The sequence below is a fragment of the Suncus etruscus genome, chromosome 8, assembly GCF_024139225.1.
Source record: "Suncus etruscus isolate mSunEtr1 chromosome 8, mSunEtr1.pri.cur, whole genome shotgun sequence".
Taxonomy (NCBI): Eukaryota; Metazoa; Chordata; class Mammalia; order Eulipotyphla; family Soricidae; genus Suncus; species Suncus etruscus.
Genome location: NC_064855.1, coordinates 404,438 through 517,611, shown reverse-complemented (window position 1 = coordinate 517,611; position 113,174 = coordinate 404,438). Strand labels below are relative to the sequence as shown.

Below are 113,174 nucleotides of genomic sequence, written 5' to 3'. Positions count from 1 at the left end.
AGCCCTGAGTATGTGATGTTAAGATAGTTCTGAAAATACAGAACTTAGAGGGAAAGAATAACATTTCTATGGCACCATTGGGAGTGATCCCTGAGTGCTGAGTGAGGAACAAGCTTGAGCACCCCGGATATGAACCCAAAACAAATACAAATAGTACAAATTCTTAAATAGGGTTTTGAGGGTCACATTTCCTTTTGAGTGTCTTTCCTCACATTCTCATTTCTCTTATTTTGGGCCACACCTGGTGGTGCTCAGGGCTTCCTTCTGGCTCTGCACTCTGGGATCACTGTCAGAAGACTAAGGCGACCTAGATGTGATGCTGGGGAACAAACCTGGATTAGCCGCATACAAACCAAATGCCAAACTTGCTGTTAGTGCTCTAGCCCCTCAGTTACATTTTCTAACATCTTCAAAGAATCATTTTTATCTTGAGACAAACATTTTTCTCCACTAAAATATTTTAATTTTATTTTAAATACATGTTTTGCAATTATTATAACTTTAGTTTCAAAGACTCTTTTAACTTTAAAAGCCTTAATTTCCTACTTTCAAAAGTAGAAGTGGTCCAGAAAGATGGCTGAAGGACTGAGCACATGCTTTGAATGTAGGAAGCCTGTGTTTAATTCTGGCACCACAGGACCCCCCAAGGACACTGGAAGTAACAAGCCCCAAATAGCACCTGAGTACCACCAGGTGTGGCCTAACTCCTACCCCCAATGGTAAATGCTCATAAAAACATTAGTGACTTAGGTAAGATTTACAAAGAGATTTTTATCATTTTTCTTTTCTTACAAGTATTACTTTCTATGTGACATAGGTACATCTTTATCTAGAGACCTAAATTCAGATTCAAAAGTAAGCCCAATTGGTGCATTCTCTTTTTAGCAAAATTATGTCCTTATTTAGTAAATCTACACGATAAAACTTTATCACAATAAAGTCGGATACTGCTGCTGACATGATTTAATTCCTGGCCAACACACAGGATAGACAAAGTTATGACTCTAATAGAGAAATATTATAGACATGTATGTTCATGCAGTAATCTTGTATACTACAAATATTCATGTTAACACTATCCTAACCATGTTACTTCTAATAAAATAAAAAGGGGCAATTATATTTCAAGTCCTGAGGCTTTTTAATTGGTTTTTATTTACAAAAATTATCCTTGGAACTAAAGATTTTGCCTACAGAACTGAGCATACATAGTGATGTGTGGCTAGGAGGGGTCCTTGGGTCACGGTAGAAAGAAGCAGGCTCTGGTGATGGGTGTGTTGCTCAAATGAAATATGCACGATAAGCATGATTAGCAGTAACTCTTGGTACCTCAATCAAAAAATGGCTAAGGATTTCACCTTCAGGAATTTCTGAGAAGATTCTGTGTCAGTTTTAATAATGAATGTCATTTGGCGACAAAAGAAACCATGAGTTGGGAGAACTCAAATATATAGATGAACATAAACTGAGATGTTTCCCATAAGTCGGTAGTCCTATTTTCTCTCCTATCTACTTAAAAAGTGGTGGAGTATTTCCAGGTCTGTTTAATGAGGCAGGAAGTTTTCCAGCTAACAGATTTCTAGGTTCCTTGTATCACTAACTCATCTTGTTGTGTCTTTGACTTCTGAGCAAGCTCGCCCTCATTCATTAGATTCAAAGTTTCTTTTGAATGTGAATTTTCGGCTAGAAAATCAGGACTGTAGGAAAGAATGCAGGGACACTTCCACGGGAAAGTTTTCCTACATTCTAAATCATGTTCCCATGATTATTCCCCTACATGTATTCGCTGAGGTACAACGATGTATGCCTGACAGGAGAGAGATCTTCCACATTATAACACGGATAGGATTTCTCTCCTGCATGAGTTCTCTGATGCACCTTAAGATACGCCTTACAGGAGAATGTTTTTCTACAGTCTTTACACTCATAAGGTTTCTCTCCTGTGTGAAATCTCTGGTGGACAACGAGTTGGGACTTCCTTGAGAAAGTTTTCCTACATTCTGTACAATCGTAAGGTTTCTCTCCTGTGTGGGTTCTGTAATGTGAAATAAGGTATGACTTCCGGGAGAAAGTTTTCCCACACTCTTTACATTCATAGGGTTTCTCTCCTGTGTGAATCCTTTGATGCAAAGTGAGATCTGACTTCCGGTAGAAAGTCTTCCTACATTCCTTACATTCATAGGGTTTCTCTCCTGTGTGAGCTCTGTGATGCAGAATAAGTCCTTTCCGCCAGGAGAAAGCTTTCCTACACACTTTACACTCATAGGGCTTCTCTCCTGTGTGGATTCTCTGGTGCACAGTGAGATATGCCTTACAGGTGAACGTTTTCCTACACTCTTTACATTCAAAGGGTTTCTCTCCTGTGTGGATTCTCTGGTGTACAGCAAGGTAGGACTTCAAGAAGAATGTTTTCCTACATTCTTTACATTCAAAGCGTTTCTCTCCTGTGTGACTTCGCAGATGAACATTGAGAGATGAATTTGAAGAGAAAGTTTTCCTACATTGCTTACATTCGTAGGGTTTCTCTCCTGTGTGAGATCGGTAATGTAAAATGAGTCCTTTCCTCCAGGAGAAAGTTTTCCCACAATCTTTACACTCATAGGGTTTCTCTCCTGTGTGAATTCTTTGATGGACAGTGAGGTCCGACTTCCGGTAGAAAGTTTTCCCACACTCTTTACACTCATAGGGTTTCTCGCCTGTGTGAATTCTCTGGTGTTGAAGGAGTCCTCGTCTCTGGGATAAAGTTTTGCCACATTCTGAACATATGTATTTAATTTTCTCCCTCATGTGTGTTCCCTGGCGCCTGTCAACAGTTAAAAATTCACTGGTTTTCTGACACTGATGAGGTTCTACACCTGTGTGCATTTCTGCATAATCAGTCACAGTAGATATGCTATAGAAAGGACTGTGATCCTCAAGTTTCTGTGTAGGAGGCATCTCACTGGGGTCAACAGTTAGAAACATATTTGTAAGTACATTATAGTCTTCAGGCATCATAACAGAATAATTGCCATTATTTACCATTGGGTTGGGAACATGGACTGAACTCAAATTAAAAGTATTTTGTAAGTCTATCCTCTCCTTTGTTACTGTTTTCCTCTTGTTGATGACATCTTGCCAAAAATGCCTTTCTTGAATTTTCTGGTTGCTCTCAACCAAGTTGTCCAGAGGCAGAATATCTACAATGAGACAGAAATATTCACATTACAAGTCAAATCTAGTATGTCTTCTGTATTTGGGTGACAGACAGAAAATGTTTTTTTTCAATCCTAGAAGCTCAAAGTAACTTTAAAAAAGAAGTGTCTTAATAAAAGAAAATGATGGGGCTGGAGAGATAGCATGGAGTAAGGCATTTGCCTTGCATGCAGAAGGACAGTGGTTCGAATCCCGGCATCCCATATGGTCCCCTGAGCCTGCCTGGAGCAATTTCTAAGCATAGAGCCAGGAAAGTAATACATGTAGAAATAGCCTGTCAAATTAAGTTGCTTTTCTTTTTCTTCTTGCATGTTTCTTTTTCATTCCTGAAAAGATATTGTTAATGTCATCTCTTTAGATTCTAACAGAGAACTTTTGTTTTGGTTTGTTTGTTTGTTTTTTTGGGTTACACCTGGCAGCACTCAGGGGTTACTCCTGGCTCTATGCTCAGAAATTGCTCCTGGCAGGCACAGAGGACCATATGGGATGCTGGAATTCGAACCAAATGCCTTACCTCCATGCTATCTCTCCAGCCCCTAGCAGAGAACTTTTAACTTTTTATTTGATTCCCTGTGCTTGTTCTACAGTTTATCTGATAACAACTAAGGACATCTTATTCTAATCCTTTTTGTGAACATCTAATGTATGGAAATGGCAGCATGATACATTTAACTCACAATATATCATATTTCTCTGCAGATATCTGTGAATACTAAGAATACATTCTTTTTTTTTCTTTTTACTTTTTTAATTTCATTCCCCATTTTTGTTTGTTTGTTTGGTTTTTGGTTTTTGGGTCACACCCAGCAGCGCTCAGGGGTTACTCCTGGCTCTAGGCTCAGAAATCGCCCTTGGTAGGCAACAGGGGACCATATGGGATGTCGGGATTCGAACCACCATCCTTCTGCATGAAAGGCAAACGCCTTACCTCCATGCTATCTCTCTGGCCCCCCATTCCCCATTTTTATTGCTTGTTGTTTTGCCCAGTACACTGCCTTAAAACAAAGAAATCTTGAATCAACGCTTTAACGGCTGACATTCTTAACAGCAGGGTACATACTTAGGGCTTGAATGACACTAAAAACACTAGCTGGCGCAAAACAGTAGACATTGGATTGGCAATGTTATGTTACTGTCTAAAAACACCTCAACCAGGGTCCCAACAAAAATAAGAATACATTCTTTTTGTTTTGTTTTGGGTCACACCTGGCAGTGGGTCAGGGGTTAACTCCTGGCTCTAAGCTCAGAAATTGGCCCTGGCAGGCTCGAGGGACCATATGGGATGCCAGGATTCGAACAAATGACCTTCTACATGAAAGGCAAATGCCTTACCTCCATGCTATCTCTCCTACCCAAGAATACATTTTTAGTAGGAACAATTTCCTGGGTTCTGTGTGTTTAACATTTCTTCTTTTGGGGCCACACCTGAAGGTGCACAGGGTTTACTCCTGGCTCTAAATTCATGGGGCACTCCTGGCATGCATCAGCAGACTATATAAGGTGTCTGGGACAGAATCTAGGTCAACCATGTGCAAGGCAAGCATTTTTCCCACTGTGTTATCTCTCTGCCTCCTGTCTATTCACATTTTCTAAGGCTGTGTTTTTATTAAGCCAAATCTGAGTCTCCTTTATTGTGTTTAAGCAACACTGGGCCACTTTCCTTTGATGTTCCTTTCAGAACCACTCTATTTACCTAAAATAATACCATCTGTTTTTTCTTTCTCTCCTGCTAAAAACTATTTTTTAATTTTGTGACTCTGATTTCATTATTGAATGTGTATATTTGATTCATTCTTCTCTCTCAACAATGTAAAGGATACCACTTCTACTACTACTGAAACAAAAAACACATGATTGAAAAAACTCCCCATTAGAGTGTTACATAGTAGAGCCATAACAATAGTTACAGAAGGGAGGGTATTTGCCTTGCATGTAGTCAACTGAGGTTCTTACCAGCATCCCATCTGGTCCCCTGAGCCTGCTTGGAGTAATTTCTGAGTGTAGACCACGAGTAACTCCCGAGAACCACTGATGTGGCCCAATAAATACATACAATTATACATGTGGGGGGCTGGGGAGATAGGACACTGGTAGTGGAACTAGTGCAGAAACACTGAATGCCCAATGCAATTGTACAGTGTTTAAATAAAGTTAGAGGAAAAATAAAGAATAAAGTGGGGCCTGGAGCGATAGATAGTACAGCAGGTAAGGTGCTTGTCTTGTACACTGTTGACCAAGTTTGATCCTCAGCAACCGTATGGTCTCCCAGGCCTGCCAGGAGTGATTTCTGAGTGTAGAGTCAGGAGTAAGTCCTGGGCAGAGCCAGTTGTAGCCCCCCAAACAAAACAAAAACCAAATAAGAATAAAACAAAAAATACAATGTTACATGAATAATGAATGAGCCAATATTTAAAAATTAACTAGAAAAACTTTTCTAGGGGTGGGGAAAAAAAAGAAAACCTTTTCTATCGTTGAGGCACCATATGAGATGCTGGGGATTAAACATTAAACCTCGGTTAACCATATCCTAGCCGTTGTATTATCTTTGTAGCCCTGAAATAAAAAAAATTAAGCTATGCTACATAAACTTAAAAAAAAACAAATAAACACTAAGAAGAAAAATGGCAACGAACAGTGAATCCAGAAACAACTAGTAAGGCAACAGAGTTTCAAGGACTTTTGGTTAAGGATTGCATTTTTATAAAACATGTCCATTAAGAAAGTTAGGAGTCACAAAAACACGATACAACAATGCCTTTTGCACTCCTATTCATCGTAGCATGATTTACAATAGCCAGAATCTGGAAGCAACCCAAGTGCCCAGCAACAGATGCGTGGCTAATGAAATGCTGTACATCTACACAATGGAATACTATGCAGCTGTCAGAAAAAATGATGCCGTAAGATTTGCTTACACATAGATGAACATGGAGATTATTACACTGAGTGAAATGAGCCAGAAGGAGAAGGATAAGCAGAATAATCTCACTCATCTGTGGACTATAGGGAAATAAAAGACAGCATGGAGATGATACCCAGAGACAATCCATGGTAGGAAGCTTGCCACAAAGAGCAGAGAGTGTAGTTAGAGTAGAGAAGGGTCTACTGTGAAAGGAATATGCATAGCACCCCTTCATTAACAGTAGTGCAAACCAGTGTCAAAAAAGAAAAGAGAGAGAGAGATGAAGGAGAGAGGGAGGGAGAGAGAGTGAAGTAAATGCCTGTCCCAGAGGCAGGGGGGAAGGTGGGCGGGAGGGAAAAGGGCATCAGGGAAGGTGAGAGGAAACAGTTGACATTGGTGGCAGGTGAAATTTGCACCAGTGAGGTGGTTGTACATTATATGACTGTTACTTGATCATGAACAACTTTTTCTATAGAAAAAAAAACCCTGATGTAAGAAAAACCTTGAAACCATGGTGTTTAAATTAAAAAAGTTAGGAGTTAGTGAGGTAGTACAGTGGGCAGGATGCCTTCCTTGCAGGAGGCTGACCGGGGTTTGATCCCTGGCATACCATATGTTCCCCTGAGCACCTCCAGCAATGGTCCTGACACAGAGCCAGGAGTAAGTACAGAAGGAAGCCAGAAGAGTTGCTGAGTGTTGGCCCTCCTCCCTCCAAAAACATGAAAGATTTACAGCAAGAGCAAGAAGGCTGAATAACTCATGAGACTCTTACCCACAGAGTCATGGCTCTAAGATTTGAGCCTTAGGATAAAGTTGATGACCAAATGTTGAGGACAATAAACTTGCTGCCTCCCCCCCTCTTCCCAGCCTCCCTGCCAGTTTTTACTGACTGACCTGAGCGGGTGTGTCTTGAAGGTTCTGTTGTCCACGGTTCTGCTCGTTGCTCCAACTTGACTATCACTTCCGGTTTGGTGACTAAATGTCCTATGGATGAAAAAAATTCATGCTGGTGTCTGAGCGACAGTAGAGCTAGGAGGGCGTGTGTCTAGCACGCAGCCTACTTGCATCAATCCCCAGCATCTCGTTTGGTCTCTGAGCACTGGCAGGAGTAATTCATTCCAGAGTGCAAAACCAGGAGCAACCCATGAGCTTTGCTGCTTGTGGCCCCAAAACAAAACAAACAGGGGCAGGAGAAACTATCTCTCAGCATTCCCATATGGTCCCCCTGAGCATTGTCAGGAGTAATTCCTGAGTGCAGAGCTAGGAGTAACCCCTGAGCACCGCAGAGAAAACAAACAAAAAATTCATGTTGACATTCTGCCAAACTGCCAGAGTTTGCATTCTTTGAAGAATGGCAGAAGCACAACTGGGAAGAGCTGGACAATGAAAGGTCCATTGAAATCTTGGATGATGTGTTGAATGCTTTTTTGTCCAACATTCTTACATCTGAGGTAACACTTCATTATTGACCAGTGTATGTGAATAAGAAAATTTGTAGTAGGTGGTAACTGGGGATCTTCACTCACCCAGTGACCTCCAGGTGACTGTAAGGGTTTCCAGCATCACATCCCTGTAGAGGCCCCTCTGCTCTTCATCCAGAAGCTGCCACTCTGCCCAGGTAAAGGCCACAGCCACATCCTCAAATGCCACCATCCCCTGCAAGGACACATTCTTCTTCAATAAAAGGCATCAGCCCGGGGCTGGAGCGATAGGACAGCAGGGAGGGCACTTGCCTTGCATACAGCTGACCCAGGTTTGGTCCCCACGCACTGCCAGGTGTGGCCCCAAAATCAAGAACAAAAAGAGGCATCAGCTTGGATCAAGAAATAGGAACATCTTGGGGATAGAAGTGGTGGAGGCACAGCAGTAGGGCATTTGCCTTGCATGTGACTGACCTAGGATGAACCGCGGTTTTGATTCCCCGGTGTAACCATATGGTCTCCCAAGCCAGGAGTGATTTCTAAGTGCATAGCCAGGAGTAACCCCTGAGTGGTCACCGGTGTGGCCCAAAATCCCCCCCCACACCCCAAGTAAATAGACATCTGGAAGTTTCGTACTGGTGCATTTTTATCTTATGGGAAGTACTATAGTGGTATACTAGAATAGAAACAGTCTACTAAGGGTTGGAGCGATAGTACAAAGGTTAAGGCACTTGTCTTTGCATGCTAACAATGTTGGTTCAATGTACAACACCTGGCAAAAGTTTGCATAAGCACTTCTGGGAGAGATCACTGAGCACTGAGTTAGGAGTAAGCCCTAAGCACTGCCTGGTGTGGTTTAAAACACAAAACAAATAGTTGCTTTGACTAAATGGTGAATACAATTCAGCAGAATAGAAGTGCTTAAAATATGGTTTGGAGAAATTCATATAAACATTTACCTGAGTTAAAATACCTTTGTTTTAGGGCCAGAGATAAAATACAGCTTGTTTTGTATGCGGTGAACCTGAGTTTACAAACAAAACAAGACAAAAAGGAGACTAAACCCAGTGCCAACAGTACATGATTCCCATGTTCTTTCTTGTTTTGGGGCCACATCCAGTTATTCTCAGGGCTTTCCCCTGGCTCTGCTCTCAGGAATCACTCCTGGTAGGGTTTGGTGGACCATATGGGATGTCGAGCATCAAACCTGCAAACCTGAGTTAGCCATGTGCAAGATAAACTCCTTCACCACTGTATTATCTCTCTGGTCCCAGTGTCATGTTCTATGATAAAAGGTAGGTAGCATACACATCCTTTTTTTTTTTTTTTGGCTTTTAGATCACACCTGGCAGCGCTCAGGGATTTCTCCTGGCTCTATGCTCAGAAATCGCTCCTGGCAGGCTCAGGGGACTATATGGGATGCTGGGATTCAAACCACCTTCCTTCTGCATGCAAGGCAAATGCCTTACCTCCATGCTATCTCTCCAGCCCCAGCATACACATTCAAAGCACTCTACACTTTTGTTGTGAGTGTATGTGTGTGTGTGTCTGTTTGTTGTGTATACATATATATAAAATCTAATGCCCGCAAATAACCTCCCCCCATCCCTTCTTTGGCTTATCTGGTGGGTCATATGGGGCTACTCCAGGATTTCTGCTCAAGAGTGAGCTGGGCCACACCTGTCTTTTTTTTTTTTTTTTTTTGGTCACACCCGGCTGTGCTCAGGGGTTACTCCTGGCTCCATGCTCAGAAATTGCTCCTGGCAGGCACGGGGGACCATATGGGACGCTGGGATTCGAACCGATGACCTCTTGCATGAAAGGCAAACGCCTTACCTCCATGCTATCTCTCCAGTCCCTTACTGCTGTCTTTGCACTCAGGAATCACTTCGTGGGTTTGGGGATCATATGGGATGCAGAAGATCAAACTATGTCAATAGCAAGATGGTTTGATCATCTAAAACTTGTAGGAATGAATTCTAAGATGTGGAAAAATATCTCCCACAAGAAAAACTAGAACAAAACAAGATGCAGGGTCACATTCAGAGGTGCCCGGGGGTTACTAGCTCTGGCTCTGCACTCAGGAATTACTCCAGGTGAGACTTGGGGACCATATGGGATTGAGAATTGAACCTGGGTCCGCTGCATGCAAGGCAAGTGCTCACCCCACTGAGACTCCAGATCAGGAGAGCAATTTTCTTTTCTTTGGTCACACCCGGCAGCGCTCAGGGTTACTCCTGGCTCTGCGCTCAGAAGTCGCTCCTGGCAGGCATGGGGGACCATATGGGATGCCAGGATTCAAACCACCATTTGTCCTGGGTTGTCCATGTGCAAGGCTAACGTCCTATCACTGTGCTATCTCTCAGCCCAAGAAGGAAGTTTTCAAATGCAAATAGAGGAATAAGAGGAGTTTGAGGGGCACATATGCCAGTGCTCAGGGCTGACTCTTTCTTCTGCACTCGGATTATTCTTGGAGGGCTCAGAGGATCCTATGTGATGCTGGGGATTGAACCTTGGTTGGCCATGTGCTGACCCCAGTTCAATCCCACCACTGCATATGGTCCTTTGAGTGCCATCAGCAGTAAGGCCTGAGCACAGTTGGGAATGTACCCATACTTTCCAAAAAAGACCATAGACCAATGACATTACACCTGTTGACTCTAAGATCGTATCACCTGTTGGGAATCTCCATGTCATCTCTTCATTGTTCACACGTTTCCATGAAGTAGAAATTCCTGTATGTTTGTGGCCATTTACCCACCCTCGTATTATGCATAAAGTCAAATGTAAAATAAATGAGAAACACCCACCAGAGATGTGTTCATGGTTTTTGCTCTTAGAAGCCCAAAAGACACGGAAGTGGAGCTGGGTGAGAAGAGAGGGTCAGGTCAGGAAGAGCATTCTCCCTGAAGGCCTCAGAGTCGCATGTCCAAGGCTCCTCAGAGTCGCATGTCCAAGGCTTTCTCTCTCCAAATTACCTGGAACAGTTGAAAGAGACTTTCGTGAGGTGATGGCATTTTCAAACTTGAAAAGCAGGAAAGACACAAAGGACCCAGGTCTTCACGTGCAATTTGTACTTCTATTCATGAAAAGCTACCTGAACCACTGATTGAGCAGATCACAGCATTAATAAATGGTTGGGGGTGGGGGATCAGAGCAATAGCACAGCAGTAGGACATTTGCCAACGAACCCCAGTTTGATTCCCGCATCCCATATGGTCCCCAGAGACTGCCAGGAGCGATTTCTGAGTAGAGCCAAGAGTAATCCCTGAACATCATCAGGTGTGACCCAATCCCTCACAAAAATGATTCTAGAAGCCCTAGATCAGGGTAGATCCTTTGCCTTGCAGGCAGCTGACCTGCATTCAATTCCTGCATCACACAGAGCCAACCAGGAGAGATTCCTGAGACCAGCACCAGGAGTAACCCCTGAACTCAACCAGATGTGGCAAAAAAAAAAAAAAAAGAATGAAAGTACAATGAGTAGGGTCCTTGCCTTGCATGCTGCTAATCCAAGTTTGATTCCCAGCATCCTTAGGGTTCCCCAAGCACCTCCAGGAGTAACCCCTGGCACATAGGAGTAACCCCTGAGCACCACTGGGTGTGACACTTCCCAAAACAATTAGTTCTAGGGATCACAAGCAATGGAGAGTGGTTGTGTACAGGGGACTCTGGGGACAGGATACTCTTGGCAAAAGCAACAGGGTGGGCTTGGTGATTTGAAAATTGGACCAGCCTTGCTTGGGGACCTTTGTAGATACAAGTGACAGTTGCATACAGTGCATATAGGATGAAGGCAGTTTGGAGGACATACAAAGTAAGCACTCCATCTGCTGTGCAGTTATTCTGGCCCCAGCTGTCCTTTTGAGGATCCTGGAGGAAACCCCAATGAGCACCACTGGGTGTGGCCCAAAAGCCATAGAAAAAATAAAAACAAAAACAACTTACTCTATTTTAACCATTTCTGTGGGAGATTTAGAATTCCTGCCAAATACAATGACTAGAACATCATAGGCGGAAGGAGAATGTTTCAAGGACGGAACTTTAACTGAGGCCATTTGAACTGAGACACTATCTGAAACATAGAAATGTGTCTTGGATCTTGTACTAGCACTTTTTTTTTTTTGGGGGGGAGGGCTTCTTGGCAACACCTGACAATGCTAAGGGGTTTACTCCTGATTCTGCACTCAGGAATTATCCTGGCGGTGTGTGGGGGACCACATGGAGTGTTGGGAATTGAACCAAGGTCAGCAGTGTGCAAAGCAGGTACCTAACCTGCTGTGTGCTCTCTAGCTCCTGGATTGGCATTTTACTTAATTTTATTTCCACTTGGAGACACTGGTCAGGGGAAGCTTCATGGAGGTGTCTAAATTTCCTATTTCATGGCTAACTCTCTAGCAGAAATTTCCCAGGAAGCAGTCAAAACACATGCCCATCGTTAAGTGCTGCAAACTCACGATTCTTAGAAAACAAGAAAAAGAACTAGGTATGTGTAGGGCCAGATGGCTGCACTGTTCTCAAAAATGGTGTCAATGGGTTGGAGATCCAACCTGGGTTCTATCCCCAGCACCCCATATGGTCCCCCAAGCAGCCAGGAGTAATTCAAAGTGCTGCAGGGTGTGGCCCAACCCCCCACCCAAAGGTGTCAAGAACAATTGCAGAAAGGGCTAGAGTAGTTGTCCAGGGGTTAAAGCATTCACCTGGCTCATACTGGTAAGAGCTAACAATGCCTGGTATTCAAATCATGTAATTAATTATTTAAATCCTGAATTCAGTTCCGTAACCCCCATCCTTTTCATGAAATAAAAGTATCCTAAGAGTGTAAGAGCAAAAGTACAATGTGGGTCACTTGCCTTGCATGCATGTAGCTGACCTGGGTTCAATCCCCAGCACCCCATATGACCCCCCCAGGCTGCCGGGAGTGACCTCTGAGTGCAAAGCCAGGAATAAGTCCTGAACACCGCTGGGTGTGGCCCCCAAACAAAAACCAAACCCTGAAATAATTTTGGAAACTACCAGAAAGGACATTCAAGTGAGAGAGTGAGAGAGACTATCAGCTTTCAATATATGTCAAAATTAGGAACTAGCTTTTAGATTAGCTTGTGAAGAGGTGCCATACACTGCAGTGTGTGTGTGTGTGTGTGTGTGTGTGTGTGTGTGTGTGTTTCTGGGGGTAGTGGTGGTGACCACTTATATAGAGCTCAGGGGGGCAAACCTGAGTAGCCTCCAGAATTCTTTAAGTCAGGCAGTGGCTGGGATAAAAGTCGGGGCTGTCTGTAGCTGGTGTGTCCTGTCACCTGAGCTCTCCACCAGCTCCATCATGGGCAGGATTAGCGAGGGGAGATTGGGAAGCATGACAAAGACTATGGGGAAAAGTGTGTGCTGCCTTCCTTCCATCATTCCTTCTTCCTTCCTCTGTCCCTCTTTCCTTCCGACATTCCCTCCTTCCTCTTTCCTTCTTTTCTTTGGTTACTCCTGACTTTGCACTTAGAAATCGCCCCTGGCAGACTGGGGGACCAAATGGGATGCCGGGATTAGAACCACTGTCCCTCCTGGATCAGCTTCGTACAAGGCAAACACCCTACTATTGTGCTATCTCGCTGGCCCCTCCTCTTTCCTTCCATCATTTCTACCTCCCTCTTTTCTTTCGTTCTATCTCTCCTTCCTTTTGTCATTTCTACTTTCTTCCTTCTGTTTTTCCTTCCTCCCAGCATTTCTTCCTCTTTCCTTTTGTCCCTCCTTCATTTTCTCCTTCCTTCTATTATTCCCTCCCTCCTTCGTTCCTTCCTTCCTTTTCTCTTTTCCCTTTCTCTATTCCGCTCTCCCTCCCTTCACATCTCCTTCCCTTCCTTTCTTCCCCCCTTCCCTCCCATCCTTTAATCCTTCCTCCTGTAAAACAGAAAAGAAACAATCATACTTTGAGAAAAACACACAGGTTTACTAGGTCATTCCTCAACCCCTTCCTGACCCCATTAGATAAGGAGCATCTGACCGACTTTCGCCTCCCCTCCCAGGTCAGCTTAGGTCTCCCACTGGGAGCAAGTCTCAATTTCAACTAACACCAACTCTCTGACAACTTCCAGAGGAGGTGATATCACTCCAGTCACCTTTATTATTTACCTCAAACAGAAACTTCAATGCTTTTCCTTTTTTTTAGGGGTGCTCAGGAACCATATTGGCAGTCTTCAGTGGGTGATGGGATGCTGAGGATTAAACTTGGATTAGCTGCATGCAAGACCATCCCAATGCTCTTTGTACTATCATTTGGGCCTCAGAAACTGCAGTAACTTCATGGTGATGCCAAGCTAAGCTCTCTCCTGTCTGTGATCTGTCTGAGCTCTACATCTGCTCAGAGACAGTGGTAACAAGGTGGCAACAAGGTGGCCTAGCAAGTAGGATTCCTACTCAGAGGGTGTCTCCCCTTTAGTCTTCATAAAAAGACATCAAAGATGGGCTGAAGCAATAGAACAGTGGGAAGGGCATTTGCCTCGCATGCAAATGACCCAGGTTTGATCCCTGACATCCCACCTAGTTCCACATCCCACCGGCAGTGATCTCTGAACATAGAGTTGGGAGTAAGAACTGACACAGCCAGATGTGTCCCCAACCCCCACTTCTCCCAAAAGAAAACAGCGTTGTCATTCAGATCCTCAATATCTCTTTTAGAACTTTTTATTTATTTTGGTGTCATACTCAGTAGTGCCCAGGGGTTACTCTTGGCTCAGCACTCAGGAATCACTCCTGGCGGTTCTCAGGGATGACGGACAGAAATTGAATTCGGGTTGGCTGCATACAAGGCAAACTATCACTCCGGCCCTTCCTCTTAGAACTTTTTTTTTTTAAATGTTGAGGGTTTTTTAAAAGTAGAATTTATTTATTTATTTATTTGGGTTTTTTTTTTGGGGGGGTTACACATGGCAGTGCTCAGGAGTTACTCTTGGCTCTGTGCTCAGAAATCGATCCTGGCAGGCTCTGGGGATCATATGGGATGCCAGGGATTGAATTGGGATCTGTTCCGGGTCGTCTGCATGCAAGGCAAATGCCCTACCGCTGTGCTATGGCTCCAGCCCCCTTAACAGCCTTCAGATCAATTCTCTAAAAGCCAATCAGAGTGCTGTACAGGCTGCAGGACACTACAAAGTCCTGACACTTCACCGGCTGAAGAAAAGCAGAAAAGCAAAACTCCAGAAAAGCATCCGCACACAGGAAGAAATGTTCACAGACACTTCTCAAGGGGCCCCTGGGCATTTCCATGTCACATCTGTGCTCATTTTACATAGTTTCCCCCATTGTGCTTCTTGGCAGAGAGCTCTCTCCCACCTCTCAGAGTGTCTCTCTGTCAGCCCCCCTTTGCCCAGCTGCCCTTTGGGGCTGCCCCTCCCAAGCTCCTGGAAGCACACTCCTGCATCTTAAAACACACCTTGGTGCTGGACGGGTAGTATGGTGGGAGGGCGTTTGCCTTGAATGTGGCCGACACAGACTTGATGCCCAGAGTCTGCAATGAGTGTAGAGCTAGGGAGTAAAGTCCTAGCACCGCTGAGTGTGAAACCCAAACCAAACCAAACCAAACACAAAAAAGAGCCTCTCTAGTACTACCTTAAATAAACAAACAGAAACAAGCCCCAACAATGGTTCTCAAGAGACCACTATGAACCCCGATATGCCGTAAGGTCCTCCAAGGAATGACAGGGGTGGTCCCTGAGCTGAGTCAGGAGTGCAGCCCTGAGCACAGCTCACTGTGGGACAATTTGTTTTTGTTTTTTTTGTTTGTTTGTTTTTGGGTCACACCCAGCAGCACTCAGGGATTATTCCTGGCTTTAGGCTCAGAAATCGCTCCTGGCAGGCTCGGGGGACATATGGGATGCCGGGATTCGAACCACCTTCCTTCTGCATGCAAGACAAACGTCCGACTTCCATGCTATCTCTCCAGGCCCCATATATTTTTTAAAATAATAACTAAAGAAATTAACAAAGCCCCCTCTCCCTATGCGGGCTGACACCGGTACGCTGGGAAAATGCCCTAAGCTTCTCCTGTGGACTCTTAGCACCAAAGCTATTCCATAAAACTGTGGCGCCTCACATTCTGCCTGGGTTATTTTTTTCCCCTTCCTTTCTTTCAAACAAAAATGTTTTGGCTACACCCAGCGATGCTGAGGGTTTACTCCTGGCTCTGTGTGCAGGGTTCACTCTTGGCAGTGCTGGGGAACATATGGTGTGCTGGGGCTGGAACCCGACTTGGTTGCAAGACAAGTCCCTGAACCCCTGGACTGTCTGTCCAGCTCCACTTTGCAGTTTCCTCCCCACCTCACCCGGGGCTCCGGAGCTTTGACTCTTTCCCTCTCCCACTGCACTCAGGCCCCTCACGCCGCGTTCTGTTCCTTTCCCGGGTGAGGCCCACTTGCCCAGTCTGTCCTTCACTCCCACCAGGGACTCAAGCCCCTGCCCCTTTCTGTTACTTTTTTGGGGATGGCCACAGCTGGCAGTGCTCAGGGGGACCATATGGGAGGCCGGGGATTGGCTGGTGCCAGGCCAGCAGCGCTTTACCGGCGTACTATAGCCCCAGCACTTCCCATCTGCTCCTTCAGTCCCCAAATCCCTGGATTAGCGGAGTCCTAAAACGTAGCCCGGCGCCTCTGAGCGACGAGAACACGGGGCCTTGGATGCTGGCTTACATGCAGCAGACCCGGGTTCCATTCCGACATCCCATTCGGCCCTGGAGCCTGGCCAGATGTGATTCCTGGCAGCAGAGTCAGGAGTGAGCCCCGGGCATCGTTGGGGGTGCCGGCCAAGAAAAGCAAAGCAGGGTCCGGAGAGAGAGCAAGGAGGTAGGGCAACCGTTTGCCTTGCATGCAGAAGGATAGTGGTTCGAATCCGGGCATCCCGTACGGTTCCCCTTGAGCCTACCGGCAGCGACTTGTGAGCATAGAAGAGCCAGGAGGAACCCCGGAGCTCTGCCGGGGTGACCCCAAAACCCAAAAACAGGGGCCGGAGAGACAGCATGCAGGTAGGGTGTTTGCCTTACATGCGGAAGGGCAGTGGTTCGAATCCCTGCGTCCCATAGGGACCCCGCTGAGCCTGCCTGCCAGAGCGACTTCTGAGTGTCGAGGCAGGAGGAAGCCCTGAGCTCTGCCGGGGGACCCCGAAACCAAGCCAACAGAAAAAGACGCCAAGCCAAGCCAGAGCGAAGGCCCGGACGGGCTGCAGGGGCACGGCGGCGTCGCCGGGCCAGAGCAGGAGAGCCGCGGCTGTCGGCAGGCGACAGCCGGGTCTGGGCCGCCCCGCTGGGGAGTCGTCGGGGCCCCGAGGAACAAAAGGCAGGAGAGGGGAGGGGAGGGTGGGAAGGGTGGGAAGGGCAGGCAGGGCAGGCAGGGCAGGGCACGGCGACGCGGGCGCCACGTGTGCAAAGTCCTCTCCCCGCCGGCCCGCGGACACTCGGCCGGGGACCGGCCGGCCGATGCCGAGACCGCTCGGACCCGGCCCGTCCCCCTCCGGAGCGACGCGACGCGACGCGACGCGACGCGATGCCCGGCGGCCCGGCCCGGCCTGCCACTTGCGGGCGCCGAGCGGGTCGCGCGGGGCCCAGAGCGCCCCGGCCCCGCACCCGCCTTTGTCCCGCGCCCGGGGCCCGCGCCCACCTCGCGCTCCTTCCTCCCGCCGCGCCGGCGCCTCGCGGGGAGCTGGGCCAGGCCGCGCGGGCCAGGCCGAGGGAGGGGACGCGGCGGAAGGCGCCGCTGGGGGGACTCGGGGTTCCGCACCTGCGCACCAGCGCCCGCGGGGAGACTACGATTCCAGGCGGCCCCCGCGCCGAAGGGCGGGTCCGGGGCGGGATTCCGCGGAGCGCGTTGGCGCTCTCCCCCTCGGATGTTCGGTTCTGTTCGGTTCTGTTCGGTTCTGTTCTGTTCTATTCTATTCTATTCTATTCTATTCTATTCTATTCTATTCTATTCTATTCTATTCTATTCTATTCTATTCTAGTCTATTCTATTCTATTCTATTCTTTTTCTTTCTTTTGTTTTTCTTCTCTGTCTCTTCTGCTTTTTCTTTTCTTTCTTTTTCTTTCTTTCTTTCTTTCTTTCTTTCTTTCTTTCTTTCTTTCTTTCTTTCTTTCTTTCTTTCTTTCTTTCTTTCTTTCTTTCTTTCTTTCTTTCTCTTTCTTTCTTTCTTTTTCTTTCTTCTTTCTTTCTTTCTTTCTTTCTTTCTTTCTTTCTTTCTTTCTTTCTTTCTTTCTCTTTCTCTCTTTTCTCTCTTTCTCTCTCTCTTTCTCTCTTTCTCTCTTTCTCTTTCTCTCTCTCTTCTCTCTTTCTTTCTTTCTTTCTTTCTTTCTTTCTTTCTTTCTTTCTTTCTTTTTTCTTTCTTTCTTTCTTCTTTCTTCTTTCTTCTTTCTTTCTTCCTTTCTTCTTCCTTCCTTCCTCCATCCTCTTTTCCTCCCTTCCTCCCTTCCTTCCTTCCTTCTTTCTTTCTTTCTTTTTATTTCTCTTTCTTTCCTTCCTTCCTTCCTTCCTTCTTTCTTTTTTTCTTTCTTTCTTTCTTCCTTTCTTTTTCTTTCTTTCTTTTTTCTTTCTTTCTTTCTTTCTTTCTTTCTTTTCTTTCTTTCTTTCTTTCTTTCTTTCTTTCTTTCTCTTTCTTTCTGCTTTCTGTTTCTTTCTTTTTCTTTCTTTCTTCTTCCTTCCTTTCTTCCTTCCTTTCTTCACTCTCTCCAGTCTCTCATAAAAGGATGCTTAGTTTCTCTCAATTACACCTACCTCTCAGAAAATTCTCAGACAGCAATCTCTCTCCTTCTCTCTCTCACTCTCTTTCCCTCTTCCTCTCTCTTTCTTTCTCAGAAAATTTCAAGACAGCAATCTCTCTTCTCTCTACACGCCCCCATCTCTCTCTCTCAGTCTCACGAATTTCACAACTCTGACTTGAGATTCTGACTCCTTGTGAAATTTTCATTTGACCAGCTGGAAATGGAAGGGAGTGAATGAGGGCATGCAAATGTGGGAGAGGAAGTTTATATATCAGCTGCAATGTTTTATCTTGGGGTGATGAAACTGGGGTGCTGGGACCCACAACTGCTTCTGCCAATGCGTCTTGAAACAGGGCACAATGTTCTCCTGGGATTAAACTCCTTAAAAACCATTGTGTGCCACAAATTAGCTTTTGGGGGTCCAGTTGCATTACAGAATTTTTTTGAGTTCTCTCAAGGAGAATGGATGCACAGGCGACGAAATATGGAATGAGGCCACACAACGTATGTGAAGAAACAGCCATCTCAGTTTAATGTCCAGACTAGGGGTTGTTATGGAGTATAATGCCAGTCACAGGTATGAAAAAGAATGCTTACATTTTGATTCTTTGCAAAGTACAACATATCTATTGTTAACAGAAACTCATCAGTGTACACTATTTGATCTTCAAAACAATTCACATGGCTGTAGGTGGTTTGCAGACCTTTGAAAAGATACATACGGTTAAGAGCCCAGAGGATAAAAAAGAAGGTAAGTTTTAACATCTCAAAGTACTTCCTCTCTGACCAGGCTCTAGGTGTCATACTGATGTAAATTAAGAGATTAACAAGAAATCAGGTTTTTTTTTCTTTATCAAAATTCCTTTTCCTGAGGGAACAGTTTTTGATCTAAGGGCTTATAAAATAACTAACTTCCTAAGATCTGGATTTTGGAAAGGGCAATAAGAAAGATAAACTTGGGCCCGGAGAGATAGCACAGTGGCGTTTGCCTTGCAAGCAGCCGATCCAGGACCAAAGGTGGTTGGTTCGAATCCCAGTGTCCCATATGGTCCCCCGTGGTCCCCGTGCCTGCCAGGAGCTATTTCTGAGCAGACAGCCAGGAGTAACCCCTGAGCAACGCCAGGTGTGCCCCCCCCCCAAAAAAAGAAAGATAAACTTATCTGAAAGGGATGCAGAATCTATACCTGATAAAGTTCAATAGCCCAATGCTATTCTGTTTTTGTTTTTTTTTTATTGGTTTTTGGGCCACACCCGGTGACGCTCAGGGGTTACTCCTGGCTATGCACTCAGAAGTCACTCCTGGCTTGGGGGACCATATGGGACACCGGGGGATCGAACAGCAGTCCATCCAAGGCTAGTGCAGGCAAGGCAGGCACCTTACCTCTAGCGCCACTGCCCAACCCCCCAATGCTATTCTGGCCAAACCTTTTTGGAGTATAAATTAGTTAGCAAGTTCTAAAAGTGTCTAGAGGAAGTCCCCAAAGCAAAGCAATCCCTTCTGTTACAAACTGTTATGACATATCAAAGACAAAGAGGAAACAAATTGTTTTTGGTGCTGAATTTTCTAGGTAAAGAGAACTTAGATCAAGGCTATATTTGCCTGTAAAAAATGATTACTCTAGGAAGTAAAAGGTTTTACTACATACACCCATCATAAGGGAGAAAGGCCAGTTAGATGTGAAGGAAGCATAATGTCAGTACCATAACACGAATCTCAAAAATAGTTCTAAAGGAATAACCAGTGATCCACATAAGGGAGAAGCATCCCAGTGGGCCTTCTAGTGAAATATTCCCTGGGAGTATTCAAAATAGTCATCTGCACTAAGAATATGACATCCCGGGACTGGAGAGATAGCATGGAGGTAAGGCATTCACCTTTCATGCAGAAGGTCATTGGTTCGAATCTGGGCATCCCATATGGTCCCCCGTGCCTGCCAGGAACGATTTCTGAGCATGGAGCCAGGAGTAACCCCTGAGCACACAACCGACCCAGTTTCAATCTCCAGCATCCCATGTGGTCCCCTGAGCTCACTAAGAGTGTTCCTGAGAGCAGAACTAGGAGTAGAGCATCACCAGCTGTAGCCCCAACCCAGTGATAAATAAAATGTGCTTGTTTGGGTCAGAGAGCTAGCATCAGGTAGCGTGCTTGCTTTGTACTTGGCCAACCCAGGTTTGATCAGTGGCACCATGTAATGTTCTCCAAACTCCATCAGGAGTGATCCCAGAGCTGGGATCCAGGAGTAAGCCCTGAACACTATTTTTTGATGTGACCAAAAAGTAAAAACCAAGGAACGACTAAACAGCAGGGGCCACAGAGGTGGTCAACAAACTGAATTAAAACTTTAAACTCTTGAGGTCTGGTTTGACATTGTGTGCACTGCATGTTCTCCTGAACACTACTGAGCATAGCACCCAGTACTGACATGCGTGCATCCTCTGAACATCAGTCAATGTGGCCCCCAAACCAAAACCAAACTTTGAAAGGTCCCTTTAATGGATAATGAATTAGTTGCAGAGGCTATTTTTGTGAAACATCAACCATAAATTCTAATTCTTTTCTTTTTCTTTGTTTTGGGTTTTGGGCCATATCCAGTGGCACTTAGAGGTTACTTCTGGCTCAGCGCTGAGAAATCACTCCCAGCAGGGTTGGGGGACCACATGGGATGCTGAGGATCAAACCCAGGTCAGTCACTTGCAAGGTAAATGCCCTACTCACTGAGCTATAACTCTCACCCAATAAGTTATAACTTTTTTTGTTTTTATTTTTGGCCACACCCGGTGATGCTCAGGGGTTATTCCTGGCTATGCGCTCAGAAATCGCTCCTGGCTTGGGGGACCTTATGGGACACTGGGGAACCTGTCCGAGGCTAGTATGGGCAAGGCAGACTCCTTACCGCTTGCGCCAATGCTCCGGCCCCAAGTTCTAATTTTCAATTTCTCTTAGAAACAGACATTCTAGAAGTCAGCGAATCACACTTGGATAATGAAGATGCTATACATGGAAAGTCAACTTCTGTGATGTTCTGGGCCAATGATGCCTAGGGGGTCAATCCTGTAGTTACTCTGGAATTACTCCTGGCAGTGCTTGGGAGACCATATGAGATGCCGGGAATTAAACCTGATTTATTGTGTGCAAGGCAAGCAGCCTACCAGCTGTGTTATCACTACAGCCCCAGTATTTTGTCTTTGGGCCACACTCAGCTGTGTTCAGGACTCATTCCTGGCTCTACACACAGGGATCACTCCTCAGTGCTCAGAGGTGAACCTGATAGGGTGACAGAGATTGAACACATGCAAAGCCAACACCCTTCCACTGTCCTATTGATTTGGCCCTCCATGGTGGTTTTGTGATTTGCTTGTTAGTTTTAGGCCGGAATTACTCTCCATTCTGTGCTTGAGAAGTTGCGCCAAGTAGTGCTCAGTGGTACCTTGAGTCCAATCCAGTTCTCCCACATGATCTCAGTCTGGTCACCTCTTGCTTCTTCTATGGAACTGTGTTGAAGAGGACTAGATTCAGAGCTGAAGGCTGAAGTGACAAGTCCAACATTAAGTTGTCTTTGTTTAGCTTTGGAACCACACCTAGCAGTGCTTAGGGACTATTCCTGGTTCTGCTATCAAGAACCACTCCTGGAAGGCACGGGGACAATATAGTATGTGGGGATCGAACTCTGGTTAGCTGCATGCAAGGCAAACGCCTATTGCTCTGGCCCAAGGTGTTTTTTTGTTTATTTTATCAATTATTATTTTCATTAATTTTTTTATTAATTATTTTTTCATTAATGTCAACTTTCCTCCACCAGTCTCTGTCCTCCCTCTCCAGGACATTTTGCACCTTACAATTCTGGAAGCAAGAAATCTAAGAGCCTGCTGTCAGCCAGGCTGATTCGTTGTGAAGATCTCAGAACATCTTCCTGTGCCACTTTCTTGGCCTCTGGTACTGGCTGGTCAACTCTGACTTGTGGGTATTGAGTGAGACCATGTAGCCTGGGGCACATCTAAGAATTGTAGTCATTTCCTACAAAAAGCGAAAGGGGCTGGAGGGATGGTGCAGTGGGTAGGGCACTTGCCTCACAGCTTTCTGAAATTCAATCTCCGGCATCCCATGGGGTTCCATGTGTGAGTCAGGAGAAATTTTCCAGCTGAGAGATTTTTAGTTTTCTTAGATGACTAGCAAGTTCTGTTTTGTCTTGGACTCAGGTATATCACAAGAAACTTGCTCATCAGTTACATCAAATCAGGCGAGTCTCTGCAACAGACACTCCAGGTTTCCACTTTCTCCCGATTATTCTTTAACTCCTTTTGAGTGTTTTTCAGATCAAAATGTCCATTTTTTTTTTTAATGTGAGGGCTCATAATTCTCTGCCACAAAGATAACGGGCGAACTTGTTAGAGTGCAGCCTAAATCAGAGTTGAAAACAGAAGAAGAACCCCGGACTGGACCCCCAAGGACACGAGCTCAGAAATAATTTCATTAGGATCCAGAGAGGACAAATGGAAAACCAGCTTTGACACAGATACTGCAGAGAAGGTGCAGGGCTGCGCTCAGTCCGCCAGAGGGCGCTCCAACCACCCTGCACCATATCTTTGTCTACTTCCGTACTAAAATTCTGAAAACACATCCTTGGTCCATCAAACTCAAAGCTTTCATTCCTCCCAAGAAATTCAAATTCAAGTGACAAATAGGAAAGTCAAGAGTGTGGCTTTGCGGTAAAGTACTGTATTCGCATGTGGTTGGGATGCAATTGCTGGCAATGAATGCTATCAGGCACCACCCCTGAGCACTAAGCTGGTAGTAACCTTTAAACATCACTGGATGCAGCCAAACAACAAAACAAAAATAGGCCACAAATTTAATATTAAAAAAATTAAAAATCCCCTTTACGTTCTTTTTTCTTTTAAGGCCACCCTGGTGCTCAGGGGTTACTCCTGGCTCTGTACTCATGGGGGGGGGGGTGTCTCAATGAACGATAGGGGTGATAGAGATTGAACTCGGGCCGGCCATGAGCAAAACAAACATCCTATATGCTGTACTATCAGTCTGGCCCTTAGGCCTATTATAATGTAGTAAGTGATTTCAATGTTTCATTTACATAAGCTAAAATCATATAACAGGGGGCTGGAGAGATAGCATGGATGTAAGGCATTTGTCTTGCATGCAGAAGGACAGTGGTTGGAATTCCGGCATCCCATATGGTCCCTGTGCCTGCCAGGAGTGATTTCTGAGTGTAGAGCCAGGAGTAGAACCTGAGTGCTGCCGGGTGTGATCCAAAAACCAAAAAAAAAAAAAAATCATATAACAATTAATTTATCATCCATGACTTATTTTATTTTTTATATTTTTTTAAATGTAGTTAATAGCAAACTTACAGGAACAATACAGAAGACAGACAACATTAAAAACATACTTGCATGGAGGAAAACAGGTAAATATAGTGAATGAATAGAATCTACGTTTGATAAAAATGCTACATATGCAATTTAGTTGCCATCAACAATAAATTTACTTGTCTTGGGCCAGAGAAATAGTACAATGGGTAAGGTGCTTGCCTTTTATATGTGGCTGACCTGGGTTCGATCTCTGGCATCCCACGTGATTTCCTGAATCCACCAGGAGTGATTCCTGAATGAAAAACCGAAACAATCCCTGCGGAATGCTGGATGTGGTCCCCAAACAAAAAAACAAAAATTTACTTGTCTTGGGGCTGGAGTGATAGCGGCAGCAGGTAAGGTGCTTGCCTTACCTGTGGTCGACCCGTGTTCCATCTACAGTATCCCACACAGAATCCTGATTATCTCCAAGGAGTGACCCCTGAGTGCAGGGCCAGGAGTCAGTCCTAAGCAAGCTGAGGCAGCTTATCTGGGGCAACAATCTAACAACAAAAAAGAAATTTACCTGTTTTTTAAAATTCCAAATAGTTTTGTCCAGAAAACAATTTTTACAATTTGTTTTTGGTCTATACCCCTGTGCTCAGATGTTACTCTTAGTGGAGTTTAAAAGACCATATGGGATGCCAGGGATTAAACACAAGTTAGCAACAGGCAAGGCAAGAGTCCTACCCATTGTACAAGCACTCTTGTCCTGCCCAGAAAAATTTAACAGGTTTCTTTATAATTATTATAGAGCTGAGATACTAAAACTTGTTCACTGAAACATTTTGACTTCTACTAATAAATACTTTATGTCCTCTCATATATATGTTAAACTCTCACACAAATGAATGGAAAAAGTGAACACAACTGATTTCTGTTCCCTATTTTTTCTTTTTTTGTTCTCTATTTTTCACATGTAATCATATAATTAGTATCTTTGACCACTTGGGGATAAAAAACCTAATGTTAGGAACTATCAATACCAGGAAGAGGAAAACTTTTGTTTGTTTTGTTTTTGGGTCACACCTCAGGCTCTACTCCTGGCTCCATGCTCAGAAATCACTCCTGGCAGGCTCGGTGGACCATATGGGAATGCCAGGATTTGAACCAATGACCTTCTGCATGAAAGGCAAACGCCTTACCTCCATGCTATCTCTCCAGCCCTGGAAAACATTTTTTTAGAATGAAATGTTTCCCATCAGTGCATTCTTTATAGGCTGACTAACTCCTGGCTCTGTGCTCAGGAACTACTTCTGTTGGGCTTAGGAGACTATATGGGGTGTTGGGGGTCAAACCTAGATCAGCTGCATAATACTGCTTCAGATTCTTAGTGGATTCCCCTTCCTTCCTTCCTTCCTTCCTTCCTTCCTTCCTTCCTTCCTTCCTTCCTTCCTTCCTTCCTTCCTTCCTTCCTTCCTTCCTTCCTTCCTTCCTTCCTTCCTTCCTTCCTTCCTTCCTTCCACACCAGCAGTGCTCAGGGTTTACTCCTGGCTCTGCACTCAGAAATCACTCTTGGCAGGCTTGGGGGACCATATGGGATGCTGGGATTCGAATCATCGTCTGTCCTGGATCAGCTGGCTACGTGCAAGGCAAACACTCTGCTGCTGTGCTCTCTCCAGCCCTTTAGTGGATTTTTTTTTCTTTAGGGGATTCTTAAGCAAGTTCTCAAGGTTGTGGTGTACTAGCTGAATATTGTTTTGTGTAATTGTTACACATTTGGCATGGACAGCACAATTTGGTATCTTCAAAAAGGCCAACTGGGGAAAGGAAAGGTAGTACAGCTGGGAGGATATTTGCTTTGCATGTGGCCAACTAGGTTTGATCCCAGGCATCTCATATGCCCCCCCCCCACCAGGAATAATTCCTGAGTGCAAAGTCTGGAGTAAGTCCTGAACATTGCCATGCATGTCACTCCCCCATAAAACATTTTAATTAATGCTTGACAATTGTCAAAAGAAAAGAATGACTACTGTGGTATTCTTAGAAAGGGGGTGTGTGAATTCTTTCTGTGTGAACTACAACAGCCCAGCACCATCCCGATGCCCTTCAACAGAAAGGGCCCAGCTCCTTGACCTAATGTTATCCAATGAAACTGTTTTAGATCTATAAATCCTGGGCCACATGGCCATGTGACACCTCAATATTTTATAGCAGTGTCAGCCCAGTAGTATCACAGGAAATTTGATGGAAAATTGCGTAGTAGTCTACCAAGCTCAGTGAGCCTAAACAGTAACAAGCCTCAACTTGCACCAACCACAGCTCAGCAAATCCTTGGACTCTGACTAGTAACATGGAGAGACATACCATTTCAAATTGACCCTTGTGAATCTAAGTTTTGATCACTCCATTTACTTTTGTGTTTTAACAAACAGTATGAAGTCAATTTGCGCTTACGTGAAAGAAGGATTTGGTTGTGGGTGGAGGATTGGGAGCACTGGTGGTGGAATTGGTGTTAGAACATGGAATACCTGAAATGACTGTATTATGAACAACTTGGTAGATCAGTTATAATACAAACTAGAAGAAAAGAGAAACAAGACAATTGTAACATATGAATGAACTAAAATTTACTATTATGTGTAAAAGAGAAAGCTGTAAGGAACATCCAATTAATAATGGTAATGGACATCTTTTACTCATGACACAGGCCCAAGTGATCTTGAAATTCAGACTTGATAAGAGACCAGGCAGCCCCCCAAAATGCTTTCTGTCCCTCACGAAGATGTGCTGAACGGCCTCTCTCTGGTCATGGTACATGTGAGAAGCAGGGCCATCATGGCGCTCCAAAGAAAGCGCCAGAGAGTACAGGTGTGACTGAAAGAACGGGCTCAGTAGCAACACAGATCAGATCAGTCACCACATGGAATGGCTTGACTGATGTTTATTTTTTTTAACTCAGGTAAAACAGCAATATGGAGAATATAGAGGAACAATTTGTTTTTCCCAACAATCTCAACAGTATTAAGAAAATCTTCATTCTATGGCTTCAAAGATACATCTGGGTATCACCTGTACTGACCAGGACCATAAAGCATAAAAAACCAAGGAAGAATTCCTTCTGCTGTTTTATGGGCACACATGGAAGTAACAGTCCCTTGATGTATTCATGTTTTCCTTTGTTGAAAACTAAGTTATGGGGGCCCAAAGCGATTAGCACAGCGGTAGGCTATTTGCCCTGCAGTCTGTCAACCTGGAATGGACCCAGGTTCGATTCCCTGACATCCCATATTGTCCCCGGAGCCATGTGAGGAACAATTTCTAGAGATGCAGCGCAGAGACGTAACCCCTGAGCACTGCCAGTTGGTGACCCCAAAACAAATACAAAAACAAACAAAAAACTCAAGTTATGAAGGCATAATAGAGGAAGGGAAGACTGAAAGAATGCAGCAGAATCTGCATGTGCAAAGTGAAAAACAAGTTTTATTGAAAGCAAGTCATTCTTTGCATCCGGTGCTATTTCCCTTATAACTTTATAGCTGTTACATCCTACGGGGTTTGACTTCAGGGAAACATTGTTTATACATTCATATGGTTCATCCTTCTGTGTGAATTCTACTGGTGTATTAAGGAGGTTTGACTTCCTAGAAAAGTTTTCCTACAATATCTACATTCGTTAGGGTTTCTACTCCTGTGTGAGTTCTGTTATTGTGAAATGAGGTGTGTGACTTCCTGGAGAAAGTTTTGCTGCAGTCTTTTACAATCAAAGGGTTTCTCCCCTGTGTGAGTTCTTTGATGTAAGGTGAGGTCTGACTTGCGATAAAAGGTTTTCCTACATTCTTTACACTCATAGGGCTTCTCTCCTGTGTGACCTCTCTGATGTAATGTGAGATCTGACTTCCGGTAGAAAGTTTTCCTACATTCTGTACACTCATAAGGTTTCTCACCTGTCAGTGAGCTCTTGATGTAAAACGAGGCTTTCCTCCAGGAGAAAGTTTCTTACAAATTTTACACTCATAGGGCTTCTCTCCGGTGTGAAACTCTCTGATGGACAGTGAGGTGAGCCTTACAGGTGAAAGTTTTCCCACATTCTTTACACTCATAGGGTTTCTCTCCTGTGTGAATTCTCTGGTGAATGACGAGGTAGGACTTCAAGAAGAATGATTTCCTACATTCTTTACATTCAAAGCGTTTCTCTCCTGTGTGACTTTTTAGATGGACATTGAGGGCTGAGTTTGAAGAGAAAGTTTTCCCACACTGTTTGCATTCATAGGGCCTCTCTCCTGTGTGAGTTCTATAATGTAAAGTGAGTCCTTTCCTCCAGGAGAAAGTCTTCCCACACTCTTTACACTCATAGGGTTTCTCTCCTGTGTGAATTCTCTGATGGACGGTGAGGTCTGACTTCCGACTGAAGGATTTCCCACACTCTTTGCACTCATAGGGCTTCTCGCCTGTGTGGATTCTCTGGTGTTGAATGAGTCCTCGTCTCTGGGATAAGGTTTTCCCACATTCTGAACATATGTATCTAATTTTCTCTCTCATATGTTTTCTCCGATATCTATTTATGGTTGGGCACTGACTAGATATTTTACCTTCATGAGGTTCTCCATCTGTCTGCATTTCTGCACATTCAGGGAAAGTAAAAATATTACTGTAGACAGTTGTATGAACCTCATGATTCTGTACAGGATACAACTCATCAGGGTCAATGTTGAGAAACGTGTTCTCACAGACATCCTCCTCCTTCTTGATGATGGCAGAACTGTTCCCGATATTGGTCATGACTTTTGAAACATAGCTTGAGCTCAGATTTAAAGGATTTTCTAAGTCCATTAGAGCCTTTCTTGCTGCTTCCCTCTCAGTGGCTGCATCATGCCTGAAATGTCTATCCTGATTCTTCTGGTCATTTTCAATCAAAACATCTACATGCAGAAAATCTAGAAATAGAAATAATTATAAGACGTATTAATGCATTCTTGTGGATTAACAGTATAAGTATAAAGAAGTTTCTTCGATCCTAGAAAAAAACAAAACTACATTTTCCTCAGGGCAGAAAGATAGCACACAGCGGTAGGGCATTTGCCTTGCATGTGGCCGACCCAGGATGGACTCGGCGGGTTCAATCCCGGCATCCCATATCGCCCCTGAGCTTGCCAAAAGTGATTTCTGAGTGCAGAGCCAGGAGTAACCCTTGAGCACCACCGAGTGTGGCCCAAAACCAAAAACATAAAAACAAAACATTGGGGGCTGGAGAGATAGCATAGCGGTAAGGCATTTGCCTTACATGCAGAAGGACGGTGGTTCAAATCCCAGCATCCCATATGGTCCCCCGAGCCTAACAGGAGCGATTTCTGAGCATGGAGCCAGGAGTAACCCCTGAGCACTGCCCGGTGTGACCGAAAAACCAAAAAAAAAAAGAAAACAAAACAAAACAAAAAAAAATTGTCCTTCAAACAATGTAACTGTTAGTTTAGTTTTAGTTTTAGTTTGGGCCATACCCAACTGTGCTCAAGACTTAGTCCTAGCTCTATGCTCAGGGATTATTGCTGACAGGGGGACCCTAGAGTGTTGGGGATTAAACCTGGGCTGGTTATCTGCAAAGCCAGTGCCCTAACCCTATGCTATCCCTCTAGTCCAATCAACTGATTTTTCCCCTTTATTTTTGGGCTATATCCAGCATTGCTCAGGGCTTACTCCTGGCTCTATACTCAGGGATCACTCCTGGTGGGGCTTGGAAAACATACGAGATACTGGGGATTGAAACCAGGTTGGCTGCATGCAATGCAAGCACCCTACCCCTGTACTATCACTCCAGCCCCTATATATTTTATTTTTGTGGGGGGACTTTTTGGGTCACAACTAGCTATGCTTATGGGATCATAAGTGGTGGTAGGATTGAATACAAGTCAGCTGTGTGCAAGGCAAGTATCCTTCCTGTTGTGTATGTAAATATTTTAGGGGATTAGTATGTTGCTGACCCTAACCTGATTGTGGTAGGATTGAATACAAGTCAGCTGTGTGCAAGGCAAGTATCCTTCCTGTTGTGTATGTAAATATTTTAGGGGATTAGTATGTTGCTGACCCTAACCTGATTGGTGATTGTGCCCTACCCTAGAGTGTGACCTGGCATTCTGTCCCCACTCTAGGGTAGTACCTGACTCTGCTTCCACCATTGGTTGGTATCTGATCCCACCATTGGGTGGTACATGAGTCTGGGGGATAAAAACAAGGGTCTGTGGAAGGCTCGAGGCTTTTTTGCTGGAACTGAGGCTGAGTCTTTGGACTTCAGTCTTGTCCACCGAATAAAGCTAATATTTCCACAAGCCTAACCGTCGGCTAGACAGGGTGGCAGACGTGTGCTCCGAGCTGGAAGAGAAAGGCCTCATCCTCCATCCCTCCATCAGTCAACCTCTTCAGGGGCTGACTTGCAACACCTTCCTACTATCATTCTGGTGTTTTCCAGGTATATATATATAATTTTTTCCAGGTATATTTTGACTAAAAATTTTAAGTCCATAAAAAATATATTTAATAAAATAAATTTTAAGTCCAAACATTAGCCACCTTCAACTTTAACAATCAATATAATCTTCCACACACACTTCTCTGTTGGTGCTCCTGAGAACATGTCAATTTATTTATCTATAATGATACCTGCCATTTTTCTATCTTTTGTTTGTTTGTTTTTGGTTTTTGGGTCACACCCAGCAGTGCTCAGGGGTTACTCCTGGCTCTACGCTCAGAAATTGCTCCTGGCAGGCTCGGAGGACCATATGGGATGCCAGGATTCAAAAAACTGTCCTCCTTTTGCATGCAAGGCAAACGCCCCACCTCCATGCTATCTCTCTGGCCCCTTTTCTCTCTATCTTCGTGAAACTTTGCAGTGGCTGCTGTTGTTGTTTTATATCATCTAGCATGTTGTTTCATTTTATTTATTTCTCTACACAATATTTGCTGTAGAAACAGGTATTTGTTTTTATTCCTGTTGAACCCAAAGCCACTTGACTGAATAGCCATAGAGAGAGAGAGAGAGAGAGAGAGAGAGAGAGAGAGAGAGAGAGAGAGAGTGTGTGTGTGTGTGTGTGTGTGTAGTAGATAGGGTGCTTGCCTTTTATGCAGTTAACAGATGCATTCCCCTGCACCCTGGGTACGCCACTCCCAATCCCTGCTAAGAGGGATCCCTGAACACAGAACCAGAAATCAGTCCAGACTGCTGAGAGGTGTGGACCCCTCCCTAAAAGAGGTTACATAAATTTATAAAAATATAACTAAATCCTGAAAGAAAATATTTTAGGTGAATGAAGAACACTCTAGCAACTGTGAGCTTAGTGAGACAATGAAAATTTGCAGGACAGTTGGGTAGGCAATGCATTTTGAGGCTATCCAACAACCATTACGGAAGTCTGAGATTTATAACTCAGAGCCCTAACTGATTTTTGTGTTTTCTGTTTTTTTGTGTGGGGTCCACTTCTGGCAATGCTCAAGGGCCACTCCTGACTCTGTGTTCAGAAATTACTCCTGGTGGTCCTTGGGATACCAAGGATCGACCTGGGTCAGCCACAACCTAAACATCTTCAATATAAACAAGCTCTCAACCTACTACACTATTGTTCTGTCAGAACCCAAGTTGAGACTGAACAATGCATGAGGCTTGTACTTGCAGAGTCACTGCTGTAGGGGACAAGATGGTAACAATCTGCTCAGTACAACAGACTTCAGCTTCCTCACCCTCTGTTCCCAGTAATAACTCACCTAAGAGATTTTGTTTTATGGGTTCAATGGTCCATGGCTCCACCCTTTGTTCCAACTTGACAATCACTTCCGGTTTGTTGATGGGTTGTCCTATGGATGAAAAATTCACACAAGCGTTTTGCCAAAGTGCCGAAGATTCAGTGCTTATTTGTTTTTTGGGAGATACACCTGGTGATGCTCAGGTTCTGCACTCAGAAATTGTTCCTTTTCTTTGGGGGGATTGGGTCACATCCAACAGCACTCGGTTACTCCTGGCAGACTTGTGGATCCTATGGGATACTGGGGATCGAACCCAGGTTGAGTGGCTAATGGTCACAGTGTTCTCTTTCCCAAACCTTACATTAATAGCATTTCATATGGTAAGCCGTTTTATATTAAATGAAGAAAAATTGAGTGAGGTGGTAACTGGGGACATTCACTCACCCAAGGACTCCAGATGACTGTAGGTTTCCAGCATCACGTCCCTGTACAGGCTCCTCTGCTCATCATCCAGGTGCTGCCACTCTGCCCAGCTGAAGTTCACAACCACGTCCTCAAACACCACCATCCCCTGTATGACATTTCTCTTAAAGGCACCAGTGTGGGTCAAAGGAATGGGAATTCTGGAAATGCCTTGGTATGGTGTATTTTATCTTGTATAGGACACACTAAATTTAGATTTTTATATCAGGGAACAAAGATAAGCCACAAAAGAAATATTCTACCTCTATAAAATCCATTCATTTCAAAAAGGAATACTACACTTTCCCTTATAAAATTATAATTATTTCCATGAATAGAAGGGGCAGAAAATTCTGCTGCACAAGGTGATAATATTCTGATCTCATGATATAAGTATTAAGTAGGAGCAATAGCACAGAGGTAAGTTATTTTGCCTTGCATGCAGCCAACACAGGATGGGCCCCGGTTCAAATCCTGATGTCCCTTATGGTCCCCTGAGCCTTCCAGGAACAATTTCTGGGCGCAAAGCCAGGAGTAACTTCTGATTACCACCAGATGTGACCCAAAAAACTATATATATTATAAGCATATACCTGAAAGATTGGAAGAAAGTCCTATGTTTAAAACAAGGTGTATACATAGTGACTGGAGTGATAAAGGAGAAACAGGGGCTACAGAGATAGTACAGCAGGTAAGGTGCTTGCCTTGGATGCAGCCAACCTGGGTTTGTTCCCTGGCACCACATATGGTCCCCTGAACACTGCCAGGAGTGAGCTCTGAGTATTACTAGGTGTGACCCAAAATACATTTATAAAAAAGGGAAGGAAGGAAGGAAAGAAGGAAAGAAGGAAAGAAGGAAAGAAGGAAGAAAATAATTCAGGAGCAGGTAGTAAAAGTATAGGGGGTAGGCCACTTGCCTTGCACATATGTGGCAAACACAGATTGAATCTCTGGTACCCTATATAATACCTGGAGCTTGCCAGAAATGATCCCTAAATGCTGAGTCAGGAGTAAGCCCAGAGCACTGTAGAGTATGGCCTAAAAACTAAATAAACAAACAAATCCAAGACCCAAAATTCCTAGTCACACACCAGAAATATGTTCATGGTCTTTGCTCTTTGAAGCACAGGGGACATGGAAGTGGAGCTGGGAGAGAAAGGAAAAATCAGAAAGGAAGGGGCATGGCTCCCTCTTGGGCCTCAGAGTTTCAGATCTAGGTTTCCCTACAATTTAAGTAGAAAAATTGAAAGAGAAACTTATGTGGGACAATGAAATTTTTTTCTTTAAAATATATATTTTTTTCCATGGAAAGCAACAAGACTTAAAATACATCTATGGCTTAATAGTACTAATGTTAAAGCATTAATGTCAATTTTTTTTTTTTTTTTTTGGTTTTTGGGTCACACCCAGCAGCGCTCAGGGGTTACTCCTGGCTCTATGCTCAGAAATTGCTCCTGGCAGGCTCAAGGGACCATATGAGATGTCAGGATTTGAACCACTGAACTGCATGAAAGGCAAACGCCTTGCCTCCATGCTATCTCTCCAACCCCAATGTCAATGCTTTAACAGGGTTTCAAACTTGTTTCCAATGCCACACATTTACTTAAGTCCACTTTTCTCCATCAATAACTCAGTGTCCCATCCACAATCGATTTTGTATCTTGAAAAGACAGGACTTGAAGAACCCAAAATATGTTATTTGGCAAAATTCACAGACAATTAACATGTAAAGAAACAAACATGACCCTACTGGTTGAGGAGGGAACAGATAACTCTACAAACTGATGATAAGGGCCAAACTTTGGTTTTCAAGGGACTCTGGAGACAATCTGGTCAAAGTTCATGTCACAATGGACAGTCTGATACTGAGCGACCTGTGTGGAAATACTGCTCTGAGCAGTGCCAACTCAACGTACCATTCATTCTTTGCAAGAGGCCCTCGAATATGGAACATTTTCCTAGGTCTTTGCCTTCTCCTCTAGTCCCATTCAGGTCTCTTACTGGAAGTGTCCAAACCTCCCAACACCATCAAGTTCCTAACAAATTCTAGAGGAGGTGGAATCATTCAAACCTTATTAACCTTGGTCAGAGTTCTCAGTAATTTCTTGGTCATGTCTGTGACCTTCTGTCTGTGCTCTGCACCGCTGTAACACAGAGTGTGGGTTGCAGGATGGTCTAGGTGGCCACTCCTAAACTATCTATTCTTCAGGCTTAATAAAAGCTTACGTGTTCCAGAAAAAAAGTGAAAGCACAGCGGGCAGGGGACTTGTCTGGCATGCGGGTCACCCAGGTTCTATCTGCATCCCATATGATCCCCAGAGCACCACCAGGAGTAATACCTGTGACACTGATGGCTGTCCTCTCCAAACAAAACAAAGCTGATGTGTTCCAAGGAAAACAAAAACTCTCACTGAGATTCGATCAATTCAATCTAGAACTCAAGATACCTAAACCAGTTTTTGAATAAAATTCTCATAGAGGAGACAGTGAGATAGTACAGGGGTTAAGGAGTTGACGTACATCCCGCCAAACTGTGAACTTCAAGCATCATGTATGGTCCCCAAGTACCAGCAGAGGTTGCTCCTGAACACAAAGCCAGGAAGAGAGCTACTGAGTGCTGCCAGATAAGGCCCAACCCTCATATTCACCCCCAAATAAAATTAGTTTTATTTTTTGGCCACACTCAGAGATGCTCAGAGGTATTGGTTTATCCAGGTACAAGGCAAATCTCCTAACTGCTGACCTATCACTCTGATCCGTGTTTTAATTTTCTTTTTCTTTTGGTTTTTGGGCCACATCTGGAGTTGCTCAATGACTGCTTATAGCTCTACACTCAGGAGTCACTCCTGGCAGTGCTCAGGAGAACCATTCAGTGGTCCAGATGGAGCAGTGGTACTGTCACATTAGCAAACAACCTTTCGGGTCCAGTTTCCTCCTCATGCCAGAAGCAAAGCTACTTTCAGCTCTGAAGCTGGCAGGGAGATCCGGGAAGGCAATGAGTTTAGGGACATGATAAAACCATAAGATGGTAAGCAATCCCAGCCCAGAAGCAGGAAGGCTGCACCCCCTTTGCTGAAGCAGGAGCCTGGTAGAGACAGGGATGTTACTGGTGCCAGCCCAAGAAGGCTGGACCCCCCACCCCCAGGGGAGGAGAAACCTCAGCAGATAGAAAAGGCCAGGGCAAGAACAGGACCGCTGCATGTTCCCTTTACAACACGTTAGCAACAGACAAGCACAGAAAGCCGTAAGTGGGGCACTGCAAGTAGGACGCCTTGCACGTGGCAGACCCAGCCAGGTTCCATCCCCAGCACCCCATATGGCCCCCCCGCACCACCAGGAGTGATGCCTGAGCAGTCAGGAGTAGTTCCTCAGTATGGCCGAGTGTGATTCCAAAGACAAAACAGTAATACATCAAGAAGTTTTGGGGTGCTGCTAGGGGAACCCCTATAGAACACTGACTTTGCAAAAGCAGGGGGCTCACTCCGCCCCAGAAGTCCACATTCCCTCTTGGAAGTATCCCTCTTTCTATTTTATTTCCTAAATAAAACCACAGATTGCTTGTTCGCCAGGGCATCACAGTAATCCTGGGGCATCCAGGCAGAGGCAGGGCTGAGCGTCCTTTTCCTGTAAAACGCCTCCCCAACCTAGTGCACGAGCCCCTCGAAAACGGGGCCGCGGTTGTGAGAGCGCCAAGCCAGGGCCATGTGCAGCCTGTGTGCAAGGTCCCGGCTGGCTCCGACCTGCCCTACTTAGAGCCTTTCCTGGGGCACCAGGCGGAGCTGGAGCAGAAGGGGGGAGGCGCTCTCCAGGCTCCCCACTTCTTGGCTCCCTCCCCTACTGCGCCCCTCAACCTCAGCCTCACACCCGCACCCAGGACCTCTCGCCCACCTTTCTCCGTCCTCAGATCCTGCCTGTGTCCGGGCTCCCACGAACTCCCACAGCCTCGCGGGGAACTTCACCCAACAGTTGCAAAGACTCAGGAGCAAGAATTGGCAGCGGAAGAGCGACGCGAGCGCTTCCGACCCTGCGCACCAGCACCCTGGGCACCCCCTGCCAGAGGAACCTTCAAATGCAGCCCGACACTCGCATACTACATTTCCCGCGCCACCCCGCGCCCTTTGCCACTCGGTGTCTTCCAGGATTTGTGGGTGGGGAGCGGAAAACTACATTTCCCATAATCCTCCGCGCATTAGCGGCTTCAAGAGGGTTGGATGATCGGACTACATTTCCCACAAGCCTCTGCGCCCCCACCGTGCCTTTCTGGAGGGATTGTTGGTTGGACTGCATTTCCCACAAGCCTCCGCGCCCTTTAAGCGTCTTCAAGGGGTCGGATCGTAGGACTATATCTCCCACAAGCCTCTGCGCCTTATCGCCTCTGTCTTTCAGGGGATTTGCCGATCGGTCGGCCTGCCTTCCCCGCAACGCCCCTTGTCTGTTTGCCGAACTACATTTCCCACAAGGCTCTGCGTCCTTTGTCAACATCTGCAGGAGGCTTTGTTCTGTTTCTTCGTCGGCCTTCCTCCAGGATTCTGGACCTTTGTGAATGTCTTTTATGTACCAGCTGAGAAGGAATGTGCTTGAATTGAAAAAGAAAAACCGAACAGTTAATATGGGCGTTAAAGTTCATAATAGTTGTAAAGTTTTACACTGAATAATGGTAGGGGCTACAGGATCCTTGTCTGGTTTTTGTTTTGTTTTTGGCCACACCCAGCGGTGCTCAGGGCTTACTCCTGATTTTTGTCTGAGCTCCGAGACCCTGTGGGTTTTGGGGGATCGAATCTAGGTCTGACGCATACAAAAAGTAAGTGCCCGCCCGACCTGTTTATGCCAGTTGCATAAAAGTTAGAAATGGTGAAGTACCATCATTGGATTAAAGCAGTTAACGTAGTAAAGGCTATTAAATTGTAGGCTCAGATGGTATAGCAGGACCTGGAGATATGCCTTTGTTAGGGTGCACCTAGATAAAGCTAGAACGGCCAGTTGTATGGGTGGGGAATAATCCACAAGGAATTATTATCTAGGGAGTTTGGAGCAGAGTCATTAAAGAAGGTTCACCTCCTCTTCCCGTCCCGGCTCCGCCCTAGATAAAAGTATATTTAAAAATAAATGTACGGGGCAATCCCACTGTCATCTGGTGGTGGGTGTGGTATTAGAACATTGTGAATGAAACTATCCCTAACAGTATTGTAACTCATGGCTCGATAAAAATTAGAAAAAATAGGGCCTGGAGAGATAGCACAGCGGCGTTTGCCTTGCAAGCAGCCGATCCAGGACCAAAGGTGGTTGGTTCGAATCCCGGTGTCCCATAGGGTCCCCCGTGCCTTCCAGGAGCTATTTCTGAGCAGACTGCCAGGAGTAGCCCCTGAGCAACGCCGGGCGTGGCCCAAACCCCCCCCCCAAATTAGAAAAAATAAAATACAGACACCGAGAAAACCTGCACTAATATCTGGAATAACTAGTAGTAATTATCAATTGAATTTGTTTGCTTAGAACTGTAAGAAATTACTTTAAAATCGGAAAAGAACTAAAATCATAATTTTTGTTTGTTTGGAGACCACACCTGGTGCTGCTCAAAGATTTACTCCTGGTTCTGTAAACCGGGATTAATTCTGGTGGTGCTTGGGGGAAATACATAGTATGCCAGGGATCACACCCAAGCCAGCCATTTGCAAGGCAAGTGCCCTACCTGCTGTATTATTTCTCCAGCCTCCAGCCACAGGAGCTCTTCTAATAAAAAAAATCCTATCTGCCTTCTAAAATCTTTCCCCCTATATTATTCTTAGGTTAGGTCCAACAAATCCAGTCCCAGAACTAACACAACTGTCCATCTTAGGTTTGAATTATCACTTAAAAACTACTTTACACTGCTTAGACACAATGAAACATTTCTTTTTTTGGACCACATCCATCATTGTTCAAGGGTCACTCCTGGCTGCACTCAGGAATAATTTCTGGTGGTGCTGGCGGGGACCATCTGGGAGGCTGTGTAAATGCCTTCCCTGCTGTGACTCCCTACCCACTCTACTACTGCTCTGACCCCAGAAGCACTTTACATTTACTCCCCCCCCCTTATAAAATAAATTGACTTGCGAGATCACTCCATGCACTATATTTTTAGCCCCAGGTAGACGGGTCTGAAGAAGCAGGGTAGCAGAGAAGGATTAATAAACCAAGCCAGTTAGGAGTCAGTGACTTCTCACTCATGGTGCCTCTGAGCATGCCAAGCCCAAACTGGCTTTCTTTATTAAACCAACACCCATTCACCAGGAGGGGGAAGGTTGAGTCATCCAGATAGGCTTTTTACATATTAAAGGATGGGTTTAAGGGAAAGAGAAAGATGGAGTGATCACCTTTGTTTTGGGTTAATAACTGGGTGTCATCTTACAATTCCACCCTGTTTAAAACAAAACAAAAACATTGAGAAAAGCTACAAAAGCTCTACTTTTCTCCACCAGAGGTGGGAACCCCAGACCAGAACTTACAAAAGTGTTTATTTTGCACAGGCACAGTAAAAGTTGGTTGTAAAAGCCTCAAAGGTCAGGTTATGAATACATTCTCAAAACAATCAACTTTTTCCGTTTCTTTGTCTTATCTATATCACCATTTTTTCATAGACTTCTTTGAACATAAACATTAGAACCTTTCTGTAAATATACTACATTCGAAAAAAAAATTTTTTTTTTGGTTTTTGGGTCACAGATGGTGGCAGTCAAGGGTTACTCCTGGCTCAGAAATTACCCCTGGCAGGCTCAGGGGACCATATGGAATGCTGGGATTTGAACCACCATCTGTCCTGGGTTGTCTGCGTGCAAGGCAAATGCCCTACTGCTGTGCTATCTCTCCAGCCCTATTTGCAAATTCTTTTTTTTAAATAATTATCTTTATTTAAACACCGTGATTACAAACTCGAAAATTCTTAAATATTGTTACACTAAGCACTATAATACAACTCTAGAACATCCAGTTTCTTTTCAATAAGCTTCCCTAAACAAAATCACAAGAACATCTCTGTAAATATATGTAGTCTGAAAAATAAGTTGCTAAACATTGTTTTTTATTTTTGTTATTGGGTCACACCTGGTGGCATCTGGCTCTGCACTCAGAAGTTGCTCCTGGCAGGCACAGGGGACCATATAGGATGTCGGGATTTGAACCATCATTCGTCCTGGATCGGCTGCATGCAAGGCAAATGCCCTACTGCTGTGTTATCTCTCCGCCCCCCTAAACATTCTTATAATAATCTATAGTATCCAAGTTGCTTTTCCATTGACTTCTGTGGGCAAAGACATTAGAACATTTTTGCAGACATAATTTGAGAATTATGTTTCAATTATTATACATAATATACACAATTAAGCAGTACAGCAATTGGGAAACATTCCCAATTGGAAAGCTGAGGACCATTGAAAATATACCAACATTATGCATTTACCTGGAAATGTGCAAACTAATATTAAAACACTAAAGTTGGATATAAAATTTTCTGTCTGCAGTGGGGCACAGTAGCTATTAAAATTAAAAAGAAAAGTAGAATACACAGTTTAGCCAGCAACATAGTGGCTGATGCAAATAGGATCGAGAGATTAACCCTAGAAGAAAGTTGCAGGTTTGGAAAGCAGCTTCTCAGTTGGGCTTCAGGCTCTGGATGGATCCTCTATCTTCCCCTTATGTAGCAGGCTGCTAAGATTTTTTGGGATGGAAAGGCCTTTGGTTTCTGGGTGGGGAACCCACTCATCTCCCTGCTGTTGGCCCCACTTCAATTGGGCTTTCCTTTGACTTCTGCCCCATCAGTGACCTTGCTAAGCTGCTCCAGGTTGGGGGGCTAAGGTCCTTGCAAAAAGCACCTTTAGTAGAAGGCAGTGAGCCCTGACCTCTGGGATGCTGCTCATAGTCTTCAGCTCACTCCCCTTCCCTGCCTGCTTCTGTCCCTCCTGAGGGGGCCTCTGCCATGTTCAGAACAGGGGCCATGTACACTGATGCTGCAATGAAAGGCACTGTACACTGAGTCCAGTTCAAGGAGGACTTGAGAGTGATTATCCACCAGAGGGTCAAATAACTCACTATCACTGAGGTCGTCTCAGGTCTCTGGGTTTCTGTTCAAGCACCAGTTGTAAAATAAATACACTCGTGAGATCACTCCATGCACTGTATTACTACCCCAGGCGAATGGGTATGAAGAAATAGAGTACTGGTAAAGGATTAATAAACCACACCAGCCAGAAGAGAGAGTCATAATCCGTGATTTCTCTGAGCATGCCAACCCAAAACTGTCTCTTTATTACAGATTCACTAGGCAGGGGAAGTTTGAGTCATCCAGGTGGGCTTTTACAGATCAAAGGAGAGATTTAAGAGAAAGGGAGGGGCCAGAGAGATAGCATGGAGGTAAGGCATTTGCTTTGTATGCAGAAGGACGGTGGTTCAAATCCTGGTATCCCATATGGTCCCTCCGAGCATGCCAGGAGCAATTTCTGAGCATAGAGCCAGGAGTAACCCCTAAGTGCTACCAGGTGTGACCCAAAAACAAAACAAAAATAAATAAAGATGGGGCCGGGCGGTGGCGCTAAAGGTAAGGTGCCTGCCTTGCCTGCGCTAGCCTTGGACGGACCGCGGTTCGATCCCCCGGTGTCCCATATGGTCCCCCAAGCCAGGAGCAACTTCTGAGCACATAGCCAGGAGTAACCCCTGAGCGTTACTGGGTGTGGCCCAAAAACCAAAAAAAAATAAAAAAAAAATAAATAAAATAAATAAATAAAGAGAAAGGGAAAAATGGGGGGAACACCTTTGTTTTGGAACAAAACCAAACCAAAAGGGGCTGGAGTGACAGCTCAGTGGGTTGGGCATTTGCCTTGCACGTGGCCAATTCAGATTCAATCCCCAGCACCTAATATGTCCCCCTGAGCCTGCTAGGAGCAGCTGAGCTCAGTAGCAGTATCTCTGAGTACAGAGCTAGGAGTAACCCCTGAGCACTACTGAATGTGGCCCAAAAACCAAAACCAAAAACATTTATCCCAAATCTCTTTGATATATAAATACTGTTCTAAAGCATTATCTAGATGGGGGTTGGAGTAGTGCAGAACTAGGAGTAACCCCTGAGCATCACCAGATGTGGCCCAAAACAAATCAGCCAGAAATTAACCTCGCAGAAATGCCATTACTAAGTATGTTTCCATCCAGACCTTAGTCTAGTGGCCAGGGTTTTCCAAATGTTATGCCTATTTTCCATTCTTTTTCTTCCTAGGATCAGCTAGACAATAGGTGAAGGGTCCTAAAACAGGAGTCTAAACATGCCCTGAGGCTTGAGATAAAGCAGTGAGGGTAGGGCAGTTGCCCTGTAAAGGGTTAACATGGGTTAGATCCCTGGCAGTAGATAAGGTCCCAGGAGTGATCCCTTAGCACAAAGCTAGAGGTTAGCCCTGATATAACCAAGCAGCCTCCACATCAATAAATAGGTCCCTAGGCAGGTCTCTATCTGCATGAGTCATTCTGCCTGAGTCACAGGAGAGTTAGATTTAAGGCGGTGGATATTGCTCATCTCTGAAATAACGGCAGGAAGATTCTAAGCAGGTTCCATCCCTGAGGTCTGAGTGCTTCCTCAGACCCCAAACCAGTGAGCAGCTTGTGGGAGAGACACAAGCGCCAGCTCAGGGTGTGTCCTGTTGCCCAGGGCAGGTTCCTCTCCTTTGGCAATGGCGAGAACTGCATTTTTGTTTTTATTTATTTATTTATTTATTTATTGCATTTTGTTTTTGGGTGAAACCTGGCAGGGTTGCTCCTGGCTCTATGCTCAGAAATCGCTTCTGGCAGGCTCGGGGGACCATATGGGATGCCGGGATTCAAACCATCGACCTTTTGCATGAAAGGCAAACGCCTTACTTCCATGCTATCTCTCCGGTCCCGCACAAGGCATCTTGAACACCCCGGTTTTTCCTTGACAGCTGCTGCGAGAAGTTTCATTTCAGTTGACCCCATCCCACAGTTGGCGCTCCCCTGCAAACGCCCCGGGATCTTCCCGAGACCCGCAAAGTTGACAGTTTCCCAAGAGCCACAATTCTGTCCCAGACCTTGGTCTCAAAGGTGAGAAAGGAGCAATAACTACCTGGCCAAGGTGGAATAGAGAACCTCTTTAGGTCTCGCATCAACAGTCCCCACCAGTGCAGGTGGGAATGCAAGATGCTCATCTTAGCTACACAACTGGGCCCTCCGTGAAGGGGCAATCTCTGGGGAGCAGCCCAGCGTTCCTGACACCCGTAAACCCAGCCAGGCCTCCGCCTAGCCTGACTTCTTGGGCGGGGAGATTTCTTTCGCTTCACTTTCCAATGATCAACTCTTCCATGGCTCCTCTGCCTCAGAGGCTCTTTCTGACTCAACCTATCCATTCTTGAGAAGGAAGCATTCGGGATGCTCTTGGGACCCCTCGCCTCGCCTCGCCTCGCCTCGCCTCGCCCCTCCAGCCGCACTCGGACTCGGGACGCGCCAAACTGAACTGTGCTCCCCGCACAAGGAAACAGGGAGTCAACCGGCCGCCACGTAGACTCTTCCCCGGGCCAGAGTTGACCTTTGACCCCGGAGTAATGTGGGGAGGGCGCCCCTGGGCCTCAAACGACCTGCGCAGGCGCAGAGCAGAAACCCAAAGGGAGGGCAGGCACCTACGCAAGCGCAGAGCGAAGGGGGTGGGGTCGGAGGAGAAAGTGCCTGCGTGCGCACTCACAGCTCGGCCGGGAGCCTTGGGCAGACTCAGAGCCGAGCGAGCTCCCTCGCTCTGGCGCCCTCTAGCGGCCGTACCGAAGGGTACGTTCTTAAGGTGGTGTTTTGGGGATGAACTCGAGTCGTTTTCCCGTAGACCCCGGGGAACAGAGGGCGGAAAAGCGAACAGTAGAGATGCAGGGAAGGTGCCTCTGTTCGCAAACGGTCGCATAGGCCGGAGGAAGGCTGGGAGGAGAGAAAAAACACAGCTGGAGTTTTTGGCTGTTGGGCTGGTTCGGCTGCGACCTTGCTGGACGACCTTAAGTCAAGGAGTCGGTGTCCAGGCGACGACGTCGCTACGCAGAAGGCGTAGAAATTGCGGAAATCGCCGACGTCGCCCGCGTAGAGAACGTTGGGCTCCCCTCCCCCCACCTTTGTGCTCCCCGCTTTTCTGGTTCGATTGTGATTCTTTATGGCGTCACTTGGGGAGATGTTGACTTAGTCTTAAGGGGAGAATTGAGAGGTGCCTCGCATCCAACTCTCTTTGCTCGCTTACTGAGTGCTTAGGGGTTTCTCCTGGCTCTGCTCACTTCTGGAAGGGCTCAGGGCCCCTAGGCAGTGCCCACGACCAAACCCAGTTCTGCAGGTCTCACTAAGGCAAGCTCTCTTGCTGCTAATCTGGAGGGCCTCAATCTTGGATTTATCAGTGTGAAAAATTACTCATTTTTAAAATTACCAATCAAAAACATTATTTTAAAAGTGTGGTAATAATATTCAGAGACAATAGAGGTGAGGTCTTGGAGGACCTTGCCACCAAGTGGTGGTAATGCAGTGAAGTGTAGACAAAGGTCCATTCTGAGAATGACAGTTGGGACTGACCACTCTGGACAGGAACTGGTGCTGAAAGAGGATGAAGAGATGTGCATGGTGCCCCTTCATTAGTGCAAACAACAAAGAGAGTGGGGCCGGAGAGATAGCATGGAGGTAAGGCGTTTGCCTTTCAAGCAGAAGGTCGGTGGTTTGAATCCCGGCATCCTATATGGTCCCCGGAGCCTGTCGGGGCGATTACTGAGCATAGAGCCAGGAGGAACCCCTGAGGGCTACCGGATGTGACCCAAAAACCAAAATACGAAGAGTGAAGTAAAATGCTTGCCCTGCTTCAGAGGTGAGGAGAGGGTAGTGGGTGGGAGGGAAACTGGCGACACTGGAGGTGGGAAATGTGCATTGGTGAAAGGTGGTGAACGATTTTGTAACTACGTGCTTAAAGTAGTTATGTATTTTAAAAAACTTGGTATTTTGTTTGTTTTGAGGTCACAACTCCCAGCAGGCCTCTGAGATATGTGGTGTCTGGGATCAAACCATGTAGGCTGTGAGCACTGTAAGTACCCTCACCAGTGTACTATTTCTCCAGCCTATTATTCTGGCTTGGGTCTGAGAGATGGTTCAAAGAATTGAAAGTGAAGGCACAGAAGGCCGGATTCTATCCCTGGCACCAAGGCGTCTCTCTCCCTGCTGGCTCCTGTGGTAGCTGCCAAGCTCTAAGTGTTGCATGTTTCTCTTCTTTGGCTGCTGATTCAATGACGCTCCATCTGTGAATGCATATATGCCCAGATTCCATCTTTTATTAGAACAGCATTCATTTAGGACACAGAACCCTTCAAGGATAACATGACCTCAAGTGCAGGAGCAAGGCTATTAAAAAAAAAGTGAGAATAAATGACTTCAAGAATATCTAGAGAATAGGGTATATAAATCAGAATGGTTTTCAAATTAGTTTTACTGTAAGATCCCTAAGACACCTCTCTCTCTTCTCTCTTCCCTTTCTTCTCTCTCTCTCTCTCTCTCTCTCTCTCTCTCTCTCTCTCTCTCTCTCTCTCTCTCTCTCTCTCTCAGGAAGGTACTTGCCTTGTTGCACATGATTGACCTGGGCTCACCGAATCCATCATATGTGACCCCTGAACACAGATCCAGGAGTAAGCCCTAAACATTATCCAGTGTAGAAAAAAAAAAAAAAAAAACAAAGAAATTAAACTGCTATGAGAATGTGACATTCTCAGTTTAGTACTGAATAATTACTTATCCAATTTCTTAGGTGCTCTTTCTGAAAGTCAGTATTTCACTGAATGTTTCTAGAAGAGAGGTATGGCTTGTTTCGGGGTTACACCTGGTAGTGCTAGGGTTTACTCTTGTCTCTGCACTCAGGATTCACTCCTGGCAGCCTCGAGGGAACCAACTAGGATGCCTAGATGGAACCTGGGTCAGTACATATAACTCAAGCAAGTACAAAGCAAATACTCGCTCTACTATCTCTCCACCAGTTAGGAATATTTAAATAATTTTCAGGGCCCGTGGGTGAGTGGGGAGCTTGCCTTGCACGTGGGAGACCCAGGTTTCATTCCTGGCATCCCACACGACCCCTACCCCAGCCTGTGCTACCTGAATACAGAACCAGGAGAAAGCTGTGAGCACAGCTGGGTGAGGCAAAAAATAATAAATTTCTAAATTTAGTTTTGGGGTCAGACATGTGCTTTTCTCAAATACTGAGCTAGGTTGATCCCCACACTGCATCCCCTGTGAGCCTCCAAGAGTGATTCCTGAGAGCAGAGCCAAGAGTAAGCATAAGCAAGTGTGGACCCAAAACCAAATAACAATTTTTAAAAAGTACAGATTTTCATTTGCTTAATTTGCGACACTGGGGATTAAATTTCACCATAGAGATCTCTCTGATCTGTAGGGATTCTGGTGACTGAATCCAGGTCGGCTGCAATGCAATGCAAGGCAAGTGCCCTACCTGTTCTAGTCCCTACACTTTTTAACTTAAGGAGTCTAAGCCTGCTGCATACAAAGAACATGCTGAATCCACAGGCACACCATTGGGCTCCACAATTTTATTTTATTTTATTTTATTTGGGGGGGCACACTTGGTGGTGTTCAAGGCTTACTTAGGGCTCTGTGCTCAGGGATCACTCCTGGTACTGATTGGGTTCATATGGGGTGCTGGGGATCAAATCTGGGTTGGCAGTATGGCAGGAAAGTGCCTTATCTATCTACTAGCTCTCTAGCCTTATAATTTAAAATTCTAACCATGGTAGCATCTTCCTTTGAAATGGAATTTACTCACTTGGAGTAGTTAAATGAAAAATATTGCACTGTATCTATATTTTCCTAAGCAAAATGAATACACAGAGAAACACAGTATATTATAATACTGTAATGGCAGTTAAACAACTTCTAATACAATATAAAGATAAAAGAAAACGTATAAAGACCACAGCCACAAAAACCTTTGTATGGATCTGCAATATAAGGTAAATTCTAAGGTCAAAAACTTTTATTTTGTGAGATGGAATAACTATGTACAGTTTATGAATGCTATTGAAGTTATTTTGCTTCAAGATGAAATACTCTTTAAAATATGATAGCTTCAAATATATAATAGAGAGGAATAAAATGATAGAGCTGGTACAAAAAGCAGAAAGTTATCAGCCCTCAAAAAGAAACTTAATAAAAACTGCACATACATACATGTATATATGTAAAAGAAATCATAAAATGCAGTAACACTTAAATGAAACGATCAGAACAAATATCCTAGAAAAAACTAGAGGGGAAAAGCTGTTTGAATGGGGCTATTTTTTCAAATATAGAATATAAATACAGAAGCAGGAAGTTTTATATAGCAAAGAGAGGCAGAAATGTTCAGAAGAATTCTAGATTAAAGTGAAAAGAGTTTTAGTGAAAACATGCTCAGTTTCTGCAACCTCGTTTTAAACCCCTATGTGAGTTGTCTTTTGAGATTTAACTTCTGGCTAAAGTGTTTCCTTTATTTGGGGGAGGTAAGGGGATCTGGGCCACATCCGGCAGTTCTCAGGGGTGATTCAGGCTCTGAGCTCAGGAATCACATCTGATGTGTTTAGGGGACCATATAGGATGCTGAGGATTGAATCCAGGTCAGCTGCATGCAAAGCGAGTGCCCTCCCCACCATACTATCTCTGGCCCTGGGCAAAAAGTGTTTCTTACATTCATAGGGTTTCTCTCCTGTGTGATTTGTCTGATGTGCAATGGTGGAAGACTTGTGTCAGAAGTGTTTCAACATGCTTCAGATTCAAACGGTTTTCTCTACTTTGTGACTCCTCCGATGTACAGTCAGGTAGGAATTACAGGAGAAAGTTCTCTGACATTCTGTACATTCATAGGGCCTCTCTCCTGTGTGAATTCTCTGGTGGACAATGAGGTCTGACTTCCAGGAGAAAGCCTTCCCACATTCCTGACACTGATAAGGTTTATCTCCTATGTGTATTCTCTGGTGTATATTGAGATATGCCTTGCAGGAGAACATTTTCCTGCAGACTTTACACTCATAGGGCTTCTCTCCTGTGTGGATGCGCTGGTGTACAATGTAGTTCGACTTCCCTGTGAATGTTTTCCTACACTCCTTACACTCAAAGGGCTTCTCTCCCGTGTGAGTTCTGTTGTGTGCGATGAGAGATGATTTGCGGGAGAAAGTCTTGCTACACTCTTTGCATTCGTAGGGCTTCTCCCCTGTGTGAATTCGCTGATGCACAGTGAGGTCAGACTTCCGGTAGAAAGCTTTCCTACATTCTGTGCATTCATAGGGCTTCTCGCCTGTGTGAGCTCGGTGGTGCAGAATGAGTCCTTTCTTCCAGGAGAAAGCTTTCCTACAGACTTTACACTCATAGGGCTTCTCTCCTGTGTGGATTCTCTGGTGCACAGTGAGATAAGCTTTACAGGTGAAAGTTTTCCTACACTCGGTACACTCGAATGGCTTCTCGCCTGTGTGAATTCTCCGATGCACACTGAGATAGGACTTGGAGAAGAAGGTTTTCCCACACTCATTGCACTCATAACGTTTATCACTTGTGTGGAATCTCTGATGAACAGAGAGAGCAGAATTGGAAGAGAAGGTTTTCTCACATACTTTACAATGGTAGGGCCTCTCGCCTGTGTGAGCTCTGAGGTGCAAAATGAGCCCTTTCTTCCAGGAGAAAGTCTTACTGCACTCTTTGCACTCATAGGGCTTCTCGCCTGTGTGGATTCTCTGGTGCACAGTGAGGTCCGACTTCCGGTAGAAAGTCTTACTACACTCTTTGCACTCATAGGGCTTCTCGCCTGTGTGGATTCTCTGGTGTTGAAGGAGGCCTCGTCTCTGGGATAAGGTTTTGCCACATTCTGAACATATGTATTTAATTTTCTCCCTCATGTGTGTTCGTGGATGTCTGTTGAGAGCTGACAACTGACTGCTCTTCTGACACTCGTGAGTTCCTACACCTGTGTGTATCTCTGAATATTCCGGGAGAGTAAAAATATTATTGTAGATAGTTGTGTGAACCTCATGATTCTGTACAGGATACAGCTCATCAGGGTCAATGGTGAGAAACATGTTCTCACAGACATTATACGCCTCAGGTATGAGGACAGGGCAGTTTCCGTTATTCAGCATGGGTTTGGGAACATAAACTGAGCTAAAATCAAAAGCATTTCCGAAGCCCATTCTATCCTCTATTGCTGTTTTCCGTTCGGTAAAGAGACTGGGCCAAAAAAGCCTACTGTGATTTTCCTGGCGGTGCTCGAACATATCATCGATATGCTGAAACTCTAAAACGAGACACAAAAATAAAACAATATTGTAAGATGTATTAAAGCATTCTCACGAGCTTACAGTGTAAGTATAAAGAACGTTCAATCCTGGAAGATGTGAAGCACATCAAGAGGTACTCAGTACTTATGTCCAGCAGGACTTGGTGACCATATTTAAAAAAAGCTAGAGATTGAACCCGGGTAGGTCACCTACAATGCAAATACCTTAACCGCTGTACTACTGCTTCAGTCCTGTTTATTTATTTTTGCTTGTTGGTTTTTGGACCAAATCAGTGGTGCTCAGGGATTACTTTGGCTCTGCACTCAGGAATGACTCCTGGCAGTGCTCAGGAGGCCACCTGCAATGCTGAGGAGTGAGTCCAGGCTGGCCTTGTGCAAGGCAAGTAAATGATCACTCTGGCCCATTTATTCATTTTTAAAATATGATTCTTGGCACTTATAATGAATGCAAGTGATGGCTACCTACAATTCACATAAGTAGAACTAATTAGGGGACAGGAACCTTGCATCTGTGTTTGTTTACTTTCTATTTCTTCTAGGGCATGAGAGGTAACCCAGGGTTTAGTCAAAAGCAGATAGCCTCTTTTTCTTTCTTTTTTTTTTTTTTTTTTTGGTTTTTGGGCCACACCCGGTAACACTCAGGGGTTACTCCTGGCTATGCGCTCAGAAGTCGCTCCTGGCTTGGGGGACCATATGGGACGCCGGGGGATCGAACCGCGGTCCGTCTCCTAGGCTAGCGCAGGTAAGGCAGGCACCTTACCTTCAGCGCCACCGCCCGGCCCCAGATAGCCTCTTTTTCATGTTGGGCAAAGTCAACTTTCTACAAATTCCTAATTTAATACTGGATTATTGCCTTCTTAGAACAGGTAATTCATCATTTTGTATTGTTCTTCCACTTCTTCAATATAAAGCTGTGCTGTGTGCTTTAAAACAGCCTTCTCCTATGGGGCCAGAGTGGGTAGGGTGTTTACCTTGCACGCCTCCGACCAGGGTTTGATCCCTGGAATCCCATATGGTCCCCTGAGCCTGCCAGGAGTAATTTCTGAGTGCAGAGCCAGGAGTAAGCCCTGAGCACAGCTGGGTATGGCCCCTCCCCCCAAATGAAAAAAGCCTCTCCCATTTCCTTCTGAGACTAACATTCCACATCTTGGCACAAGAACAGCAACTCGATAACTCACTTTTTCTAAAGACTTTTCTCTTGAAGTTAAGAGTTTTACTTGTAGCCTCTTTGTAGTGAAATGAAGGCCAATGTTGTGTGTTATTACTTAATGACTTGCTCAACAGAAAATAATAATCAAATTCAAATTATAGTGACAACCAGATTCTTCTCAATGAGAAACCCTTTGTTCTATGGTTTAGGGACTCACAATATCATATTCCCAGCAGATGTGCAGACAATACACTTCACAAGGAACAAGATATTGGGGGATTCTTTGTGTAGTCATCACTTCCCTTCTTTTTTGTAGTCACAATTAAATTGATTAATTGATTTTCATTTTGGGGTCACACCTGGTGATATTCAGAGGTTACTTCTGACTCTGTACTCAAGGATCACTCCTTGCCATCTCTAGGAACCATACGGGGTGCTGAGGATTGAACTTGGGTAGTTTCCATGCACAGCAAGCATCCTACCTGCTGGACTATCTTTCCAGGTCTGTATTCAATTTCTGATGCTGTGTTTTACAATACCAGCCCAGCAACCTCTTTTTTTTTCATATTAACCTTAGCACTCCAGGGGCCTGAGCAATAGCACAGCGGTAGGGTGTTTGCCTTGCACGATGCTGATATGGGATGGACTGGGTTAGATCCCGGCATCCCATATGGTTCCCTGTGCCTGCCAGGAGAGAGTTCTGAGCTCAGAGCCAGGAGTAACCCCTGAGCACCAAAAAATCCAAACCAAACCAAACCAAACCAAAACAAAAAACAACACCCCCCCCCAAAAAAAAACACCTTCTCACTCCAGGTCATGATCTCTATCAACATGGAATTTACTGTACATGAAATTTTGTACATTCCAAGCGGCTGCCAATGCTCCATTCCATGTGTATTTGTACCAAGAATTCTATGTTTAAACATTGACAGTCATCTTCAAATTAAACTATCAATTAATTTCCTGGGAGTCCTTTTCTGAGCATTTTTTTCCAGTTTTTTGGTTTTTGGGTCATACCCGTCTGTGCTCAGGAATTACTCCTGGCTCTCTGCTCAGAAATCACTCCTGGCAGGCATGGGGGACCATAAGGGATGCTGGGATTTGAACTGCCATCCTTTTGCATGCAAAGCAAACGCCTTACCTCCAAGCTATCTATCCGGCCCCCATTTTATCTGATGGTGCTTCTGAGAATTTTCTGTTTACATAAAATCATATCTTCTAATTTTCTTTCTATCCTTTGAAAACTAAAAATTTCAAGATATTCCTTTCTTTTTTCAATTTCTCTCACTATAGAATATCAACTGCTAAAAGGGTTACTTGTTTTTATTCCTACTGAGCCCAGAGACATTTTATCAAAACATCTCCATTCACATGGTACATGATTAGGGTGGAAAGGAAGTATAGCAAGTAGATACTTTTTTTGCACTCCTGATCTGGGTTTGACCCCTCAGCATCCCAGATGGTCCCGTAAACCTAGCTAAAAGCCCTAAGCACTGCTTGGTATGGCTCTAAACCAAAATCACGTTACATTAACTTACAAAGTGTATGAATAAACCTTGAAAGAAAATATTCCCTGAGAACTAAGGACACTATCATAAATGAGCTTAGAGTTAATAAGGCAATAGCAGTATGCAGGACAGACAGTTGGTTCAGTATTGCATTTTGAGAATATCTAGCCATTAAGAAAGTCTAATATTTATAACTCAAGGCCAAAATTGAGGCTGAACAGTGCATGAGACTTGTGCTACTTGTAGGCTCGTGGCTATTGAGGAATGAGATGGTTACAAGTACAACAGACTTCTGCCGCCCTTTTCCCTCCCGAGTTTGCAGTGACTTACCTGAGAAATGCTGTTTTGGGGCCTCGACCACCCATGGCTCTGCCTTTTGCTCCAACTTGATGATCATTTCTGGTTTGGGGAGTGAATGTCCTGCAGATGCAAAATTCATGTAGGCATTTTACCAAAGTTCCCAATGTTTACAGAACGACAAGAATGACAACTGCACAGATGGGCCATGAAAGGCCAGCCTAAATGTCTGATTAGTGGCAAACACTCACATTCTTGTCCAAAATTTGACAGCTTCATAGCACTTATTGTTATGTAGTTGTCTCTGAACTGATGAAGAGAAAGAAATCCAACAAGTAAGAGTGGGGATCTTCACTTACCCAGTGACTCCAGGTGACTGTAGGTTTCCAGCATCACATCTCTGTAGAGGCTCCTCTGCTCTTCATCCAGGAGCTGCCACTCTTCCCAGGTAAAGTTCAAAGCCACGTCCTCAAACATCACCATCCCCTGTAATGAACGGAACATTCCTCTGTCCAGTTAGAGGCAGTAGCTGGAGTCCAAGGAGTCTGGAAGTTTCCTTTTAAGGGAGGTTTTATCATGGGGAGGATACTCTCAATTTATATTTTTTGTTGTGGAACAATGATAGTCACAATATAAATATTCTACCTCTGGGGACAGGAGTGATAGCACAGCAGGTAGATGTTTGCCTTGCATGCCACCAGCCTGGGTTGGATCCCAGTCATCCCATATGGTCCCCTGAGCATCACCCTAAGAGCACAGCCAGGATTAAGTCCTGAGCATGGCTGGGTATGACCCCCCCAAACAAAACAAAACAAGAAATGCCGTTCTTCTGCATCAGAGAGTATAGTGGATAGGGCACTTGCCTTGCCTGTAGTCAATCTGGGTTCAAGCCCCCAAATCCCATTCGGTCCCCTAAACCTGCCAGGAGAGATCCCTTAGTACAGAGACAGGAGTAATCCCAGCCAAGATATTTTAGTTGTTATTTTGTTTTTGAGGTCACATCTAGTGGTTCTCAGGGTTTACCCTTGGTTCTGCACTTAGGAATTTTCTCCTGGCAGGGCTCAGCAGACTATTTGAGGTGCCTAGGATTGAACCCGAATTAGCTACATGCAAGGCAATGCCCCTTATTTTGTGCTGGCCTCTGAATCACAGATTTTTGTTTGTTTGGGGAGGACACACACCTGGCAAGCCGCAAGGGACCATACTGGGGATCCAATTCAGGTCGGTCACATGCAAGGCAAGCATCCTTCCTGTTGTGCTATCACTCTGGCCCCCAGAAGTAAAATGGCTGCCAAGTTAAAGGAAATGGGAGACAGCTTACTCTCCTGGTAAGTGTTCCAGGTCTGTGATGAGAGGTGAAAAAGGCACACATGTCCATAAAGCTGAGGGTCAACTTAGTTTTTCAATTTAATTTTGGCTTTTTATTTTTTTTGGCCACATCCAGTAGAGCTCAGGGATCATTCCTTGGCTGTCGGGGATTGAACCTTAAGCATCTGATGAAAGCATCTTACCCACTGTACCAGGGGCTTCAAACTCGCGGCCCTCCGTACAACATTTTGTGGCCCTGCCGTAGAGGAATCTTTTTTTGTTTTGTTTTAGTTGTTTGGGTCACACCCCTCAGTGTTCAAGACTTACTACTGACTTTGCACTCAAGGATCACTCCGACTTTGCCTCCTGCGGCCCCCAGGTCAATTGAGTTTGAGACCCCTGCACTATACTCTCTCACTAACCTGGTCATGCCCTTTTTTGCGAGTAGACACATGTATACACACATACATATATAGTTTAATGTCAGTAATAAGATATCTTATGACAGCACTAGGCTATTTTAATTTTATTTTTTGTTCTTTTGGGCCACAGGGTTTACACCTGGCTCTGTGCTCAGGGTTCATTTATGGCAGTGCCTGAGGCTCCATATGGGGTGCAAATCTGAATTGGCTGCATGCAAGTCATGTGCCTTACCCACTGTACTATTTCTTGGGTCACTTTTATTATTTTTATTATTATTATTCTGCCTCCCAACAATCCTCCATCAAACCAGTGCACACATTCACAGATATGCCTTTTGGCTGTGCCTGCCAGCTCAGCGGTCAGTTCTGGTCATCCAGAGGTGCTGAGGTCACCAGGTCTACCCCTGGTGTGGCCAGGAAGACACCTGGCAGTTCTCAGGTACTGAATTAAGATAAGGATCCAATATGATGTGATGTACATACACAGCGATTGGCTCTAGGCTTAGAGCTGCCTCCCTGGCCTCTGGTCTATAATAACATGACACAACTGCACACAGGTCTCTCTTAGAGTAACCATCTCAAACATTGGCATTGGAGGCCTGAGCGAGAGTTCAGCAGGGAGGCCGCTTCTCTTGCACATAGCACTCAGCCTCCATATGGTCCCCCAGCTCACCAGGAATGATTCCCGAATACAGAGCCAGGAGTAAGCCCTGGCTCAAGCCTAATCAGGAAAAAAGGAAAAGGAGAATTTGGCATTACTTTCCCTGAGAGGACAGCAGGGAGACTTTATCATTAGGTTCTGTCTGCTTGACTAGCTGATTAGATGTTGGCACAGTAAATTGAAATTGGGAAAATGGAAAAAGAATCTGGATGCAAGAAATAGCTTAGAATTTATTTGTCTACACACACACACACACACACACACACACACACACACACGTATTTGGAAATAGGGCTTTGAGGATGTTATTGCATTCCATTTTTACTTTTTTGGGGACCATCCTAGGTAGTATTTAGAGACAATTCTTGGGCTTGTGGTCTTGGCAATTCACTTGGCAGTGATTCAGGGACCAGACAATACATGGCTATATGCCCAGGCCTCTTGCATGCAAAACATGTGCTCTGGCTCTTCTATCTAGCTCCATCCCAAAGACATAATTTTAAATAATATAAGAGTGGTCCTTACCTAACTACAAATAATTATATAAAAGAAAGAAAAGGGCAGAAGGGATAGTATAGCAGGGAGGGCACTTGCTTTTCATGAGGCATGGCCTGGATTCAATCACCAGCAATCCCATCTGTTCCCCTAGCCCTGCCAGGAGTGATCCCTGAGCACAAAGCTAGGAGTAAGTGCTCGCTTCGGCAGCACATATACTAAAATTGGAACGATACAGAGAAGATTAGCATGGCCCCTGCGCAAGGATGACACACAAATTCGTGAAGCGTTCCATATTTAAAGAAAAAAAAAAAAAAGCTAGGAGTAAGCCCTGAACACAGCCAGGCATGACCCAGAAACAAAAGGAAGAAGAGAGCTATGTGAAAATTGGTCAACAGAATGGGGCTTATCATCATGTCAGGGAACAGACTAAGGGTGTGGGCTGAGATGAGGTTGGGGACACGGAGGCAATGGTGGAGGGAAGCCAAAACTGGCATAAAACAGTGTGTGCATGAAACCCTGTCAGTAATGGAACTATAAGTCATGTCTAAAATTAAAAGCAAAATGTCGAGATAGAAATTGTAAGCAAAAAAAAAAAAAAAAAAGAAGTTGTAAGCATCTTTAGTGGTCACAATGCTATGAGACTAGAAATCAACAAAAATAAAAGGGAATAATCGTTGTAACATCTGAATAGTGGGATCAGAGAAGAAATTAAGGAAATAACCAATAACAAAGATTTTCGCTGATCTGTATAAGTTATAGCAGAAGCAGACAAATTAGAAAGAATGCCAAACTCATTCCTAAATTTGGCAAAATTATGAAAGTCAACAGGGCAAAATGGAAATGGGGAGAGATTTTTCTGGGGCTGAAATGGCAAAAGAATTTAGCTGGTAGGTGGGGTGCTCATAAATTGGTATAAGGTATATGACTAAAATTCTATAGCATTGTTAACCAATGATCAGAGAAGCTACATCTCAAAAAAGTCAAACTCAGGGTTTGGAAACATAGTACAGCAGAATGTGCCCTGGCCTTGCACACAGCTGACCCAGATTCGATCATCAGAATCTCATAAAGCTCCCCTAAGCATCACCAGGAGTGGCTCCAATACAAAAACAACCAAAACATTCCAAGGATAATAAACATACTGTTATTTATTAATTATTTTTGTTTGTTTCAGGACTTAAGAGACAAATAGTTTTTTAGTTTTTGAGTCTTACCTGGCAGCACTCAGGGGTTACACCTAGCTTTGTCCTCAGAAATTGCTCCTGGCTGGCTTGGGGGACCATATGGGATACCGGGAGTTTGCGATACAAGGCAAACACCCTACTGCTGTGCTATCTCTCCGGCCCTGAGACTAATTGGTCTATTATGAAATTTGTTAGGACTAATTATTGTTTATTATGAAATCTGACCTTTAGCCTTCAGACGAACTCAGATAAGTGAACCTGGACAAGAATAATAAAAAAGAAAGAAGGAAAGAAAGCTGAATTTGGGGGGAGAGAGAGAGGGAGAGAGAGAGGGGGAGAGAGAGAGGGGGAGAGAGAGAGAAAGAGAGGAGAGAGAGAGAGAAGAAAAAGAAAGAGAGAAAGAAAGAAGAAAGAAAGAGAAAGAGAAAGAGAGAAAGAAAGAAAAAGAGAGAAAGAAAGAAAGAGAGAGAAACAAAGAGTGAAACAAAGAAAGAGAGAGAAGCAAGCTGCAGTTGGATATTAAAAAAAAAACCAGAAAAGTGGGGTGGGTGATAGCAAGCAGGTAGGTCATTTGTTTTGCACGTGGCCAACCTGGAAACAATCCCAGCATACCATATGGTCTCCAGATCCTGCCAGAAGTGATTTCTGAGTGCAAATCTAGGAATAACCCCAGAGTACTACTGGGTGTGGCTCCAAAACAAACAAACAACAACAACAAAATAAAAGCCCTCAACAAAAAACAAAACCAAACAAAAAAAAGATCAGGAAAGTTGAATGGCAATTGTCTGGTCCTGGAGAGCCAGAGTTGCATGCAAGCGGTGTATCCAGGTTCAATATCTGGTAATCCAGGAGGTCCTCTAAGCACTCTCAGGAGTAATTCCTGAGCACAGAGCCAGGAGTCAGCCCTGAGTACCACTGGTATAACTCCAAAAACAACAATAAAAGAAACAGATCAAATGACACTAGAACAGTGTTTGGTCAACTTTTGGGCTCATAACTCTTCATCAGAGAAATACAGCCTTGGTAAGCAAAGTTGGAGATGCCTCAGATTCATTCTGCATTTGACCTTTTTTTTGATGGGTGCACACCTGGCAGGCTTAAGGGACCACATGGGATGCAGGGGATCTAATCCGGGTGAGCCACGTGCAAGGCAAACGCCCTACCCGCTGTGCTATCACTCTGGCGCCAACTCTTTAAAAATTAAACACCCTAGGGCTGGAGAGATAGCACTGTGGTAGGGCATTTGTCTTGCATGCGGCTAACCCAGGGCAGATGGTGGCTCAATTTCCTGCATCCCATATGGTCCCCCGAGCCTGCCAGGAGTGATTTCTGAGCACAGAGCCAGAAGTAACCCCTGAGTGTTGCCGGGTGTGACCCCAAAACAAAGCAAAACAGAAATTAAACACCGTAAGGCCAGGCAGACAGCACAGGGGTCTAGGTACATGTTTTGCATGCATATGGGACCTCACTTGATCCTCTGAGAGCACAGCTATGAGGGAGCCTGGTGGTCCCTGAGCATCCCAGTTGGATCTGATTGTCCTCAGAAGCCTGCATCCAGGCACCCATCCCTGTGTGATGTGGATGGTGGCATTTCTATTTTGAGCACTGTTTGGGCTATTCTCACAAACAAACAAACAAACAAACAAATGCACCCCAAAGATAGCATTGGTGTTTGGTAAGAGCAAGGTGGTTTGGCCATCAAATAGCTACAGGAAAAAACTCTAAAATATGGATCGAGTTTCTGATAATCAGCTAGCTCCAATTAGAGAGAAATGAGAATGAGTGAACCCCTCTCTTTTTGTGGGAGACAATTCTGGGCCACACCTGACTGTGTTCAGGCATCACTCCTGACAGGGACTCAGGAGATGAGCTGGAATAAGGAGGAGTGAACCAGGGCTGACTGAGTGCAAGGCAAATGTCCTCCCCACTGAACTATTGCTCCAGCGAATGAATAAACCCTTAAAAGCCAGGGTTTATGGCTTGCATGAGAGGCCACTTTGAAAATGTAAACAGGTCAAGGAACTAAACATACTCAACATTACTGGCTTTTTAGAAAGCTCGTCGGAACTAGGAAGGAAAAAAAAAGGGAAGGTGTGAAAGACGTGGATGCACACATTCAAAAACTCAATGATCTAGATCAGGGTCTAAAAATTACTCTAGGAACATCACCAATTGCCAATATTCAAAAGTAAAGAGATATTTAAGGTGGTGACAACAGGATCTGAAGCGACAGTAGAGTGGGTAAAGTGGTTGTCTTGCAGGTAGTCAATCCAGGTTCAATCCCCATTACCACATATTATCGTGTTCACCTCTCCCAGCCCTGAGCCCTGCCAGGAGTGATCTATGAGTGCAGAATCAGGACTAAGCCCTGAGCATGACCAGGTGTGGCCCCCAAACTAATAATGATAAATAGACATTTTAAAATCCAGAACCCAGAAATAGCATGTTGTTATGTATTGAAAGGAGCTGAGAAAATGTATGCCTATCTAAAACCAGCACATGGATATATCCGTAAGTTTTACTTATGACTTATAATAATTTAAAAGCCATCAAGACATTCTTCAATAAAATAAGTGGATAAAGTATTGAGTGGAAGGATGCTGTGTGCTCAAAAGCAAATGAGTTTTCAAGTTAGTAAAAGATAGAACAGCCCGATCCATGTTCAGAAAAAGCCAAGGTAAAAAGTTGACATCACGGGCCCGGAAAGATAGCACAGCGGCGTTTGCCTTGCAAGCAACCGATCCAGGACCAAAGGTGGTTGGTTCAAATTCCAGTGTCCCATATGGTCCCCCGTGCCTGCCAGGAGCTATTTCTGAGCAGACAGCCAGGAGGAACCCCTGAGCAATGCCGAGTGTGGCCCAAAAGCCAAAAAAAAAAAAAAAAAATTCGACATCACTGAGAATTTTAAATGGCAAAACTACAGAAATTATAATGGTCCACAGTGCTAATGACAATTAGGTCAGTGAAGTGATTCTGATTATAATGTATACACATACACATTTCTGTGAAACCATAGCACAGTACCGAGAATGAATCCCAAAATAAATCAAGGAGTTTGGGTGATGATGAAATGCTGGCATAGGGTCATGAAATGTGTTACACTGATGGAGGGCATGGATAAAGTGGGTAGCAATGTATGTATGAACAGGAAATAGTAACCTGGAAACTACGTAGCACTAGTCAATTGTCCTGGGAACATTAGATACAGTCTACTTCAGGCTTCTGAACTACGAGATTTCATGTCCCTCCTATGACTCTGTGAGAAAGAATAAGGCTTTCTTTTTCTGTTTGTTTGATTGGGACACAATTGGCAATGTTCCTGCCTACCCCTCCGGCCTGGAATAAAATGGGGTGCTGGGGATTGAACTTGGGCCAGTTATGAATAAGACAAGCTACCTGCTTTATTATTGTTTCTTTCTTTTTAAATTTTTTTTTGTTTTGTTTTTGGGTCACACCCAGCAGCGCTCAGGGGTTACTCCTGGCTTTATGCTCAGAAATTGCTCCTGGCAGGCTCGGGGGATATTATGGGATGCCGGGATTTGAATCACCGTCCTTCTGCATGCAAGGCAAATGCCTTACCTACATGCTATCTCTCCGGCCCCTTCTTTTTTTAATTTTATATCTGGTTGTATTCAGAGCTTACTTGTGACTGAGCTCAAGGGGCTCAGAGAATGTGTGGTGCTGGGGAGCAAACCAGGTTCGGCTGTGTGCCAGGCACATGCCCTACCTACTGTCATCACTCTGGCCCCATAGCGTGTTTTCTTAAAGGTGCTATTTGCTATTGGTGCTGGAGGAAGCTAGAACTCAATGGGCTGAGCATGTGTTTCTCATCTCGGAAGCCCTGGGTTTAATCCCTGAGCCTCTAAACACATATCCTGAGCACAGCTGGGTTTGGGCCAAAACAAATTCTCTTTTTTCTTTATTTTAAGTTTCTGGATTTTGAGCCATAACCTGTAGTGCTCAGGATTCATTCCTGGCATACCTCAGGGGACTCTCTGTGGTGCCAGAGATCCATCTGGGATCAGCCACATTGCAAGACACCCCTTCCCCCCTCCATGTACTATCACTCTGGCCATTGTTCTGTTTTACATTTCTTTGGAAGTGGGCAGGGCATTAAGCCAGTGTTCAAAACCAGGCATGCTCAGGGGACTACATTTGGTGCTGGGGATTTGAAATCAGGTTGTGGCCCCCAACACTGAAACAAGGCAGGGGCCCAACCTCCTGTACTGCCTTCTGATCCCTCCTTATCCTACCATTCCCCCACTTTCATTTAGGAGCGCTTCCCAAATGCTCATTAAAGTATCAGGTAAAAGAGAAAATGAGATCAAACAAAGCAAAGTAACTCACCCGAAATGTGTCCATGATCTTTGCTCTTCGAAACACGAAGGATACTGGAAGTGAAGCCCGGAGAGTTGAGGGAAAGAGGCAGCGCAAGATGAAGCGACTTTCTCCTAATTGGAATTCTTACTCTCAGGTGCTCTAGTCATCGGCTGGAAGAGATGAAAGAGGGACTTCTGCGGGACACTCGTGCCTCATCTTGAGAAGGAAAGACCTTGACATAGGACCACATTGATGAATTGGAAGGTTTTACGTATGATTTACACTTCAGTTCAAAAACATACAGTACTCAGTGACTGAACAGGTAGCAGATAAATCTATAAACTGATGCTGACAGGGGCCACTTGTAGAGCATTTGTCTCCAAAGACACTTTACGTAGCTTGAGCCTAACAACAAAGGCTGGGTGATACACTGCTTTGATCCAGCTGTGCTGTGTATCCTTGGGGTAATATGAGGCAGGCACAGAAGGGGGTCCAGTGGTGGGTCCAGTGGTGCCAGAAAGCAAACTCAGTGTTTTATTTAGCTCTCTGCAAGTGCTCTACCACTTGAACCATCTCCCCAAACTGATTAAAAAAAATCAATGGGGCAGGAGTGATAGAACAGCAGGTAGACTGCTTGCCTTGCATGATGCTGACCCAGGTTTAGTCCCTGACACCACACATGTTCCCCTGAGCTTGCCAAGAGTAATCCTTGGACACAGAGCCAGGAGTAAACCTGGAGCACAGCCAGGGATACAAAAATAAATAAAAAATGGAACATCTGTAAAAAATAATGTTAAATCATTTCCCTATGAATAGGTTCATAATACTCCATGTTTGTGACTATACTGGGATAGTGGTGCATTTTGTCTTTTAATTTATTCTTGAGGAGGCTCCACCTGGCAGTGCTCTGAACTTACTCCTGGCTCTGCATTTATGGATCACTTCTGGTAGGGATTGGGGAGAACTCTATGGGGTTCCTGGAATCAAACTTAGGTTGGTTTTATGCAATGCAAGAAAACTCCTGCTATATTATCTTTTTTAAAGAGATAAATGTCAAAGAGAGAATATATCTTTTTTGTTTTGTTTTGGGGCCACAGCCAGTGGTACTCAGGGCTTACTCCTGCCTTTGCACAGCCTGCAAAAGGCTCAGGGAACATATGAGGTACTGGGAACTGAATCCAGGTTGACCAGATGCAAGACAAATGCCCTACTTACTGTATTATCATTCTGGTCCCTATCATATCATGGGAAAATTTTTTTAGCCCATTATTTTGCACTTAAAAATTCACTTAGTGTACTTTGGGGGTGATAGATTATTCCAGTAATGGCTATAAAAAGTCTTGCTTCTCTGCACTGAAGTTACTTCAACGATGATCTAGGCTTTGCTATTTGACTTGCTTTGACAAAAGAGAAATTTGTCCGGGACTTTTCACCAGAGTTTCCTTACTGGAAGACTGTCAGCTTATCAGAAACCTCAGCTGGGGCCAGGGAAATAGTATATCAGGTAGGGCACTTGCCTTGCATGCTGTTGACCTGAGTTTGATCCTCAGCATCCCAAGTGGTTCTCTGAGCATGACCAGGAATAATTCCTGAGCTAGGAGTAACCACTGAACATCACTGGATGTGGCTCTCCAAAATCAAAAACTAAAAAAACAAAGGTGGAAGCACTGAGCTTTTCATTTTTAGCAAATTAGTTTGAAATTTTTATTTTGGTTTTAATTGTTTTGGGGCCACACGAGGCAGTGCTCAGTGATCCTCCTGGCTCTGCATTCAGGAATCACTTCTGGTAGGCTTGGGGGATCATATGGGATGTCAGGAATTGAACCTGGGTCAGCTGTGTGCAAGGGAAAACCCTACCTTCTATACTCTCTATTGCTCTGGTCCCAGTTTGATTAAATTTTAAGCTAGTCCATTGATTGGATAGAGAATAAACACTAATTGTGAAAGTCAAGGCAAATGTCCTATCCACTCTGCTGTTGTTCCGACCCCTGAGCCAAATGCTTTCAAAGTAGAGTGATATAAACTGGAAGAACTTTCATTGAAGTTACTGGAACTGAGACACTACATAAGTCATAAGATCAATTGTCTACAGATCAGAAAACAGGCTGTAAGCTCTACAGTGAAGAAGCTTGGGTCTTTTTTGGTCCATGGGCCACACCTGGCTGTGTGCAGGGCCTATTCCTGCACTGAACTTAGGGACCACTCCTGGTGGACTCAAACATTATGGAGTGCTGGAAACTGAACCTGGTTCCACTATATGCAAGATCCATGTCCTACCCACTGTACAACTGCTGTGGCTCCCAGCTGTATTTTTTACAGGCAGCTGACTTTGTTTTATGTCCAGTTGGAGCAATCCATCAAGAGCACCTCTGAAGGGGCCTACTTTTTCTATTTTAGGGGTGACAGTCAAAACAAGAATTCTTGGTATCAGAGAGACAGTACAGTGGAAAAGGTGCTTGCCTTGCACCTGATCAACCTGGATTCAGTGCCTGGCACCTCATAAGAGTAAATGCCAGGAGTGATCCCTAAATGCAGAGCCAGGAGTAGGCCCTTAAAATTGCTGGGTGTGGTCCCAAAGCAATACAAAACAAAAAGAATTTTAAAAAGAAAAAATATTCTCCATTAAGTGGGAAACATGTTTTTTATTATTAACTACTGAAAACCTAGAGTCCAGGCTGGAGTGAAGCACAGCAGTAGGGCGTTTGCCTTCAATGCAATCAATCCAGGAGGGATGGCGGTTCAAATCCTGGCATCCCATATGGTCCCCTGAGCCTGCCAGGAGCGATTTCTGAGTGCAGAGCCAGGAGTAACCTCTGAGCACCGCCGGGTATGGCCCCCAAACCAAAACCAAATAAAAAGTGAAAACCCAGAGTCTACAGAAAATATGGAGTGGAAAAGGATATGCACAGTTTATGGTACAATAGCTATTTGTTCTAAACCTTTTCTCCAATAGTGTCCAGAAGGACTTGAGTAACAGTACTGCAGGGAGGGAGCTTGCCTTGCATGTGGCTTACTTGGATTGGATCCATGGCATCCTATATGGTTCCCCAGAGGACTGCCAGGAGTGATTCCTGAGTGCTGAGCCACAAGTAAGCCCTAGCATGGTCGGCTGTTGCTCAAAGAAAAACAAAACAAAGTCAAAACATCAAGCCAACAACAAACACAAAGAGACAAACAAACCACGTGAGAACAAATGTGGCTCAATGTGGCAACTGGTACAAAATTGATGCCTGCCCTGTCTGCTTCCAAACAGTTACCTGTTCCAAGAAGGACAGAGCTGTCATTCAAAGCTCAGAAGCCTCTCCTATAATTCAAGGTCCCTAGAAACTTAATCTTGTATAACAGTTCTCCAATCTCCAGCGCAATGGGCAGGCTACAGAGTGTAGGAGGACTCTACGCTTCCCGGCTGAAGATTGCAGGAAAAAACCACTGGGAAGAAATGGTCAAAGACACTTCTCAAGGGGTTCCCTTGGGCCTCTCCATGTCGTGTCTGGGCTCACTTTACAGATGCCCAAGCTAAATGGCCTCCCCCATAGCGCTTCTTTGCAGAGCTGGCACAGGAATGCGAGCACAAAAAACACACTCTCTCTCCCTCCCCCAACCCCCCACTGCTCCAGAAAGTCTTAGCACTGCAGGTAGGGCTTTTGCCTTGCACAATGCTGACAGGTTCTATCCCGGACATCCCATATGGTCCCCTGAGCGTGATCTCAAAATAGGATCGAACACACACAAAGCCCCCAAAACAAACCCCACATTTCCTTGAGGAGATCACTGCCAAAGCCCAGTCCTGAGTGCCAGTCACTTCCAGGAGCACACACTGAGCCCGCAGACCCTGCATGCATGTCCCTCTGCCTAATGTGCACCAGCCCCACTGTCACCCAGGGCCACTCCCAGTGCAGACGTCCCCAAATCTAGCCCAGCACCCCCTTTACAGAATGCCAGAAATCTACCTTCCTTGAGCGCACAATTAAAAGGGGACCTTGCGGCTGACCTGGCTTTGATCCTCGGGGTCCCATATGGTCCTCCCGGCTGAGTAATTCCCGAAGGCAGGGCCAGGAGCTCGAGCGTCTCCTTTTGTGGTCCAAAATCCGAAACCAATTAACCAACCAACCAACCAACCAACCACTCACTCACCCACCCAGACAACGCAAAACCAACCAACCAACCAACCAACCAACCAACCAACCAACCAATCCACCCACACAAAAACCCACCCTTGGGGCAGGAGCGAGGGAACAGCATTCATCAGCTCAGAGTGGCAGTGGTGTTGCCACTTGGGGAAACTGCCCCGTGCCTCAGTTTCCCCCTGGGAACCAGAAGCAAAGCTGCTCAGGCTCGCATCTCCTCACTTGTGGGTGAATCTTTGTTTCCTCCCCACCAAGGGCTCTGGGCTCCTTGTCTCTCATTCTCACCCGGGGACTCAAGTCCCCTTCCCCACTACCTGCTCCTCCAGGCCCGCACCCGCCTGGCCCACAGGGGCTGAGGCAGCTCCCTCAACCCCCCCACTGAGGTCCCCTCACCAAACTTTCCCCTTCCCCCACCTTGTGCCAGGGGCCACTCCAGCCTCACAGCTGCACTTAGTTCTGAAGCAAGCGGGCAGATCGGGGCTGGCAATAAGTTTAGGGACATAGTAAGACCAATAAAGGGGTTGGAGCGATTGCACAGCGGGGAGGAGTGCGTTTTGCACGCGCTTCGCCTGGGTTAGGACCCCCCCCCCCGCATTCCATATGGTCCCAGGGGTAAATAAAGCCCAAGCGCAGTCAGGAGTAACCTGAGCGCCGCCGGTTGTGGCCCCCCCTCAAATAAAATCAATCAGTAAATAACTAATAAAAAGCAATGCGGGGCGGAAAGCAGCAGGAAGGCTGCACCCCTTCTGCACACGCAGGGACTGAGGCAGGCGGAGGGAATCTGGGCTGATGATGTTGGCGCCGGCCCAGAGGAGGCCGGACCCCTCGGGAGCCGAGCGGAGAGGAGCGGAGAGGAGAGCGACCTCGGCGGGAACAAAAGGCCGAGCAGGAGCAGGAAAGAGGCCGTCGCAAGAGCAAAGTGCTTTCCCCTGGCCAACACCCTAACAACAGAACAGGCTCTTATCTTGGGGAGCAAGCCAAAGATTGGGGCGCCTGGCAGCGACGCCCCGAAATCCACTTTGCAAACAACGAGTCGCTCTTTGGCAAGCGCTCCCCATCCTCTAGACCCCCCAACGACACGATCGCACCCCATCACCCTCGTGCACACCCTCCAGACACGCTCTCCTGCGAGTGTCGCCAGAAACTGGGGCGACCCGGGCTTGCATTGCCCTGCCCTGCCTTGCCAAGCCCCAAATGGGCTCCGGAGCTCCCCGAAGAACCCCCGGATCTGGGGGTGCAGGCCCAGAGCGATCGATCCCTGCCCGGGGCGACGCGAGGATCGAGGCTGCAGCCCTCCCCGGCGCCCCTCGGCTCCCTCCGGCACGGGCTCCTGGCACCCGCAATCCCGCTCCCCACAGTCTTTGTTCCCCGAGCCCGGGCCTCCCGTCTGCACCCCGATCGTCTGCACCGACCTCTCCGCTCGCTCTGTCCAGCGTCGGGTGGCCGAGCTCCCGCAGCAGCAGCCTCGCACCGAACTTGAGCCAGGGTCCGGGGAAGGAAGTCGTCCGAGCAGGGTTTTCCAGCGGGAAAGAGAGCCGCGGGCGGTTGCGAGGCGGCGCGGAAGTGGCCGATGACTTTGCAGCGCCTCCCGGGCGGGCAGCGGCCTTAAGGACGGACCACACTGCCCGGCAGCCTCTGCGCGCCGCCCGGCCTGCCAGGGGGTTTGGCGGCGGCGGCGCGTCCCTGCGGCCCGCTGGACTACATTTCCCAGAAGCGTCCGCGGTCGCGAGCGCCGGCCTTCCCGGGGGGGGGGGGTTAGCAGGCGGCCTGCGCAGCGCTGTTGCCGCGCTGAGCCCGGGTGAGGATCCGGGGAACTACAGCTCCCAGAAGCCTCTGCGCCCATGCCACTCTGCCTTCCAGAAGGGTTTGCTAGCGTTGGCATTTCTTTGCTACCCCGGGGGGGGGGGCGGTTATGGGTCCGGTTGGACTACATTTCCCAGAAGACTCTGCTCCCACGCCTGCCTGCCTTCCAGGGGGATTTGCTAAGCAGCGTTGGCGCATTTGCTATGAACGTGTGTGAGATAGATAGATGACAGATAGATAGATAGATAGATATAGATAGTGGGCCCGGGTGGACTACATTTCCCAGAAGCCTCTGCACCCACGCCTGCCTGCCTTCCAGGGGGATTTGCTAAGCAGCGTTGGCGCATTTCTTGCTATAGCCGTGTGTGTGTGTGTGTGTGTGTGTGTGTGTGTGTGTGTGTGTGTGTGTGATGGATCCGACTGGACTAGAAGCCAGAAGTCCTTGCACCCGCTCTTTCTCGCCTCTCAGAAGACCCTTGCGTTATCAGTTACGTTGTTCCTGCCCTATGTCTTGGTGAGGATCTGACTAACTACATTTCCCAGAAGCCTCCGCGCCCACGCCTTCCTGCTTTCCAGAATGATTCGGTGGCGTTGGTGCTTCTCGCTCAAGCCGGACTACATTCCCCAGAAGCCCTTGCGCGCGCTCTTTCGCGGTGGCGCATTACCTGCTGTTGCCCTGAGGCCAGATGCTGGTGGAAACTGTCTTTGTTCAACCACAGGGGCCAGGAACGGTCGTTTCTGCTGAACTGTTCATTTGACCGACTGAAAAGGAAAGCGCAGGGAGTGGACACATTCAAAGGGGCCGGGAGTGTTCCTGAGAACGTTTTAGTTTTTGATAAAGGCGAGTGGGGGAGGGGCGCACGCGACACATGACTCTCTCTCTCTCTCTCGATTTAAATGTGTTTTTGCTAGTTTCACTTAACGCATGCAGTATCAGCGTCCTCACTGTCCTAACGCAGTGAACCAAAGCGAGTGTGACTTGATTGCACTGAAAACAACTTGGAGCGGTCACACTTGGGGCGGTTTTCAAGGCTGACTGCTGCCAGAGTGCTCGGGTCATTTCTGGCAAGCAAGTGCACTCCCCACTGTAAAATCACTCAGGTCCTAAGCTATTAACATTTTCAGATGGTTTTGTTGGGGACAAGGAGCTGTGACTCAAAAGAGAAAGGATGTAGGAACATTTGTCACTCCGATTCTGGAGGATGTGCTTGATGACTCAGGAGACTGCAAGAGTCCTGACTGGGCTTAGGCAGGACCTGGGCCCAAGCTTTTGTTAGGGATCCATCACTGAACTGTTTTGAAATTCCCAGATAAATAATTCTCTTGATGGAATAATTCCAGAAGTGAGTCATTGATTGACATAGACATTTTAAATGGGGAGGGCCAAGAAATCTGTAGAGAAAATGCAACCTCCAACCCTAGAGCACAGGCTAATTATTTTAAAAAGTGAATGTGTAGGGGCTGGAACGATAGTACAGTGTTCAATCCCCTGCATTCTTGGTTCAATCCCCAGCATCCCATACGGTCCCCTTAGCACTGAGAAGAGTGATTCCTGAGTGTCGAACCAGGAGTAGCCCTGAGTACCGCCAGGAAAACAAATAATAAACAAATAATAAAATATAGGTGAATGTGTTGAGAAAACCCACTGACATTCTGGAAAAATTGTCCAGTATTTATCATTTTTGTTGTTGTTTGATTTTAATTTTTTGTTTAGAAAACAACTCAGTACTGCAAAACCAACTTAGGATTTTTCTTTCTTCAGCCCTTTTCTAGTTAACTGCAACTGAAACTCTCCAAGCTTGATCAGGAAATGTGTATTCAGGGTCGAATTAATCTTGACTCAGAATAAAAGAGTTTTTTTGGGGGGGAGGTAGGGTGGGGCACACCATGATGCTCAGGCCTCACCCTTAGCTCTGCACTAAGGTGTTGGGAGAGGGAGGCCTTTGGATTGGTCCACATGTTGCCTTCTAATTAGATGTCTCTCAATTGGTTCCTTTGGTTTTCCTATTAAAAAGATGTTTCCCTATTGTCTCATCATCTGGCTTTTTCCCCTCCCCTTGGGGATGGTCTTTATTTGTGGCCCTCCGTACAACATTTTGTGGCCTGCGGGCGGCCTTCAAATATGTTTTTTTTATTCGGTAAGCGAATAATCGCGAATACTGCGATATTTGAAGGCCGGCCATGGGCCACAAAATGTTGTATGGAGGGCCGCAACAACTCTCGGGCTGCAAGTTTGAGCCCCCTGCAATAAAGGCTACTCAGGCAGCCTGGAGAAGGGCTGACAGCTTGGCTCTTAGGAGCAACTGGCTGCAAGTGAACTGCGGGCCTGTTCCTCCCCAACTGTGTGTGGATTATTTCCTCGTCGGAATTGCTGCCAAACCTGAGTCTCCCCCTCTGAGGATTGTGGAATCATTCAAAAACTTTTGGGGGGGGGGGTTTGGAGCCACACTCAGTGGCACTCAGGAGTTATATATGGCTCTGCGCTCAGAACTCATCCTGGCACGACTCAGAAGATCATATGGGGTACCTGGAATAAAACCCAGGCTGGTTGTCTGCAAGGCAATCCCCTGTTACTGTGATATCTTTCTGACCCCCCAAACAAAAAAGAAATAACTAAATTAATTCTATTTCCTTTTTTTTTTGGTTTTTGGGTCACACCCAGCAGCACACTTAATTTCTGAGGCTCGAGGGTTCAAGATTTAGTCAATCCAAAGGCCTCTACCAACACTACCAACACTAAGGGATTATTCCTGGCATGCTTGGGGGGACCATATGTGTTGCCAGGGATAGAACGCAGGTCATGGAGTGCAGTACAAATGCCCACCTGTTGTACTATCACTCCTGCTCAGAACTAAAGTTTTTACTCTCTCCCAGAAGTGTAAATTAGTTTTGAAATAAAAATTCAATCTCAGAAGAATAGGGGCCAGAGAGATAGCATTTGCCTTGCATGTAGAAGGATGGTGTTTTGAATCCCGGTCCCACGAGCCTTCCAGGAACGATTTCTGAGCATAGAGCCAGGAGTAACCCCTGAGCGCTGCTGGGTGAAATCCAAAAAAAAAAAAAAAAGTGGGGGGGGGCGGCAGAGAGATAGCACAGCGGCGTTTGCCTTGCAAGCAGCCAATCCAGGACCAAAGGTGGTTGGTTCGAATCCCGGTGTCCCATATGGTCCCCCGTGCCTGCCAGGAGCTATTTCTGAGCAGACAGCCAGGAGGAACCCCTGAGCAATGCCGGGTGTGGCCCAAAAACCAAAAAAAAAAAAAGATCTCAGAAGAATAATGTAAGTGGGCAGGGGTCGTGAGTCTAACTTAAATGGAATGTTTGGGAAGTAGGAATTATTATTTTAGTTTTTGGGTCACACCCAGTGATGCTTGGGTTATTCCCAAGGTTACTCAGGAATTACTTCATGTAGTGTTTAGGAGCTAGAATCCAGGGAGGCCACGTGCAAGGCAAGGCAATGTCACATGTAAGGAAAATGTATTATCACTCTGGTCTGGTAGGTATGATTTCTTTTTATTATAAGAACTTCCAAGGATATCATATCAGAAACATTTATTTAGGTTTCTGAAGACTGTTATCTTGGTCATATGCTTTTGTGAAGAAATAGGGTTAGTTCCAGGTCCTAGACAAAAATTTAAAAAGTTACTAGGAAGCAATAACATGGGTGGTTTAGTTAAATTCTTGACAGTAATTCTTAGAACTCATTAAAGTATGCCAGTCAGTGTTTGAAGCCAGAGAGGTAGTACAACAGGGAAGGCATTTATCTTGCACATGGCAGACCCGGGTTTAATTCCTGGCACCACAGATAGTTCCCCAAACCCGCCAGGAATGAACCATGAGCACAGAGCCTAAGCACTGCTATATGGGGCCTAAAAACAAAACAAATTAGTAAAATATATATTTATTTCAGGGTCAGAAAGTATAAGTGCCAATTAAAGTGTTTGACCCTGGTTTGATACCTGTCAACATAGATAGCCCCCTGAGCACTGTCAGGCAGGACCCTCAAATGCAGCACTAGGAATAACAGTGACATCCAATCCCTCCCACTTTCCACTGGCAAAATGTAATATGCCAACCTCAAGCCAGAGAGACAATTCAGTAGACTAAAACACCTGCTCTTTTTGATTAATTTTGGGGTCACACCCTGTGATGCTCAATGATTACTCCTGACTCTGCACTCAGGAATTTTCCTAGTGGAGCTTAGAGGATTCTATAGGATGCTGGGGATTGAACCCCAGTCAGCCACATATAAGGCAAATATCCTGTACTCACACTCAATTCCTCTGATACTCCCCTCCTCCCCTGATTTCTAAGGACATTAGATCATAGTGCCACCCCATGTTACTGTTATTTTTTTTTTTAGATTTATTTTCTGTTTCTGTTTTGTTTTTGTTTAGAGGCCACACTCAGTGATGCCTCGGGATTATACCTGGCTCTCCACTCAGAAATCACTCCTGACACTACTTGGGGGACCATAAGAATGCCAAGGATTAAACCTGGGTCAGCTGCATGCAAGACAAGTTCCCTACCTACTGAGCTCTGTCTCAGTTTTGTAATTATTAAAAAATTTTATTTTATTTTTGGGTCACACTCGGCAGCGCTCAGGTATTCCTTCTGGTTCCACGCTCAGAAATCGCTCCTGGCAGGCTCAGGGGACCATATGGGATGCCGGGATTCGAACCAATGACCTTCTGCATGAAAGGCAAACGCCATATCTTCATGCTATCTCTCCGACCCCATTTTTGTAATTATTATATATATTATTGGCTTTTATTTTGTTAATTAAAATTTTATTACTTTATTTAAATACTATGTTTTATATAATTAGTCTAATACATTTATTTCTGCCTTTCCATATTCCAACACCAAGCCAACCAGCACTGTAAAATTGCCTTCACCATTGTCCCTGGATTCCCACCCACCCCCAAACCTACCCCATTGACAGGTACGACATAATTTACACTATATTGCTTTCTTTTTTTTTTTTTTTTTTTTTTTTTTTGGTTTTTGGGCCACACCCGGCGGTGCTCAGGGGTTACTCCTGGCTGTCTGCTCAGAAATAGCTCCTGGCAGGCACGGGGGACCATATGGGACACCGGGATTCGAACCAACCACCTTAGGTCCTGGATCGACTGCTTGCAAGGCTAGCACCGCTGTGCTATCTCTCCGGGCCCTATATTGCTTTCTTAAACTAAGTAAAGTGAAATTATAAAAATACTTGGTGAAAATTATTTTGTCTAACAATGGAGTCATTAAATCATTGTCTGGAGGTTTAGTAAACTATTTGTTGCTAATTGATTATTTTATTATTATTATTAATTATTATTATTATTATTGTTATTGCATGTCATCCTTGCGCAGGGGCCACACTAGTCTTCTCTGTATCATTAACCTTAGGAGGCTGTTATGTTACTTTGCCATTTAATTTGGTGTGTTTCTTCTAGAGTGACAGTACTGAAACATTTGAAGACATGGAGTGGCTGCATATGCCACCACTCAATCCAGGAATTCCAAGTTCTATGGCTTAGATGGCAGCAGCTGTGGGGTGTGGTTTCGACTGTTAGGCTTTCAGGAGTATGAAAAGACATGGGGAGGGTATCCACCCATGGTGATATCAAAGTCCCAGTGATGTCAGTTCGAAGACCAACATACCTGGAGTCTTGGTTGCTTAGGCATCTCTGAAGAAGAGATCAGTGGTAAGCAGTGAAGTTGAATCTTTGACAAGGTGGTGATTGTGGGTGTGGATGTAGTTGTCAGAGCTTCAGCAGGCCAGGGACTTGGCCAGCCACCTCTCTCCCCATTTAAGAGTTTCTCAGTTTTCAGCTGTGAGGCTGGTATGCCCATGATTTTTCATGGCTTGTTTTGCATCTCTCTTGAGACTACAGTGGGTCTATGGAGCTGGCCCCTGAAAGGACATGGTGGCAGTTGTCTGTTTTTTTTTTTTTAATTTTTATTTGTTTACTTGTTGGCTATATCTAGCAGTGCTCAGGACTTACTCCTGGCTCTGTTCTCAGAAATTACTTCTAGTGGGATTTGGATTTTATGTATGGTGCCAGGGATGGAATACAAGTTGGCTATATGCAAGGCACCTTATCCACTAGTTGTACTATTGCTACAGTCCTCCAACTTACTGGCTTTTATTTTATAATTTTGGGAGCATATCTAGAGACACTTAGGGATTTGTTATTTTCTTGAAAAGAAAGTTCCTCTGGGGGCTGGAGTGATAGTACAGTGAGTAGGGTACTTGTCCTGCTCAGGATTGACCCAGATTTGATCCCTGGCATTCTATGTGGTCCTTGAGCTCACCAGGAGTAATTTCTGAATGCAGAGCCAGGATTTACTTTTCAAAAAGGAAAAAAAGAAAAGCAAAGAATATGCCTCTGAATAGTATAGAATGATTCTATCATCTGAGGGATATAAAGAGACATAGGAGGGAATACCTCTGGGAATGTCCAGAGGCAAAATAAATAGTTGAATTTAATGCAGGAGAGGGATGGGAGGGATAAGAATGAGGGGGAGATACTGGAACAAGGTGGAGGAAAGTGGACACTCTGGAAATGGCTGTGGTGAGGAATTGTTTTATACATGGAAGCCCATTTTTTGTTTTGGGCCACACTTGCCACCTCAGAGGTTACTCCTGGCTCTGCACTCGGGAATCACTTTTGAGGGGCTCAGAGACCCCTATGAGATGCTGAAGATTGAACCCTGGTTGACCTCATGGATGGAGAATGCTCTATTGCTCTCCTATATTATCTCTCTGGCCCCAGGAATTGTTCTTTTTTTTTTTCCAGGTCACATCCGGTGGTGTCAGGACTCTGCACTCAGGGATCATACCTAATGATGCTCAGAAATGCCAAGGGTTGAACTCATGCAAGGCAGGAGTTCTACCCACTGGCGAAAAATAGAGGTAAAAAGGAAAAGAAAGGAATTTTACAGAAAAAGAGAGGCAGGAGAAATAATACAGCAGGTAAGAGGCTTGTTTTGCACACAGCTGACCCAGGTTCAACCCCCTGCAACTCATATGGTCCCCCAAGCACCACGAGGATTGAATGAGAGCAGAGTAAGGAGTGACCCGAGCACCATTAGGTATGGCCCCCCAAAAAATAGAAAAAGAGAGAAAGTGGTGTGTGTCAGAGTTTGTTCTTAAGTTCTGAATAAAATATCCCCATTTGTGGATGGAGCTCCTGAAACACATTCCCCTCTTTTATAAATGAAATCAGATGATGGATAAATAAGGCTTTTGTCACTCAGACTGTTGACATTTTTGTTTTCTGGGCTATACCCGGTGGTGCTCAGGGGATCTTATGGGATGCTGGGATCAAACCCAGGTCAGCTACATTGCAAGGCAAATGCCCTACCACTGTGCTATTGCTCTGGCCCCAGATGGTTGACTTTTAAAGTCTTCACTCATATAAGGTTTGGCTGTTGTTTCTTTTCTGGGGGAGAGAATTGTTCTGAGTAGGGAAGGAGATTCAGGGATTGGGGTACAAAACACAAATCATCCCTGAGCTGCAGAAGATAGTGATGAGAAGTGACTATAGCAACACAGCAGCAATGACACAGAATCTGGTCTTGGTTGGGAAGTATTTGTTGCAAGTCAGCCCCTGAAGAGGTTGACTGATGGAGGGATGGAGGATGAGGCCTTTCTCCTCCAGCTCGGACCACACGTCTGTTACCCTGTTCAGTCGGTGGTTCTGAGGTGAATGCGGCTGGAAGAAAGCCAACAGGCAGTCAGGCTTCCAAAGAAAACAGCTCTTTATTCCGTGAAGAGGCAGAAGCCAAAAGGCCTAAGAATAGGCTCCAGGAAAAAAGCCTCCTGCCTTCCACAGACCCTTGTTTTTATGCCCCAGAATCAGGTACCGCCAATGGTGGGATCAGGTACCACCCAATGGTGGGAGCAGAATCAGGTACCACCCTGGGTGGGAGCAGAATGCCAGGTCACACCGATCAGGGTAGGGTCAGTAACATAATAATCCCATTAAAATGTTTACGTACACAACAGCATTTCCGCCCAATTTTCCAGTTTCTGGCAGTAAAGTCTGGGTTGGAAGATGGAATCATAGGCAGATGGTATTGCTTGGCCAGAATTTCGTGATCGAGGAGTTTTTAAAGCAGTCAAGACTCATTGCAGGATTATAGCGAGATGATTCTTTTTTTCAAATCATTTATGGATCAGACCAATTTTTCAGGATTTTCCAGAAGGATGAGTCGGGGGTGGGTGAGTGTGTGGATTATGTGAGGTTTGGCCCATCTTTAGCCATCTGTCCCTGACACCCCTGAGGCATCAGACACTGGGCTGCTCCTTCCAGAGATGGGTCATTTCTGGTGTCCGTGTTCTTAGGGAAGGAAGCATGCAGACCTGATAGATTAGGCTCAAACTAATGGCTTCCTTCGGTGAGCAGAGTGCAGATGCTGTGACCAAACAGAATATTAATCTGCTTGCAAGAGATAAATCTGCAGGGATGACCTAGAGTTCCTGGGGTGGGAGTCTGATCGATACCACGCAAAGCAGGCATCCCAGGGCTGGCTCAAGGCCAAGGTGGGGTAGGCCTGCAGAGGAGGAAATAGAAATATTTACACCTGTGACAACAGCTAGTGATAAGGGGAGACTAAGCAGACATCAGGGTTCACTGGAGAATCTCTCCAGAGAAAACCTCAATTCTTAACCAATAAGATGGTATCTGACCACCACCACCCCCCCCCCCCCCCCCAGGACTTAGGGAGAGAAAGAAGCGCTGGGCACAGCCAGGGGCCTGGATTTCTGAAGCGAGAGGTCAGTGAGGCAGAAAGCAGACTCTGCCACCACCTGGTGGCTAAAGAATAAGTGCAGGCAGACACCGGAGTTTTCCTGGAGCTGGTGTCTTCCAAGTCTCCTTCCTGGCCTGCTAATAGAAGACTCTCCCTGTCAGGATATTCCTTCAGTCAGGGAGGAGAGACAAGTCGCTGGCAGTCCAAGAAGAGAAACACAGATCAGCAGAATTTCGTAAGCACCAGAGAATTCCCTTGACCAGACATCTCAGTTCCTGGCAGTTTCCATTGCCCACTCCCTGCCACTCTGCTGGGACTTAAAGAGGGAAAATTGATAAGGAACCGAACATCTCTCTTGAGCCCCGTGTCTTGTGCCAGAATGAAAGAGCAGTCCAAATTCGAACTTTGAGGAGCCTGAAGGGTGTTTTGCTAAAGTAATTTATCACTAGGGGCTAGATGGATAGCACAGCGGGTAGGGAGCTTCCCTTGCACCTGGATTTGATCCCTGCATCCCATGTGATCCTCCACACTGCCAAGAATAATTCCTGAGTGTAGCCCTGCACGTCACTCTAAATAGTGAGGTTAGTGTCTTATGCATGCTAGTGGAATTGTGAGGTAGCAGGCACCTAGAATTTTAAGAATATTGTGGTTTACATTCATTCAGATATATGTGTGAGTCATTTTTTCAGTTACAAACATTATAAAATGTTATTAATACAATTTTATATTCTTTACACGTGTGAAATTTAACATCTGGGCAAAATAACAATGCATCTGAAAATTACCATTTATATAAATTGTCATAGAAAAACAACTAGTGGGGGCCGGAGCAGTAGCATAAGTGGTAAGGTGTCTGCCTTGCACGTGCTAACCTAGGATGGACTGCGGTTTGATCCCCTGGAATTCATTATGGTCCCCCAAGCCAGGAGCGATTTCTGTGCGCCTAGCCAGGAGTAACTCCTGAGCATCACCGGGTGTGTCCCAAAAAGTAAAAAACAAAAACAAAAAACAACCAGTGGAACCCACATGGGCTATTTACTAGGTTCCTAGTGAGAAGGTAGCTGGACTGTGGCTCCTCAGGCATTGATCAGTAGGGACAATCACAGGAGCTAAACCCATTACCCCACAGAGGGATTAATGACGAGCTATGAAGCAAGACAGAACCGCAGATTCAGAATCTGTTTGCACTTTATCTGAACCTGTTGTCATCTTTTTTCCTTCTTTAAAAATTTTTAGCCACATTCAGCAATGGTCAGAAGTTAGTCCTGGCTCTACATTCAGAAATTATGCCACACAGTGCTCAGGAGAACACATAGGATGCTGGGGATCAGACCCTGCTTGGCTACATGCAATGCAAACACCCTATCCATTGTATTGTCACTCTGGCCCCTAAAGATTTGTCACTATATAATCTTCACTACTAAAGAGCTCTTGGAACCACCCAGGCTGAACATGTCTATTTTGACTTCACACTCAGCAGTACTCAAACACCCTCTCATTCTCCCTTTTTTTACTTCCTTTTTTATTCCTTCTTACCTAAAAATAAGTGTTCTTTATAATAGTTTATCTAATATTCAGAATAAAAATGAGAAAAACATCCGGAGAGAAAAGCCCTACCGTGAAGGGATCAAGGTCACTGATAAGGATCCCTGGACTTGGTTCCTCAGGAGGAGAAAGTCATGGACTGAGCTAGGGAAAGGCAGAAATGGTCTGTTCAGGAAAAGACAGGCTTTCCCTCTGGGTACTCTCCTCTCCTTCATTCTGGGCATTGGATTCCAAATCCCCATGTTGGGGAGAGCATAGTGGCTGGAGAGCATCTCTCGTGCCTTCCCTTCACGTGACACACAGGCTTGCGCTCAGTCCTCATTGTGCTATCATCATCCCATTGATGTGGGGTGGGGTTCAAGGCTCACGCAGGGTTCTGGATTTCTCCTGGCCAATGAGGTTGGAGACATTGAGCTCTGCCTATGAGCTCACATATAAACCGTGTTGTTCCATATCTGTGGTAACTTTGTTTGTTGTGGAAGATTCTGGTTGACATCCACTGATCGAGCAAGATGCACCCCCAATTTCCCTCCCAATCCCCTTCCTGGAGAAGCTCTAGAAGAGAAGCAGCAAATGCAAATGGCTAGAGCCAAAAAATAGTAAGAAATAAAGTGCTGGAAGGGATGGTTGGACAAGCCTAAGACTCTGTCATGGCCCCACAGGGTCAGTGTATGTGACCAGTGCCCCTAGATTGGGCCACTTGGCATTTTATGGCTCCTGCCTGAATCTTTCTGCTCCTTCCCCAACTGCCTCTGCCCTCACCCAGTACTCTCATGGAAACTAGGCTGGTGACCCCCAAGGATCCCCTCTACTAGACCCATACCCTCCTCCCCTCATCTAACTTAGACCTCGTTGGGCTCAGCACACCAAATTGTGCTCAGAGATCTCACTAGATGAGACTTTGGGACACTTTGTTGTGCACAGGTTTTGAGGCAGGTTCTCAGAACCTCCCTAACACTCTCACTCAATCCACTGGATAAAAATTTAGTTGAGTTTATTCTTGTCTTTTTTTACTCTTGAGGAATTTAGGAATTTTCACTCAATTTCTTGCCCTCACATTCTCCTTCCATAATATCAGTTAGGATTTCTGCAGTGAATTTAGTACTGATACTCTGCCCCCTAAACATGATCCTCATGAGTATTGTGAGTGCCACAGATAATGTTGGGCTGTGGATACAGATTTTCTGGCTTCTCCTGAGAGAAAGCACTTGATACCAACAAAACTTTGGGAGATGAGGTTTAATGGCCTGACTGCCTTCTGCTTAGTTTAGGTTCCAGAGGTAAGATTGGGCCAGCTGTGAAAATGGCTCTAACCAAGATTTAAGCAAGATGTGACCTCCACTACCTCATCTCCAATGACTCACATGCTTACTTCTCTAATACATACACCATGGGTTTGCTCCAGAATTTGGAGATAGCAGAAAACAAGTTAATTACATAAACATCTCCGCATTCCCCATCCAAGTTTGAGCCAATTTAGTTGATAGTCTGAGGATTTTATGCCTTGCCATATCAGTGTCCTGTTCTAGGGACAATTAGAAAAGAACATTGTCAATAGGATGTCAAAAAGGAGATGAGGGCCCGGTGAGATAGCACAGTGGCGTTTGCCTTGCAAGCAGCCGATCCAGGACCAAAGGTGGTTGGTTCGAATCCCGGTGTCCCATATGGTCCCCCGTGCCTGCAAGGAGCTATTTCTGAGCAGACAGCCAGGAGTAACCCCTGAGCACCGCCGGGTGTGACCCAAAAACCAAAACCAAAAAAAAAAAAAAAAAAAAGGAGATGAGAAACATCAGTTTGCCTTGCTTTCCTGCAGCTGAGGAAGTTTGAGAGAGAAATTGATTGTGTCCCTGGCAAGAGGCTCAAGAAGAAGAATAACAATAGAGACGATGGCCAAGAAACCCTGCTGTCCAGGACTGCCAGAAGCCCAAGAGACTAAGTCCTTTCCCCTGTGTGACTTTGAAGGAAGTGGGGAGGGACTTGCATTCAGAGGAATTACTGATTCCCCACATGACAGTGTTCTGCTCAGTCTGATATGGGAAAAACTGCTTCAGTGTATTTCCTGTTTCTTGGGTGAATTTGGCCTTTGGCACTGACTGAGGATCAGATGGGCAGGAGTGGTCCTTGGCGACCACCTGTTTGGTGGGCATCCTAAAGAAACCAGGATCTTGTATCTCTTCTCATCTGTCATATGTCATGTTGAATTATATTGTGACCTGTCAGATGGACCATTCAATAGCGGCAATCTCTGTTTAAGCAAACTCCTTTATTGGAAAGCTGGTTCTGGTTCTTAAGTTTGGGGAGGATGTATGGATTCTTCTGGATTCTTCCCATCCTTTTGGGCCTGATGAGAGGGACTTGAGGGCACAGTGAATGAGCCTCAACATGGTAAGAGAACCCTGGGGGCAAGGATACACATGGTGCTGCAGACAGGTCTTTTCAGGATATACTCCTTGCTTTCAGCACAATAATAAGAAATACTTATTGCATCTTGTTATTTGGCCCATCAGGTGGTAAAACTATAATTGTGAATAAATTGTGTATAGAGGGGCCGGAGAGATAACATGGAGGTAAGGCATTTGCTTTGCATGCAGAAGGTCAGTGGTTTGAATCCCGGCATCCCATATGGTCCCTCAAGCCTGCCAGGATTATTTCTGAGCATAGAGCCAGGAGTTACCCCTGGGCACTGCTGGGTGTGACCCCAAAACCAAAAAAACTGTGTATAGAAATATTTTCCCTTTTAATGGTATTACGGAAGTTGGATAATAAATATGAAACACTTCCACTGATATTTGTAAAATCAGAAGGGTAAAGGCTTTACTCCATCTTTAGCATGAACAAATTATGCAATCATCTAATATTATACATTTCCAATGGAAAAAATCTTGACTCACAAAACTAGCATTCAAGTTCAATCATTTTACTAGATTAGCAGTAGTAATATAAGTAAACATAAACTGATATTTATGTTCTTCCATTGCAAGGACTTTTTACTTCATTTCTTAGAAACTTTTAATTTAGGCAATATTCATGAGCCTTTATTGGTGACCAAGGGAGGCTTTGATAAGCAGCAGATTTTTAAATTGTCCCATTGGCTTTTCATTGATTCTAAGAAATGTGAGTGGTGGGTAGGAGTAGGCTATGGTGGCCCACCAGTGTCCAGGCCTGTTTAAATTGGCTGAAATGAGACTATGTGGTCCTCAGGTCGCCTTGTCTATTGAGCCTGCCTGTATAAGAATTTCCTCTGAGAAGGACAGGGTCTCTTCTCTGGAAATATTTAGGCTGGGAAAAATGATTATTGGTGGGAATTGGGGGTTCTATTGTGAATGCCTCACTAAAGATTCCATTCTCGTCATTGTGAACAATAATATTGCCTCACCTGAGGGGCTTGTGGCACAGAAGAAACTCATGTGTGTGCAACCTACAAACCCAAGTCTCACATAGGTCACTCCCCAAAGAGTATTACAAAAAAACGGAACCCAGGGGGCCAGAGAGATAGCATGGAGGTAGGGTGTTTGCTTTACCTGCAGAAGGATGGTGGTTCAAATCTTGGCATCCCATATGGTCTCCCGAGCCTGCAAGGAGCGATTTCTGAGCTTAGAGCCAGGAGTAACCCCTGAGCACTGCTGGGTGTGACCCAAAAACAAAACAAACAAACAAAAAAAGAAACCAGGCAATCAAAAGAGCTTTCTTTTTCTTTTATAAATAACCAATTCCCTTTATATTCTGAGCACTGAGAATGACAGATCTTACTATATTATTGAAATATTATATTATACACTGCTGCCATTTACTCTTTTATGTCATACCAATGACCTTCACACACAAAAATCTAACAGCCTTTGGATCTTGGTTTTGATGCCATTGTTGCCCTGTTTTAATCAAGGTCTTTATTAAATTTTCCATCACAAAATACAACAATTATGCATGTGATCCATCTACCTGGGTTCAAATCTTGGCTCTCGAACTAACCAGAAGTCTTAGCTTCCTCTTAGGTAATGTGAGTTTGAAATGTGAGATAATTTCAATGGGTCATTTAATATCATGAGAAGTAAGTGAGATGATGCAATTAGAAACATATAGCATGGAACTTGTCTCAGAGCAGCATGGTCCCTTCTTGTCATATCTACTGATGCTCTTCTTCAGGAAACTTTTAACCTTAACCCCATTGCTCTCTCCATTATGGGAGTTTTAGACTCCTAATTGACTTGATGCCTCAGGAGGTGAATGCTTCCCCACCCCAACTCAGGTTCAGAGAGTGCTGAAATCAGAACTCTTGTGGGAAGTAGCAAAAATAATTCCTAACAGAAAGAGCTTTCCAAAAGTCTGTTTATTCATGGAGCTGGAGAAATGAGGCCCAGTGCTGGGCTCCCTTGAGGGGAAAGGAAGGAAGAGATGTAGCTCACCCTGACAAATAGAAGTGCACCTTCTCCAACCATAACCCTATGTTATGACTTGGCTCAGAAACCACTGCCTCCCAATAAAAACGGAGAACTGGTTTTCAGCAGAAAGTTTACCATGGTGGTAGGGTGGGAACAGGATCATGGTGGGAGAAATTGGGACAATGGTGGAGGGAAGTAGACACCCTCATGGAGGAGGTAGTTCTGGAATGTTTTATGCATTGATTGCACATACTATTAATCATACTATAAATCATGGTATCTAAAATAAAATAATTTAAAAATAATTTTTTTAAAAGACAAAAGAAATTACTGCACCACTCCTAGAGATGAACCTGATTTAGGCATCTGCATACACTTTGATACTGGTCCTGAACTCCCAAAACTTATCTATATTCATATCTGCTAGGATGATGCTGATAAATAGTATTGTCAACATCCCAGGAAAAACTGTGGGCACACACATCACACACAGTGTACTGCATGTTCTTTGCAACTGGCACGCAGAAAGGCCTGCATAGTTTTTAGATACTAAAATCTTGTTATTAAGGTTTAATTGACGTGCTGGCACTTTTGAGGAAATACTTTGGTTTTGTGTGGCAGTTTGGGCACTTGGGCTCAAAAAGGTTAGGCTTCACTGGAATGGTATTAAAGTTTTTCTCTGTGTCCTTTGCAGTTCACTTCTAATTTTAGTTTGTTGTGATCTGACAAGGTACTTTGTACAATTTATATCGTCTTCATTTTAAGGAGGTATGCTTTATGGGACAGCATGTGGTCTATCCTGGAGAATGACCCATGTGCATTAGAGTAAAATGTTTATCTAGTTTTCTGGGTATGGAGTGCCCTATATATCTACTAGATATATATTTACACATATATATATTTATAGAAAAGAAAACTCATTGTGAAAGCTGATTCATTGCTGGTCTGCTCCAGCTCTCTCTTTACTCTTTGCTGACTGTATATACATGATCACTAGAATAGTGTTTGAAACCTGCTATCAAGGCTAATCTTGGCCTAAATTATTAGAGTGCTAAGTAAATTCATTTATCTGGGTTCTATTTAAAGTTTCTTGAAGATAGATAGCTTGTTAGTTAAACAAAGTCTGTTAGTTTAATGAAACCCTCATCCCTTGATTAGAAATGTTCAGAAACAATATCAATCGGAATCTTATTTATATTAGAAGGCTCATCTGTCTACAATTCACTAATATTAACTTTCAAGTCTGGATCATAAGGACCAGTTAAAGTGGCTCAGAGCACAACAGTTGGGAAAATAAAAAATAGCTGAATGGATGTGCCAGCAGTCTTTTTGCTTAATATTAGTTCTTTTCATTTCTCTTTAGCTTTCACATATGTCAACATTTCAGCTTACTTGTTACCTCTTCTAAAGATATTACAAACATCAACCTGTTTCAGATTGCTATTTGCTAGCGGCTATAACCTTAGTTTTAATAATTCCCTTTTTTATTAATAGCCATAGTAATATAGCAATTGGTTTTGATACTCGATCATCACTTTGTGGTTGACAAACTAGTTTTTCTTGTATTACTAACCCTGTGAAGGCAGAGGTAGTATGTCCAGTGTTTAGGAGTGTATATTTATTGTTATTTATTTATTTTTGGTTTTTGAGCCATATCTGGTGATGCTCAGGGGTTACTCCTGGCTATGCACTCAGAAATCATTCCTGGCTAGGGGACGCTGAGAATCAAACTGAGGTTTGCCCTAGGTCAACCATGTGCAAGACAAATGCCCTACTGCTCACTATAGCTCTGGCCCCAGGATGTACATTGTAAGTTCAAAGACAACAGGAACCAAATTCTAGCTTGACTTTGGGGAAGCAGCAGGATTCAGAAAAAGTTGTTTTACATTCTTCTATTTTTTAAAGCATTGGATATCTGATTAACTGTAGTTAGCCAATGGCCGAGTGTATGATGCTGGAGATGCAGGATATTATCAAGATTATTATTTTTGTTTTACAAATAATGTTGAAAGAGGCCAAAAGGACTTTACAGAGTTCTCCATGCTCAGTTTTGTGATCTTTTTCCCTATGAAGCTACTTGGCATCCCTCCATGACAATAGGTTCCTGAAACTTGAATTTCGCTTTATGGATGAACCTAGCACTCACAAGCTCTGGGGGGTTATCTTTCCGTGATCACTGAAATACAATAGTGTGCAACCAGACTTCTGTTCAGTCTGGTCATTGATTTAGACTATGCTTCATAGTCCCTGCCCATGGTAAGAATATCTTGAATCTCATCCCCTTACTTGAAACCAACTTTCTTGTTTCCTGTTCTGAACCTTCTTTCTGCTCACAGATATCATGTACAAGCATTAAAAAAAGAAAAACATGAGCATGAAGCTGCTTAACCTTTATATGAAAATAAAGCGTATTTTTGAGTGAAGTTGTTTTACTCTTCTAGAAAATAAGGAACATAGAAATCTATTTACATATTGACTTGAATAGTTTCTGTATCTTTCTGTACTTTATTTTTCACGTCAGTGTCTTAAAAGCCTGATAAATAGTAAATACTATATGAATTTGTATTATCATCAACTGGCTCTCATTTCTATTCATGGATGTCCCAAGATATTGTGGGATTACGAGACTTATCTGTCAATATAAAAATATCCCAATTTAGGGGCCGGTGAGGTGGCGCTAAAGGCAAGGTGTCTGCCTTGCAAGCGCTAGCCAAGGAAGGACCGCGGTTCGATCCCCTGGTGTCCCATATGGTCCCCCCAAGCCAGGGGCAATTTCTGAGAGCTTAGCCAGGAGTAACCCCTGAGCATCAAATGGGTGCGGCCCGAAAAAACAAAACAAAAAAACAAAACAAAAATATCCCAATTTAAAATTGGCACTTATTACCAATACAAACAAAACCAATAACAGTGAGTACAATATGTTCTGATGAATAAAGTACCTGTTTTTATTTTGTGTGTGTGGAGGCAGGCCTTATTCAGTGGACTTTAGGGCTTACTCCTAGTTCTGTGCTCAGGGATATTGTTTGGCAATGCTTTGGGAACCAGGTGGGATGAAGGCTTCTTTTGCATGGAAGGCAAGTGTCCTATTTTATGTGCTATCTCTTTAACCCAAAATTAAATGTGTGGGTCTCACATGAAGCTACTCAAGTATTTTCACAACACAGGGCAGCTGGCTCCCACCAGAGTTTAAATATGGAACTATCTTATTAGAGGTCAATTCTTTTCCACAAGAAAGAGTAATTCTGGGATCACAATTTCCACATTAGAAGTAATGGGGGACGGGCCGAAGAGATAGCATGGAGGTAAGGCATTTGCCTTTCATGCAGAAGGTCATTGGTTTGAATCCCGGCGTCCCATATGGTCCCCTGTGTCTGCCAGGAGCAATTTCTGAGCATGGAGCCAGGAGTAACCCCTGAGCACTGCCGGTGTGACCCAAAAACCACACACAAAAAAAGAAGTACTGGGGAGAGATGACTACCCGGTAGACTACCAGACTACCAGTGGTAACCATTGTTGGCATGTGTTTGAGGACTCAGGCAGGGAGCGGCATGCACTTTTCCCAGGTACTGGGGGAGGCTGAGGCTGGACTAACAGCGGTCATCATAGTTGGCGCATGCTTGGGACTCAGGCAGGGAGCAGCACTCACTTTCCCCAGGTACCAGGTACTGAGGCTGGACTACCCAGTGGTCGCCATTGTAGGCGCTTGGGGCCTGCACATTCTCACAGGTATTGGGAGGGAGGAGGCCTGAGGGTGGGGACAAACCTCAACATCCACGTCATCAGCCCCACCTAGGTCCGCATGCCAGAGTAGGGACCCAGCCCTACACATCACAGGTGACAAAGGAGGGCTGAGAACAAGGACAGAACACTCCAAGTCACCAAATGCAAAGAAATATGGGGAAACTTAAGGAAGACACTAGCAGCTGGGGATATGGAGAGAAATCCTGGCAAGTTTTCAAGTCCACCAAAATGCACGAACCCCAATAGATGAGGACATAAAAGTGGCATTGAAAGCTATGGCAGTGGAAATCAAGGAATCACTTGCCAGAAAGTTCAAGAAATCCATAGATTAACAAGTCAACCAACTCAGATAAACTTTTAAAGCAGATGAGAGAATCCATACAAATGGAATTAGAGGAAATAAAAAAAAAAGTCTTAGCAAGCCATAATAACAGAATTACACAACTGGAGAATCGCATAGAAAACCTTGAAGAAAAAAATATGAACCAAAAATGACAAAGAAGCCAATAAGGAAATAAGAGTTGTAAAACATTGGAAGAAAATGTTAGATATTTAATAAACAAAGACAAAAGTAATAGCCTACAGATTGTAGGAATACCAGAAGGGAAGGAAATAGGGAGAGGGGAAGGAAATAATAGCAGAAAATCCAAGAGACAAAAAAAGTCCTTAATAAAATAGACCCTAATAAACCAACCTTAAGACAGATAGTAATGCAAATGGCAAAAAACGAGACAGATGAATTCCTTAAAGCAATAAGGGAGGAAAAAACCCTCAAGTACAAAGGAAGAAACATAAGAATCGAACCAGATCTCCCATTTGAAATAATTCAAATGAGAAGACAGTGGAATGATACATTCAAAATACTGAATGACAGAAATTTCCAACCTAGAGTCCACTACCTGGCAAAACTCTCATTCATATGGGAGGAAAACTAAAAACATTCCCTGACAAGAAAATCACACTATTTGCAATAACCAAACCAACTCTGAATGAACTACTCAAAGTTGTATTACACAACCCAAACCCCTGATTGTAACAACAACCATCTACTCAATATAATAGTACAACAACCTGCTTTATTAATAATCTCCTTAAATGTCAATGGGCTAAATCCCCCATTAAAAGACACAGAATAGAGGGTTGGATCAGAAAACAAAAACCAGATATATGCTGCCTGCAAGAAACATACCTAACAGAGCAGGATAGACACGGGCTTAGAATAAAAGAATGGCAATCAATCATCCAAGCCAATGGAAAACAAACAAAAAAGCTGGGACAGCCATTCTTATATCAGATCAAATTGCATTCAACCTCAAGAAAGTGCTCAGAGACCAAGAAGATCACTACTTACTGATCCCTTACTTACTGATTAGACCAGTATTAACTGATCAACATTTATGTGCTGACTGTAGAGCCAGCAAAATATGTAAGGCATTTTCTCACAAACCTAGAGAAACATGGAAGGTAACATGATAGTAGTAGGAAATTTTAACATACCATTATCATCACTAGACAGATCCACCAGGCAGAAAACTAGCAAAGACAAAAGAGCCCTAAATGAGAAATTAGAGGAAATAGAGCTAATGGACATATACAGGGATCTCCATCTAAAGAAAGGAGAATACAGAGAGATAGCATGGAGGTAAGGTGTTTGCCTTGCATGCAGAAGGTCGGTGGTTCAAATCCTGGCATCCCATATGGTCCCCCGAGCCTGCCAGGAGCGATTTCTGAGCATAGATCCAGGAGTAACCCCTGAGCACTGCCAGGTGTGATCCAAAAACCAAAAGAAAAAAAAAAGATAAAAAAAGAAAGCAGAATACACATTCTTCTCAAGTGCACATGAAACCTTCTCTAGAATACATCTTGCCATAGGATATAAATATAATTTGCACTAAGTCACAAATATAAGGATTATTAGAAGCACCCTCTCTGATCATTATGAAACAGAGATCAAGATTGACTATAAAAAAAACTATGGAGAAAATACAACACTTGGAAATTAAACAACATGCTACTCAACAACAGTTGAATCTAAGAGGAAATCAAGGAAGAAATAAAGATTCCTTGAGACTAATGACAATGAAGAGACAAATTGTCAAAATCTGTGGGACACAGCAAAAGTAGTAATTAAGGGGAAGCTTATAGCAATACAGGCCTACGTCAGGAAAGAGGAAAATGACAAAATTAACAGTCTACAAGGACATCTTGAGGATCTGGAAAAACAGCAGCAAAGGAACCCAAACACAGTCAGAAGAAAACTAAATAATAAAAATAAGATCAGAAATAAACAACACAGAAGCAAAGAAAACAATACAAAAAAACCAATGAGACTAGAAATTGGTTTTTCGAAAGAATAAACCAGATAGGCAAACCGCTGGCAAGACTTACCAGAAAACAAATAAATAGGATCACAAAGGAAAGGGGAGAGATTACAAAGAACCACAAGAAATACAAGACATCATGAGAGAGTATTATGAAAAACTGTACACAGGTAGGCTAGAGAACCCTGAAGAAACCAACAGATTTCTGGAAAAATATCTTCCAAAACTTGACAAGGAGGATGTGGAAAGCCTAAAAGTACAATCACAGCCAAGGAAATTGAAACAGTAATTGAGAAACTCCCCAAGAACAAAAGTCCAGGTCCAGCTGTTTTTACAGGTGAATTCTATCAAACATTTCAAGAAGAATTACAACCACTGATCCCCAGGCTCTCCCAAAACATTAAAAAGACAGAAATTCTTACGAACTCCTTTTATGAGGTGAATATCACACTCATTCCCAAGGACGGCAAAGACACTGCCAAGAAAGAAAACTACAGACCAGTCTCATTAATGAACATTGATGCAAAAATCCTCAACAAAATCTCAGCAAACCGAATCCAACAATACATAAAAAAGATTATACACTATGATCAAGTGGGTTTCATCCCTGGGATGCAAGGATGGTTTAACATATGCAAATCAATCAACATCATACATCACATCAATAAGAAGAAAGGAAAAAAAAAACACATGATCATATCAATCAATGCAGAGAAGGCAATTGGTAAAATCTAACACCCATTCATACTCAAAACACTCAGCAAAATAGGGTTGGAAGGAACCTTCCTCAAGATAGTTACAGCTATCTACAAAAATCCCACAGCCAACATTATCCTTAATGGAGAAAAACTGAAAACATTTCCACTAAGGTCAGGAACTAGGCAAGGCTGTCCTCTTTCTCTACTCTTATCCAACATTGTTTTAGAAGTACTAGCAACTATTTCTGAGGACCCTGAGGACCTGAAGGGAACTCTTTCTTGTGCTCCTCTGTCTTTCCTGAATTCTTGAAGCTCTCCTTAGAGGCCTGGGAAGTGAACCCCAAAAAACTGCATTCTGAAGCTGCCCAGCAAGCGAGTGAGTAAGAACTGGCTGGCTGTGGGGGTTGCCAGGCAGAGTGCTGATCGCTTTACCTGTGGAGACTCCACCCTGCTGTGCTTCTTCTGAGGACCCTGAGGGCCTGAAGGGAACTCTTTCCTGTACTCCTCTGTCTTTCCTAAAATTTTTAAAACTTTTTCCTCTTTATTTAAACATCCTGATTACAAATATAATTGTGATTAGGTTTCAGTCATGTAAAGAACACCCCTTCACCAGTGCAACATTCCTACCACCAATGTCCCAAATCTTCCTCCATCCCACCCCACCCTCACCTGTACTCTAGACAGACTTTTCAGTTCCCTCATTCATTCACATGATTATGGTAGTTCTCTGTGTAGTTCTTTCTTTTTTTGGGGGGGGGGGCCACACCCGGCGATGCTCAGGGGTTACTCCTGGCTGTCTGCTCAGAAATAGCTCCTGGCAGGCACGGGGGACCATATGGGACACCGGGATTCGAACCAACCACCTTTGGTCCTGGATCGGCTGCTTGCAAGGCAAACGCTGCTGTGCTATCTCTCTGGGCCCTGTGTAGTTATTTCTTTTTTTTTTTTTTTTTTTTTTTTGTTTTTGGGCCACACCCGGTGACGCTCAGGGGTTACTCCTGGCTATGCGTTCAGAAGTCGCTCCTGGCTTGGGGGACCATATGGGACGCCGGGGGATCGAACCGCGGTCCGTCTCCTAGGCTAGCGCAGGTAAGGCAGGCACCTTACCTCGAGCGCCACCGCCCGGCCCCATGTGTAGTTATTTCTATAATTACATTCACCACTCGTTGTGGTGAGCTTCATTAAGTGAGCTGGAAGTTCCAGCCCTCCTTTCACTGTCTCTGAGGATTGTTAAAAAAATGACTGATATTTTTCTTAAAACCCATAGATGAGTGAGACTATTCTGCGTCTCTCTCTCCCTCTGACTTATTTCACTCAGCATAATAGATTCCATGTACATCCATGTATAGGTAATTTTCATATCTTCTTCTCTCCTGATGGCTGCATAATATTCCACTGTGTATATGTACCACAATTTCTTTAGCCATTCATCTGTTGAAGGGCATTTTGGTTGTTTCCAGAGCCTAGATATTGTGAATAGTGCTGCAATAAATATAGGTGTGAGGAAGGGTTTTTTGTGTTGTATTCTTGTGTTCTTAGAGTATATCCCTAGGACTGGAATAGCTGGGTCAAATGGGAGCTCAATTTCCAGATTTTGGAGGAATCTCCATATCGCTTTCCATAGAGGTTGGACTAGACGGCATTCCCACCAGCAGTGGATAAGAGTTCCTTTCTCTCCACATCCCCACCAGCGCTGATTGTTCTCATTCTTTGTGATGTATGCCAATCTCTGTGGTGTGAGATGATATCTCATAGTTGTTTTGATTTGCATCTCCCTGATGACTAGTGATGAAGAGCATTTTTTCATGTGCTTTTTGGCCATTTGTATTTCTTTTTTTATTAAAGTTTCTGTTCATTTCTTCTCCCCATTTTTTGATGGGATTAGATTTTTTTCTTGTAAAGTTCTGTCAGTGCCCTGTATATTTTGGATATTAACCCCTTATCTGATGAGTGTGGGCGAATAGTTTCTTCCACATGGTGGGTGGCTCTTGTATCCTGGGCACTATTTCTTTTGAGGTGCAGAAGCTTCTTAGCTTAATGTATTCCCATCTGTTGATCTCTGCTTCCACTTGTTTGGAAAGTGCAGTTTCCTCATTGAAGATGCCTTTACTCTCAATATCATGGAGTGTTTTACCGACGTGTTGTTCTATATACCTTATGGTATCAGGTCTGATATCAAGGTCTTTAATCCATTTGGATTTTACCTTTGTACATGATGTTAACTGGGGATCTATGTTCGCTTTTTTTGCAAGTGGCTAACCAGTTCTTCCAGCACCACTTGTTGAAGTGGTTTTTGCCTGCTCCACTTAGGATTTCTTGCTCCTTTGTCAAAAATTAGGTGATTGTATGTCTGGGGAACATTGTTTGAGAACTCAAGCCTATTTCTGTGATCTGAGGGTCTGTCTTTATTTCAACACCATGCTGTTTTGATAACTATTGCTTTGTAGTACAGTTTAAAGTTGGGGAAAGTAATGGCTCCCATTTACTTTTTTCCCTAGGGGTGCTCTAGCTATTTGAGGGTGTTTATTGTTCCAAATGAATTTCATAAGTGTTTGATCCACTTCTTTGAAGAATGTCATGATATTTTTAAGGGGATCACATTAAATCTGTATAATGCTTTGGGAAGTATTGCCATTTTAATGATGTTAATTCTGCCAATCCATGAGCGGGGTATGTGTTTCCATTTCCGTGTGCCCTCTCTTATTTCTTAGAGCAGGGCTCTATAGTATTCTTTGTATAGGCCCTTCACATCTTTGGTCAAGTTGACTCCAAGGTATTTGAGTTTGTGTGGCACTAATGTGAATGGGATTGCCTTCTTGACGTCCATCTCTTCCCTATAATTATTGGTGTATAAAAAGGCCATTAATTTCTGTAGGTTGATTTTGTAGCCTGCCACCTTGCTATGTTGAATCTATTGTTTCTAGAAGCTTTTTGGTAGAGTGTTTGGGGTTTTCTAAGTAGAGTATCATGTCATCTGCAAATAATGAGTGCTTGACTTCTTCCTTTCCTATCTGGATTTCTTTGATATATTTTTCTTGCCTGATCGCTATAGCAAGCACTTCCAGTACTATGTTGAAGAGGAGTGGTGAGAGCAAACAGCCTTGCCTTGTACCAAAATTTAGAGAAAAGGCTTTTAGTTTTCTCCATTGAGGATAATATTTGCCATTGGCTTGTGGTAGATGGCTTCAACTAGATTGAGAAAGGTTCCTTCCATTCCCATCTTTTTTTTTTTTTTGTGGTTTTTGGGTCACACCTGGCAGTGCTCAGGGGTTATTTCTGGCTCCAGGCTCAGAAATTGCTCCTGGCAGGCACAGCGGACCATATGTGACGACGGGATTCGAACCGATGACCTCCTGCATGAAAGGCAAACACCTTACCTTTATGCTATCTCTCCGGCCCCTCCATTCCCATCTTGCTGTGAGTTTTGATCAAGAATGGGTGTTGGACCTTATCAAATGCTTTCTCTGTGTCTATTGATATGATCATGTGATTTTTATTTTTCTTGTTGTTGATGTTGTGCATGATGTTGATAGATTTACAAATGTTAAACCATCCTTGCATTCCTGGGGTGACACCTACTTGGTTGTAGTGTATGATCTTCTTGATGATGCATTGGATCCTATTTGCCAGAATTTTGTTGAAGATCTTTGCATCAGCATTCATCAGGGATATTGGTCTGTAATTTTCTTTTTTGGCAGCATCTCTGTCTGGTTTTGGTATCAAGGTGATGTTGGCTTTATAAAAGCTGTTTGTGAGTGTTCCCGTTTTTTCAATTTCATGGAGGAGCTTGGCTAGGATTGGTAGTAGCTCTTCTTGAAAGGTTTGAAAGAATTCATTTGGAAATCCATCTGGGCCTGGGCTTTTCTTTTTGAGCAGATGTTTGATTACAGTTTTAATTTCCTCAGTAGTGATGGGGGTGTTTAGATATGCTATATCCTCCTTAACTGTGGAAGATTATAAGTGTCCAAGAATTTTTCCATTTCTTCTAGGTTCTCATGTTTAGTAGCATAAAGTTTCTCAAAGTAGTCTCTGATTACCCTTTGGATCTCTGCAATATCTGTCGTGATCTCCCCCTTTTCATTTCTAATACAGGTTATCGGGTTTTTCTCTCTTTCTTTGTAAGTTTTGCCAATGGTCTATCAATCTTGTTTATTTTTTCAAAGAACCAACTTCTGCTTTCGTTGATCTTTCGAATTGTGTTTTGGGTTTCCACTTCATTGACTTCTGCTTTCAGCTTTGTTACTTCCTTTTGTCTCCCTATTTTTTGTTCCTTTTGTTGGTCATTTTCTAATTTTTTGAGCTGCATCATTAAGTTATTCAGGTATGCTCCTTCTTCCTTCCTGATGTGTGCTTGTAGAGCTATAAATTTTTCCTCTCAGGACCGCTTTTACTGTGTTCCATAGATTCTGGCAATTTGTGTCTTCATTGTCATTTGTTTCCAGGAAAGTTTTGGTTTCCTCTTTGATTTCATCTTGGACCCACTGGTTGTTCAGTAGCAGGGTGTTTAATTTCCAATTGTTAAAGTTTCTCTTCTGTGTCCCTTTGTAGCTCACATCTCATTTCAGAGCCTTGTGGCCAGCAAAGGTAGCCTGCAAGATTTCTATCCTTTTGATTTTATGGAGGTATGTTTTATGTGTCAGCATGTATTCTATCCTGGAGAATGACCAATGTACATTGGAAAAGAATGTGTATCTGTTGCAAGTCAGCCCCTGAAGAGGTTGACTGATGGAGAGATGGAGGATGAGGTCTTTCCCCTTCAGCTCGAAGCACGTGTCTGCCACCCTGTCTAGCTGATGGTTCTGAGGTGAAGTGGTGGGTAAATAGCTCACAGACAGTCAGGATTGTGGAAATATTAGCTTTATTCAGTGGACAAGACTGAAGTCCAAAGCCTCAGCATCAGTTCCTGCCAAAAGCTCTCTCCTTCCACAGACCCTTGTTTTTATCCCCCAGAATCAGGTACCACCCAATGGTGGGATCAGATAGCACCCAATGGTGGAAGCAGAATCAGGTACTACCCTAGGGTGGGGGCAGAATGCCAGGTCACACCCTAGGGTAGGGCAAATCACCGACCAGGTTAGGGTCAGTAACATAATAATTTCCTAAAATATTTACATACACAACAATTCCCCCATTTGTTTTTAGTAAACAAACAATATTGTCTACAATTATTAAAGGAAAAACTAGTCAATAATAAAAGAGTGGCTGTTTACATAAATGCATCACAGGAAAATGTAAGGAAAAACTTCTAAATTAAACGCAGGGTGTCTAAAACCAGAAACATGTATCAAGAAATCAACTACAAGCTCCTGAGAAGATAAATCTAAGACGTACATAGATCCTTCAAAGAGATGCCAGAAAGGTTGTGTAGCAGGCAAGAAGAAGCACCTTTTCTTTATTTGTTGTTGTTGTTGTTGTTGGTTTTTGGGTCATACCTGGCAGTGCTCAGGAGTTACTCCTGGCTCCACGCTCAGAAATTGCTCCTGGCAGATACCGGCATTTGAACCAATGACCTGCATGAAAGGCAAATGCCTTACCTCCATGCTATCTCTCCGGCCCCATTTTCATTCAAGTCCAGGTAGACCAGAAAGCCCATCTTTGAGGTCACTGAATTAGGCGCTTATTTTGGAGGAAGAAGCATATACCCCCTGCACAGTGGGGGGCCACTGCAATGATGATCAATAGGCTTCTGAACTTAATCCAAGTTCTTAATTCAGGCTGAAGTCCATATGATGTCCGAAATTGATGTACCAATAAGGTCGATAGGTGGGAGCTTAAGTCACAAACCAAAACAAAATGTTTAAGGCAGAGACCCTCCCTGTGTAAAAACAACAACTTAAGGATCTATCCAAAATGGATGGAACCTCCTATTAACCTAGTATTTTGCCTATGATGCGCCCACGCAAAAAGCCCTGAGACCAGACAAAAATATCATTTAGGAAATTATAGACAACAACATCTAACCCACTAACTTAAAGTCAAGAAAGCAAAACTCTAATGTAATACAACATCAACTCTTAAGATTAAAAATTAAAATAGAGGGGCCGGAGAGATAGCATGGAGGTAAGGCGTTTGCCTTTCATGCAGGAGGTCATCGGTTCGAATCCCGGCGTCCCATATGGTCCCCCGTGCCTGCCAGGAACAATTTCTGAGCCTGGAGCCAGGAATAATCCCTGAGCACTGCCGGGTGTGACCCAAAAACCACACACAAAAAAAAAAATTAAAATAGAGGGGCCATGAAGGTGGCGCTAGAGGTAAGGTGTCTGCCTTGCAAGCGCTAGCATAGGACAGACCGCGGTTCGATCCCCTGGCGTCCCAAATGGTCCCCCCAAGCCAGGAGCGACTTCTGAGCGCATAGCCAGGAGTAGCCCCTGAGCATCAAACGGGTGTGGCCCAAAAAACAAAACAAAAAAAATTAAAATAGAAAAACATTAATTACAATAGTCAAAAAAAGTGTAGTACCAAATATAAATTTAAAGGATTACAATTATAAGAAAAATACAAAAGGTGAAATTTCTACAGAGTCCAATATCAATCTGTAAAGATGAGGGGTCTGGAACTCCAAAAAGACTGGCCAAAGACACTTGATGGGTCTGGAAAAGCGGGTTGAAGCCATCATGAGTTGGTTGGACTTCTGCATTTTCTTTGGGATTGGTGCAATCTTGGGGTAGCCATTACAGAGATGGTCAACAATAACACTGTGTATGTGGATGGAAGAAGAGTTTTTTGAGAAATATTACAAGAATGATCAGAGATTCAGATAACACAGTTTAACTAGGATCCAGAGATTGTGGGTCTTATCCATGGATCTTTTTTTCTGGGGTTTCATTGTGACACAAATTCCAGATGGCTTCATTTTCAACAAGTTTGCAGCAAACATGGTACAAAACTCCAACAGTCACGGATTTCTGCCTCGGGCCGAGATCAGGAGGCTTGTAATTATGGGTGAAGGAAATGAATTGCACATGTGAAGGGAATCCTGAGAATTAAATGTTAAGAATAGGGAAGGAAGGATAAGGAAGACGAAATTGGGGAAGATAAAGTTAGGAAAAAGGGAACTATATACAAAATATGCAAAATAGACACTGAACAAGACATATAAATACAGACTTCACAAAAATATGGCCATAACACTCACTCATACCAAAAAATATTTGTTGGAAACTATCCAAAATAGAGCAAAAGAAAAGAGAATTCAGCTGAATCAACTAAAAAGCCTTAAAATGTAATAGCTGGCAACTGTTTAGATAAATCATTTCAAATTCAAAAAAAAAATTTTATGGTAGAGCAGAGCAGATCTGAAAGAGAATTTCATACATAATACAAACATGAAAAACTCTACTATAAGTGTATAACAGTATATATACAAAGTTATTGTATAACAGTAACTTTATGATAATCAATCATAGGCAAGAAGCACTGTGAAGAAAGTCCACCTAAAATTATCATTATGTCAGCGTCTTAAAACCTAAATTGAAGGAAATAAAGCAATGATGTTAAAATAAAGAGTGAAAGTCATTAAATGAGTATACCTAGAAAGAAAAACAACATTAATATGAGAAATTTCTCTTTCAGGTGAACCTTGACTAAATTAAATTGTAAAATTTCATGATTAACTGAGACCTAGGGCAATAATGAAATTAAGACATAAATCCATCGTACAAGGAAACATACTGGGGGTTCATGATTTTCAATCCATATTCATTGATCATGCCTGTGGAAAGAATCCTAGAGCATTAATAGCAACCGATAAGGAAGTGAAATTATTATCTGGTGTTTATTGTAGATCTTTAAGAAGTATAAAACAGGATGTATGCTGCTGTGGATTTCACCAATGTATTAGGGAATTTTTTGATCTTCTTATCATCAAATTGATCCAGTGTTGTCTTGCAGCAATTTTACAGTATGAAGTACAGTGTCCATAGTGAACTTTACCATAATGGTTTGACACTGATGATAAGTTGTATTTCTTAATCTTGTTTTTATTCGCTGAAGTGAATTCTACTAAATTGAGGTCTTCTAAAGGAAAATCTACAAAAGTATGCAATTTTTTATTTGTTTGCCATCAAAAGCAAAACGTTTCAAGTGTATTATAAGTACTGGTGGCAGTTTCCATAAGTACATTTTCTTTGAAGAATCTCTTCTAGTTTTGCAGCTGTTGCACAGAACTTTGTTGTCATCCCTTAACTCTTCTTCTTTAAAAAATTCAGAGAGGCGGGGCCGGGCGGTGGCGCTAAAGGTAAGGTGCCTGCCTTGCCTGCGCTAGCCTTGGACGGACCTCGGTTCGATCCCCCGGTGTCCCATATGGTCCCCTAAGCCAGGAGCAACTTCTGAGCACATAGCCAGGAGTAACCCCTGAGTGTTACCGGGTGTGGCCCAAAAACCAAAAAAAAAAAAAAATTCAGAGAGGCATTCCTGTAATGTACATTTATCTGTAGATGTAACAGCCAGAGACAAATGAACAAATGTCTCATAAACCTCAGACTTTTGGTGGCATGTGAGACACTGTAGTATAGATTTGAATTGTCCTTGAAAGAGATCATAAATAATAGATTTGTGAGCCTTTTGGTGTTCTGGACTAAATTGTTCATAATTTTCATTTTCCATAAGATGTCTAGTTTTGTCTGTCATTAGATTTACAGTAAGCAAGTCCTGATGTAGTTCCTCTATTAGGAACATCAGTAGTTCGTGTGGATCCTGCTGATTGTGTCCAGCAAACTGGTCATTAAGTAAACCAATTGTTACTTTGAAGCTTTCAGGGTTAATATATCTATGAAATCCATTTCCCATGGTTTTGATGAGCCGACCAAATTCTTCGGCTAATTTACCTTCATGCCCCATCGGATTTTTCTCGTTAAGATCCTTTTTATAATGATCTTGATGAAAATACTGAGTCAAGTCTGAAATATTATACAAGCATTGCAATATTGAGTTCATGTAGCAAGAGTTTCCTATAATTTGGAGCCCAGTTAAGACAGTTTCCTGTCTTTCCTTTTGCATCTCGGAATGTAAGGGTTTATCACTACCATCAGTCTCACTCAATGTAAGCTAAATCCTTGTTCCCTGCCCCAGGACCTCAGCAATATTACTGCTGTTAGTGTCTGGAGTATTCTGTTTTTGCTCTGAAGGGGAGTTTATAGTCTGAACCTGATTATTTGTGCTAGCCCGATTTCTAACAAGGCGTAATGGAACCCAAAATTTCTTGGGAGGGTTGTCATTTGTAGAAACATAGGCATAACCCCTTCCTTTTAGAAGAAGATATCCAGCTATGCATTTTTCATCCTCCTTGATCCAAATAGGTTTATGGGTTGTTTCTTTTCTCTGAATATCTTCTTTAAAATGTCTTTCCACTTACCCTTGGGGTAAGTTTAAGTAATTTAGTGTGATAAGAGTCAAAGATAGCAAATCCGTTGGTGGTAAACCTCTTTTTCTATTTTTTTTTTTTTTGGCTTTTGGGTCACACCCGGCGGTGCTCAGGGGTTACTCCTGGATGTCTGCTCAGAAATAGCTCCTGGCAGGCACGGGGGACCATGTGGGACACCGGGATTCGAACCAACCACCTTTGGTCCTGGATTGGCTGCTTGCAAGGCAAACGCCGCTGTGCTATCTCTCCGGTCCCCTTTTTCTATTTTTTTGCAATTGAGTTTTTAAGGTTTTGTGAGTCCTGTCCCCTACAATTGTAAGGAATTCCTTTGAGATGTCTTATCTGCCATTCTTTACAAAAAATTCAAAAGTTTTGCCAACATAGGCTGGCCCATTATCAGTTTTTATAGAATATGGAATACCCATCACAGAAAAACATTGTAAAAGAAAACTACAAGCAGCCTTAGATTTTTGAGAAAACATGGGAATTGCCCACATAAAACGAGAATAAGTGTCTACCACAACATGAAGATAAGGTTTTCTTGGAAATAAATCTGTTTGAGTTATATCCATTTGCCAAAGTTTGTTAGACTGTAAGCCTCTTGGGTTTGCTCCTGTTATGTGAGTCTTTTTTGTTAACGGTGCACATATGTTGCAGTTTTCTACAATTTCTCTAGCTTGCCTCCATGGAATTTGGTAATTCACATGTAAACGGCGAGTGTTTTTGTGTAGGGTTGAATGTTCCTCTACAGGTGATTTAAATATAGGCATTGCTAGCAAGTAAACAGTTTTATTTCCTTGAGCCATCGGTTCTGGAAGATCTGAGTGGGCTCTAATATGTGTGATGAAGATGGGCTCAGTTAGTTTTTGAAGAAGCTGCTGTAATCGTTTAAGTAAGTTATGTATTATTGAGTTATTAGCATTAAGGGAAGTAGTGGCTATCACATGACATAAATTTACCACATACAAAGAATCAGAAACTATATTCATGGCTTCAGATACATTTTCTAATAGGTAAATTAACGTTGCTAATTCAACTTTCTGTGCAGATTTATATTTGGTATCTATGGTCATATTAATGTTGTCTCCGGTTATTCCTCCTTTTCCATTTTGGGATTCATCGATGTAAAAAACCTTGGCATTGGGAATAGGGGAATCCTGAACAATTGAAGAAATAACAAACTGAGTTTTCTTTAAAAAGTCCCAAGTTTTTCCTGCTGGATAATGGGAGGTTATTTCTCCTGTGAAATCTGAGAGGGCCCTTTGTAGAGATTCATTAAGAGGCAATATTGACTCAATTTCCTTTTTTGGTATTGGCAAAACTATTATATCTGGGTCAAAACCTAGTAAAGATATAGATCTGAGTCTTGCCTTGATAATAATCTCTGAAATTAGTTGCAAGTAGGGGACAACTGAGCGAGGCTGTTTGTTATGTAAATACACCCATTCCAAAGGTTGCATCAAGGCCCCTGTGGGGCTTTCTATAGTAGGGAAGATTAACAGAAATATCTTTTCTCCTGGGATAAATCTTAAGAGAAATGATTTTTGTAATCTGCTCAAGAAGCTGTCCAATTCATTTTTGGCAGCTGTTGTTAAGTTTCTTGGTCTATCTAAAGCAGGGTCACCCTCCAACGTTTTAAACAGATTAGATAACTCTGCATTCGGGATTCCTAGTGCAGGGCGGAGCCAATTTATGTCACCTAAAAGTCTCTCAAAATCATTAAGTGTTTTTTTTTTTTTTTTTTTTTTGGGCCACACCTGGCGTTGCTCAGGGGTTATTCCTGGCTGTCTGCTCAGAAATAGCTCCTGGCAGGCACGGGGGACCATATGGGACACCGGGATTTGAACCAACCACCTTTGGTCCTGGACTGGCTGCTCGCAAGGCAAACGCCGCTGTGCTATCTCTCGGGGCCCTCATTAAGTGTTCTGAGGTTTTCTTTTTTGATAGAAATTTTTTGTGGATGTATAGACGTCCTGTCCAAAATAAAACCCAAATATAGATACGGTGGCATTATCTGTATTTTTCTAAAGCTATTTTCAGTCCTGATGTTTGTAAACAGTCAATAACATAAGAGTATAAGTCCTGTAAATCTGTTTCATTGTTCATTGTGAGCAAGATATCATCTGTATAATGAAATATCATGGCTTGAGAAAATTTTTCATGATCAGGGCTCAAAACCTTACATAAAGTTAATCATTCACACCTGCCTTTTCATTTAATGTATTCGATACTAATCTACAGGCCGAATTTGCGTTATGATAAGCCAAAGATTTTACTAGGAAGTTTCTCATCTCCTCATCTTCAACTTGTAACTTCAGAGCATCTTTAATCGTACCTACAAACTCTGCATATGACTCATAAGGGCCTTGGGTAATTTTTAAAAAGCTTCCTCTACCAATGCTGTTAGAATCAATTTTTTCCCATGATGACAATGCAATATTCCTAATTAAATTTAAGATTTCTTTAGGTAAAGCTGCTTGTGTCTGAATATTTGCAAATTGATTTTCTGCCATCAATAATTTATATGATAGAGTAACACCTGCCACTTGCTTTTTCGTACCATCCGGGCTATATAATTTGGCTTTTACGCCTTCTGAATATTACATTTCCCATTTAGTTTGCTGTTTAGATGACAGGCATATTTCAGCGATTCTTTTAAAATTATACAAAGTCCAAGATGAGTTATGACTCCAAAGTCTTAGTAACTCCACACTGTATGGCGATTTTGGCCCATACTCTTTACATGCTTATTTAAATCGATCTAATTCTTCCATCTGATAGGGTACATAGTTAGAAACATTTACCCCGTGTAAAGGGGATGAGGCCAGATTAGCAAAATTACTCTGAATAGAGCTCTGAGGCCGTGCGTGTGGTTCATCGTCTGAATCTACACTGTTGTGCAATTCAATTTTGTGAATAGTACGAGGCCTCCCTTCTGAAGTTAGCACGAGGAGGTTGATCATTGTCTGAGTCACTACTGTCATGCGATTCGCTAGAATCAGGCTTAACTTTCGGAGTTGTTTTTCTTCCAGCAAAAATTTCTATATTGTTGATGGTGGGGCTGGATTCGTCAGCCCGCACCTTGGTCTGAGTTTTCGTTGGATAGATTTCCTTATTATTCATACTGGTTTTAGCCTCACCATTTCTACACTTTCTATTCCCTAAATACCAGCGAATAACTATGCTTACAGTAATAACGTGTGCCAACACAGAAATTCCACAAACTATGATGGCTGGAGACAATGCAATTTTTATTTGAAATATAGACCACAACCATTCAACTGCAGTGATTGCCCTTAGATCAAAACCAATTAGTTTTAAACAAAATGGAATAATCCACTTGTATACTAAAGAACAATTGCGTAAAAAAAAGAAAAGGTGGCAGAATCCACATGACTAACCACAGAAACCATTTAATGGTCAGCAGAGGAAATTTCCAATGAAGTATTTCACTTTCAGTTATTGAGGTTCCAGATTCAGCCTGTTTGGGCGCCATTATGTTGCAAGTCAGTCCCTGAAGTTGTGTGGAGGGATGGAGGATGAGGTCTTTCCCCTTCAGCTCGAAGCACGCATCTGCCACCCTGTCTAGTCAACGGTTCTGAGGTGAAGTGGTGGGTTAACAGCTCACAGACAGTCAGGTTTGTGGAAATATTAGCTTTATTCGGTGGACAAGACTGAAGTCCCAAGACTCAGCATAAGTTCCAGCCAAAAGCCTCTCGCCTTCCACAGACCCTTGTTTTTATCCCCCAGAATCAGGTACCACCTAATGGTGGGATCAGATAGCACCCAATGGTGGAAGCAGAATCAGGTACTACCCTAGGGTGGGGGCAGAATGCCAGGTCACACCCTAGGGTAGGGCAAATCACCGATCAGGTTAGGGTCAGTAACATAATAATCCCCTAAAATATTTACATACACAACATGTATCCAGGTTTTTTGGGATGGAGTGTCCTATATATATCTACTAGTCCTCTTTCTTCCATTACTTGTTTCAGGGCTAGTATGTTTTTGTTGGGTTTCAGTCTGGTTGACCTATCAAGTGTTGATAGGGCCGTGTTGAGGTCTCCCACAATTATTGTGTTGTTATTGATGTCTTCTTTCAGAGTTGTCAGTAACTGTTTTAGATAATTTGCTGGTCTCTTATAGGGTGCATAGATGTTTAATAGTCTGATTTCTTCCTGTTGCACATATCCCTTGATTAGTACATAGTGTCCATCTTTGTCCCTTACCACTTTTATGAGTATAAAGTTGGTGTCATCAGATATTAATATGGCCACCCCAGCTTTTTTAAGGGTGTTGTTTGCTTGGATGATTTTCCTTCAGCCTTTGATTTTGAGTCTATGTTTGTTCTGATTATTCAGGTGTGTTTCTTGTAGGCAGCAGAAGGTTGGACTCATCTTTTTGACTCATTTTGCCATTCTGTGTCTTTTAATTGGTGAATTTAGACCATTGACAGTGAGGGAGATGATTGTCATAGGATTTAATGTCATCTTTGTAGATAAGTTTGCTGTGTTTGTTGGTCTCTCTTGTCTTAAAGTAGACCTTTCTGTTTTACCTTTAAGGCTGATTTTTCATCTGTGAAGTTTCTGAGCTGTTGTTTATCCATGAAGCTATGTATCTTTCCTTCAAACCTGAACATGAGTCGGGCTGGGTGCAGTATTCTCGGTGAGGCATCCATTTCATTCAGTCTTGTCACAATATCCCACCACTGTCTTCTGGCCTTGAGAGTTTCTTGTGACATGTCTGCTGTAAGTCTTAGGGATGCTCCTTTGAATGTAATTTTCGTTTTTGATCTTTCTGCTTTCAGTATTCTATTTCTATCTGTGGGATTTGTCACTGTAACAAGGATGTGTCTTGGGTTGCTTTTCTTTGGGAGTCTTTTAGCTGGATTTGATTGCATGTAGTCTTTAACTCTGGAAGTATCTCTTTGATGATGTCTTTGACAGTTGATTCTTCCAGGAGATCTCCTACCTGGGCCTCTGGGAGTCCGATGATTCTTATGTTGTTTCTGTTGAGTTTATCAAAGACTTATATTTTCATCTGTTCCCATTCCTTGAGTACTTTTTCCATTGCCTGATCGTTTGTCCTAAGGTTATTTTCCAGTTTCTTCTGCTGTGTTAAGTTTTTCTGCATCTCATATTCCAGTACTCCGATTCTCTCCTCAGCTGCTGTTACCCTGCTGTCGAGGCCATCCACTGAGGTTTTTAGTGGAGCTACTGTGTTTTTCAGATCTGCTATTTCAGTTTGAAGTTTTCTGATTTCTGTCTTTGTGTTATGTTCAGATCGATCTATGCTTTCTTTGAGTTCTACAAACATCTTCCATATTTCTATTTTAAGTTCCTTATCCGAGAGGTTAATCAGATGGTTGAAATTTTTTAGATCGTCCAAGCTATCATCTTCATTCTCTGTGGATGGGGTTTATCATTGTAATGAGGATGTGTCTTGGGGTATTTTGCCATTTTAATTATGTTAATCCTGCCAATCCACGAGCAGGGTATGTGCTTCCATTTCCGCATGCTCTCTCTTATTTACTGCAGCAGAGTTTTATAGTTTTTTTTTGTATAGGTCCTTCACATTTTTAGTCAAGTTGATTCCAAGATATTTGAGTTTGTGTGGCACTATTGTGAATGGGTTGTCTTCTTAATGTCCATTTCTTCCTTATTACTATTGGTGTATAGAAAGGCCATTGATTTTTGTGTGTTAATTTTGTAGCCTGCCACCTTGCTATATGAATCTATTGTTTCTAGAAGCTTTTTCGTAGAGACTTTAGGGTTTTCTAGGTAGAGTATCATGTCATCTGCAAACAGCGAGAGCTTGACTTCTTCCTTTCCTACCTGGATTCCTTTGATATATTTTTCTTGCCTAATCGCTATAGCAAGTACTTCCAGTGCTATGTTGAATAGGAGTGGTGAGAGAGGACAGCCTTGTATTGTGCCAGAATTTAGAGGAAAGGCTTTCAGTTTTTCTCCAATGATGACAATATTTGCCTCTGGCTTGTGGTAGATGGCCTTAACTATATTGAGAAAGGTTCCTTCCATTCCCATCTTGCTGAGAGTTTTGATCAAGAATGGATGTTGGACCTTATTAAATGCTTTCTCTGCATCTATTGATATGATCATGTGATTTCTATTTTTCTTATTGTTGATGTTGTGTATTATGTTGATAGATTTACAGATGTTAAACCATCCTTGCATTCCTGGGATGAAACCTACTTGATCGTAGTGGATGATCTTCTTAGTGAGGCATTGAATCCTATTTGCCAGGATTTTGTTGAAGATATTTGCATTTGTATTCATCAGCGATATTGGTCTGTAATTTTCTTTTTTTGTAGCATCTCTGTCTGGTTTAGGTATCTAGGTGATGTTGACTTCATAAAAGATATTTGGAAGTGTTCCTGTTTTTTTCTATTTCATGAAAGAGTCTTGCCAGGATTGGTAGAAGTTCCTCTTGAAAGATTAGAAAGAATTCATTAGTAGGGGCCGGGAAGGTGGCGCTAGAGGTAAGGTGTCTGCCTTGCAAGCGCTAGCATAGGACGGATTGCAGTTCGATCCCCCAGCGTCCCATATGGTCCCCCCAAGCCAGGGGCGATTTCTGAGCGCATAGCCAGGAGTAACCCCCTGAGCGTCAAACGGGTGTGACCCAAAAACCAAAACAAACAAACAAACAAACAAGAATTCATTAGTAAATCCATCTGGGCCTGGACTTTTGTTTTTGGGCAGACATTTGATTACTGTTTTAATTTCCTCAAAAGTGGTGGGTGTGTTAGATATGCTATATCCTCTTCATTCAACCACGGAAGATTATGAGTCCAAAAATTTATCCATTTCTTCCAGGTTTTCATTTTTAGTGGCATAGAGTTTCTCAAAATAGTTTCTGAGTAACCTTTGGATCTCTACCATATCAGTAGTGATCTCTCCTTTTTCATTCCTAATACGAGTTGTCAAGTTTCTCTCTCTCTTTCTTTGTTAGTTTTGCCAGTGGTCTATCAATCTTGTTTATTTTTTCAAAGAACCAACTTCTGCTTTCGTTGATCTTTTGGATTGTTTTTCGGGTTTCCACTTCATTGATTTCTGCTCTCAGCTTTGTTATTTCCTCCTATCTTCCTATTTTTTGGTCCTTTTGTTGAGTACTTTCTAATTCTATGAGCTGTGTCATTAAGCTATTCAGGTATGCCCCTTCTTTCCTCATGTGTGCTTGCAAAGCTATAAATTTTCCTCTCAATACCACTTTTGCTTTGTCCCATAGGTTCTGATAGTTTGTATCTCCATTGTCATTTGTTTCTAGAAAAGTTTTGATTTCCTCTTTTATTTTATCTTGGACCCACTGGTTATTCGGTATTAGGCTATTTAACTTCCAGGTATTAAAGTTTTTCTTCTGTGTCCCTTTATAGTTCACATATAATTTTACGGCTTGTGGTCAGCGAATGTAGCCTGCAAAATTTCTATCCTCTTGATATTATGTAGGTATGTTTTATGTGCTAGCATGTAGTCTATCCTGGAGAATGTCCCATGTACATTAGAGAAGAATGTGTATCCAAGCTTCTGGGGGTGGAGTGTCCTGTATATATCTACTAGGCCTTTTTCTTCCATTTCTCTTTTCAGGTCTAGTATATTCTTGTTGGGTTTCGGTCTGGTTGACCTGTCAAGTATTGACAATGCCGTGTTGAGGTCTCCCACAATTATTGTGTTGTTCTTGATATTATTTTTTAGATTTGTCAACAATTTTATTAAATATTTTGCTGGTCCCTAATTCAGTGCATATATGCTTAGGAGAGTGATTTCTTCCTGCTGTACGTATCCCTTGATTAATACAAAATGTCCATCTTTGTCCCTTACAACTTTCCTAAATATAAAGTTTGCATCATATGATATTAGTGTGGCCACGCCAGCTTTTTTTATGGGTGTTGTTTGCTTGGATGATTTTCCTCCAGCCTATTATTTTGAGTCTGTGTTTGTTCTGACTACTCAGGTGCATTTCTTGTAGGCAGCAGAAGGTTGGATTGAGTTTTTTGATCCATTTAGTCACTCTGTGTCTCTTAACTGGTGCATTTAGTCTATTGACATTGAGAGAAAGAATTGTCTTGGGAGTTAGTGCCATATTTTATCCAAGTTTGGTGTGTCTTTTGGTTAGTCTTGTCTTAAAGTAGGCCTTTCATTTGTTCTTTTAAGAATGGTTTTGACAGGATTTTGTTGAGGATCTTTGCATCTGCATTCATCAGTGATATTGGTCTGTAATTTTCTTTTTTGGTAGCGTCTCTGTCTGGTTTAGGTATCAAGGTGATGTTGGCTTCATAAAAGCTATTTGGAAGTGTTTCTGTTTGTTCAATTTCATGAAAGAGTCTTGCCAAGATTGGCAGTAGTTCCTCTTGGAAAGTTTGATAGAATTCATTGGTGAATCCATCTGGACCTGGGCTTTTGTTTTTCGGCAGACATTTGATTACTGTTTTAATTTCATCAATGGTGATGGGGGTGTTTAGATATGCTACATCCTCTTCCTTCAACCGTGGAAGATTATAAGAGTCCAAGAATTTATCCATTTCTTCCAGGTTCTCATTTTTAGTGGCGTAGAGTTTTTCAAAGTAGTTTCTGATTACCCTTTGAATCTCTGTCATCAGTATGATTCAATGCCTCATTAAGAAGATCATCCACTACGATCAAGTAGGTTTCATCCCAGGAATGCAAGGCTGGTTTAACATCCGTAAATCTATCAACATAATACACAACATCAATAACAAGAAAAATAAAAACCACATGATCATATCAATAGATGCAGAGAAAGCATTTGATAAGGTCCAACACCCATTCTTGATCAAAACTCTCAGCAAGATGGGAATGGAGGGAACCTTTCTCAATATAGTGAAGGCCATCTACCACAAGCCAGTGGCAAATATTATCCTCAATGGAGAAAAACTGAAAGCCTTCCCTCTAAATTCTGGCACAAGACAAGGCTGTCCTCTCTCACCACTCCTATTCAACATAGCACTGGAAGTACTTGCTATAGCGATTAGGCAAGAAAAGGATATCAAGGGAATCCAGATAGGAAAGGAAGAAGTCAAGCTCTCACTGTTTGCAGATGACATGATACTCTACTTAGAAAACCCTAAAGACTCTATCAAAAAGCTTCTAGAAACAATAGACTCATATAGCAAGGTGGCAGGCTACAAAATTAACACACAAAAATCAATGGCCTTTCTATACACCAACAGTAATAAAGAAGAAATGGACATTAAGAAAACAACCCCATTCACAATAGTACCACACAAACTCAAATATCTTGGAATCAACTTGACTAAATATGTGAAGGACCTATACAAAGAAAACTATAAAACTCTGCTCCAAGAAATAAGAGAGGACACACGGAAATGGAAACACATACCCTGCTCATGGATTGGCAGGATTAACATCATCAAAATGTCAATACTCCCCAAGGCATTATACAGATTTAATGCCATCCCTCTAAAGATACCCATGACATTCTTCAAAGAAGTGGATCAGACACTTTTGAAATTCATTTGGAACAATAAACACCCTCGAATAGCTAAAGCAATCATTGGGAAAAAGAATATGGGAGGAATTACTTTTCCCAACTTTAAACTGTACTACAAAGCAACAGTTATCAAAACAGCATGGTATTGGAATAAGGATAGGTCCTCAGATCAGTGGAATAGGCTTGAATACTCAGAAAATGTTCCCCAGAGATACAACCATCTAATTTTTGATAAAGGAGCAGGAAATCCTAAATGGAGCAGGGAAAGCCTCTTCAACAAGTGGTGTTGGCACAACTGGATAGCCACTTGCAAAAAATTAAACTTAGACCCCCAGCTAACATCATGTACAAAGGTAAAATCCAAATGGATTAAAGACCTCGATATCAGCCCCAAAACCATAAGATATATAGAACAGCACATAGGCAAAACACTACAGGACATTACAGGCATCTTCAAGGAGGAAACTGCACTCTCCAAGCAAGTGAAAGCAGAGATTAACAGATGGGAATATATTAAGCTGAGAAGCTTCTGCACCTCAAAGGAAATAGTGCCCAGGATACAAGAGCCACCCACTGAGTGGGAGAAACTATTCACCCAATACCCATCAGATAAGGGGCTAATCTCCAAAATATACAAGGCACTGACAGAACTTTACAAGAAAAAAACATCTAACCCCATCAAAAAATGGGGAGAAGAAATGAACAGACACTTTGACAAAGAAGAAATACGCATGGCCAAAAGACACATGAAAAAATGTTCCACATCACTAATCATCAGGGAGATGCAAATCAAAACAACGATGAGATACCACCTCACACCCCAGAGAATGGCACACATCACAAAGAATGAGAATAAACAGTGTTGGCGGGGATGTGGAGAGAAAGGAACTCTTATCCACTGCTGGTGGGAATGCTGTCTAGTTCAACCTTTATGGAAAGCGATATGGAGATTCCTCCAAAAACTGGAAATCGAGCTCCCATACGATCCAGCTATACCACTCCTAGGAATATACCCTAGGAACACAAAAATACAATACAAAAACCCCTTCCTTACACCTATATTCATTGCAGCTCTATTTACCATAGCAAGACTCTGGAAACAACCAAGATGCCCTTCAACAGATGAATGGCTAAAGAAACTGTGGTACATATACACAATGGAATATTATGCAGCTGTCAGGAGAGATGAAGTCATGAAATTTTCCTATACATGGATGTACATGGAATCTATTATGCTGAGTGAAATAAGTCAGAGAGAGAGAGAAAAACGCAGAATGGTCTCACTCATCTATGGGTTTTAAGAAAAATGAAAGACACCCTTGTAATAATAATTTTCAGACACAAAAGAGAAAAGAGCTGGAAGTTCCAGCTCACCTCAGGAAGCTCACCACAAAGAGTGATGAGTTTAGTTAGAGAAATAACTACATTTTGAACTGTCCTAATATTGAGAATGTATGAGGGAAATGTAGAGCCTGTTTAGGGTACAGGCGGGGGTTGGGTGGGGAGGAGGGTGATTTGGGACTTGGGTGATGGGAATGTTGCACTGGTGATGGGTGGTGTTCCTTTTATGACTGAAACCCAAACACAATCATGTATGTAATCAAGGTGTTTAAATAAAAAAAAAATTAAAAAAAAAAAAAAGAATGGTTTTGAGTCTGTAAAGTTTCTGAGCTGCTATTTGTCTGTGAAACCATGTATTGTTCCTTCAAATCTGAAAGTGAGTTTTGCTGAGTGCAGTATTCTAGGCGAAGCGTTTATTTCATTGAGTTTTGTCACTATGTCCCACCACTGCCTTCTGGCTTTGAATGTTTCCGGTGACAGATTTGCATTAAATCTCAAGGATGTTCCATTGAATGTAATTTCTCCTTTCGATCTTGCTGCTTTCAGAATTCTGTCTCTATCTGTGGGATTCGTCATTGTGACTAGGATGTGTCTTGGGGTGTTTTTTCTGGGGTCTCTTTCAGTTGGTACTCTTCGGGCATGCAGGATTTGATCGCATGTATTCATTAGCTCTGGTAGTTTCTCTTTAATGATGTTCTTGACTGTTGATTCTTCCTGGAGATTTTCTTCCTAGGTCTCTGGGACTCCAATGATTCTTAAGTTGATTCTGTTGAGCTTATCATAGACTTCTATTTTTGTCTGTTCCCATTCTTTGAGTAATTTTTCCATTGTTTGATCATTTGCTTTGAGGCTTTTTTCCCCAATTTCTTCTGCTGTATGGAATTGTTATTCATCTCATTTTCCAGTGTACTGATTCTATCCTCAGCTGCTGTTAACCCATGGGAAAGCTCAACCATGTTTTTCGTCAATTTATCTACTGAGTTTTTCAGACCTGTTATTTGACCTGAAATTTCAGTTTGGAGTTTTCTGATTTCTATCTTCATATTCCCTTGTTTCTTATTAGTGTTCTCTTCTATACTTTACTTGAGTTCTTTGAACATCTTCCATATTGCGACTCTAAACTCCTTATCTGAGAGACTGACTAGGTGGTTGGTCATGTTCAAGTCATCAGAGTTGCCATCATTATTCTCTATGTGTAGAGCTGGCCTGCGTTGTTTCCCCATTGTCACACTTGTATTGTGGGTTTTTTCTACATGTTGTGGTTGTATTCATTGGCTAAATGATGTGCACGGCTGGAGTGAAGCGAAGCGGCTGTGCTCCTCTGGCTCCACCCTTTCTGGGCTTGTAAACTCACCTCCAGGGAAGGCTCCAGGGAAGGTGAGCCGTCCGCAGATGAGCCACACACAGGATGAAATCAGGCCAAAAATGGAGCACAGCACAGAAGACAGGCAGATATGGGTGCTGGCATCTGAGTTCCAGCAGAGTTCAGCGGCTTCCCCTTTCTGGGCCTGTAAAGTCAGTCATTTCTTACTCACTCACTCGCTCGCTGGATAGCTTCAGAATGCAGTTTTTTTGGGGTTCGCTTCCAAGGGCTCTGAGGAGAGTTTCAAGAATTCAGAAAAGACAGAGAAGCACAGGACAGGGCTCCCTTCAGGTCCTCAGTTTCCTCAGAAGAAGCACAGCAGGGTGGAGACTCCGCAGGTAGAGCAATCAGCACTCCACCTGGCAATCCCCACAGTCAGCCATTTCTTACTCACTCACTCGCTGGGTAGCTTCAGAATGCATTTTCTGGGGGTTCACTTCCCAGGGTTCTGAGGAGAGCTTCAAGAATTCAGAAAAGACAGAGAAGCACAGGACAGGGCTCCCTTCAGGTCCTCAGTTTTCTCAGAAGTAGCACAGCAGGACAGACTCTGCAGGTAAAGCAATCAGCACTCCACCTGGCAATCCTCACAGTCAGCCATTTCTTTCTTCCTTCCTTCCTTCCTTCCATCCTTCCATCCTTCCATCCTCCACCCTTCCATCCTTCCTTCCTTCCTTCCTTCCTTCCTTCCTTCCTTCCTTCCTTCCTTCCTTCCTTCCTTCCTTCCTTCCTTCCTTCCTTCCTTCCTTCCTTCCTTCCTTCCTTCCTTCCTTCCTTCCTTTCTTCTTTCTTTCTTTCTTTCTTTCTTTCTTTCTTTCTTTCTTTCTTCTTTCTTTCTTTCTTTCTTTCTTTCTTTCTTTCTTTCTTTCTTTCTTTCTTTCTTTCTTTCTTTCTTTCTTTCTTTCTTTCTTTCTTTCTTTCTTTCTTTCTTTCTTTCTTTCTCTCTCTCTCTCTATCTTTCTTCCTTCCTTCCTTCCTTCCTTCCTTCCTTCCTTCCTTCCATTCTTTCTTTCATTCTTTCTTTCTTTCTTTCTTTCTTTCTTTCTTTCTTTCTTTCTTTCTTTCTTTCTTCTTTCTTTCTTTCTTTCTTTCTTTCTTTCTTTCTTTCTTTTCTTTCTTTCTTTCTTTCTTTCTTTCTTCTTTCTTCTCTTCTTTCCTCTTCTTTCTTTCTTCTTCTTTCTTCTTTCTTTCTTTCTTTCTTTCTTTCTTTCTTTCTTTTCTTTCTTTCTTTCTTTCTTTCTTTCTTTCTTTCTTCTTCTTTCTTTCTTCTTTCTTCTCTTCTCTCTCTCTCTCTCCTCTCCTTCCTTCCTTCCTTCCTTCCTTCCTTCCTTCCTTCCTTCCTTCCTTACCTTCCTTCCTTCCTTCCTTCCTTCCTTTCTTTTCTTACTTTCTTTCTTTCTTTCTTTCGTTCTTTCTTTCTTTCTTTCTTTCTTTCCTTTCTTTCTTTCTTTCTTTCTTTCTTTCTTTCTTTCTTTCTTTCTTTTCTTTCTTTCTTTTCTTTCTTTCTTTCTTTCTTTCTTTCTTTCTTTCTTTCTTTCTTTCTTTCTTTCTTTCTTTCTTTCTTTCTTTCTTTCTTTCTTTCTTTCCTTTCTTATCTTTTATTTCTTTTTGGTTTTTGAGCCACACCCAGTGTTGCTCAAGGGTTACTCCTGGCTGTCTTCTGAGAAATAGTTCCTGCCAGGCATGGGAGACCATATGGGACACTGGGATTCGAACCAACAACCTTTGGTCCTAGATCAGCAGCCTGCAAGGCAAATGCCGCTGTGTTATCTCTCCGGGCCCAGTCAGCAATTTTTTACTCACTCGCTTGCTGGGTAGCTTCAGAATGCAGTTTTTTTTTTTTTGGGTTCACTTCCCAGGGTTCTGAGGAGAGCTTCAAGAATTCAGAAAAGACAGAGAAGCACAGGAAAGGGCACCCTTCAGGTCCTCAGTTTCCTTAAAAGAAGCACAGCAGGGCAGAGATTCCACAGGTAGAGCAAGTAGCAATCCACCTGGCAATACCCAAAGTCAGCCATTGAACTTTCTGATTTTTCATGGTCTGCACTATTACATGGGGAGAGAAGCTGGGTGCAGAATAATGCGGCAGAGGGAACAAAGTTGGAAACACACGTGTGCTTGTCTCTGAGGCAGAACACGTGGGTTCAAGTTCTCTATTCCTATCCTGGAACCAAAGAGCATGATGAGAATGGCACAATCCACACTTAAAGGGGGACTTGGTGCTGCAGGCTCTTTCACCCACACTCCGGGCAAAAGTTCTTGCATTGGTGAGCCCTCTGCTCGCACGCTAGCTCACTCCTGTGTACAAGTGAATCTCGGCGCATTCATCGTTCTCCCTTTCTGGATTTCTCTGTGCAGAGTTGATTTGAGTTCCTCTGTGAGGAAGCAGCAGTATGGCAGCCAAGTCGGTAAACTCCCACCAGGACTTCTGAGTTCCTCAGTCAAGTGCCAGGCCGAGGGCCAGAGCAAGAGCAGAGCAGGTAGGGTGTGAACCTCACAACAGCCAACCAGGGACTGACCCGGGTCCAACACCAAGCATCCCATAGCGTCCGCCGGCGAGCCAGGAGTGATTTCTGCCTCCTGGGTTGCCTCAGCCGAGTGGAGACAGAATGGCCCTGGCAGGTGACTGGCCTGATGCTGTTCACCACCAATTACTCCCATGGACCCTTAGAGGTCTCTGCCTCTAAGCTCCCATGCCATGCCAACCATTCAAGCTCAGTCAAGAGTCACATGCTCACTCAAGCGGGCGTGCGCGCACACACACACACACACACACACACACACACACACACCCGCCCACACACCCACACCCACACCCACACCCACACAGACACAGAGACACACACAGGCAGTTAAAATCAACACAGGATCACACACGTCCATGGCGCTTGGAATTTGTGTGTGTGTGTGTGTGGGGTCCGTGCTGATTAGAGAAAGCCCCAAAAGCATGCTATGGTAGAGCTCGGGGTGTTTTCTGGGGAGTCGCAGCTTGTCTCACAGTCACGGGCCAAGATCCCTCCACGTAGGTCGTCGGGGTGGGGCCGGGCAGGGTCGCGGCTGCCTCCCACTTTGTCTTAGTTCTACTTGATTGGAATTCAACAGCCACCAAAGAGGGGAAAGCAAAGGAGCCCGTATTCACTGAGCCTTGGGAAGGAAAGGCCAAGAGACTGTCTTTGATGAGCAAGCAAGATTTATTCGGGGCCACTCATTACAAACACAGGGATGAGTCCCTCGAACTCAGCCAAGGGAACCAACACCCAAGCTCAGTCCAGCACATGTGCTTTGCACAGAACAGAATCCACATGGGACCCCAATGGCCCACCCAATGCAGGGTCACAAGAGAGTCAGCAACAGTCAGCAAGCAGACCCTTCTTACTGGGCCCAGTGCCCCGTGGACCTGATTCCTGTGCAGAGGCGAGACTGTGCAGGTCCTCAACTAGAGGTCCCTGCCACAAAGTCACTCAGCCTGCGAGCTGAGCTGTTATGAGTCCCAATCCCAGCCTAGAAGCTTGGTCTGGACCGAAAAGGTCTCTGCTCAGTCCTGGTCGCTGTCCTCAGAGGAGGACACCAGCAGGTCCTCATAGAGCACACTCACCGGGGTGTGAGTGGCTGGGGCTGGGGCTGGTTCCGGGGCAGGAGGGCAGTGGGCAGGGGCCATCGCTGCCCCCGCAGGAGGGCCGGAGTTCTCGGCCAGGAACCCGCAGCACCAGCAGTCCCCCCTGCAGCCTCCTGAACACCATGGTGAGGGACGGAGGTGGGCAGCTCCCGGACAAGGGCTGCTCCCCCTTGCTGCTGGGCGTGCTGGATGCAGGCTGTGGGACTCGGGCTGGCCCTGGAGTGTGTGCCTGGCTGCCGCCCTGGCCTGGAGCCTGGCTAAGCCCAAGGATCCCTGGGCTGCAGCGTGGAGAAGTCTGGGCCCCCACACGCCCCTGTGCCCCAGCTGCCATTCGGAGGCTCCTTGCAGGGACTGGGTCTCAGTTTCTTGGCGGGGCTGTGGGAGGTGTCTCTGAGGACGTGGGCTTTTCTCTTGGCCCCTGCCACGGCGCTCCTGCTGGACGTTGGGATCCCGGGCTCTGGGGCAGCGGTGGCGCCGGGCACACGGCTGACACCGCTGAACAGGATGTGTGCCCGGGGCTTGGTGCTGGGAGCCAGGGCAAGATGCGGCCGCAGCAGCCTGTGCCCGGCCCAGGGCCCCAGCGTGGAGCCCGGAGAGCCGGCTCTGGAGGATGAGGGCAGTGTCCCCTCGCCAGGCGCCTGGCCGGGGGCAGAATGCTGGGCGCCAGGCAGGACCGGGCCTCAGCTTTGGGTCTCGGCTCAGGTTGTCTCGCGGGGGGCCAGCGGGTCCCATTCTCGAGCCGGGCCAAGGCCCTTTGGATCCGTGGACGGGCAGCGGTCTGCATGGGTTTCTGAAAAACAAGACAAAAATCATCACCCGTTAGAGACATTCTCAAGGAGTCGCGGTATCTGGGGGGAAATGCCTTCTTTCTGCCCGTGCTGGACACGGGGGAAACCTCGGCGTGGCACCCAGAGGGATCAAGCCACCCATGGGGCCAGGAGCCGGGTGCAGAATCGGGCGGCAGAGGGGACGCAGTTGGAAACACTCGTGTCCTGGTCTCAGTGCCAGGTGTGCCAGGCCTGCTGCTTGGGGGTGGGGCTCCACCACAGCCGCTTTCAGTGCCCCAGGGCACCATGAGGGGCATATGAAGGAGGGAGGGCAGAGAGGGCTGCCGGGCAGCTCGCTGCCACCTGCCGGCCGTGGCCTTTAAGAGAGAACCTGGACCGACCAAGGGATCCATTCCCTCCCGCAAGGGGTGAACCCCACTCCTGTGTGAGGAAAGGACCACACATGGCCAGGAAATACTCACCCTCGGG

At 44.1% G+C, this 113,174-nt stretch overlaps 2 protein-coding genes, 1 non-coding gene and 1 pseudogene across 4 annotated transcripts; 1 reads left to right on the top strand and 3 right to left on the bottom strand.

The window, feature by feature from the left end:
* Window positions 1-440: 440 nt before the first annotated feature.
* Window positions 441-65,154, bottom strand: LOC126015491 (zinc finger protein OZF-like). 2 transcript variants are annotated; one of them, XM_049778023.1, is made up of 6 exons: window positions 64,938-65,154; window positions 59,426-59,568; window positions 51,365-51,491; window positions 51,039-51,128; window positions 47,609-48,047; window positions 441-2,743 (listed from the first exon to the last, which is right to left on the bottom strand). In XM_049778023.1, the coding sequence occupies exons 2-6, from the start codon at window positions 59,438-59,440 to the stop codon at window positions 1,774-1,776; spliced, it is 1,641 nt and encodes a 546-aa protein (XP_049633980.1). In that variant the 5' UTR covers window positions 59,441-59,568; window positions 64,938-65,154; the 3' UTR covers window positions 441-1,773. The 2 variants fall into 2 exon arrangements, with proteins under 2 accessions (XP_049633980.1, XP_049633979.1); XM_049778022.1 differs by lacking the exon at window positions 441-2,743 and having other exon boundaries at window positions 45,740-48,047; window positions 64,938-65,152.
* On the bottom strand, window positions 27,505-35,786 carry LOC126016107 (zinc finger protein 717-like). The gene is given in 5 exon segments (XM_049778637.1): window positions 27,505-27,591; window positions 27,593-28,491; window positions 31,307-31,396; window positions 31,730-31,856; window positions 35,636-35,786. Coding segments are annotated over 4 exon segments (1,200 nt in total). The 5' UTR covers window positions 31,854-31,856; window positions 35,636-35,786.
* On the top strand, window positions 54,086-54,192 carry LOC126016897 (U6 spliceosomal RNA). Its single transcript, XR_007498582.1, has one exon. It is a non-coding gene; the product is annotated as a U6 spliceosomal RNA (small nuclear RNA).
* Window positions 65,155-70,641: 5,487 nt separating the features above from the next.
* On the bottom strand, window positions 70,642-70,716 carry LOC126017189 (uncharacterized; annotated as a pseudogene).
* Between the last annotated feature and the right edge of the window lie 42,458 nt (window positions 70,717-113,174).

Excerpts from the sequence above, each read along its gene's own strand:
- LOC126015491 (XM_049778022.1), bottom strand. Across the intron at positions 51,129-51,364 it reads CAGTCACCTGGAGTCACTGG|GACATTCACTCCCCAAACCA; the intron begins GTAAGTGAAGAT and ends TTGCATCTGCAG. Across the intron at positions 48,048-51,038 it reads CCCAAAACAGCATTTCTCAG|AGTTTCAGCATATCGATGAT; the intron begins GTAAGTCACTGC and ends GTCTCGTTTTAG.